Source organism: Vulpes vulpes, chromosome 4 (assembly GCF_048418805.1).
Source record: "Vulpes vulpes isolate BD-2025 chromosome 4, VulVul3, whole genome shotgun sequence".
NCBI classification, from domain to species: Eukaryota; Metazoa; Chordata; class Mammalia; order Carnivora; family Canidae; genus Vulpes; species Vulpes vulpes.
The window spans coordinates 39,270,762-39,414,940 of NC_132783.1; the positions used below are offsets into that span (position 1 = coordinate 39,270,762).

At 36.1% G+C, this 144,179-nt stretch overlaps 1 protein-coding gene across 3 annotated transcripts; it reads left to right on the forward strand.

The window, feature by feature from the left end:
• The first annotated feature begins 11,532 nt into the window (after nt 1–11,532).
• On the forward strand, nt 11,533–93,008 carry PPA2 (inorganic pyrophosphatase 2). Of its 3 annotated transcripts, none has more exons than XR_012001031.1 (12): nt 11,533–11,752; nt 26,649–26,713; nt 28,608–28,652; nt 33,564–33,617; nt 35,458–35,577; nt 44,532–44,618; nt 49,262–49,388; nt 66,804–66,931; nt 69,716–74,099; nt 75,333–75,402; nt 91,397–91,433; nt 92,798–93,008. XR_012001031.1 is itself a non-coding variant. In XM_072755537.1 (12 exons), the coding sequence occupies exons 1-12, from the start codon at nt 11,548–11,550 to the stop codon at nt 92,824–92,826; spliced, it is 1,053 nt and encodes a 350-aa protein (XP_072611638.1). In that variant the 5' UTR covers nt 11,533–11,547; the 3' UTR covers nt 92,827–93,008. The 3 variants fall into 3 exon arrangements, 1 of the variants encoding a protein (XP_072611638.1); XM_072755537.1 differs by having other exon boundaries at nt 69,716–69,801; XR_012001032.1 differs by lacking the exon at nt 69,716–74,099.
• Nucleotides 93,009–144,179: the final 51,171 nt, after the last annotated feature.

The window sequence follows — 144,179 nt, forward strand, 5'->3', positions numbered from 1 at the left end:
GACATGACTTTCAAATAAGGAAAACTCCTTGGCTACTGAGTTTCTAACACAAACATCACCAACTGACATTATGAAATCATTCTGCATTTTTTTGGGGGGACCCTGAAATTCTGTGGTGTGGGCCTGAGGTTTGGTTATAAATTAATCCTGTCCATATTTTCTTGCAATGGATTACTTGAAATTTATTTCAAGGAATTGCCTTTGGAACCCAGGGTTCTTTTGAATCCAATTTTAAAACCATTATTCTGTGTAATTAGAATAGTATAAATGAGGGGAAAAAATAGGAGTTTTATGGTTAAACCATTTAAAAACAAAATTAATTCCCACTGCTCAAGGCCTAAAGGGAAAATCTAGAAAGTGGGCAGAGAAAATGGGTTGTCTCATTAGATTTTGTTCAGGACCTATTATTACCAATTTAGTAGCTCACCCTTGAATTGGATTAGAGTATTACCATGATTACTATATTTATAATATTACAAGGGATTTATAATGTGTCATTTGCAGCTGAAATTTCTCATGATTATTTTAGCCTAGAAGCAGTAATAATACTTAATCAAGCAAAACTTTCTATTTTTTTTTATGCCATTTAACAATGTGTAGTTAAATCACATGTGATTCTTGTATGATGGATGAATTTTATTACATCCAATTTAGTAACTAGCCAGAAAGACTGAAAGCTTAATACCAAATGTATTCTGCATATCATTGGGCCTTGGTTAAAAAACAACTCTTTCCTTCTCTTAAGAGATATATGGGCCTCAGAACATGGACTTATTGTCACATATATACTCACAATTATTCAGAAAAGAATTTCTACATGCTAACAACAACTCCCCTCCCCCACCCCCTACAAGGGGGAATAAAACTAATTTTTCATCTTTCAGCCAATCATGTCTATATTGGATGGGTTTGCTTCTCAGGCCATTTGTTTCACCAAAACTTGGATCAAAATATCTTTTAAAAATTATTTATTTATCTGACAGATAGAGAGAGAGAGAGAGAGAGAGAGAGAGAGAGAAAGCACAAGCAGGGAGAGCAGCAGAGGAAGAGGGACAAGCAGGTTCCCCACTGAGTGGAGAGCCTGATGCTGGACTCCATCCCAAGACCCTGGGATCATGACCTGAGCTGAAGTCAGACGCTTAACTGATGCCACCCAAGTGCCCCCAAACTATCGTTTAAAGTAGGGAAGAAAAACATTTTTAAAAATAAGTAGAGTATAAATGGATCTCTTATCTCTTCTTCAATCATGACAGTCTTAAAGAGAAATCCAGAACACCAACATACTTTTTTCTTTGTCCTCTATTCTTCTATTCAGCTCTTAATCATCCACCAAAGTACCTCTAAGGGCAAAAGGGAAAGAATATATACCCCTTCCCTTTACTAGGTGTTTACTACCAGGGGTTCTGAGGGAGAATTTAGGGGGTCAGTAAACTTGGATTTTAAAAAAAGATCGCACCTTTATTTTCATTTACTTCTAACTAAAATTTAGCATTTATAAATGTAAACAACAAACCCTTTAGTAGTGTGACTACTATCTATGCTTTTTTTTTTTTCCAGGAGAAATGATATATAATTGTTACTTCATTTTCCTAATGTTGTAGGTGTCTCTGTCATTTACATCCATCACTACATCAAAATGATGGTAGTTATTAAATCTGCTGTTGGATCTAGTCACTTAATGCCTCAGTGAAGAACTGAGTATGTTATTAGATCACAACATTTTTTCTGAAAGTATTTTTATAGTTATATTTCAATATAATTGGTTTTCTCTTTAACAATATATTTTAAGTATTTACAAACATTACTTTCGGAAGTGTTTCATAGGCTTCATAGGGCTGCTAAATGGGATCTATAGAACAGAAATGGTTAGGAGCTCCTAAAGCTGTTATTTTTGAAGTTATTAGACCTGACTTTCTTTAAAAATTGAGGTGAAGTTCATATAACATGCAATTAATCATTTTACAGTGTACAATTCAGTGGCATGTAGCAGTCACAGTCTTGTGCAACCACCACCTCTATAGTTTCAAAACATTTTCATCACCCCAGAAAAACACCCCATATCCTTTTAGGTAATCACTCCTCATTCTGCGTTTCTTCCATTCTTCTGACAACTGCCAATTTTTTCCCCGTCTTTGTGGATTTTCCTAGTCTGGATATATCATACAAAAGGAATCACACATGTGATTTTTTTGTGCCTAGCATTTTTCGCTTAGCATGAATACTTTTGATGTCTATCCAAGAATGTATCAGAACTTCATTTCTTCTCATGGGTGAATGGATAACCTAAAAGTTTCTTTTAATAAGAAGTCTTTTGCAACAGCATCTTTACTCTCTTGAAATAAAATTGATAGATAACAAAACATACTGCATATAATTTGAAAAAAATCAATGTAATGGCTGTCTTATCAAGAAAACATAAAAGAAAAATAATCTGTAATACAATTATATGTATTTCAATATGCAAATGCTCAGGCACTAGTACTAAAGATACATTAAACAGTCATATGCTTGGATCCATCTGTAGAATCACCCTGAATTAAGAGCTATAAACACAGACTAATACAGTGTGTTGTAATCAGTCTCAGATACCATGCACACCTTAAAACAATATACTTTGTTATATACAAAATGTCATTAGTTTTTAGGCTGACATAATTTTTTAAGAAATAGATTTTAATTTACACAAATGTCTTATGGGACATTGTAGAGCAATGAAAAGCACAGGATAACACTTTCTTGTGTAGGGCTGTCTTAATTGTTGTAGCACATACAGTATCACTACCTGGCAGTAATGTTCCTCAATCACTTTGACATCAGAAAATACATTAGCAATTTCAAAAAGGCCTCCCTGGGAGCAGTAGTGATCCATAGAGACCATATGACCCAAAGTTTACTCCCTGAATCTTGACATTTCTCTGAAGATTCATGTTTTATCCTTAGAATTAAATGCATATATGTGTTCTAGAATACAGTAGAGTGTTCCCGTTTGAATACACATGTAACTCTCATATAACTGAATTACACTGGGGCCAGTCTGAGTATATTGCATCTCCTTCCTAAAGCACAAGTCTAACTCCAACAGCCTTAATTAGTGACACAGACCTCCTTGTAACTTAGGACAAGAAAGTCTTAGGACAGGGTTACAACTACAGCAAAACTTCTTTAAAAGCAAAAATGAACTATTGGAACTTCATCAAGATAAGAAGCTTTTGCACAGCAAAGGATACAGTCAACAAAACTAAAAGACAACCTACAGAATGGGAGAAGATATTTGCAAATGACGTATCAGATAAAGGGCTAGTTTTCCAAGATCTATAAAGAACTTCTTAAACTCAACACCAAAGAAACAAACAATCCAATCCTGAAATGGGCAAAAGACATGAAGAGAAATCTCACAGAGGAAGACATAGACATGGCCAACATGCACATGAGAAAATGCTCCACATCACTTGCCATCAGGGAAATACAAATCAAAAGCACAATGAGATCCCACCTCACACCAGTGAGAATGGGGAAAATCAACAAGGCAGGAAACCACAAATGTTGGAGAGGATGCGGAGAAAAGGGAACCCTCTTACACTGTTGGTGGGAATGTGAACTGGTGCAGCCACTCTGGAAAACTGTGTGGAGGTTCCTCAAAGAGTTAAAAATAGATCTGCCCTATGACCCAGAAATTGCACTGCTGGGGATTTACCCCAAAGATTCAGATGCAATGAAACGCCGGGACACCTGCACCCCAATGTTTCTAGCAGCAATGTCCACAATAGCCAAACTGTGGAAGGAGCCTCGGTGTCCATCGAAAGATGAATGGATAAAGAAGCTGTGGTCTATGTATACAATGGAATATTACTCAGCCATTAGAAATGACAAATACCCACCATTTGCTTCGACGTGGATGGAACTGGAGGGTATTATGCTGAGTGAAATGAGTCAATCGGGGAAGGACAAACATTATATCTTCTCATTCATTTGGGGAATATAAATAATAGTGAAGGGAAATGGAGGGGAAGGGAGAAGAAATGGGTGGGAAATATCAGAAAGGGAGACAGAACATGAAGACTCCTAACTCTGGGAAATGAACTAGGGGTGGTGGAAGGGGAGGAGGGAAGGGGGTGGGGGTGAGTGGGTGACGGGCACTGAGGGGGGCACTTGACGGGATGAGCACTGGGTGTTATTCTGTATGTTGGCAAATTGAACACCAATAAAAAAATTTATTAAAAAAATCCATTTTAAATCTCTGCTCTTTTTACAAAAGTCCTTCTCTTGCCCCAGATATGTATCCTTCAGCTTTTCCTGCCAGACTGGCTTCAGATCTTTCTATAATTCTTTCTAAGTCTTGTACCTTAATACATTCCAACCAACAGAATAAACAATATACACATAAAATCCTGTGATCAAGTTTCCTGGTCTCCCCCTCCAGAGGGGTGCAGACTCTTCAAGGAGGTATCTTGATATTTGTTTCCTTTTGTTGCTTCCTGGTACTAGCAAGGTATTTGGGCACTTGGGATTTCATTTTCAGGGCTTCTGGGCTTTAGGAACACGTGGACCCTGGAGTGGCCCTCTGCAGCCCTGCCTGGGCCTCCTCCAAAGTCCTGGCTTGTTTGATGTGCAAGAAGCTGTGCTGTTGACACCCGATGGTCCTTATCTCCAAGTAGCTGCTTAAAAATTGCTTTAAGACCAACAGATTTGTTCTCAGTGACTATTGTGATAGTGGAAAGTTAACGCAAAGAACTTTGAAACAATGTCACTTCAGAAAAAAAACAAAAACAAAAACAAAAACATACAATTTGCCGTTAGTCATCCCAAAGGCTGAGCTCCCAAGACTAAAGTTGCAGAGCTCTGCTGCCATTTGCTCTCTGTTGGGGATAGTGAGAGGTGCCAAATCCACTGGGAATTTCTTTTTCACTTGGACCAAATGTATAGTATACTCCGTTGATCCAAGGTAACAGACCTATGTCCTAATATTGAGTTGAACAATCTTTTCGAGAATTTTCATAAAAACATCCAACTGAATTGGATCCATCCAACTGGTATGGATCTGGCCGATATATCTGATATTTGTGAAGTATGAAGAGAAAAATGATTACCAGTGAATTATTGCTTCATTCAGAAGCCCATCTAATCCATTTTAAGAAGCCTTCAAAGTGGGAGCTAAAATTAGTTGCTATTTAATAGCTGTATATGTAGGAGGAAAATGTATATTTCAAAGTAGATGTTCAGTAACTCTTCAGAAATGGACCTCTGAGAATTTAAGCTCTTCTATTAAGATATCGGAGTTGGGGGTGGTAAAAGAGGTGGGTAAAATTGTATAATTAGGACACTTGTTTAAATTTTATTTATTTATTTATTATTTTGGACCACAGTTTCTTTACCCATTCACCTCTTGGAGGACATCGTGGTTGTTTTCCAGTCTGGGCAATTATGAATAAGGTGGTTATAAACATCCATGTGCAACTTTTTGTGTGGACGTAAGTTTTCAGTTAATTTTGAAAAATACTAAGGAGCATGACTATTGGGTTGTATCGTAAGAATATGTTTAGTTTTGTAAGAAACTGCCAAACTATCTTCCAAAGTCACTGTAGCATTTTCCATTCCCATTAGCAATTAATGAGAGTTCCTGTTGCCCCACACCTTGGAAGCATTTGGTGTTGTCAGTGTTTTGGATGTTAGCCATTCTGAGTGTAGTGGTATCTCATTGTTGCTTTAATTTGCATCTCCCCAATGACAAATGATGTGGGGGATCTTTTCTATGGTCGGGTGTCTCCTCAGAGCTTTTCCCTACTTTTTAGTTGGGTTATTTATTTTCTTGTTGTTAAGTTTTTGGGTCCTTTGGGTATATTTCGGATACTGGTTCTTTATTACATATGAGTCTTGCAAAAATTTTCTGCTAGTCTGCTTAAGATTTCAACTAAAATGCTCTTTTAATATAATTTCAGTTAGTTTTTTAGCATTGAACTTATTACATATTTTTTCTTATTAATACAAGTAACTTAGTTTAAATACTTCATAAGCAACAGTTCAGGCAATATTTTTGCAACATTTTGAATGAAATTATATAGGTAGTAAAGAAGGGGCTTTCAATTAGTCAGAATTTCTCCCAACATATTTTCTATGCAAGAAGAAAAAAATTAAGATTAGAATTAAATTCAGCTGGGAGAACCAGAAAACAAACAAGAAAAGAATATTGGTGGATAAATAAGATAGATATTTATTTCTCTTTCATGTTAAAGTTCAAAGGTATATATTCTAGAGCTTTGTGGCAGCTTTGCTTCACAAAATCCTCTGGAGTGTAAACTTCTTTCAGCTCACAGCTCTGTTCATCAAGGGGATGGCCCTTTTTTTATGGACAAGGTAGAATCTAAATTCTAAGTAGCAGAGTGCAAGAAATGATGAAGAGGAAGATGTAAAGGAACAGTTAACTGCCTCTGTCTCCTCCCCATCTCAGCTTTATTGAGATAAAACTGACACTTAAGATCGTGCGAGTTTAAGGTGTACAGTGTGATGAGTTGATGCATACATATATATTGCAAAACCATTACCAAAATAATGATAGTTAATAGCTTCATTGCCTGACATGATTTCCTTTTTTTTTTTTTAATGTGTGTGTGTTAAGAATATTTAAGATCTATTCTCTTAGCATGACTATGGTCACCATGGTGTACAGTAGAGCCCTAGAACTTAACAACTGGAAATTTGTGATGTTTGACCAACATCTCCCTGTTTCTTCCAGACCCTAGTCCATGGCAACTACTATTCTACTCTGGTTCTGTGAATTCAGCTTTTCTTTCTTTCTTTCTTTCTTTCTTTCTTTCTTTCTTTCTTTCTTTCTTTCTTTCCTTTCTCCTTTCTTCTTTCTTTCTTCATTCCACATGTAAGTGAGATCATGTAGTATTGTCTTTCTCTGTCTGGCTTATTTCACTTAGCATAATATGCCCTCAGGTTCCTTCCATGTTGTCACAAATGACAAGATTTCCTTCTTTCTCATGACTGAACAATATTCTGCTCTGTGTGTGTTTGTGTGTGTGTGTGTGTGTGTGTGTATACCAGATTTTCCTAAGGAATGTCCCTAGATGTCCCATTGGTGGACTTTAATTATGTGGTGATACCTATTGTAAGGGAAGCTGGAAAGTATAGTTTTTATTTGGAAAAGTCAACATTCTTTTGCTGTAAAAGAAGAGTACTGATGTTGGGGGGCAACTAATAGGTTCTGTCACCCACAAACTTATTTAATCACTGCAGTATTTCTCCCTATTTTGTTTTTTCCTTCTTTTAACCATTTTTGTTTATTTTAAAATTTTTATTTATTTATTCATGAAAGATACAGAGAGAGGCAGAGATATAGACAGAGGGAGAAGCCGTCTCCCTGTGAGAAGCCTGATCTGGGACTCGATCCTGGCACGCCAGGATCACTCCCTCAGCCAAGGCAGATGCTCAGTCACTGAGCCACCCAAGCATCCCTTTTTAACCATTTTTAAAATTAGGTTGTTTATTTTCTTATATTTCATTTTTAAGAGTTCTTTGTATATTTTGGTCATAGTACTTTATCAGATATATCTTTTGCAAATATTTTCTCCCATCTGCAGCTTCTCTTATTCTCTTGAGGTATCATAGCTTTTATAAAACTAAATATAGGAACGCCTCAGTGGCTCAGCGGTTGAGCCTCTGCCTTTCGGCTCAGGGCGCGATCCTGGAGTCCTGGGATTGAGTCCCACATTGGACTCCCTGCGTGGAGCCTCCTTCTCCCTTTGCCTGTGTCTCTGCCTCTCTCTCTGTATCTCTCATGAATAAATAAAATCTTTTAAAAAACCATAAATCTTGATATAAAATCAAGACAGCATTTAATATAAGATATTTCAAGATCTAAAGTTAGCAGATAAAAATCCTGTTGTTTCGTTGTATTGTCATGATAATAACTTTGTTCCTCAGTACAATAATAGTCAATTTTTAAGTGAGAAGTGATCTGGAACTTCAACATGTATTTAGAAGGAAAAATGTGGCTCACAAATGGAGGATGAACATGAACTCTAAGTAACATTTAGACATACTTTTGCAACATTTATTAGATAGTATGACAGATGTTTTAAATAGTTGGTAACATGAAAATATTTTCAAAGTTGTCCTTTAGATAAAGTATTCAAAAGGCCAGAGAAATATTTTGTATGTTCCTAAACAGATAAATTAGAAAATATTCAAAATTACTTTAAAATTCTCATTACTTATATTGAATCCGACTGTTTCATAGCCCAGGCCCTAAAGTTAGCTATTGGCTAGCAAGCGTGAGCGATGGCAATTAGCAGGTTTTAAAATTTATTTATTTATCATGATTTAGGTAAGGATAACAATTAATTTTAGAGACACATGCTGCTTTTACACAATATCACACATAAATGACTACTCCACAATTCCAAAATTCTTTTATGTCCTATCAGGATAATCCAGCATTTCAGAAAATGACACCTCTATCCAAGTTGTATTTTGTGTTACATTTACCAAAACTAAAAGCAGAAACAGAATTGGGATTCAATAATTATCTCATTTTTCGCTAGCACCAACTCCTATCTCTACTACAGTTTCATAGTTATGGGAGACGCTGGTTTTGTGCCACCTTTCATGAAAGACTTTTGATTTGATTGCCAGTCTTCTCAGGGGTGGCCTTTGCTGCTTCATCCATATCATACCCTTTCTAGGGAAGCCCATATCCAGTCATTGGAGTTATAAAGGCTCTTCACTGGACAACCCACTTCAGCTCCAGAACACTCTGCCAGGTTTGGTCTTATCCTAAGAATCTACAGATCATTAGAAATTAGCCACAACTTGGTCTCAGTAGGGTTTATCTCATTGAAACATCTGAACTTCAAAGGTTAATAGAACAATTAAGCTTTTTTTTCTACATGAGGAAACAAAATTGAATTTCCGCTATGACATATGCACAAAAGAAATCCCCTCCCCCCCTTTATGGGAGAGTCTGACTCACAGTTTAACCTAATCAAACTTACATATGAAGCCACCACAGTCAACAAAAACATTTTACGATCTGCAATCTAAGTAGAGTCTAAGGGGTTACTGACAATATCTCCCAGAGATCCTTTCTGGAAATTGGGTAAACCAGTCTCTTAATTTTAACTGCCGTGAAGTAACTGGTGAAATTGAAAGAAGCCAGGTGTCTAGTTGGGAAGAATGTGAACCCAGTTCACAGTTGGAGTAGAAATATGTAGAATTCTCACAGATCTTTCCAAGGAAGTTGGACAATAGGGAAAGAAAATGACATTTGTGGCAGACTGCTGGTTGTCCTCCAGTATTCATTTTCCCTTTCTTCTGTAGTAGTATGACATCCAGTTTTTATCTAGGCCTCTGTTGATTCAGAAAAAAAGCTGCTAGTTTAGAGTTAGTTGTGGCCAGTAGACTAAGTGTTGCTCAATATAATGCAAATAAAAGTAATGTTACAGTTTCTGGGATGTGTTCTTAAGGGAAGGGGCACAGCCTTCTTTCTTTCTTTCTTTCTTTCTTTCTTTCTTTCTTTCTTCCTAGGTGAAATGAAGATGTGATGGTTGGAGCTGTAGCAGCCATTTTGAACTATGAGGGTGACCTTAGCAATGGAAATTAAACATGTAAGAGTAACAAATAGAAATAACTTGGCTCTCTCACATGGGAGAGCCCTATATCACCTACAACCAGACATTTATGTTGATCAAAATTCTGACCACCACCTAGATGTAAGTATTAACCTATGTAGAGTTATATGGTGGTTATAGAACCATCTTTGTAAGATTTCTGTTTGCAGATTTTGTAAGTAAAGGTTTGTTTCAACTAATTTTAAAAAATCAGATCCATATCATGACTTAATATAAATTAATATTTGCAAATATGTTTGTCTTATGTTGCAAGAGCCAGGATTTTAAGTTAGAATTATATTTTTCATGAACTTATGTATTCATTGTGTATATTAACATTTCACTTAGAAGCCAATTTTTATTACAGTACCTTAAAAGATTATTTTAAAAATTCCTTCTCTCTCTTTAAAAGATTTTATTTGTTTATTTGATATATAGAGAGCACACAAGCAGGGAGAGCACAGGCAAAGGGACAGGAAGAAGCATGCTTCCTGCTGAGCATGAAGCCCCATGCAGAGCTCCATCCCAGGACCCTGAGATCATGACCTGAGCTGAAAGCACAGTTAACTAACTGAGCCACTGAAGGACCCCAAACGATGCTTTCTCTTTTAATTAAAACCATTCCACTTAATTTTTGCAAAGAGCATAGGTGCACTTTTTTTTGGCCTATTTTTTTGCAAAATTGCTATTTTTGCTTTCACTTTCAGATTGAATAACGTATTTAATTTTCTTTAGATGTTTGTTTATTTATTTATTTATTTATTTATTTTTACTGCTTTCTTCTGGAAAAGAAAGATTTATTGTAAGACTTGGACTTCACAATGTGATCTGGAGAAGGTAGAGGAAGCATATTTGAATTGAGATGGGGAGAGAGTATGAAGTGGAGATACTGCCTTTGGAAAACTGTTTCTTCCAAGTTTTTCTGTAAAGTGGATAATCAAAATGTCACATGCTAATAGAAAGATTTGGTAAAAGGGACTTCCAGGAGCAGTTTACGGCCACAACAAAGGAGTCATTATACGCAGGGCAGGGCAGGCTGCTGCATCCTGCAAGGATGCTAAATCTTAATTCCTGAGTGTCTGGCTCATTAAGTGCCATTGTAGAAGTGAAAACGTCAGAAGGATAAGTTAATTAATTAAAAGGATAAATCACCTCTAGTTGGGTTTAGTAGGAAAAAGCCTTATGAAGGAAGGAGACGGCGTTTGAAGTTACTCATGTATTTTTTTGTTGTTCTTGTTCTAGAAGTCAGCGTCAAGGTCAAATCTTCACAAGGTCTGATGATGTCTTACAACGACGTCTCTGTGGGTGTAAAGCTGGTCTCCTTCGTTAGACGGGCTCTGGGCCAGTGCCTGGCACAGAACAATCTCTCTCTCTCTCTCTCTCTCTCTCTCTATATATATATATATATATATATATATATATATATTTTTTTTTTTTTTTTAATTCAGAGAGAGACAGAGAGACACAGGCAGAGACACAGGCAGAGGGAGAAGCAGGCTCCACGCAGGGAGCCCGACGTGGGACTCGATCCCGGGTCTCCAGGGCCACAGCCCGGGCTGCAGGCGGCGCTAAACCTCCGGCCACCCGGGCTGCGCACAGTCACTCAACACTGAATCATTATAATCAGGATAATACTGTGCTAGTGAACAGTGAGCGCACGAGCGGAGGCACGAATGCACGTCTGCGGTCATACGTGGCCGCGAGCTCCTCGGCGGTGCTGGGCGTTCTCTGGCTCAGCCTTGAACCCTGGCCCCGCTTGGGCACAGGGCACCCCGCCGCGCGGTCACCAGGGGACCCCCGGGAGGGCGGGCGGGCGGGGCTCCCCATCCGAGCCCGGGGCGGGAGTGACGGCTCCGGCCAGTAGGGGGCGCCGGCGCGCGGCCGGGCCAGGGTCCCCCAGCGCCGCCCTGCGCGGAGCCCGACGGCCGCGGACGCCATGCGCGCGCTGCTGCCGCTCCTGCGCGCCGGCTCGGGCTGGGGCTGGGGCTGGGGCTGGGGCTGGGGCTGGCGCGCGGGGCCCCCCGCTGCCGCCCGCGCGCCCCGGGGAGCGCGCGCAGGGCCTGGCCCGCACCGCGCCATGGCCTCCTACCGCACGGAGGAGCGCGGCCAGCCCCGCTCCCCCGGGTACCGCCTCTTCTTCCGTAAGTAGCTCGCGGGGGGCCCCCGGCGGGCGGCGCGCAGGGAGGGCGGGGTGGGGCCTGGGCCGCCCGGGCGGCCTCCTCGCTCCTTCCCCCGGCCCCGCGGGGGTGGCGGAGCGGCCGAGGCCACCTCCGCGCCGCGGGGGCGCCCCATCCCCCGCCCTGCTGCGGCGCGGGGCTCCCGGAAGACAGCCGCGGCCCCCCGCGCCTCCCCCCGGGCCCCGCAGCCCCGCGGCTGCCGCGTGCAGCGCGCGTCCTGGGGGCGCGGGCGGGCGCGCGGGCGGGGGCGGGGGCGCGGGCGCGGGCGGGGGGCTCCCGCGAGGGATCCGCTCCCAGAAGCTGGGCTCTGCGGTCACGTGTTTGCACGCGCAGTGCGACCTCGCTGGCTGCGGGCTGCGCGCCCCTGTCTCCTCTCACGGGCGCGCCCCAGAGGGCGAAGCCAAGTGCGGGGCCCCGCGGTGGCCGCCCGAGGCCGGAGAGGACCCAGGTCGCCGTCATTCATTCTCATTTCTCTTTGCACCCACATATTTCACTGTGTGTGCGTGACAATACCCAGATTGGAAGACTCGCTTTCGTGCCTCACTGATTTCCGAGCCCTGAAGGGAGTAGTACCTTTTTTAAAAAAAAAAAAAAAAAAAAAAAGAAGATTTTATTTATTCATGAAAGAGAGAGAGAGAGAGAGAAGCAGGCTCCACGCAGGGACCCCGATGCAGGACTCGATCCCGGGACCTGGGGATCACGACCTCAGCCAAAGGCAGACGCTCAACCACTGAACGACCCAGGCGTCCCCCCCCTCCTTTTTTTTTTTTTCCTGTAAAATCTTTTCTTGCCTTAATTCCCATCTTTTAGGAGCACCAGCTTTGGAGGCTTTCAGAGCGAAGCTCGAATCCTGAAGTTTTCAGCTCTCAGCTCTGTGATGTGACCCAGCGACCCCGGACGAGTTTCTTAACCTGCCTCACCTTGTTTTTTTTTTTTTTTTTTTTTTTCTTATCTGTAAAACAGGGCTGTAAGAATTTCGTGATAACGCGTCTAGAAAGTGATGAGTCAGTGCCTGTAATACCAATTCTATTACAGGTGATTAGTGATTAGTCAGAGCGTCCACAATATAAATTATACTACAGGTATTATAAGTAATACCTGCAATCATTCCTGATACCTGTGATTTATAAAATGCTTGACGTTTCTTACATGAACTTAGGATCGAAGAGTAGTATTTTATGGGAGAGAAAACTGAGATAGTAAAGCTTTGCGATTATGAATGCAACTGATGCTAAAATAACCAGGGTCTTCAAAATTGATTGCTGTTTCCCTCTATGGTGCCTATTCTTTCCCATTCTTGTTCAGTCCGGACTCATCAGGTGGTGGAGAGGAACCCTTATCAAGACGTCCCAAATTCTGAATGGAATGTGTTCCAGTAGGTTATGTATGGTGTGATGATTTGAATGTGGTTTTGGAATATAGGTGAGGTTTGGTAGGAGTGAGATCCCAGGCGAGGACCAAGAAAGATTTCTTGAGGCATCTTTGGTCCAAAATGGTGGTTTTCATGAAAGCACGGAGAGGGACCCTGGGGCAGGAAGGACTGCTGTCCTGGGCTTTGAGGGGTAGCTGATTGTGTATCTGGGAGTTGGGGGAGGTAAGGAAAGGGAAGTTTCAAAAGGATTTTCATATGCTAAAGAGGACCTAGAAGATCCTGGAGCTCTTGCAATAGTCAAGTTAAGGTTGTTTTTCTCTCTAGTAAATCATTACATTAAGACTGTAGGGAGTTTCCTTCTGGAATTTAGGTAAGGATGCTTTTTTCTTGTAAATCACTAAGGCATTTTGTAAATTGTGGGAGACTCCCGTCTCTAGGACTATAATAGCTCTAAGTTAACTATTTGTTTTTCCTTTCCTTTAGCTTTAGGACTTCCAGGAGTGCCTGAGGAATGTCATGCACGGGGGTGGGGTAGGGGTGGAGAATGGGGGGGTGCAGGGTGTGAGCTTCTGCTTTGTCCTCAGCTAGCCTTTTGTTCCCCATCAATTTGGGGCACAGTTTCCTATAGAAAGAGTGTTGTGAAATGGTAGTTAGGTTGTTAGCTCGTCTAAACGCATAACATGGGGAAAATATTCTAGATTTGCAATAAGTACAGCAATAATGGATGAAGAAAGTAAATATTTATGAAGCGTGCTAGATACTGTTCGACACGGCACTAAGGAGATTTATGGGCCCTGCTCTCGAGAGAGCCATAATATCAATATAAATAATTAAGGAAAAATATGTAAACACTAAAAAATATTTTACTTGAATGTTAATTGATAAGCAAAACAGTCTTGAGGAGCCTGGGGCATATGGCCTAGTTGACATTGCACTGGCTTTGAAATGACAACTCCTAGGCCTTCATCCTGACTTTGCCATGAACTCTGTGTTATTTGGGCAGGTAATTCCCTCATTTCTTGGTTTTTGTTTGTTTGTTTTACCTGTAAAATAATGCAGTAGACCTAGCAGTGATCTTCAAGGTCCTTCTCAGTGCCAATTATCCTCGAAAGCATTGGATAAATATTAGGTATTCTAACATTCTCCCCTGGGGCAGGGCTTCTCTTAGGGCATTTCCAAGGCTATATTGGCCTTTCACTGTGGTTTGTTTCTTTAGCTACAAGTGTACTTAGACGATTTTTAAGTAACTAGAATGCCAAAAGTGCCTTTTTTTTTTTTTCACTGAGGATAAATGATAGAAAAGAGAAGGTTTTACTGAAGCAAATGGGTAAGAATTAGAAGAGTGTGGTTTGGGGGAGGGGCCAGGAGGTGAGCTACTAATTGGAAGGGATGTCACATTAAGCAGTTCCTGATCTAAACCGCCAGGGGGCACGCTTGGCTTGGGGCTGTTTACTGCTTGCTGGCAGGGGAGGACGAAGTGAAAGGAAGCCCCTTTAAGGTAAAAGAGTAAGAGGAAAACTGAACAAATAGTTTCGTATAAAAATGGTCTCAAATTGGATATTTTGAACTTTGGCAAAATGTCCTGCATGTAGACGCATGCAGGACTAGGGTGTAGTTCTACAGCACTTCAAAGAAAAACCTGGGCAGCCCGGGTGGCTCCGTGGTTTAGCGCCGCCTCCAGCCCAGGGTGTGATCCTGGGGTCACGGGATCGAGTCCCACTTCGAGCTCCCTGCATGGAGCCTGCTTCTCCCTCTGCCTGTGTCTCTGCCTCTCTCTCTCTCCCAATGTATTTCTCATGAATAAATAAGTAAAATCTTAAAAACAAAAACAAAGAAAAACCTGAATGTAGCACAACTTGGCTAAAAAGTGTTACTCAGCTTATTACAGTGGAATCTTTTCCCACATTTCCAAATATATCCCAGTTCTCTGAAATACCGGTACACTCAGAGGTAGACCATTTTGAGCTTCATTTCTGTAAATGGTTTCTCTATACTGCCACTCAGAAGAACCAGAATAAATGATAGGTTTAATACTTTTTTCCCCCCGGTTTTACTTGGTGTTGGAGTTTGTAGAAACAGTATTGAAGTGAGACAGGATGATAGAGGGGAAAGAGTGTCCTGGCAGGAATCATCAGATCTCCTTGGTACCAGCCTTGGCCATTTATTAACTTCCTTTGTGGCCTTGACTGAGTCATTTATCTGTATCTCAGTTTTATTAAACCATGGAAAGAGGAGATTGGACTAGATGGTCATTTTCCAAAGTGTGTTGAGTTGAGCAAAAACATACCATAGAATATTATTAGGTTTTCTTTAAACACAGTCCTTCATGGTATTTGAGAAATGAGTAGAACACTTCCCATTTTATCACCTTCTTAGAGAGTCACAATGTGCATAATAAACTATGCATATAAAAATTATGCACAATGTGCATAATTTCCCAGAATTTTCTGGGAAATCCTGATACAAAGTAACTTGTCCTAAACGTTTGAACTCCAGAGCCCTTATCTCTCAGAACATTTGTTAATATCTTAGTGACTCTAGAGTTTCATGCAATTCAGTTGAGGAAGTGCTGGGTGAGATGATTTCTGAAACTTTTAAAAAACAAGTGTATCAAAGAGTTTTAGACTAATAGTCAAAACACTTAGATGGTAGGCCTAGCTTGATTGTCTTGGGCATCACTTGACATCCCTCAGCTCAATTTCTTCATCTGCAAAATAGGGATAGCACTACTAATGTAGAATTGCTGTGGCAGTTAAATGAGATCAAGTGTGTAAGATTTATCAGTGTCTCACACATGGCACATAGTAAATATTTAATAAATGTCATTTCTTTTTTCCTTTTGACTTCAAGACAGACCAAAGGTCTTGTCATATTATGTGAAGGGTAAAAATAATGGGAGAGAAGCAGACTCCCTTCTGAGCATGGAGCCCCTTGCAGGGCTTGATCTCACAACCCCGAAAACATGACCTCAGCTGAATATAAGAGTCAGTTGCTCAACCCACTGAGCCACCCAGGTGCCCACCACCCCATCTCAGTTTTAATGGATACTGCCCTGCAGTCTTCTGAATTGTGAAATCATAATGAAGTTAGACTTGTTTATATAGGACCAAAGGCGGTACTGCATGTCAGTATTACTTTGATAGTCTGTATGTCCTTGTTTGTTTTCTTAATAACTTGAAAATTCATGGGGGCACCTGGGTGGCTCAATACATTGGGTCTCTGACTCTTGATAATGTTGATACTGGCTCAGGCCATGCATGATCTCAGGGTCTTGAGATGGAGACCCTGCATCAGGTTCCATGCAGAGCATGGAGATTGCTGAAGATTGTCTCTCCCTCTGCCCCCTCTTCCCCCCACTTTCCCTGTCTCACTTTAAAAAAAAAAAAAGAACACTTTTTTTTTGCATTTTTCTCAAAAAAAATGAGTTGAAGCTATGCTTTTCATAGTTCGCGTTTTTGTTACATAGTGTAGGTGACTGGTTCACTTAGAGACACTGTGCTGTAGGTAATTCATGTTGCTTTTATTTGGAATGAGAATGAATCCTATAGTTATTTAAAATGAATTTGTTGTATCATTCATAATGTATGCTTAAGTTGAAATTACTATAGGTTTTCTTTTTTGGAGTACATCATTTGAGTAGTAGGTGATGGAATCTGCCATTGAATATACCATACATTTGGATGTAATAAAATTTCCTGAGAATAATCCATACAATATGTGTTTGAGTCTAAAGTGTATGAATTCCTGTAACGTTTTTTTAAGTTGACTCATATCACAGAATTTGAATTATATATATAGAACATAATGGTTATTATATGAACATTGAAAAATTATTTGTATTTATTTGGTGTTTGTCATTGTTAAGGCTCTAGTGAGAATCTCTATAAATGGTTTTAGTAATGATATGCAGTAGTATGATGGTATTTGGCATACATGTAGCTGTTTGGTGTATATACATATTATCAAATGGAAGTTTTGCACTCCATTCAATTTTCTCACTTGCTACTACCATTAATAAACTTTCATCCTAATACAACTTGCTGTTATGAGAGAAAAATACAGATAATTTGCAAAATAATAGAATAAAATCTCATTTTAGTCTAGTTGAAGGGAAAGTCTTGACACTGTTTAGCCATGTCCAGTGTATATAGATGGGCCTGAAAGAATTAATTAGTTTATTATTTTTGACAAAGTGAAATACTGAGACAAGATGGTAAGGGTGACTACAATTGTTTGCTCTTCCTTCTAGTGAATATCCTATTATAGTGATAGTAAGTGAATAAAAAAGGATAATCCTGAATCAACAAATAAGGAGGACTCATCAGAGCTGGAGATTTCAAAATATTTATAGAATTTGATGAACAGTCGGAGATGCAGTTATTGATGAAACTGTGGAGGAAGTACCACCTTAAGTATATGTGCTGAAAGGTCTGTAGTATAAGAAGAAGCCAAACTGCTTTGCATAACCTCAGAGTGGTTGTGGGCTTGTTGATGTCAGATAGGAGAGAGGAGGATGAGAGTGGGATGTGGTGCTTTACAGGAGGCGGGGGGTGGGGGGGGGTGGGGGGGGAGTTAATGTAACTTTTATTATGGAATAGCATGCAGATGTTTATCATGCAGGTTTGGCGTTTGTGGAATGGTCTGGTTTCTTCTACAGAAATTGAAGAAAGAGGAAAGTAGATGCCCAATTGTGGTGTTGCTCCAGCAGAGCTCTCTGCATTCTCACTTAGGAAACCTCCCAGTGGAATAGCCAACTTCTTACCCATATGTCTCCTTGGGAAGCTGACCCTTCAATAAGCTTTTCCCATGTACACATCAGTTTTTCTAGTGTAATCTTAAATATCAACCAAATTGTCAAGGATCACCTTTAGTCAGGTTTTCACTACTACTCTACCAAACTGCTTTTGTCAAAATGCAACTTCCACGTGACAAAGAAAATGATCAGTTCTAAGTTCTTATCTTACGTGAATTATCAGCAGAACCTTTCACAGTCATCACTTTGTCTTCCTTGAAACATTTTTTTTTTTTTTGTCTCTGGGACAGCACTCTTTTATTTTGATGGCTTCTCCAGCAGTCTCCTTTTCTGGATCCTCTTACTTCTGAACTCAACTTTTGAAATGCCCCACGGTTCAGTACTTAGCCCACATATCTGTTTATTCTCTAAGACAGAAGTTGGCTAATGTTTTCTGTAAAGGGCCCTGATAGTGAATAGTAGGCTTTGAAGGCTATAGGGTCTCTGCCACAACTACTTAGCTCTGCCTTTGTAGCACAACAGTAACCAGAGAGAATAAAAGTATGAATGTGGCTTTTGTTCCAAGGAAACTGTATTTACACAAATAAAAACAGGCCATGGACCAAAGTTTGCTGTCCATAGCTATTGCTCTAAGTGATGCCTTTCAGTCCCATAGCTTTAGATACCATCTGTGCCTTCCAGATTTGTAACAGCCCGAATCTCTTCTTGCACTCAAGATTTACACATCCAATAAACATATTGTCTTCCCACCTAAATGTCTCAGAGACAACTCAAGGTTACCATGTACAAAACTGATTCTTTTTTTTTTTTTTTTTAAGATTTATTTATCTATTTATGATAGAGAGAGAGAGAGAGAGAGAGAGGCAGAGACACAGGAGGAGGGAGAAGCAGGCTCCATGCCGGGAGCCCGACGTGGGACTCGAACCCAGGATTCCAGGATCGTGCCCTGGGCCAAAGGCAGGCACTAAACCGCTGAGCCACCCAGGGATCCCCCTACAAAACTGATTCTTCTCCACATTCACTTGTTTCTGTTCTCAACTTCTGCAGTCAGTAACTTAGCAATCCTTCCTGGTGCCTTTCTTATCTTAACCCCACTTCTAGCTTAGTAGTTTCTCCCTTCAGCTGTGCTTTTGAAATACATTCAGGAGATAGTCACTTCTCTCTACTTCCCATCCTTGCCACTTTATCCATCTTTCACCTGACCAATTGTCGTAGCCTCCTGATTCTTCCCCTGCTGCCATCTTGTCCCCCTGTAGACTGCTTTCCACACAGGAGTTACCTTGATCCTTTTAAAATGTAAGTTAGATTGTGTCCAGGCTCTGCTCAAACCCCAGTGGCTTTTCATTTTGCTCAAAATAAATTTTAAATATTCACCACAGTATACAAAGTCCTGTGTGATCTAATACTGGGCTTCCTCTCTGAATTCTTTGCTTACCACTCTTCCTTTTGATTGGTGTGCTCCAGCCATCCTGGCCTCTGCAGTGTTCCTCCCTGATATCTGCTTGACCTGCTTCCCTACTTTATTTAGGTCTGTACTGAAATATTACCTATCAGGGAGATCTTCCCTGTCCTTTCCATTTAAATTTTGTCCCTTCCCTTATTCGTTCCTTTCTTGCCTTCATTTGTTTTCCTTTATGGGGCTTATTGTATCCAGTATAGTAAGAATATAGTCCTATTCATTGCTTCTATACCTGCCTCTCCTACTAGAATATAAGTTCCGTAAGAATAGGGAATTTGTATACCCAGGACTTACGTGTCCAGTAAATAACATGTGAATGAATTTGAGGAAATTTTATCAATAGTTAAAAAAAAAAAAAAAAGAAAGTAGAAAGAAGAGAATTTGAATTTTAAAAAGTCCGATGAGTGTCTCTGAGGTTTTAGAAACTCTTGTATCCATTAAAGAGGAAGAGGAAGCTATGAGGAAATCATAATCACAGACATACTAAAATATTGTTATTGTAAAGACAAATAACTCAGTAGAAGGTATAGTGGGACAAATGGTGTTCTTTTGTTTTAAGCCACCGAGTTTGTGATCATTTGTTATGGCACTCCTGGAAAACTAATACAGGAAAGTTAGAATATAAGGTAAATCTATCAGAAAGTATAACACAATGCCAAAGAGACAGAAAAAGGAGGTAGAAAGAGGAGACATGGAGATTTAATGTAGGAAGTCCAATATTGGACTAATATGAGTGCCAGAAGGAATGGAGAGTTCATTACCAAAGAGCTAGTAGAAGAGATCTAAGAATTCTGGGATCTCAGTCTTCTGAGTCCCAGACACATTATAAAAATCTCAGAAAACTGAGGCTTTTATAAAGAATATCCTGAAAGCCCTAGGGCATGGGGCAGGAGAGAGAGAGAGAGAGAGAGAGAGAGAACAGGTCACGTGAAAGGGAATGAGAATCAAACTGGATTTGACTTACAAGCACAGATGAATGCTTAATGACTGGAGTAGTGCCTTCGAGTTTTGAGAGAAAAATAATGTTCTTCCTAGAATTTGCCCAGGCAACCATCAATCTAGGGTGAAGACCAAATAAGGACATTTCAGACATTTAAGGACTTGGGAAATTTACCTTATATGCATCCTTTCATACAGAATGTAAGTTAGGGATGTGCTCCTGCAAAACAACTAAGTAAACCAAAAAGGATGAATGTATGGGATCTAGAAAACAGATCTAAGCTGGAGACCAAAGAAACAAAGTCTTAGGATGCCAAAAAAATCCAGTCCATATTGCAGCTAGAGGATAGAGATTTCCAAAGGGAGCTGTTTGTGTAAAGAGAGAATTCCATAGTCTGTGGAATCTGTGAGACATTTGAATAATTTATAGTTATGATTATGACTGACAATGAAGGAAACATAATTAGAAGCACAAGTCAAAACAGAAGCTGAACAGGAGAGGAAATTTAATTAAAACATTGTACTTGGCCAAAACTCAATACATAGATAATGCTTCTCAAAGTTACTTCAGTGTAAGAAGTATTTGTGGGTGCTTGTTAAAAATCTAGTTATCCAGATTTCTTAAGATTCTGATTCCCTAGATATATGGTAGGTCCAGAGACCTGTTTAGCAAACACTCCAGGTTTTTCCTATCCTTAGAAAAAATTTGGAAATATACTAATAGGAAGAGCATAGAAAATTCAGTATGATTATAGAATATCAACCTTGAAATGAAAAAATAAAGTGAAGAAGATAAAAATTCAGAGAGAGAAGGATGAAGGGAATGAGGTAAAAAAGCCAGTTGGTAGGGTCAAATATAGTATGTTTGGTGGAATAAGGAATAAAGCTCTAAAGTACTAAGATTAGAAAATTTAAGAGGAATAGGTTGGGGGTCAAATGAACTAATAAACTTATCTCTTAGAATTGGAATCAGTAGATAATTTAAAAAATTGATAAGGTAAAAACTAATGATAGAAACATTATTTGGAGTTATGTAGATAATCACTAGACCTAAAGTTAAAAATTTTGCTCTGAGAGTGAATCTGGATTGGAGAGAGGTGGAGACAGAGTTTTTTTTTTAACTATGAACATAAATTGCTTTGTTTAAACAGCAAACGAGCAATTTTAAAAAGCAAATTGGTAGCAACAGCTTGGTTCAAATCTAAAGAAACAACCAGTCTGAGCTTCAAATAATGAAGTTCTAACTCAGGATTTATCACTGATTTATTTTGAGGCTCTGAGAAAGGGCTGTCTATACTGTGTGCTTTATAGTCTGTCAACTTTACAAAGTGGCACACATTACTCCAATGCTTGCTACATGTATCACATCTCTCTGTCTATGGCTCATATGTATAATATATATTACCCTTTTCATTTTATAGACGGTCAGGATAGATGGCACCTATCTTTAAATCTACCTTTAGATAGTCTCAATATTCTATATGGAGCATGCTAGTATACAAATAGCACTGACCCTAGAAAACTTTAATGGGTTCTAATCCTTCCTTTCTGCATTAGGTCAATGATTAGCTTCCTGATTATGCCAAGAGGACTCCTTTGTCTTTCCACTTACTGGATGATGCTGATGTGGATGATGTAGTGCATGCCCTGTCTTGGCTATGGGCATAGCTCACTTTTTAGCACTTTTGTATTCCGACATCTAATACACTTCCTTTTACAAACTAAATTACATATTGCTTGATTGAAAAAAATTGAGAAAATTAAGTTCCAGAGAAACTGAGTGACTTTATCAAGCTCAGTAACTAGAAGTCAGGTTCTTGGTCTCTGTATTCATTGCTCTGTGTGAGTTTTTGGTATATTGCCCATCAAAGTATTCTCATTATCTGACATCTAAAGCCATATTTTATTTTTGCGGATGTGATTCTTTCTATTCTTTTTTCTTCATTTGTTTATTTTGTGATCCAAATGGCTTCTAGTAGGTATTAGTTATCTGAGTCGGACCATTCTCTTGCTAATACTCTTAATTTTCCAAGATGCCAGTCAGATAACAACTTAAACCCATGTATTGGCATTACCATAGTATTTGAATATCATGTTTAGATCCTGGTTTAAAGAGATAGATACCTCAGCACATTTCATAGATCTTTAGCTTTTAGTGATCACAACTTAGGCTGGTCCTATTTTTTCCTCAGGCTGGAGTAACATGGCTTTCATCTTAATAAGTTTGTTGGGGCTTGTGTCCAGTTAACAAGAGCATTGGATCTTTAGAGAAATTTAACAGCAAATCAGTGTGCTGGAGGTATCATTTACTCTTAATTACAAAGGCATCCCAGCTATTATGTCAAATTTCTTATATTTCCTCAATTTTAATAATGAAGTTCCCTGGTTTGTGCAACTTTCTGAATTCTTAAAGCTGAGATTATTGTTAATTCCCATCACAGTGATAGGTCTCAAAAGTAATAGTTGACAAAACCTTCCAAAAGATTGTATTTTCCTCAAAACTACCTTACCTTTGTGACGTAAAGCTAAGAAAAGAATCACAGATTGGTAATTGTTCATTGGAACAAGAGCTTATTACATTTATACTTTTATACATATTTTAATCTCTTTTTTTTGCTTTGTATTTATTTATTTTTAATATTATATACAATAAAATTCAGTCTTTTTTTGTAAACAGTTCTGAGTTTTGATAGAATATAGATTGTTTAAACACCATCATCACAATCCAGGTACAGAACAATTCATCACTCCAAAACCGTTTCCATATGGTCTCTCTTTAGTCACCTTTAACCTCTACCCTCAACCCCTGGCAATCACAGACCTGCTCTTTGTGCCTATACTTATGCCTTTTCTAACAGGTCATCCAAATGGAATTAAGTCTAGCTTTTTCCACATGGCATAATGCATTTTAGATTTATCCATTTTGTTGTGTATATTGATAGTTCATTCTTTTTTATTGGGCACTAATATATCATTTGTTGTACAAAACACCATTCTATGGTTGTAGCAGAGTTCACTTATCCATTAACTGTTTGTACATTTAGTTTGCTTCCAGTTTTTGGTGATTTTAAATAAAGCCACCTATAAATATTCACTTAGAGGTTTTCCTGGAACATTAGTTCATTTCTCTTGGTCAAATACTTAGCAGTAGGATTTCTGGATCAAATGTTTAACTTTATCAGAAACTGCCAAAGTATTTTCCAAAGGGACTGTATCATTTTCAATTCCCACTGCCATATTTTAATAGAAAATAAATGTTACCCATTTAAGTACTGTGTTACTTATAGAAAAGTAAATAATCATGAAACACACTGATCATTCTGTTTCTTGTGCTCATAGATGATTTCAAATTCAGGCAGAGATTTTGAAGTTTGATCTGATATGCAAAAGGTTATTTTTAAAGGTGCATCTTTTTTTTTTTAACTAATGAAAAAGAACTTTGTAGATCATAGCAAGGTTATATATACTTTGCCACGTGTGTGCTCCTTCTCATCTTTATCCTACCTTGTGAATGGGTCCTTCAGAAGTTACCTTGTTGCTAGAGTGGAAAAGAAAAGTTTCATGAACTGTTTGGAGGGAAAAATGAAACAGTAGTAGAAATATATTTATTGAATGTCTACTAAGTGCTGGGTACTTTCTGGATGCCGGGGACCCAGTACAGAGTATAACAGAACAAACAAAAGCAAACAACAAAAACACCTTCTTTCAAGGTGTATTACTAAAATAAGTGCTAAGGAAAACCTACAGAGCATGAGAAGAAGAAATACAGTTTTGGTGAAGCCAGAGCCATTAAATTATATGCTTTAATTTTAGTGGGTTGAAGCATGGCTTGTTTTTGTTTAAACTTTATTTTGAAATAATTTTTGATTTGGCAAAGTTGCAAAGATAGTACAGAATTCCAGTGTATCTATCTCTTACCAAAACTTTCCCTAATATTAACGTTTCTCATTTCCAATGTATATTTGTTAAAAGAAACCGACATTGATACCTACTGTTCACTCCAGATTTTAGTTGGAAATCACTCGTTTGCCCACTGATGTCATTTTTCTGTTCCAGGATCCAGTTCAAGGTACCACATTACACTTAGTCATATTTCCTTCCTCCCCTCCAGTCTAACAATTACTCAGTATTTCCTTGTTTGTTTTATGAGCTTGAGATTTTTGAAGAGTAACTATTTGCTATGGTGTAGAATGTCCCTAAGGTGTCTGCTGTCTTTCTTATGATGAGATGGGTTATGGGTTTTGGGGGGAAATACAGCAGAAATGGAGTACCCTTCTCATCACAGCATATCAAGAGGTACATGCTATCAATGTGATTTTTCACTGGTGATGGTAACCTTGATCATTTGGCTAAGGATGCTGTTTGCCAAAGTTCTCTATTGTAATATTACTGTTTCCCCCTTTCCATGTTCTGTTCTTTGGAAGTGAGTCATTAAGTCCAGTCCATATGCAGAGAGAGCAGGGTAAGCTCTACTTTTTGGAGGTTGGACAGATATGTGTGTGTGTGTGTGTGTGTATCTCGGAATTTTTCTATAAGGAAGGTTTGTCTCTTCCCCTTTATTTATTTATTTATGCATTTATTTGTGTTAGAGTGGTCTTATGTGTATTTATTTTATACTTTGGCTTATAATCAAATATTAATCTGTTGCTCAGTTTTTACATCTTTGGCCTTTGGGATCTCTTATACATTGGCTCCATTTCCTTTTGACATACCACCAACCTTTTGTTTCTTTCAGCACTTGTTTGCTTGCTGGTACTACAGGATCCATCAAGTTTATCTTGTGTATTCTTTGTCCCAGCCTTCTTTAAGAAGTCCCTAGTTCTTTTTTATTGGAGAATGGTATTTGGAAACCAAGATTTGGGTGCTTGAGTGTACTCATTGCTAATGGGCTGTCAGCCAGTCCATGTTTATTTTGTTAAAATATTTTTAAAGTCTGAATTTGAAAATTATACCAAAGAGGTAACAGGCCAGAAATAAAACATAACCTGACTTAGGAAATTATAAACTGAAAAAATTTTATGGCTATATTAAGCCCAGCTTTTGGAAAGAGATGCATTCCAATAAAAGTGCATATTAAGTTGTTTTATTTTGTTTAAATAATATATGCTATTAGAAGTATTTAAAATATGCAATGAAGATAAGATAGTTTCTATTATTAAAGTTCATTTTTGTTTTAAGCTTACCTTAATATAAGCATTCTTATCACTGAGTGGGAACAAGTGATTTGTTTCTTTTCTTTTAATTGGGTAGGATCTTTACATCTTTGTTCATGTGAATTGTAGACGGAAACTGGGAATTCTCCTGTTAGGTTTCTCCTCAGAAAAATTGAGATCAGTTTTAATCCAATCGCTTATTAATGAATTTCTTTTCAAAAGTGAGATTTTTTATATTTGAGTGTTAGTTTTAGACATTTTCTGCTTTGGATGTTTTAAGCTACAGAGATTAAATACAATTGACCCTTGAACAATACAGGGTTAGGGGCGACTGCCTATCACACAATTGAAGGTCTGTGTAAACCTTTAAAAACTTCACTGCTAATAACTTAGGTTGACCAGTAGCCTTACTAGTAACATAAACAGTCAATTAACAGAGATTTTTGTATAAACCTTCAAAAACTTCACTGCTAATAACTTAGGTTGACCAGTAGCCTTACTAGTAACATAAACAGTCAATTAACAGAGATTTTTGTATGCTATATGTATCATATACTGTATTCTTACAGTAAAGTAAGCTAGAGAGGGCAGCCCCGGTGGCTTAGCGCTTTAGCGCCACCTTCAGCCCAGGGCATGATCCTGGAGACCCGGATGGAGTCCCATGTCAGGCTCCCTGCATGGAGCCAGCTTCTCCCTCTGCCTGTCTCTCTCTCTCTCTCTCTCTAATAAATAAATAAAATCTTAAAAAAAAAGATTTTATTAAGCTAGAGAAAAGAAAATATTAAGAAAATCATAAGGGAGAGAAAATATATTTGCAGTACTACATTGTATCTAAAAAAAAGTATATAAGTGGACTTATGTATTTCAAACTTACACTTGTAGTATTTAAAAAAAAAGTTTGTATAAGTGGACTTATGTATTTCAAACTTACAATGTTGAAGAGTCAACTGTACATTGTTTTGGCAAACCAAAATGTTTATTGGTATGTATTATTTTTGGTCATCCTATCGGGGCAAATTTTAAAAGTTGAATTAAACTTTAAATTGGGAGTTTAGATTAATTTGAAAAATCTTTAATAGCTTTTTTAAAAAGTTTAAAAATGGATAAGGATATAATTGTTCTGAAGAATGGAATAGTCTGTTGCTTTAATTCTGTATTTTTATTTTTGTTTTTTCCCTTTGCAGAGAATGTAGCTGGTCACTACATTTCCCCCTTTCATGATATTCCTCTGAAGGTGGACTCAACAGAGGTATTGTCTTAACTTGTTTTGGGGGTGAAAATATATAATTCTAATATCACAAAATGCTTTTTGGAAGCATCTTGAAACGAAAGAATGTGGTTGGAAGTCAAGAAGGACAACAGTTATAATAGGATAGTAAGTCTCCTTCATGAATTAGAATTAGTATGGGAATAGGATCCTTACAGGAGGAAGATATGGAACTCTGATGTAGGATTTGTGCTGCCTTCCAGCCCTTCAAAGGACTGGACTGTCAATATGATGGCAATAGAATGATAGTGAAAATTTATTAAATGCTCATGGTGGGCTTATCCAAACAGTGTACTGAGAGCTTGACTTGCATTTTCTGAGTATGGCTAGGACTACAGTTATAACCCTTATTTTGTTAATGAGGTTCGGTACTTTGCCCATGGTCACAAATCTGTTGTCTGTTGTGGGAGGTAGAATATGAATTTAGGTGGTGCTCTAACTCCAAAGGTGGTATTCTTAATTGCTCTTCTGTAATCCTTCCAGCTCATTACTTCTAAGTAGTAGTCAACTACAGGACAGGAGGTCATATAATCTGGAGAGAGAAGGAAGCCAAAGATAGGGCAGAAAGAACTCCATTTTTCTGTGTGTGTGTGTGTGTGTGTCCGTCTCCGTGTGTCCGTGTGTTTTATTTTGGCCAAAGAACAGTCCAACCCAAATATCTCATATCTTCCAACACGTCTCCTTGCTTTTGGCCAAAAGCTCATGCATTCATTTATTCATTTATTCTTTCAGTAAACAGTCATTGCAGCATTAGGAGCTAGACAGCATTCCAGGTACTAGGGTTGCAGTGGTGAATAAGAGAGTCATAGATCTAGTTTGTACTTGATTGGAGGAAACAGACAACCAGAAAACAAGTGGATCAGTAATGTGAAGTGCTATAAAACTGGCATAGGGTAATGAAAGAAGGAGGAACTGGTCATCTGCTTCATGTGGGGGTGTACCATGACAAAATCTGTTTACTTAACAAAATAATATTTTTGGGAATCCTCTAGTAGGTAGATGGGGAGCTGAAACAAAGAGTGGACTAGAAATATCCCAGTGGGCATGATATTCTGCCTTAGGAGAGTAGGTTTTGGGGAATATGAGATTGGGGTTAGTGAGAGTTGAGAATAGGGCAGGGCAAAATAGAACAGGATATGCCAGTGAATTCTGGACATGTGGAGATCGGTACACACGGTGGTTGTGTGACTAGGTTTCCTCCATCCTCAACCATGATGGTTAGAACTCTTGCATATGGTACTTTGGGATGCGGTATTTTAGGAACAGAAATAATGTTTCACAGTCTACTGGGAATAATCATTTTTCTGTTTTGTTTCCTTCGTTAGTGGTTTTTTTGGTGTGTGAGAGTTACATGTAAGTGTGAGCATTTGTGAGTGGCATAATTTTTCTTTTCAATCCGTCACATATTCTGTTTTAATTTGAAAGTGCTTGATGGTGGCATAGTAATCACACCTTGGTGGAATTTACAGGCAGGAGGTGTGCAGCTGAGTACTTTCATGGCTTGTTAGTCGCGCTCCCTAGAGTTTCATTTCAATAATGAAATCACTGTTTTAAGTGTAATCACTGGAAAGTGACAGTCTTTCCTTAAGGACCAAAGAGCCTTTGCTTATTTGATAAAAACTAGGAAAATATTCTTGAAAGAGATTTAACTTTTCTGATAATTTATCTTATGAAATACTTTGATGCTCATGCACTGGGAATGCAAGTGCTGAGAGATAAGGAGCTGAGCATTTGGTAGGTTCTCTGTTGAGTCAAGTTTCTGGACAGCCTCTGTAATGGAATGTTTCTGTCGTAGGCTTACTTTCATTGCTTTGCAATACAGCTGTATTCTTTGCTGAAATATTACAATTATAAATACCATTTTTTTCTTTTATAGGAAAATGGCATTCCTACAAAGAGAGCACGAAGTGATGAGTATGAGGTATATTTAAAGGTTTTTTTTTTTTTTTTTAAAGGTTTTTATTTTTGTGAGTCATTTCTATTGTCCATTAAAGACCTTGATGATAGTTTGCATTTGTAAAGTGCTTCTAAAGTTTCCCTCCTACAAGATTTTTGTGTGTGTTCTGATGTTTTCTTTTCTTCTAGTATCTGTTTAAGGCAGCTAAGGCTGATCTGATCTTTTCACTTTTTTTCTTGTGGTAAAATACACATAAAATACAATTTACCATTTTATTTATTGCACAATTTTTAAAGTGTGCAGTTTAGTGTAACTAAGCACTTTCACATATGCAGCCATCACCACCTTCATCTCCAGAACTTCATCTTCCCAAACTGAAGCTCTACCCATTAAACACTAACTCTGTGCATTCTGTGCTCTGTCTGGCTCCTGGTAACTGCTATTCTACTTTCTGTTTATGAATCTATTTTAGGAACCTCTTTACTATTTTATTTTATAAGTGAAAAACCAGAGAGAATCAGGAAATGAACCCAGATTTTAGTAGCAAGTTATTTATCGTGGTAGATAGTCTAAAATAAAGGTACTTATGAAAATTGGTCACTGTATCATTTTTTTATTGTAAGGGAAAAAGTGGTTTGAGAGGCTGTTTTAGAATTCTGGAACAAGTCTTTTGGGAATAGAGCAGAAAAAAAAGTTACACCAACTATATGTTAAAATACATGTGTTCTATATATATCTTTTAAATATGTGACTGTCAAACCTTTAATAGTTCTTGACTTAGGACCAGAACATTTGATTGATGTCTGTCATCCCATCTCATGCTGTTGATGCCTTTTTATCTTGCTGATGCCAGACAGTTTTTCCTGCCACCTTCCTCAGCCTTCTTTTCCCCTCAACCTTATTTCCATTTTTTTCTCTACTCTAACTGAAACTTATGACCCCAGCCTTTGAATCTACTTCCAAAAATAGCTGCTATTTAATCCCTACCACCTTTGCCTGCCATCCATCTTGTATTTTAAACTGGTTTCCATTAAAATGGTCCTTAAACCATCTATGTTGGAATAACATAGAACACTTGTTAAAATTTCAGATTCCAGGGCTTGTTCCATATCTACTAAACCAGAATCTTTGATGGGGACTCTTTAGTCCACATATCGAACAAGTGTTTCAGGGCATTCTATATACACTGAAGTGTGAGAACTGCTGCCCTAGATGGGAGAGAATAGATATTGAGGGGTTCAAGGCTTTATAGGTTCCTGGAGACTTTGTGTATTAACCTGCAAATAGTTTTTTTTCAGTGGGATTCTGATTTTATATACAGCCAACTTAAAATTTAATTCTTAGAACATGATTCATATGTCAGAGACTGCCTGACCTTAGTCTGTAGTTAGTGTGTTTATTTATAATTTTCTCCCATTTTTTCCAACCCCAAGCCCTTGGCAGCAGCTTTTCTACTCTCAGTTTTTATGAGTTTTGGCCTTTTCTTTTCTCTTCTTTCTTCTTTCTTCTTTCTTTTCCTCCTCCTCCTCCTTCTTCTTCTTTAAAAAAAGAATTCCACTTATAAGTGGTACAATGCAGTATTTGTCTTTCTCTGGCTTATTTCAGTGAGCATAATGCCCTAACAGTCCAGCCATGTTGTTACAAGTGGCAAGTTTCCTTCTTTCTCATGGCTGAATAATAATCCATTTTATATTAAGCATATCTTCTTTATCTTTTCACCCATTAATGGACACTTAAGATTGTTTCCACATCTTGGCTATTCTGAATAATCCTCCAGTGAATGTGAGAATGCAGATATCTCTTGACTATCCTGTTTTCTTTTCTTTTCTTTTCTTTTCTTTTCTTTTCTTTTTTTTTTTTTTTTTTTGGATAAATATCCAGAAGTGGGATTGCTGGATCATGATAGCTCTGTTTTTATTTTTTTGAAAAATTGCCATACTGTTTTGTATAGTGACTGCAGCAATTTACATTCCCACCAATGCACAGGCATTCCTCTTTTTTCACATTCTCACCAACACTTCTTATTTCTTGTCCTTTGATAATGACAGCCATTCCAACAGGTGTGAGGTGATATCTCATTGTGGTTCTGATTTGCATTTCTCTGATAATTGTGATATTGAGCACCTTCTCATGTACCTTTTGATAGTGTCTCTTGGAAAACCACGTATGCAATTCCTCTGCCCATTTTTTTTTTAAGATTATTTATTTGGGGGAGAGAGCATGCATGCTTGCCTGCATGGGATTGGGGGAGAGGGGAGGGAGAGAGTTCCAAGCAGACTTCCTGCTGAGTGCATAGCCAGCCCACTGGCCTGGCTCAGTCTCATGACCCATGAGATCTTGCCCTGAGTGGAAACTGAGTCAGCAGTTTAACTGCTTAACTGAGCCACCCAGGCATCCCCTGTCCATTTTTTAATCAGATTTTTTTTTTCTCCTGAGTTGCATGAATTCTTTATTTTGGATATTAATACTTATGAGATACGTGATTTACAACTATTTTTCCCTTTATAGGTTACCTTTTTATGTTGTTAATGGTTTCCTTTGTTGTGCAGAAGGTTTTTAATTTGTTGGTCTCACTTGTTTATTTTTGCTTTTGTTGCATTTGCTTTTAGTATCAAATCCAAGGTTTATTTGATCTTTTAAGAGTTTGAGGAAAGAGGGGTGATTTCCTCCCATTTTTTCCCAAAGTTAATAAAAGTTACTGACTTTTTTCATCTTAGGAGTTTTTCTTTTTGGTTTTTGCAAAAAAAAAAAAAAAAAAAAAAAAAAAATAGAAGGGAAAAGTGAAGGGAAAGAAAACATTTGGAGGAAGTAAATGGTTCTTGCTCATATGTAGCTTTCTACTTGAAATGTGTCTCCGTGTATCTTTCTAATTTTCCAGTATATTTCAGCAGACCATTACTGGTTTATAATTAACAATAATGTCAGGATAACCAGACTAACATTGGCTTTAAAAAATTACGCGTAATATACATTTTAGCTGGAGAGGAAAAAAAGCAGGCTGAAATTCGCCCTTCAGAGATCAGGAAAAAATGATAAAGGAGAGATGGTTTGCAGGCTTAAAATTCAAACCTTATCTTTTGTTCTTTTGGCCTAATTCAAGTCACTATGAGTGGTTTTGGTAGGTGTCATTGGGTAAAACAATTGTCCCTAGCCTGGTCTTCTCTGTCACCTCTGAGTATTCATCTGTATGCATTTGTTTTCTTATAGCCAGGCTTTCAGGGATGAATAAATTATGTGAACATCTGCCATTTACTTAGGTTTTTCTTTTTAACAGCTACTTGAGAAATATTTAAACAGGTGCTGGGGTATCTCATAAAAGAGCATAGAAAATGAAACAACAGCAAGACTGTGTATAAGGTTGCTAAGATAGGTATGAGACATACTTCTATGGAGCAATTGTTGAGAATTTATTCTTGGCTTTGTTCTTTATCTCATTATGGATTTGCATTTTTGTCATTGGCAAACTTTAGTCTTAACCAGAAAAACTTAACAATCATCATTACGTTTGTGGCTCAATTTATATTTAATTTTGTAAGTGGCATTCTTTGAATTAATAGCATACATGTTTCACTAAGAAAGCCCCCAGATATCGTTTAGCAATGCTGTAAAACCAAAGGTTTGCAACTCTGGTTGTGTATTAAAATTGCTTGCAGAGCTTTTAAAAATAAGCAGTGCCCTGGCTCTATCCCAAAACTATTGAATTAAAATATGTGGGAGGTGGGCCTAGGAAACCTTTTTTTTTTTTTTTTTTTTTTTAGTTGATCAAAGCTATCCTGGTGATTTTGATGTATGGCATGATTGAGAATAAGTATATTCAAATTCAATCACTGCTTTTTCAAATGATCTGTGCTAAAGGATTAGTTTTTTTTGTTTGTTTATTTTTTATCTGTTGTCAACTGATATACTTTAAAAAATACAGTAAAAATGAATTATTAGACAATTGTAATTCAGAGTTCAACAGACTTAAAAATTACTCCATCAAATTGCTATAAATGTTTCTAAATGAATCAGTAACAATCAACTTGCATATTAGCTTTGGTTCTTGGCCACACTTGGTGTAGCACTGTATTAAGCCATTGCTTTGCTATGGTAAGTTGTTAATTACTCACATCAAAATAGCATGCAGGTCAGCTTTAACCTTGAGACTTTCTCTTTGTAAGGCCCAAACTATAGGAAATTATAGACTTACATTCCTAAATACTCCAGGAAAGGATTTTTACTCACCATTGAACTAGAGTCTCTTTCGATTTAAACACTCTGCAAATTTCAAAAATGATAAAAAGAAGCAGTGGCCCTTTTGTAACTTTAGGAAATCAGAGACCACTAGATAAGCTAAATGTAGAAAGACCTCTGTCTGACTCTTTGTAAACTTGATATCTACCTATGCTGATATCCTTAATTTTATATTATGATCATAATAACTTGGCTTTAAATATTGCTTTATGATTTTCAAAATATTTTACTTCATAATAATTTTTGTGTATTTTCATTTAAATTATATAATTGGTTTTATTAAAACCTTATATGGTGAGTAGGGCAGAGATTATTCCATTTACTTTACAGATTGGAAAAATGAGACATTTAGCTTACATAATGGATACTGTCTCTCACTTCTGTTTTAGTTGGAAAATAAAAATTAAAACAAGTTTCTTGACTCCATTCTAGTTCTGTCACTATTTTGCAAACGTATTTCCAAAAATAAAGCAACTTCTAACACTTCAGTAGTATTCACGTGACCTGATGGCTTAAATTCTACTGTGTTTTAGAAAAGTTGTCTAATTTTTCAGAAGAAATTTAAGGCATATGCAGATGTATGATGCTGTCTCCACACATTTTTATAGGGAAGGAAACTACAGCATTCTTGCATAAGAGAGAAGTGATAAAAGATAGGTAACATTTTAAAGATGATCTCTCCCTTTATTTTTTTAACTGCAGAATTTGTTTAATATGGTTGTAGAAGTACCTCGGTGGACAAATGCTAAAATGGAGGTATGGATATATTCTTTTATGATCAAGTAGAAATTATAATTAATGATATAAAAACTTTGTTTTAAGTTGCTTAACATAATATTTTGAATTTAGGATGGTTAACAATCTTCTTTATGATAAAAACAAAAGCATTTTTGTGGATTTTGAATCTAATTTCAAATAGCAAGATGTTATTCAAAGCTGAATTTATAGTTTAAAGAGTATGTTTTCCATTTTTGCCTCTCTAGTTTGTTATACATATATCATATTTATTTAATTTTATTTAACTCTTCTGTCTTTGAAAATAATAAAAATTTTCAAGGTTTATTTAAACAGATTGTGAGATATATTTTGTTCACAAATATAATTGAAATATATTCATTTGGGATTGATGTCAAGTTTAGTTTCTAAAGACTAAATTGTCCTTTAGATTTTACTCTACCAGGAATGAAAGCATTTTCCTGGCCAGCTCTTGATAAGTGCTATCTAAGAGCATCTGCTGTTCCCGTGGTTACCCTTTTTTTTTTTCCCCTTTTGTATCTTTTCCTTGAAACATGAACCTATCAAGAACTTTTCCCTTTTGTCCTTCAGAATTTTATTGTTATATCTTCAGTTAGGTAAGATTCCTTATAGTTCTGAGTGAAATTTAATTTATGGCATTTAATTTCTTTAGTTATTTAAGTCTTTTTTCTATAGCTTTGGATGAGATGGCGAGTATTACTTGAAGTTTTTTATTTTTGAAAAAGATTTTCTTTCTTTATTTGAGAGAGCATGCACAAGCAGGATGAGGGCCAGAAGGAGAGGAGAGAATCTCAAGCAGACTCTGTGCTGAGTTTGAAGTCCAGTGCAGACTCAGTCTTAGGATACTGAGATCATGACTTGAGTCGAAATCAAGAGTTGGGCAAAACTGACTGAGCCACCTAGGTGCCCCTCAAGTATTTTAATTAAGGATTGCTAGATAGAGGGACACCTGGGCAGACGCTCAATCACTGAGCGTCTGCCTTTGGCTCAGGTTGTGAACCTGGGGTCCGGGATTGAGTCCTAATTGGGCTCTTCTCAGGGAGCCTGCTTCTCCCTGTGCCTATGACTCTACCTCTGTGTGTGTGTGTCTCTCATGAATAAATAGATTAAAAAATATTTTTTGAAAAAGGATTGCTAGATAGCTGTATATTTTTCAGAATTTATATTTAGAGAATTGTCAGTGTTTTTAACCAGGTTCTAGTAGAATTGTTTTGGTTAATATTTTACTAGGGAAGAGTAAAAATAATAGATTCTTTTTTTTTTTTTTTTTTGTCTTCCTTCAGAACATTTTAGCATTCTGGCTACTTTCTATCTCAATTAGGTATAGAATCAAGAATTGGTGAGATTCTACCTGTTTTAAGCCGTGTGTATTCATTAAAAAATGGCTTAAGTTATTTATAGCCTAGATTTTTTTTTTTTTTTGCAAAGCAATTTGAGTATATTTTATAGAAAGGTAATTGAAATAAAATTACTTGAAAATCTTTAAATCAACCTTATTATCTTAAGATTGATAACACACCCCAGATTAGTAACAAATAGCAAGTAGGTTAATCTTTATCCTTTTGCCATTTCATTCTCTTATTTGCATTGAAAATAAGTGCATATATAATATAGAGTACCAAAATATATAATCCGATGTTTCCTTTTTTGGACACTTTTTCCTTACATGATACTCTAAAGTAGAAATAAGAGTTGGCTTAGTTTATTTGAAAGTATCTTTGATCAGTAAGTTGGAATATAAATATTTAGCCTGTAGTAGCAGATTTAAAACATACAATTTGAATATAGGATTAATCATGTCTCATCCTCTGCTCCCTCTTTTTTTCCATGATCTGCTTAGATTGCCACAAAGGAGCCTTTGAATCCCATTAAACAAGATATAAAGGATGGCAAGCTACGCTACGTGGCAAATATCTTCCCTCACAAAGGTTATATTTGGAATTATGGTGCCCTCCCACAGGTAACATTTTTGTTGTAATGGGTAAAACTCTCTGTCTTCTGAAAAAAATTGCCTTGTAAATCCTGTGAACTACTTGAATTTAAATTGGTTCTGAGGGCATGTCAGTTTGAGAGATTTGTAAATTAAAAAATTTTTAATGTGGAGTTTTATTGTATCAATAAATTTTTTTCAAACTATATATATGCCTATACTCAAGTTCTTGGAGTTAGGCATATAGAACACTTATATTTGGCATTTAAAATTTTTTTTTTAAGATTTTATTTTATTTATTCATGAGAGACACAGGGAGAGGCAGAGACATAGGCAGAGGGAGAAGCAGGCTCCTCACAGGGAGCCCGATGCAGGACTTGATCCTAGAACCTCATGATCATGCCCTCAGCCAAATGCTCAGATGCTCAAATGCAGATGCTCAACCACTGAGCCACCCAAGCATCTCTAAACACTTTTTTGGGGGTGGGGGTGGGAGAGCTTGGCTGTTAAGAGTCAGTGAAAAATGTTTTACCTGCTTTATCTTTAGTCATGTCTTTGAATGTGACAAGTTATACTTTTATATATATTCATATATGATAGTATCCTATCTTATCCCTTTTTGTTTTATTCTCAAGTTTCCTCATTCCTAGGAGATGGTATCTCCTTCCATATTATTTAGTGATCTAAACTCAGAGTAAAAAGTCAGAATGAAAAGTCTAGGTTTAGGGGATGTAGAAAAGCATCTATTTTTATGATTATGAAACCCATCTATATCAGACCATGTATCTGGATATTTAAACTTTATATTTTATTTATTGATTTTAATATTTTGTGTGAGATTTTAAAATGCTTTTGGGGAAATAGCTGAGAAAAAGGAGTCTTGCTTTATCCCACTCAAGAAAACAGCTACCCATGTAGAATAAATATTTATAGGAAAAGAAGAAAGAAAATTGTTTTCTAATGGGTCAGCCTGCCTTTAATTCAGTTAGACCATCCACATGGATAGATTCTTGGTTAAAACAAGCACTTCTAAAGTGATGTACTAAGAATGAGAATGTCTATTGAAATAATGAATGCAGGTGTTCTGACTCCCCAGGTGCCTAAGTAGACATTCTGTTTGACCTATCAGTAAAAAGGTAAAAAAAAAAAAAAAAAATTGTTAAGCTTAGGGGATACTGTTTGTAGGAGAGGATATATGGATGAAGGGAAGGCCAAAGAAGCAGTTGAATTAGAGAAAGACAAAAACAGAGACATATAAAGTAGAATAGGCAAGGGATAAACTCAAGTTCATGTATTTTTTTCGTGAAACATTTATTAAGGATTTATGTGCTTGGCAGTGTATGGATGTTGGGTACACAAAGAAAAACAATATACAAATATAAGATCAAGGAAGCATAGTAAGTGACTGAGAATGTGGGTTTTGCAGCAGATAGCATTTACTAGTAATGTGACCTTGGGTATATTACTTTGTCCTTCTGTGCCTCACTTTCTCCATCTGTTAAATAGAGATGATAAAGTACCTAGTGCATATGGTCATGTTGAGGTTAAATGAGTTATTACACATTAATCTTAGAAGAGTGCCAAGAGGAGAGTGATCACATTATTATAGCTACTGGCACTGTTTTTTTTTTTTTTTTTTTTTAATGATTTTATGTATTTATATATGAGAGACACAGTGGCAGAGACATAGGCAGGGAGAGAAGCAGGCTCCTCACAGGGATCCTGACATGGGACTCGACCCGAAAACTGGGATCATGCCCTAGCCAAAGGCAGACTCTTAAGCGCTGAACCACCCAGGCATCCCGCTACTGGTACTTTTATTATATGGTCTTTCCTCTAAAGGAATTTAGAGGGGATAATCAACAACCAAACCACTGGTTACCATGGAGCATAAGTGCTGTTAATCCATGTACTAATTCTGAGCTTTTGTAGTTTTTCTATCTAAAGTCCTGAGAATTTTTGTGCTCCTCTGGATGTGTTAGAATTTCAAGATGTTCCAACTGCTATTAGTCTGTTAGGTACAGTATTACATTAATTACAACAGAATTAGACTGTAGCAGTCTCTTAAAGCATCCAGAACTCTTGCCTACTGAAGTTTACTACTCCATCCAGCATTCAAAAATAGCATTTGAAAAACTTAAATCTGCTATAATTTTGGTCATATGAGTGCCAAATAGTGGTTTCCTATTGCCAAAAGGGTAAAATATAATATTCTTAACATGACTCCTCAACCCTGCTTAATCTGGCCTCTGTAAACTTTTACAGCATTTGTCTTTCCTTGCTTCCATTCTACCACAGTGACTTCTTTAGTGTTTCTAATTTCCCTAGGTTTTATACCAAACCTTCATGGAGGTCCTCATTCAGTACATATTATATTAGTGCCTGATGATTGCCAGGCAATGTTGTAAGTACTGAGGTAAAGTAGTGATAAGAATGACAAAAATCCTTCTGGGTCTTTTATTCTAGACAGAGTGACAAAAAGTAAAAAAATGTGTAAGGTGTCAGATAGTGGTAGGGAATGGGGCTAGGATATATTGGGAATGTTGTAATTGTGATAAGGAGAAGGCCTCAGTGAGGAGGTGTTATTTGAGCCAAGACCTCAAGGAAGTGAGGGACAAGTAGTATGCATATCTGAGGGAATCCAACAAGAAACACGTGTAAAGGCCCCAGGGTGGAAGTAGGCCTGGTGTGTTTGAGTATCAGAAAGAAGGCCAGGGGATCCCTGGGTGGCACAGCGGTCTGGCACCTGCATTTGGCCCGGGGCGTGATCCTGGAGACCCGGGATCGAATCCCACATCGGGCTCCTGGTGCATGGAGCCTGCTTCTCCCTCTGCCTGTGTCTCTGCCTCTCTCTCTCTCTCTCTCTCTCTGTGACTATCATAAAAAAAAAAAAAAAGAAAGAAAGAAAGAAAGAAAGAAGGCCAATGTGGCTAGAATGGAAGTGAGGAAGAGAAAATAGACCTGTATTTTCTCTGCCGTTTTTAACCAGAATCCTTACCATCATTTTAAACCCACACCCAAGGGATCCCTGGGTGGCGTAGCGGTTTGGCGCCTGCCTTTGGCCCAGGGCGCGATCCTGGAGACTCGGGATCAAATCCCACGTCGGGCTTCCGGTGCATGGAGCCTGCTTCTTCCTCTGCTTGTGTCTCTGCCTCTCTCTCTCTCTCTGTGACTATCATAAATAAATAAAAATTAAAAAAAAAAAAAAAGCTTTAAACCCACACGCATAAGTGCATGTATGAGTATGTGTGTGTTAGTCTTCAGCAAAAGAATACACTGTAGATTGCATAGAAGTTATTTACCAAACAACAACTAAACTGATTAATGTTTATGAAAAGTTTAAATTAGGCCATTTGTTTATGGGAAAGAATAATTGTACCTAATATCTTTTCACTTCATTGTTAGTATCAAGACAGAATGAATCTATTAAAATGATAGCCAGATAGCCAGCTCCTGGTCCTGTTTATATTTTTTATTCCCTCTCCAGCTTCTCATCCTCACTCCCACCTTGGCCTTCTCACAATTCCACTTGTTCTCCAGGCACACTTAGGCTGCAGGCCTTCACAATATTTATTGTGTCCTCCAGCTTAGAACACTTTCTGCTGGGAATATGGCTCTACTTTCTTACATGCTTGCTCATAAATCACTTTCCTTGTGATGCCTGCCCTGAAAATCCTTTGGAATTTTAACCCTGCTTCCTGAATTCATATTTTGTTTCCCTACTTTTTTTTGCCACTTTCTATAGAACCTACCAACTTTTTTTTTTTAATTCAGTTTGCCAGCATACAGTATAGCACCCAGTGCTCATCCTATCATGTGCCCTCCTCAATGCCCATTACCTAGTTACCCCATACCCCCATTAACCTACCCCTCTTCAACCCTTTGCTTCTCAGAGCTGTGAGTCTCTCATGGTCTTTCTCTCCAATTTTTCCCCACTCAGTTTACTCTCTTCCTTTATGGTCCCTTTCAGTGTTTGTTACATTCCACACATGAGTGAAACCATATCATAATTGTCTTTCTCCAATTGACTTATTTCAGTCAGCGTAATACTCTCCAGGTCCATCCACGTCAATGTAAATGATAGAGAACCTACCAACTTCTAACATATTCCATAATTTAGTTATTTATTATGTTTATTGTTGATTTCTTCCAGCTAGAATACAGACTCCAGGAGGACAAGGATTCTGTTTGTATTGTTCATTGGTGTCTTCCAACTAACTGCCTAGCTTAGTGCCTGGCACGGCGTAGGTGATTAATCAATACTTGATGAAAGAATGATGAATTTATTGTGTGTATTATATTTGTTTCATAGGTACATATAGGTACTGGATTTTTCTGTTTTCTTATGATTTGTCTTTTAACAGAAGGAAATTTGTTCAAAATTGTTACCAGGCCAACTGCGCTTGGAAGAACATTAAACAGCAGTTTGCTTAAGTAGCAGTCTCTCTTCCTTAGTGATTTGTCAGTGTGCTGTCATTATTTCAGATCTTTAGCTGTCTATACTGTTGAACCTTAATAACTTCTTCCTCACTATCAGTAATGCCTTCCTCAAAATTTGGGTTTGGCCTGAGCAAAAATTTTGTTTTCTCACAGTTATATTTCTGTGTATAATGGATTACTCAGTGTTACATCTTCTGAATGAATAGTTAAAAGACCCATTAATGTTAATGGAATAAATAATGTTAAAGGACTAGAATCATGAAATTTAAGATTTTCTTAGTGTTTTTTATTTTCTTGGCAATTGAACTTTTTTTTTTTTTAAATCAAAGTATGGTTGACAAAATGTTACATTACTTTCAGCTGTACAACACAGTGATTGGACAACTCTGTAGGTTATGCTATGCTCAACACAAGAGTAGCTACCATCTGTGACCATACAACACTATTACAGTACCATTGACTCTATTTCTTATGCTGTACTTTCATCACTGTGACTTACTCATTCCATAACTAGAAGCCTATACCTCTCCCACTCCGCTTTACCCATTTTGCCAACCCTGTATGCCAGCCCCCCACCAAAATTTCTTCAGTCATAATGTAATATGGTTCTGTTTTTATTTTGAATTTCATTATAAATTTGGTTCATTGACCCCAAGTATCATTTAGTACCACTTATTAGCTTTATAACCTGGGACCAGTGACTAACTCTCTCTAAGCCTATTTGTACATCTATATCATCATACCATCTACCCCACAAGGTTATTGTCAATATTGAATGAGATAAGGCAAAATGTTTAACTTCGTAGTGAGTTCTCAGTATTTTCTTGATGATGCTACTGTTGCCGTTGATACTTGTTGCTAATAGTGAAACAACTGGTAGTCGCTTTTGCTCCACATTGAATCTCTTAAAGTACAGGTAGTGGCTAGGTGGATCCTACTTCCCTTGACTGGGTTATAGGAATCCTGATTAATCAAGAAGTAGTTCTTGAGAAGCCCTGTATATACAGCTCTGTATAGTTCAATGATTTTTTTTTTTTTTACTTAAGGACCAGAGTATTAGGATTGCAAATGTATTGCTTAATATTTGTAGATTGTAAGGTAATGATCTCAAACGTCTGCACAAGGATGAGAAAGATTTGTTTTCTTATCTGTATGGCTAGATTAATAATCTGTATATTCAAATTTATTTATTTTCATAGCTTTATAACCATTCTTTGTATGAGATTAACATTATTTATATTTCTGTTGATAGTTTCTCTCTTTTTTAAATGCTTTTCCTGGGTCCATTCTAAAATTTTTCTATATATGTAGTATATAGAGGTATTTATTGGTGGGTGTATGCTTATGAGTCAGATTGCTTAATTGTGAGTTACTCACTTTTTTTTTTGCTAGGAATTCCCAAATTGCTTACAAAAGAAATTGTATTGATATACACTCCTACCAGCAGTATATAGTGTCCTAAGTGCCTTACATCCTTATCCTTGAACATGAGTTTGAACTGCATGGGTTTGAATCCACTTATATACAGATTTTTATGGTACAGTACTGTAAATGTATTTTCTCCTCCTTATGATTTTCTTGATAACATTTTCTTTTCTTTAGCTTACTTTAAGAATGTAGTATATAATGCATGTAACGTAGAAAATAGTGCTGTTTATGTAATTGATAAGGCTTCCTGTCGACAGTAGGCTGTTAGTTAAATTTTGGGGGAGTCAAAGTTATACTCAGATTTTTAACTGTGCAGGGTTCAGCATCCCTAACTCCTGAGTTGTTCAAGGGTCAGCTCTATTTGGCATTATTGGATTTTAGGTTTTTGACATAGTGTCTCATTAAGGTTTTAATTTTTATTTTTCTGATCAGACTAGGTTTCTTCTTATATATTTATAAGTTATTTATGTTTTTTCTTTGAATTACCTGTTCCTGTCTTTGGCCCATTTTGTATTGGGTTGCCCTTTTTCTTATTTAGTTGTAGAAGTTATTTCTAAATTTTGGATGCTAATCTGTTTCTTACTTTTGTGAAGCAAATAATAAATTTTGGAATTTCCTCTTGTGGATATTGAGCCATTTTAGTTGTTTCTCTGCCTAGTTATATAGTTAAAGGTCCACAAGAGGGCGTAATCAAAGTTGTAAATTTGTCAAGATTTCTTCTCCTGGTGCTTGCTTAAAATTATACTATATTTTCAAGTTAACTTAGAAGTCATTTAGTGTGAATCGCTTTTGTAATAACAACAGAGGCCTGTGCATAAAGTATTAAAGGCAGGGCTGGAAATAGAACAGTCTGGTGTTTTTGCTGCAAGGGAAATCATGAAGAACTTGCCTTTAAAGTGTCAAGATTATATAGCTTAGGAATTTTGCAATTTTGTACTTACTTCCTTGACGGGAGGAATAAATTGATAGATAATACTGAAAGTGGAGTTCTGAGAGGGATATAGACGAACTGATTAATAATTAGGGAGCACCCACTGAAACCAAATGAAGTCTAGCTTATATGAAGCTTTTTGTTTTTGTCTCAGTTTAAGGAAGGAGTTTCTTAAAATTAATGCTGATCAAAATAGAGTAAGTTGTCTCATGAATTTGTAAGCTTCCTATTCACTGGTAATATTCGTGTGGATGATAAATGACCACTAACAGTCATAGAACTCGGGGCTGGGATGTATCTAGCAATTGTCTTACCTGGGTCATTTTTTTTAGTAGGTGAGGAAACTGAGGTCTGGATATTTGGGCCAAGGTAATTTGTGACTGAAGGAGAACTGGAGTCTAGGTATCTTCCTTTAGGTCAGAATGACTTTACCTATCACATTTGTCCCCTTCTGAGAGTGGAAGTAAACTTAAGGGAAGTTCAAGAGAGGGTTCTCATATCAGGAAGGAAGAATCTCTCAGATATTTTCTGATTCTCCTTCTAGGTTTTCTGATTTCAATCTTCACTCAATCCCATCTTGGTTTCTCCAGCACGTCAAGATTAATTTTATAGCATATTTGACAAATGCTGTACCATTTATTAACTTGACATTCTTCATAGTATGGCTATGTCCTCCAATTCATCTCTGTTTCTAACTTCTGTCCCAGAGTACCTAGGTACTCAATAAATATTTGCTGTGTGAATGGATGCGTACTTAGGAGATTCTGTAAGAGAAAGTATTTAAGAGAAGAGAATCATGAAATAGAATACGATTATATCTGAAAGTAATTGCCATTCAGTTGCTGCTGTTATCAAAACTTGGATATCGTAACATAATGGTTAATACCTTGAATTCTCATCCCATTGCCACCATTTAGAAAATGTGAGCATTGGGCAAATTTAAATTCTGTGTGCTTCAGTTTGTCTGTAAATGAGGTCAACAATAGTATCTTCCTCATGGGGTGGTATGTGTATGTATATGTGTGTGTGTTTGGTTGTATCACTTAGAAAGTGTCTCTCACCTATAACCAGTATATGAGGTTAACAATTTTGTTTATTCTTGTATTTTACTATTAGTATTTGAAGTAGTGAAATGTTGGTTTACTGATTTATTTTTTTAGCAAGGTGGGGTTCATTTTATTCCTAAATATATTATAATTTGGACCAGAAGGAAAATATTTACGATTAGCTGTAAATAAGAGTATGTTTTTTTAATTATCAGGATAGAATTAGAGGCAATAAACTTGGGTAATCTCTAGATAACCCAAGTTATCTAGAAGTTATCTCTAGATAACAATTTTGAGGTAACTCCGTCTCTGCACATCTTATAATGTAAATCTTAGGAAAATAACTTTAGGAAACTTCTACAGTTCCATTTAGAATCCAGTAATTATTAGGCTTTTTGGGAAGGATGGTGGCTAAGGGATATTTAAATTTGGTAACAAATTTCTGTTATGCTGTTCATTTATAAAAATGCCCATGGGTATATTTTGTAACCAACAGGGTATAATCTTTACAGTAAACTTAAGAGTTGACATCTTTTCATGCTTTTGTCAAGGTCTTGAGATTTGATGACAAAGTAGAGGATTTTTTAAATGGAATAAAATGAGACAAAAATAGATTTTTCTTTTGTTTGGTGTAGATTGTCTTGTTCTTTAGTTTTATAAAGGGAAAATTAGGTTTCTTCTAGTAGAAGTTACTTAAAGAATCGGAAGCTTATTTTCATACCCAGAGAGGCAGACCTGATGCTATTACCATGCCCAAGGAAGCAATGAATGATAGAAGCAACAGTTTAGGGAGCCTGTGGAAGTGGTGCAGACAGTGGAAACCTCTGAACTGAAACTTGAAAAGAGCATGAATTTACATGCTGACTCAACTTGGAAGAAGAGTATGTTTGGAAATACTGCTCACTTTCAGATGTGATTATACAGAAAAATGAGAGACCAGAGGGAGGAAATGCTGTAAATTTGTGTTAATTATTATATATTTAGGGTTGTCCTGGCATGTTGACATCGAGCCTGTACAATTTTTGAGAATTTTCCCTTTGGATTAGAACTATAAAACTTTGTGATCATGTGGAAAGATTAAGATATATTATAGTGGGTATTAACTTATATTTCTCCCTCTCTTCTCTCCTTTTTTTTAGACTTGGGAAGATCCCCATCGAAAAGATAAGAGTACAGACTGCTGTGGAGATAATGATCCTATTGATGTTTGTGAAATAGGCTCAAAGGTTTGTTTTCTAGAGTATGTTATTCCATTATGTGTTCTACTCTGTTCATGCCATAAAATTTCAGTTCTCTTTGGAAGGAACTGGTTCCTCAGCTCTTCCAAGGTCTAGCCTCTTGCTCCCTGAGATATGAGTCCCTTTTTGTATCTTTATTTCCTTCTCTTATACTGGGGGTTTGTAAACTGCAACCCTTTGCAAGTCAAATAGAGTGTCCCACCTATTCCTGTCAGTAGCACAGGTATGCCCATTCACTTGTGTTTTTGTCTGTGGCTGCTTTTGCACTGAAATTGACAAGTGGCCACAGAGACTATACCATCCACAAAGTCTAAAGTAACTTACTCTCTGACTTTTACAGAAAAGGTTTGCTGAGTCCTGTTTTCAGCTTCCTTGCACATTATCCAGACAGGAAATTCAATACTGAACAAAGCGAATTCATACTCTTGTTTTTGTGTCTGCTTCCAGGTTGCTAAGACCTACTGGGGAAAAACAAAACCTACAATTTCATAGGTTGCTACTATTTATAGAATTCTATGTGTTTTTTGATGTTTTTCTATTTTCTGTTGCATTTATTGCAAATATTTGTTCTTCTTTGCAGACATTCAGTTCCTTGCATTTTGTTCTCACTTAACAGCAGAACAGATTGTCTTGTAATTTTGTAGAGGCCATAGGAACGAGCAGATAAGAGCTCCCTCATCTTTTCTTTTTGGACCGTCAAACTGCCTGGGTTTACAAACTTTGTATCTTCCATCTCTTCTGCTATGAGAACTATCTTAATGTGTAAGACCAAGGCTTTCACCTGTACTCTGGATCCTGTCCCTTCCTGCCTCATGAGTGATAGTATTTTCTTATCCTTTCCCTGTTCTATATTCACAATTTCTCTTTATTGGCACCCTCCTCTGTGCTTTCTTCCCCTTCACATGAAGACTCATAAAAAGAGTTTTCAACACTCATCTGCACTTTCCACTTAATCTGCAACCTATTTCAAAATTGTTTCCACGCCCCCAGCATTTCTGTGAAACTGCTCTCACCAAGGTCTACTAACTTTCTTTTAGCCAGATCGAGCAGGCTTGTTTTATAGGTTTTGTCTAACTTGAACTCACTGTGGCATTTTATACTGTTCACTTTGTCTTCCTTCTTGAAACTGTCTCTTTACTCTTACTGTATCATACTGTCTTGGTTGTACTCTAATTCTGCTTCCTTCTTGGTTTCTTTTCAAGCTCCTTCTCTCTAATTCTTAGGTATTATTTGGCTTGAGGACTTTATGCCTTAGTCCAGCTTTTCTCTAACTGCATTTCCTTTGATTTTTCTTCTCTGAGAACAGATTTTTTATTTTTCCCTGGTTTTGTTTTGTTTTTTTTGTTTTTTTCTTTGACTCAAATTCCTTCAGCATTTAGAACTTTTTTTTTCAGTGATATTTATTGTTCAAGAAAATTGTACTTATATTAATGGAAATAAAATCAAGCATAAACCTTCCCTCACAATCCTCCTATTCTAGTAAGTCATACAGTTTTTATCTTCCCATGTTTTTTCCTCTTGGGATAAATATATAAACATTTTGATTTTGTTGGACATATTTTCCAGTTTATTTTCTGTTCTGCACTTAATATAGTTAAAGGTCTTCCTGAATATAGCTCTCCCTCCCCCCCTTTTTAAAGATTTTATTTATTTATTCATGAGAGAGACACAGAGAGAGGCAGAGACATAGACAGAGGGAGAAGTAGGTTCCCTGTGGTTAGCCCGGTATGGGACTCGACCCCAGGATCCTGGGATTATGACCTTGATTTTGGCCTTGTCAGGTTGTAATCAGTCTTAGCCATGTTGTGCTTGGACTTCTAACCCGTGGAAACTGTGAGATAATAAATTTATACTATTTTAAGCCTTTAGGTTTGTCATAATTTGTTGTACTACAGTAGAAACACAGGATAACAGTATTTGAGCAATTTTACTTTCCATGGTTTTCTTGTATTGTGTAGGTCCAGTTGAAGTTTTACTTCACTGAAATTCAGAATCAACCTAGAACTTCTGTTGTAGATCACTTACTTATATTCTGCTCATATCAGGCTCCTGAGAGGTTCACAGTTGATAAGTGTGAGCTGATACATCTATGTAGAGACCAGAGAGAAAAAAATATTAATATCTGTAGAAGACCTCTTATGTTCTAGTTCATGTATGTGTTATAGCCTTTGTTTTTTACTTCAAGGAATAAGTGATACAGTCTCCATTTCACTGTTGAGAAACCAAATTCTAAACTACCATGTGAAGTAATTTGCTTAAGGTCACCTTTAAGAATGGTGGGGAAAGAATTCAGCTTCATAGTATTTAGGACTTAAAAAGCCTATCTTTTGAAGCCTTTCCATAATAGCTAGAAAAGTTGGTGATAACCCTAGTCTGATTCTACCTAAAACATTTGAGGCACATCTCTGTTGTTTCAGAATCTTAACTCATTTTTCAAACATGGCGAACTCTGTGATTCCCAAAGAATCAGTGACAGACTCTGAACTGGGAAAATAGGTTTCATCTTATAGCCAGTGCAGTTTATTCCTTTAGATAATGAGACCTGAAATAACATTTAGTAAATATGAAGTAAGTGTCAGTCACCATGTAAAGAATAGTTTAGTTGTTGTTGGTAGGGCGCTTCTTTCTTTTCTTTCTGGCTGTGTGAAGAGTCCTTAAATCATCTGTTAAGGAACATAGTAGTAGAAAGTGTTTTTGAACACTATGTTGTAAATAGACAAAGGGAAGGGAGCAAAGCCCTGGAAGTTGATAATAGAGTTAAAAACATATTTATATATTTTTAAGATTATTGAAATTCCTTGAGGGATTATGTATTATTCACTTGATATCTAACACCATGTGTTCTGCATAAATTTGTTGAATTGATTTAGAATAAATTGAATTGTAGGGCGTTCATAAGAATTTTACCAGTTGTTCTTAAGTATCTTATTCCGAGTTTTTGGTTTGATTGAGAATTTCCTTTCCAGTCTTTAAAGGTATTATATACCAAGACAATGGTTTATCTAATCTTTTTATGTTGCTTATGAGATCAGAGAGCATGTTTCATTCTGATGAATTGACAATCGCCAGACATGTTTCCTGCTTGCCCTTGTAACTGTAAACATCTCAAGTCTGCTCTTATGTTGTATGAAATTTCAAAGTAAATTATTAATTTTTGTGAATAAAAATAAAATAATTTACAATGTGCTTTTAAAACTATACATGATTCCTAGGATTTCTGATAAGACACCCCTGCCACCAGTCTTCTGCAGGGTCCTCAATCGGCGCTATTGACATCTTGGATGGATAATTCTATTATAGGGAACTGTCCTGTTCAGCATTCCTGGCTTCTTTCCACTAGATGCTAGTAATGTAATACCTCCCCATTTTTTACAATCAAAAATGTCTCCAGACATGCCAAATAGTCTCTAGAGGGCAAAATTGCCTCTGGTTGAGAACCAGTGTTCTAGTTTATCACTGAGTTAACCAGCGTGTCCAGCCTTACACTGGTAATTATGTGATAACTTCACATTTGAATATTTTTGTTTATAGAGGATCTCCTTGCATTAGTTGTGTGAGTCTCTCCACTAAGACTGGAAACCTTTGAGAAACAGGGACTGTTTCTTTTTATATACATAGTGTCTAATATAGTGATGGGTATTTAATAGAACTTAAATATGTGAGTCTGGTTAATATAATTGTGCATATTTCCCTAAAAGTGAGATTTTGTTTACTTTATAAATTGTCACACTGATCTTTTATATAATTCTAACTAATTGCAAGTTCTTGTATATTTGTTTTAAGATTTTAGATTCGTTTTGCACATCTTCTGAAAGGATTTATTTGATTTTATGGTTTTAGATATTTTATTTTTTTCTTCAGATTTCAAGACACAAAAGTGATTTTCTTTTGCATATCTTGCTTTCCATATGTAAAGCTGCATTTTGAGTCATGGGGGGATTTATTCTGAAGCATGTGTTCAAATTTTAGCCTGCAGTGGAATTCTGTAGAGCAAACCAAACCTTTAAAAATAAAGGGATATAGAAAGAATGCATGAATATAAACTTGTCATTGGCAACTTGAGGGAACCACTGAAATCACTTTAACACATGGAGCATCTGCTTCAACATCATGCATTTCTTGGTTTCTTTTAAAATCTTTTTAAAGCGTTTTTGAAACCTGTTTTATCTGTATTTTTAACATTAATTCTTTCACTATCATTTATTATCTTCTTGAGGTTATATTCTAATATGTTAAAAATCTACTTTTCACTAGTAGCTGATAAATGTGGTTTGCAAAAAAAAGTAATTTAGAAGGATTCTCAGGTCTCTTTTTTATCCCCAGCAGCAAAAGCGAGGTTTATACTATATAATGATATACATAGGTTTATTTTCTGTTTAGTATGAATTTCTAGGCCTAGTACACTAAATTTCAAGATCTATAAGTAACTTCAGTTTCCAAAAAGGGATCAAGATACTTAATTCTAAAAGGGATATCATAAAAGGCTTTATGACTTTTTACATTATCTTTAATTATTAAAGCTTTATTAAATTGCAGCCTATAGTGCTTTAATCTTTCATATGGGTTTTTATGATATATGAGTAAATTTCTCCAAAGCTTTGAAAAATACTGAATTTCTTTTCTGTTTAAAGGTTCTTTCTTGTGGAGAGGTTATTCCTGTGAAGATCCTTGGAATTTTGGCTCTTATTGATCAGGGTGAAACAGATTGGAAAATAATTGCTATCAATGTGAATGATCCTGAAGCCTCAAAGTTTCATGGTAAGTCTGTAACTTTCTAGAAATAGAAGTAAATAATGTGTCAGCAGAATTCTTAGAATTTAAAAAGTGCATATTCTAAAATACAGTGTGTATATTTGGGAGTTAAATTTATGTGTTTTATTTTTTTTTGTTTTCTCTCCATCCACAGAATATAAAGGGCAGTCCATTATTGTGTCTGAGTTGTGTCATAGTGCTAGGAAGAGCAAGAGAGAAAAGGATATAGGCAGACAGGTGGTATTTCAGACTAAGAAAGTACATTTCCTTCTTCCTTCCATCCATTCCCTCCCTCTTTCTTTCTCCTTTGTTTTTTCTTTAATCTCTTCTTTTGTTCATTTGAGTAACAGGAACTAAGGGGGAAGTGTTCATCAAGCACATAAGCAGTTTCTATATCTAGTTTTTGTTCTGGTTGCAAAAATGGGAGGAAAAGGTAACTGCCCTTTGACAAAATTTTGATATCTCAGAAATAGTTTTATATGATAGAGTTGACTTTCTTTGGAGTCAGATGGACCTCAGTTAGAGTTCTGTGCTCCTTCCTACCTGAGTGACTTTGAGTAGATCATTTAACCTTCCTCCATTTCAGTTTGGTCACCTGTAAAGGGAGATAGTTACACCTACTTGTGAGCTTGTTGAAAGAGATGATTTACTTAAAGCATCTGGCTGTCATATATCAAGTGTTGAAAATATGGCCCCTATTATATTATTCTTTGACTGTTTCCCCCCCTATTTTTCTAATCTTTTTTCTTTCAGTTTGATTCTTTTTCAGATTCCTGGTTCCTTCTAGATCTCAATTCTTATTTGGAGAATATACCATTTCTGAATTGACTGAAACTCGTTGATACTTATGTGTTAACCTTTCTTAATTTATGTGCATTTAAAACCTTTTCTTACACATGGAACAGCCAGAGATTTGATGCCATTCTTGCATGTAATTGAGAAAGGAAAGGGTCTGAAAAGGTAAAGTATGAATGACTTGAGGAACAAAACTAAAGCATAAAAACTCCAATTAAAATATGAGCCTTGAGTCCATAACCATACAGATTTCTTGTCTGTCTTTTTATGCTAGGTTTATTATCATATTTCTCATATGTAAGTGTGTAAGAAGAGTAAAATAGACCAAGTGTTTTTAATGCATTAACTGCTCCTCAGATGAGAACTGATAATGTAATGATGCAACAGCCAGCCAAAACGAGTCCTCTAATTGATTTGTGATGTAACACACTGAAGTCATGAAACTCTGCTAAGGGATTCCCCCTTTAGGCTGGAAAGGCTGAGAACCTGAATGAAACTATTTGTTAGGTGGAATACACTATTCTTTAGCCCAGTATTGTTGGAGATATGATTTAACATTTTAAACTCACCATATGCAAAGCACTGGTACCTGTTATGTACATACTATTATTCTCAAAGGTACTTGAGGATTTAAATAACTTGCTCAAGTTTGCACATCCATTAAATAGTAGAACCATGATTTGAACTCATTTTCTGATTAAAAATTCCATGGTCCATCTACAATACTGTAATGAGCAGCGCATACTTGATTATAGTAATAAGGTTTCTGTAACTAGCAGTATTGAAACCAGATTACGTAAGGCTAAGTACCTTATTACCTCCTTCTTGAGTTTCCTAAGGGTTAGAATGAAAAATGTTAACTCTCTTTTGACTTTAATTCTGCTTCTATCCTGAATGGAGATGACTTTGCACTTTGGCATCTTCTAAATTCTTTTGGTGTATATGTTTGTACAAAAAGACATGCAGAGATACTGAAGCTTATTTAGGTTGAGGTGACATTAGACTAGAATAATTACAAGAACTTGTTTTGAAAGGAAAAAAAGGACTTTTTTCCATTCGGCTAAAAGGAACACATGTTTTCTTCATCATGATAAATACAACAGTGCTTCTTCATAATGTTTTTTAAAATCCTAAAATTAAAAGATTAAATGAGTGTTACTGACATATTTTGCTCTGAAATGGTATGCCGACATTGTGTTTTGTATTTATATCCTAAATGAGTAAGATAGACATTAAAAAATGGATATTATTTACTTTAAGGATATTTGCATATTCACTGTGGGTAGCACCTTAATTAATAACTCTTATATATCTAGATTTTGTAAAGTTAGTTTTGTAGTTTTAAGAGTTACAAGTGTTTTATTACTTCCTATTCCTTTCACCTTCACATTATTGTAATATATTCTATGTATCTTTATTGAATTTTCTTTCTCTCTCATTTTATAGGGACCCAAGTTAAAAATAGATGTAGGTACCAAGTAAAAGACTGAAGAAATTGTAATATAAATATTTTTTTCTTAAATCATGAGTCATAGAATACTAGATGATCCTATGTGGGAGCCTTTATTTTTAATTTAAACTCAAGTTTTGATTTATATTTATCATCTCTCTCAAATGTCATCCAGCTGTTCTCTCAACTATTTCAGACAAAAGAGTTTTTGTTGTCCTGCTTAAGCAAATGTTAATGAACAGAAATCATTCTTCATCTTAACTTTTTTCTTCACTACTTAGCCAGGTATTGTCTATTTTCTTTAGCACCTACTAAAGGGGGCATTGGAGAGGATGAGAACAGAGAGATGCTCAGGAACTGCAGGGGTTGAAAGCTTCCTAAATTTGTGAAGGAATTTTTTAAAAGATCAGTTTATGTGACTTGATTACACTATTTAATAGCTTTGTCTTTCAATAATTAATCTATCTACTAAAGGTATGTAACTTATAATTCAGTAGGAGCTTAAATATTGTAAGCACATAGCTTATTTTATATGATGTTATAGATTAAAAATAGAACCTTGGTAGGGGAGAAGGAGACCTTAGAAATAAATAAAGGAATCATTTCTTGATTTTGAGATAGATGAAATGGTTCATATAACAACGTATGATTTTATTACAGTTAGAGAAAACTGTATACTTGGATTCATATGATTAAATATTAGCTAACAATAATATTAGCTAACAGATGTTAAAATTTTGTTGCTCTTCTCTCTTTACTGTACATCTTGGAAATCTAACACTATTTAATCTTAAATTTGGCAGCATTTAAACATTTTATTATGTGTCCCTTTTAAAATCACAACCATAGGACTTTGGATGACATTTTTAATTGTAAAAATAATCATATACTTAGAAATAAAAAACTCAGAAGTGTAAACAAAAAAATCAAATAAAAAGTAAAATTTTCCTTCCCACTTCTCACCCTCAGCCTGACTTCTCATAACAACTTCTCTATGTTTTTAGTTCTCCTGAGTAGTTGCTTCTCTAAGCATTGTGCTTACACCTCTGTTTCTTAATTTCTGTCTTTTCCCTTTTAACTCAGGTTGCTGCTTTGAAAACTCAGGAGTTTAACTTCTTATACATTTTTAAATTTTGTTACTATATTTCGTCCTCAATTATCTTAGTAACTCTAAGAATTACACTTTGAGCTCTATTTATTACTTCATTAATTTCTTTTTTTTTTTTTAATTAATTTTTATTGGTGTTCAATTAATTTCTAACAATAACTTGTGGTTGCCCAGTATAATAATGGGACATTGAGGTTCTGTACTATTTCTCTGTCCTTTACAGACCAGCTTCTCTGAACTATATGTTAGCTCTATAGTGTCTAAATTTATAATATTTAAATTTTACCCTTTAGTGTTTTTCCTGTTTTATCTCTTGAGTCTGAAAATTGAAAAATAACAACTAGCATTTATAGTCTTTATGTGAATATTAGTTACCTCCTTTATCTTATCCTTCTTTTTTAAAGACTGATTATGGATATAAGAGAAGAGCTTGCTGCACAGCGATCATCATGGGGTTTCTTTTCATTGCCCTGGGTTAATCTATTTTTTCTTAAATTCTTTCATGTCCTCTTTTTTGTTGTCCATTTTCATTGTTGGCCAATATACATTTTCCAAAATTTTTACAGAAAATGCGTGGGAGATGGATTTTGAGTCCATAATATGTTGGAAATGTCTTTTTTTTTTGGTCACCTTTTCCTTAAATAACTTTAAGATATATAATGCAGTAACTTTAAATATAAATTAGTGTGTATGAATTGATAGTTTTAATCGCAGAGGGGTGATATTATAACAGTTTAAACATGTTATCTATATTTCTTGGCATTTTTATTAAATAGATCAACAGAGGGAAAGATTAAAACCATGTAGGAAAGGGTGGCTGTCTGGAATTTTTTTTAGTTCTGTAGTTTCCTGAGGATGTGTATAATACAGAAATTTTTAGAGAATTTTTATTTTTTATACATTTTCATGGTTACTTAGACATTTAAAAAAACAAATTCCTCTTGTTAATTTCCACTACCTTAAGAAAAATAAACTGTTTTTTGACATAAGTACATATTTTTTTGAGAACAAAGAAATCTGTTCTAATTTATAGACAGTATGTCCTTCCATATTTCCATATATATTTTTATATTAATTCACTTAATTTATGATTCTGCAAGGAACTTTTAGGGTTGTTTTACTATGAAATAACTTCTTTGATCCAAATTAACATGTGCAGTCTTTAGTAGACTATAATATCCTGTTTTAATATTTATAGTTTTTAACTTTGACATGACTAAACTAAAACTAGCTATTGCGTCAGGAAACATGTTTCAGTTAGGAAGAAGCTGTGGTTGCTGGCTACATTTCTATAAGTTTAATCTTATTATTTAAATCTTGAAGTTTTGCCTTTTGAAACAGGAGTAGCCACTGTGAAAATCTAAAAATAGTCTCAGTAGCATTTAAAAACAAATTCCTTGCACTCTTTGTTAGAAAATCAGTCACTTTGGCTTGCTCATTAACACTTGAAGAGCACTAAGACCATTTAATACACTGTAATTAGGTTCCAAGCTCTAATGCTCTTAATGGAACCTTAATGGCCTGAAAGAGTTAATAAGATTCCCAGGGCACCTAAATTGTTACTAGGGAATGCCTTGGCCATTAGGGATAATAGTGCTTGGTTATGGAATAACCCAAGTTCAGAACTTTTTTTTTTTTTTTTTTCAAGTTCAGAACCTTTTAAGAAGATTGAAATGCTATGGCATGTGTAATTTTTCTTTCGGTTAAATTAACCACCTACTATAATCTAAAGCTTCACAGATTCACCAAACAGATGTTTGAGTCTCTTCAGACTCACTTCAGTGATGCCTAAGGACTTTATGTCAGGTGAAGTAACATCTTAGGAGGTAATTTAGGCCTAGAAGCTACTTCAGCTTACAGAGTGTTAAAGATTTCTTTTGTTTGGTCTTTAAATAAATGAAAACTATTGTCTGTTGTCCTATTTTTAAATGTTGCTTGTGCAGTGATACTACAGTTTTGTAAAACAAAAAATTAGAAAACAAAAATTGAAATCAGAACAATTATATTGATGTAGATACATTCTGGGATGAATAAATTGCATGAGTAAAAAAATTATTTAAAATAAGTCTGTTGGATCCCTGGGTGGCGCAGTGGTTTGGCGCCTGCCTTTGGCCCAGGGCGCGATCCTGGAGACCTGGGATCGAATCCCACATCGGGCTCCCGGTACATGGGGCCTGCTTCTCCCTCTGCCTGTGTCTCTGCCTCTCTCTCTCTCTCTCTCTGTGTGTGTGTGACTATCATAAATAAATAAAAATTAAAAAAAAATAAAATGAGTCTGTTGGGAATTTTTCAAAGTCCACATTGTACCTATCTTAGAATTATTAGAATTTATATGTATTTCCTATATGTAGATTTTCAGTCTACATTAAGAAAAAATCTAAAAGTCAAATAAAACTACTAGTTTCTTTTGAGTCTTTTAAGGCAGTAATAATAAACATGTGAAAACCAAATCTGGCTCAAATTGTCATCTGCTAAACATCTAGTGTCCCTGTAATCATTATTTTAAAAGTAAGCAAATTAACATGGTGTTTGATTTCCTTCCTTTCTAAAACACAATTTAATACTGTTAGGGCGGAAAATAGACAATAGCATAGAAATCTTGAAGGAAAATATTTGTGTTTACCTTTATAACCAGAAAGAATAGAGTTCAGTTTGCTTTTCTTTGCATGTAGTCTTTGGTACAGAAAGAGGCTGGCATGTTACCATTGACATTATAAAATTCCCTAACATTTCTGCAACAGTTCCTGCATGTCTTAGTAACTATTCTGAGTGCTTTTTCTGGCATATCAGTTTAATGTTTATGCAAGCTCAAGCAAAATGTGGTAGTGTTCTCACCCCCTTTTTTTCAGGGTAAGAAACTGAGGCACTGAGAGGAGAGGGGGAGGTTGGGTTTTAGTAACTTGTCTGAAGTCCTAGAGGGAGCCACTGGAATCCACTTGGGTTCCAGAGCTGATGCTGTATCCCACCACCCCTCCCACTGTATCCCACTGGGGTGGTTGAGTGTATCTGTGGCCTTGGACAGTGTTGCTTTCTGGGAGAACTGACCATTTGCTCTTAAATAATTTTAGCATCATTGGGATACCTATGATTAGAGGTCCCAATTTAAAAAAAATGGCTTTTTTTGATCTTCATTCCTTTAATTTCATTAATTGGTACACCTTAATAGGCATGGGTGTGTAGGGATGGGGAGTGGGAGGAGGCAGTTTGGGGAATAGTGATAAATTGGGTGAAATGTACTATAATTAAGAATAAAATTACTGGGAGTCTCTTGCTTCTTTTTAAAACCTTGACCTCTTCCAGTGCTTTTTAAGTTTTAGTCATATTCCTGTGATGTGGTGAAGACTAGGAGGGGCCTAAATTCTAAAATCCTCTCTTGTGTAAGTTATCTGACCTTGGAAATGTCATGTAATCTCTGGGAGCTTTAGTTTCTTCATCTCTAAAGGTGCAGGATTGATCCTCTAATTGGCAAATGATTCATAGTGCTTTTCCCATCTCTAAATTTCAGTTGTTCTAGGAAATATTTTTAATTCATTATTTTTAGCCTTTCTTCTTTAAAGTAGAAACACCTAATTAAATTATCTTCAAAGATAATGCTGAAGGAAACAGCTTAAATTAAAGGATTATGAGATAGATTTCTTGGAGATATTGGCACATCTTTTTTTTTTTTTTTAAGATTTTATTTATTTATTTGAGGGAGAGAGTGCATGAGCGGGAGGGTGGGGGACAGAGGGAAAAGCAGATTCCTTGCTGAGCAGGGGTCTTTATCTGGGGCTCAGTCTCAGGACCCTGAGATCAGGACCTGAGCTTAAGGCAACACTTAACCAAATGACCCAACCCAGGCACCTAGCACATCTTTAAGGACTCTAGGGTAGCTCTTATATGATGGAGCTGGAACTTCTTTAGAGGTCTTTCCAACTCAAAACCTGAGCTTTTAGCCCGTTTGTTACGTCCTTCAAAGGTTAGATTAGAAAAATATTGAATTTCTGCTATGTACAAGGTTGGTTTTTATTTTACTGGATATATAAAGTTTCTTGTGAAATGGCAATGAATATTTACATTTTTGGAAAAAAATCTGCCAGTTCTTCTCCAGGTTTTGCTGATACAATACAAATTGGCCTTTGTGAAGAATTACCTTGTTTCTATTACTTATTTCGATGTGTGTTAATTTCCATTTTTTTCTTGATATTCATATATATATATGTATATAGTTTAGTACAGGTGTTGATAAGAGTAGAATGGGGTAATGGAGAAGGAAAGGTCAGAATGTGGTTTACTCTCCCTCAATCTGTGTACTCTTTAGCATAGATGTGTAGGGCAGTGTGGAAAACAAAATCTTTTACAGATCTGAGTAAACAGAAACTATTCAAACTATTAATTCACTGAGAGCCTGTATTGGTGATATAGAAAATACAGTGAGTGTTATGCAATGGAACTGTTGTTTCTTTTGCATGTGGATAAGATATCAGAAACATACATTCTTGCTTCCCACAGGTTTTGTTTAGAGGCCAGTTGCGCACATATTTCACTCTTGGAATGAGAGCTTTGTGTATTTTGCTCATTTCCTTTGGTAAGATCTCAGAATCAGAAACTCCCCCCCCCCCCTTTTTTTAAAACCCTCTCTGGACAAAATTTCAAGCATGTGACTCTTTCCTAGTGTCTTTCTTTACAAGCAAAGGGATATGGCATTACATTTATGTTACTGTTGTTTTTTTTTTAAGATTTTGTTTATTCATGAGAGACACAGAGAGGTAGAGACATAGGCAGAGGGAGAAGTCTCACTGTTTTGCCAATCTGATAGATGAAAAATGTATCTTGTTTTAATTTTGCATTATTCTACTTAATGCTGGGATCGAGTGTCTTTTTCATATATTTATTGGCTATTTGTATCTTCCTTTCTGTGAATTGCCTATGCATACTGCTCATCATTTTTTTATTGAGTTGATATATTCTTCTGATATATGGAAATTCCTTGGATATTTTGAAATCTAATATTTTATTATTTAGGTTGCAAATATTTTTCCCCATTGCAGAAAAACTGTTGCCTTTGGCTTCTAGATATTTCAATTTTGATGTGTTCCGTTTTATCTATCATTTTTATACATGACTTTAACATTTTGATTCTTATTTAGGGATTTCTTACACCTTGGTCAGAAAGATGTTTTTCTTTTTATTCTTTTGTATTTTAATTTTCTTTTTTACAGTTGGATCTTTAATTTATATGGAATTTATTTTACTTTTTCCATATGTATAATTTTCCCATCACTACTTAGCAGAAAAATCTGTTCTCTTCCCACGAAATGTCTCCTTTATCATGTATTGCATTCTTATTTATACAAAGAGTCTGTTTCTGGATTCTGTTTAGTGTCAGTGATCTATTTCTGTGCCAGTGCCATATCATGTTAATTATTATAGCCTCTTAATAAAATATTTACAAGGCAAATCTTTTGTTCTACTTTTTCAGACTTGTTTTGGTTTTTCTTAGGCTTTATTCTGTGCAAATTTTGGAATCAGGTTGTCAAGGACTTCTGCTGTCTTTAAGATACTGTTTGCATCAATGAGTATATTGATATATTTCACAATTTATTCAGCCTTTTTTTATTTCTTTTAGTAAAGTACTTGTAGATTACTGCGAAGATCTGTGTCTAGGAATTTAATACTGATTTTTCCGTTACAAAAGCTTGGTACAGCACCTGATATATTTTAGGTGCTCAATAATTTTTTAAAGTTGATGAATAAATGAATGTATACATATACTTGATAAAAAGATGAATGTGTTGAGCAATGTCTGAAAATAACTCCAGAATAGGTGAATTTTCACTTATTTTAAAGGGAAAAAATGTTTATAGTTAAAATCCTGGAATTTTTAATAACTGCAGTTTTACTTCTTTGGAGTAATGTATACATTTCTATAACTGTAGATATGTAGTCTTTGCTTAGTGCTTTCGAGATTCATGTGTATTGCTGTGTGTAATCCGTAGTTTGTTCCATTTGATTGCTGAATTGTGTTCCGTTGTATACATATACTACAGTTCATTCATCTCCTTGATGGAAATATGGATTTCCAGTTTTGGGCTCATACAAATAAAGTTTCTATGAACATTTAAATGTAAGTCTTTGTGTGAGCATATGTTTTCATTTCTCTTAGGGAAATACCTGGGAATAGGGTTACTAGGTCATATGATAATTACATGCTTAACATGGTGAGAAACTGTTAAACTGTTTACCAAAGTGGCTGTATCATTTTGCACTTTTACCAGCGGTTGGATGAGAGATCTGATTGCTCCCAGAACCTTTGTCCATCTTTGTCTTAAATAGTAAAATGTCTTTTAAAGAAACTAGAAGAAACACACGCACGTTATTTTTTTTTCCTTACATTTACCCATATATTTGCCAAGTCCACACCCATATATTTTGTTACAGAGTAAGAAGCTGAAGATCTGTAGTTTCCATTTGGTGTCATTTACCTTCAACTTGAAGACTTCAGCATTTTTTTGTAGTACAGTTCTGCTGGTGACGAATTCTCTCCATTTCATCAATCTTATATTGTCTTTTCTTACCTTTTTTTTTTTTCAAGATTTTATTTATTTATTTATTCACGAGAGACACAGAGACATAGGCATAGGGAGAAGGCAGGCTCCCTGTGGGGAGCCTGATGCAGAACTCTATCTATCCCAGGACCCCTGGGATCACAGTCTGAGCCAGAGGCAAACACTCAACCACTGAGCCACCCAGGTGCCCCTCTGTTCTTGCCTTTGTTTTGGAAGTGTAGTTTCACTAGATACAGAATTTTGAGTTAAAGGGATTTTTGTAAAGGTGTTCCATTTTCTTTCGGTCTTCACTGTTTCTGATGAGAAATCAGTAGTTAATGTATTGTTACCCAGTATATAATATAATGTTTTTCTAAGATTATTTTAAAGATTTTCTCCTGTTTTTGGATTTCAGCAGTTTCTTCTGTGATAAGGTGTCATTTCTTTTATATTTATGGTGCTTAAGGTATACTGAACTTTGTGAATCTGTGAGTTCATGTTTTTACCACATTTGGGTAATTATTTGCCATAATTTTGTTTTACTCCGTTCTCCATCTTTATCTGAGATTCCTAATACACATATTTTAGACTACTTTTTAATTCACAGGTCACTAAGCTTCTCGTATGTCTTTACAGTCTTTATTCCTTACTATTCTTCAGACATGATAATTTTTATTGTTTTTATTTTCTACTTCTGTGATTTTGTTTTTTTGGCCATATCCAAGTTCTACTATTAAACTCCTCTGATTTTTCATTTCATACACTCCCTCATTTGGTTCTTTTTTTCAGATAGTTTTATAATTTTCCCCCTTAACTGAAATTTCCACTTGTTCAATGCATCATAACCATATTTTTTTGAAAGTCCTTGAACATATTTGTTAAAAATACTTTAAAATCCTCATTTGCATGGGTCATCTGAGGATTGATTTCTCTTGACTTTTTTTCTTGATTAGTAGTCCCAGAAATATTCTAGTATGTGCAATAAATCATATGGTCATCTTGCTTGTACCTGAGGTATTTTTGTTCCATATTGAGTCTTCAGGGTGCTTATCTTGTTTTGAGTATTTTTGGTTTTCAGTTTTTGTGTTTTCTGTCTTGGTGTAGGTAAACCTGAGGGAATTTGTTGAAACATACTTTCTCATCTTTGTCAGAGGGTTCTGTTTTCTGTAAAGAGAAATGCTTCAGAAAGTTAGGCATTGTTTTTAATTATTGATAATTTGGTTAATGTACTTGAACTGAGTGAGTCTCAATTAAAAAATGATTGTTTGAATTTAACTTAAACATGGTAGAAATGAAAAAACTTTGTAAAAACTAAACTGCAGTAATACTAGAAATAAAAGTAAATGTGTATGTCATTAAATAGGAAATTAATTACAAATTCATTTGGGGCCTGACCTTTAACATAAGGAAAAGCACATTTGTAGAAAAGTGTTATGATTAGGTATGCTATGTGTATGTGTGTGTGTATGTCCAGATGCCTTTTATGTTATTTTTAGTGCTTGTTTATAGTGTTTATATCTGTGCCTAGCTACTTTCTCCGTAGAGTTACACACATTAAACCTAAAGTAACTGTCAGTATTAATGAAAATATATCTAATAGTTTTCTAAATTATAAATTCATGTTTACTAGTTTATTTTTGAGCATGTAAGGCTCTGGGTTTGTCTGTAAATATAACTTTGCCTGCATTCCATGGAAAAGGTTTCAGGGGATTGAAAGGATGATAATATTTCCTAAGAACTATCCCTTATTTTTTATTTAATGATTTTTAATATGTTGTCTTATTTAATCCTCACAACAAGGTTAATTTTCTCCATTTTGTTTTTGAGGAAACACACAGACTAATATATTTTCCCAAGATGATGCAATATGGGAGTGCCAGAACTGGAGTTTGAACTTAGTGCCCTCTGATTCCAAATGGGATGTTTTTCCTTGATTACTTTATTCTTATAAACTTTGAGGGTTTTTTTTTTTTTTAATAGATTTTATTTATTTGACAGAGAACAGAGAGCATGAGTGGAGGGAACAACAAAGGGAGAGGGGGAAGCAGACTCCCCAGTGAGCAGGGAGTCTGATATGGGGCTTGATCCCAGAACCCTGGGATCATGAACTGAGCCTAAGGCTGAAGCTTCACCGACTGAGCCACCCAGTCACCCCAACTTTGAGTGTTCTTATTTTCATCATTTTCTGAATATTCTTCGAGTTTTTATTATTTTCTTTTGGGCCAAAAACGTTGTTGATTTCCTTCTTTCTTTCTTTTTTTTTTTTTTTTTTAAAGATTTTATTTACTCATGAGAGACACAGAGAGAGGGGCAGAGGGAGAAGCAGGCTCCTCATGGGGAGCCTGATATGGGACCTGATACTGGGATCAGGATCTGAGCCGAAAGCAGATGCTCAACCACTGAGCAACCTGGGTCCCCCCAAAAAGGTTTTTGTTAATAGCAAAGAATATGGTTTTTGGTTGTTTTTAGTCTCCCAACTTTTAATTATACAAAAAATTGAGTAGACTGGGTGTGGTTCTTTTTTGGTAGGCAAGAGAGTTATTTAAAACTTTTTATTGTTGATCTTCAGATTTATTATATTTGCTTACTGGGTGCGTTGTCCTCATTTTCTCATGCTTAAAATTTCTTAAAGTTCTGTTTGTTTTTAATGCGTAATCACTTTTAAAGTTCATCGTTGCTTTAATATGTCTCGATTAAAAATATCTCATGCTTTAAGTATTTCTCTCTCACTCTTGATGAGCTGTCTGTGAAATGAACCTTATCAGCTCAATTTTTTCACCTCTTTTACAGCATTTATTTCTGAAATCTGGGTAAAATTGAAGTCTTGGCATGTACATGTGACTAGAAATTCCCCCTTCTGTGAAAGAGTTATGTTTTTAGCTTAAAAAGAACAGAAGAAACTTCAATTCACAAACCTCTTTTATTTTTTCCTTTTTGTTTGGTAATCACAATTTGTGATATTCTTTTAGGTTTTAGAAACAAGTGAATTGGTTTATACTGAAAAGAAATCTGATTATATGAAAAGTATACCAGTGTCTCTGATGAAGGAAAGATGTCATGAAGATTGCTTTCAAAAAATGTCAAGTGTTAGAATCCTTTCATGTCTACAGAGGGAGAATGATAGGCTTTGACTAAGATATTTTAAATTATTTTCTGTGCTTTTATAAATTCCTAAATCAAAATTAGTTAAAAGCAAATTAAACTGGAGAGCACTGAACTTGGAAAAGCCAATTTGAACATTAAAATATATTTATCATATTGCATCATCTTGTTTTGCCTTATAGCAGGCACTTAATAAAGAAATTTATAAGTTTTCTAATGGATTTACGTAGAACTAATGCTTATTTATAAATTATGTATCTTTAGTTTTAATATAAAAATTATCTTAAGGAAACTCCATATAATCTTTGTTAATTAAACTTTCAAGTTTGGAAACAGCTTTGTTATAAAGTAAATAGTGCTGTACACTACTTGTAGAAGCTTAAAAAAAAAGCTTTTATGAAGCTTTTAAAAAACAAAGGTGATAATAGATGACTGCTTTTAATTGTACTGTAATTTAGATTATTACTTAATTTTGCCTTTTTAGCTCTTGGATACTTTAAATTTTACATAATTTTATTTTCTTCCATTGGCAGTTCCTCTCGGTTCTGCTTCCTAAAAATAACTAAAATTGACCATTTGTCACCACCTCTATGCAACTGTTTATTTAGGGCCTTGTCATATTTCATCTTCGTGTATACTCTCTGCAGCCTGTTGCTGGATTTGCTGCTTCCACTTCTTCCTCTACACAGTCTTTTCCCTACACAGCAAAAAGAATGATCTTCATAAAACCTGTACTTCTCAGCCCAGAACCCTTAAATGGCTTCTCCTCTCAAAGGACTCCCTTCATAGCTGGCCTGTGGCTGCTTCTCTCATCTCATCTCCTAACACTCTTTCTTCACTGTGCTCTGAACACAGGGCTTTCTTACTGTCTACCTTAAACATTTTAGGAACATTCATACCTCACTTCCTATCTTCCTCCTAGGACTCCTCCTCTTCTAGATATTTGAATGAGTTATTCCCACACTCTATCCAAGATTTTGCTAAAATACATTTTATCAGAGTCTATCCCTGACTTTTCATATTTAAAATCCTCTTTCCTCACTTGCAGAGCAATCTAAATACATAATTGTGGATTTTTATGTGTTTTTCTCATCTTCAACTATTTTTCTTTTAATTCAGGCCTAATTTGTCAGCAGATATTTTTAGCAACTTGTCTTATTGAATTCTTTCAAGACAAACTAATTTTACAGAAACAAAATCTTTTTTGTATTGGTAAAAATCATTGCCTTATATAATATCTTACTAATTCTCATAATTATAATGACCGATACAGTTGGCATAAATGCTTTGGGAATAAACATATCTGATAGATGATAAAGCTAAAACTTAACTGGTACAACGTATAGGCTTCATTCAAGAGTTGCCTAACAGACTCAACCTACAGACCACTGTGGACATCAGTCAGAATATATTACAGAAGTGGAAAGCCTTTGTTAATCATCTGGGGAGCTGATCAAATAGATCTCAGTTAAAAGAGTTTGATTTTTTAATTAAAAACAAATAAATTTAGCACGATTATATAAAACAACTCTTCTATATTATTCTGATTTTATTGTTGGGTTAGTTCATCTTGAAAATACATTGTATAATTATTATAATAGACCATGTAAAGTTAACTCCAAGAATGGGAATAAATGACTCCTAGAGAATTGTAGCTTTTCATAATATATATTGTAACAAATACATCTAATGAATAATTCTGGAAATGGATGAAAGTGATGGTTATACAACATTGTGGGTATGCCTAATGCCACTGAATTGTACTTTTAAAAATTATGATAAGGTTTATGTTATGTATATTTTGCCACAATAAATAAAACCTAAAAATAAATTTATACTTATATTCTTTTAACATAAAGAAAACCTGTGACAGTATAACTGTGTAGTATAGAAGAAAAAACAATCCATGGACTTAGAAGACTTGTATTTATATAATACTAATTATGCCATGAATATATTGGATACATTTTGGCAAGTCTTTCACATTTTCTTAGTTGTAGTTTTCTTATATTTAATATGAATGTACTTCTCAGTTCTGTTTTATGAAGAACAAATGAGGACTTTAAACTGTAAATCAATTTATAGATTGTAGGTATAACTTTTCATATTTTCAGAATAGTTAATTAATTGAAGTGACTATTGGTATTGGGTAAGACTTTTGGCTTGAGGCATTTGCTGTTGAAGTTTTTAAAATATTTAAGCTGCATATTTTGAATTTTGGGGTGGTTTTTTTTTTTTTGCATGAAAATACAGCTATTTTTTTTTCCCCAGGTTGTGATTGAGAATGAAATGTTTATCTTATGTTTGGAGAGTCTCATTGGGCAGTATTCAGTTTTCAGGGTTTCTGTTATTGGTGTCTTTTCCTAACAAGCCCTCATCATAATGTCTGAAAAGAAACCCCCTAAGCCAAGATAGATTTTGGATAACTTAGCTTTTCCTTTCTTTTTTGAAGTCACTTTTTTCTTTTTTAACAACAACAAAAAAAAGAGAAAGACCAGTAGATTGGGTAAGGTACAATGATAAAGTTATAAATCAGAATTAAGTAATAGAAAATTATTATTTCGAACAATGATTAAATTGATTTTCTGATGGTTCACCTTTAGTGAACTAAAAGATTGTTTTTCCCTCTGAGAAAACAATGAGGAACTTAGAAAAGTTGGAGGAACTTAGTTAATGTAAGAGCTATTTTGCAAAAATACAGAATGTGGGAAAATGATCACTAGACAGCTCACTTTAGAAAGAAGCGATTTTAATACTATAACAAGAAAATAAGAATTTGAAGAGGAAATAGTGTATATTAAGTGAAATACATATTGAGTGTTCTCTTTTGATCTTGACAAAGAACTGTGTGACCTAAGATACAATGTATAATACTAAAAAGATCTTAGTCTTAGAATTCACTATTTTAAACATCTTCCATTACTTAAAAAGTATGCATTGACTGTGATTGAGTAGATGTGCCCTGTGTTCAGTTTCAAGCGATTATTTTTTCCCTTAGTTGTACTATTTCTCTTATTTGCCCCAGAATTACTGTAAATAGATGTGTGGCCCATTGATGTATTTTAAAATTTTAAATTTGAGTGCCTTTAGACAGCATACTCAATCTTCTGTTTACCATGGTTTCTACCATTTTTGTGCTCTCAGCCTTTCCACACTAATTTCACTTACGTGAAATATCTGTGTTCTGGAGACATACGTAACTCTTACTGAACCTTTACATAACAGGCAAAAGGCAAACATTAAAAGCAAAATGATAGTTCTTGTCTAACTCATGCCTACAAAATGCTTACCTTTCTCTATTATGCTTAGTGAGGGGATTCCTGCAAGACTTGGGTGGGCAAGTCTGAAATCAGTGATCTTTAAATTATCGCAGTGCATTGTGTCATCTCCTATTTTTACAAGTTTCTAATTTTTCAAGTACTGTCAAGTCTGTTATATTGTCCGTAAAGGACTACTAAATTTCCAAGTAAATCAGTCTGACAGAGAGTAAAGACTGCTAGTTTTATTCTAGGTATTCTGCATGTTTTTTGAATTGATATTTATTGGAAGGGATACATTTCTTGGAGACTTCTTTTGGGGAAGGGTCTGTTATTACTACACTAATATTTCCAATTATATTTAAAAGAATGTTCTCAAAATGTGATGGTTGAGCTGCTTTTGTTATAATAGAACTTAAAAATAAATCCTGGAAATCATTACAGAATTTGAAATGAAAAACTGAACCATCCAGATACCAATGTTTAAAATTGCCGTGTTTGCATTCTCTTTCGTACTCTGCTTTATTTTTCTTCATCAGACTTTTCACTACCTAACATTGTATATTTGTTTCTCTGTTTGTCTCTTCCTACTATATAAAACCATGAGATTAGGGGCTTATTTCTGTTTACTCTTTTACTTACCTGCTTAAAACAATGTCTGACACATAATGAGAAACTTATTAAGTATTTGGTGTGTAAGTATGTAAAATCCTTCTCATCTGACTTTAGTATGTTTTCCTTTGGGGACTGTCCTATCCATTTTATCTTCAGTGGTCCTTTAGCTTAATATTTCTGAAACACGTCCTGATGTAACTTACCTTACCCTTAAGCCTTCCGTTGCTCACAGAATGTCATCAGTCCTTAAGTATCTCTCACTTAATCTTACTACATTGCTATTTGTTGTCTCTTTAATTAGACCTCTGAACTTCTTGAAAAACTATGTTGTCTTCATCTCCTTATCTACCTAACATAGTATCTGAAGGTGCTTAAGAAATGTTTGTAGACTGAAGAAGTAATATATTTACATAGGAAAAAAGTCTCAAGTCCAGAGGCGGTGTGATACATGTTGATTATTATGCTGCAAGTTAGCCATAAAGGTGGACTCCCTCAGTCCAGTGTTCTACCATTAATAAGAATGAATTTCAGTTTTTAACAGAAAGTATCTTGTTTCTTCACTTGCAGATATTGATGATGTTAAGAAGTACAAACCAGGTTACTTGGAAGCTACGCTTAATTGGTTTAGATTTTATAAGGTGCCAGAAGGAAAACCAGAAAACCAGTTTGCTTTTAATGGAGAATTCAAAAACAAGGTAAAGATAATGATCTTTATTATAAAGCGTACCTTGTGATGATTCTTTGATACTTCTTTAGGGTTGCGAGGCTTTCTTAGGTGAATATTTGTATATAACATAACAAAACTGCTTTATAGTGACTCTAATGACATTATTTTACCTTGTGGTGCTTGTATGATACTTGAAGTTTGTGAGAGTTTCTTATGTATTTGTATATAACATGGTAACAAAAGTGCTTTATACTGACTAATATTTAAGGACATTATTTTATCATATTTATTTAAAAGGATTTTTTTTCAGGAGATGTAAGTGAATCAGTAACACTTGATACATATGTGTATTCATCTCTTTATTGATATCTTCTTCATCTCAGAAAATGAAGGATTTCTATTATCAGTCTAACTGCAAATTGTGTATGAAGAAGAACCTTCCGTTTACTATTCTGGACAGGAGAAAGTTACTTACCATAATGTAAATCCAAAGAGGGCTTCCCCCTTAAGTGTACATTCTACCATTTCTGACTTAAGCTGTTTAACAATTAGGAAAGCACTTGAATTATGTTACTGTCATAGGATTTTTCTATTAGAATACTACAAAATTACCATGAAGTGTTCTAATGTGACACAAATGGAGAAAATGGGCCAAAGACGTCAAGTCTAAGGCATAGAATATTTTTTTTAAAAGATTTTATTTATTTATTCATGATAGAGACATAGAGAGAGAGGGGGGCAGAGACACAGGCAGAGGGAGAAGCAGGCTCCATGTAGGGAGCCCGACATGGGACTTGATCCCGGGTCTCTAGGATTATGCCCTGGGCCAAAGGCAGGCGCTAAACCACTGAGCCACCCAGGGATCCCCGACATAGAATATTTTTTAAAAAATTATCACCACTATATAAATTACGTTATGCATACCCCAACATTTAAGTGGGTACTCGTAAGTAACATATGTTTTGTAACTAAAATGAGCCATGTTAATGGAAACTTACAAATTATAATAAATATTTTGCTATATAAGAATTTATTGCTTGACTTAGTATTTTTGAAAAGGCACATTAAAAGAAGCCTAAAGATTTTGAGGGGTTTGTCTAAGATTTATTCAATGTGGTTATAAAACTCTTATTTTCAATTGGATACTCTTACTTAAAAGTAAAATATTGAAAATTTATAAGATAAATTGTATTTTTATCTTTTTTTCCTGTAAAAAATGTTGTATTTTATATTTGAGCTCTTTCTGCCTCAGGATATGATTGCTAAATCATGAATTTATAGAGTCAGGTGGTTTAGGAGTTGCTGGATTTTGGTGTTTTTTTTTGCTTGGTTTTGATAAATATTAATTCCTTCTGAATGAAGACTAGATCATTTATACAACCTAATTTTTAGAGCATAATCATCTTATGCATTGCTTTTTACCACTTCTGTTTAAAATACAGTGCCTATCTCAGGAAAATTAAGTTGTATCTTTTCACCATGTTTGAAAAGATGATTCCCGTGCTATCTAGATTTTTCCTCCTGACCTCTTTAAGCAAGTACTGGGAAAGTGATTCTAAATAATCATAATTATCTGAATGATTTGGTTAAAAATATTTTCTTATATTATCTGGACAGTATTATCTTTTTTATCCCACATCTTGGCTAGGACTCCCCAACATGACCTCACTGAGCCATACTTGTTCATCTCAGGCAACTAGAGAGCTGAGAGAGCTTTTTTTTCAGCAGTAAATTTCTCATTATTATTACATCTTGGTTCCTTTGGAACCAAGGATTTTCTTCACTTCTTAGCATGTGTTGTCAATTAAGGAGAAAGGAGGTAGTATGGATTAATTAATATATAAGGACTCTTATTAAGGAAAATTAGAAAATTAGCAATCTTTGGAGGTAAAAAAACAAAAGAATATACTGCTTTAATAAGTGTTCCTTTAGACACACTTAAGAGGTATATATTGTTGATTTTGCATTTGGGGACATTATATGAATTTATACCAAGAAAATATTTGAGAATTATAAATGCCTTTAGACAGTGGATACTCTAAAATGATTATGCAGTTAGATTGCAATTTTGATGATGATGAAATTAATAGGTTTATGCTTACTTACAGGCAAGGGACTAGCCTAAGCACTTTGCATACAGCTTATCCTTTCAACAACTGGATAATTTATTTATTTATTTTAAAGATTTTGTTTATTCATGAGAGACACATTGAGAGAGAGGCAGAGACATAGGCAGAGGGAGAAGCAGGCTCCTCGAGGGGAGCCCCATATAGGACTTAATCCCAGGACTCTGGAACCATACCCTGAGCTGAAGGCAGACGCTTCACCACCCAGACATCCCTCAACCGCTGGATAACTTAAATCAGGTGTTGGCAACTTTTTCTGTAAAGTACTAGATAGTAAATATTTTAGACTTTGTAGGCCATATGGTCTCTGTCACAATTACTCACCTCTGCCATTATAGTGCTAAAGCAGTCATAGGCTGTGCACAAATGAATGGGCATGATTGTGTTCAGTGAACTTTATTTACAAACATTGGTGGTGAGTTAGATTTGGCCTACAGGCCCTAGTTTGACAATCCCAACTATAAATTATCTTCATTACCTTCCATTTGTAGATAAAGAAGGTAGGACTTAGGGAGATTAAGTAATTTGCTCAAAAGTCACAGCTGGTAAATAAGGGTGCCAGAATTTATACTCCGATTTGCCAGACTCCAGAGCTCATGTTCTAAAAAAATAAGGTGTCATAGTGAGAATAGTTCCATGTTAGTATAATGATGTGATCTTTATGTCCGTTTTTGGTTTGGAACTAGGCTTTTGCTCTTGATGTTATTAAATCTACTCATGAATGCTGGAAAGCATTGCTTATGAAGAAGTGTGATGGAGGAGCTATAAAGTGGTAAGAATTTGTCTTTTCTATGTGATGTTACTTTGTTATTAATGCCACTAGACAGCCGTATTACACTAGTCAGATCTGATTTTTTTTTAAAAGAGAATTGCAGTTTTTTTTTTCCGTTAAAAAAAAAACAAAAAACAGAGTACCAATATGGAAAGTAATACCAAGTGCTGCACACTATGAAACTAGGAATTGGCATTGTCCCTTTTCCCAAGGGATTTATAGTTTAGTAGGGGATACTGTTGAGTAAAAAGACACTTTAATTATAATACACTGTGATATGTGCAAAGATGGAGTAGAAAAATTAGCATTTTTTAATATGTTATATGTAAACATAGTTATTTTAATTATGTGTAACTACCACTTCATTTCTTAACAAAATAGTAATAAACCTTTTTTTCCAACGTGATATGGATCACTAGCTGATTAATGAAAGGGAGTCAAATGATAGTAACATATACACAAATATTTTATTCTCTTTTAAAACCATTAAGTATATATTATTTACCCTTTGGATAAGGCCTTATCTATATAGGTTCCAAATAAATTGTATATATTGTAACATAATATAGAATAGAAAACCAAGAAAAGATCCTTAAACTCTTTTAGTTAAACCCTTACAGATTTTTAGGTTCTTTTTTCTAAACGTTTCTTTACAGTTTTCTTAAGCCACACCTACTTTGACACCAAGTTATTATAGTCACCTTTATCGAGGTTTTTTTTTTTAGCCTTAGTAGTTTTACAGCCTACTTAGTGTTCATAGAATCTGTTCTCTTTCCACACTCCCTTCTTTGATGAGCATAATTACTGCTTAAATTATGAAATAGTAACAAGGGCAACTCACTTAAACAGGTTTAGAAACAAAAATGATGAACTCCTGGTAAGCCTTAACTATAAGAAGCAAATACTCTTAGTCATTCTGTAGAGTACTACCCAACTTCATTGTCGTCTTCTCTGAATCGGGAGAAATTGGGAAGCTATTCACTCTTCAACAAATACTGATTCGAGAGTCTGTTGCCAGACACTGTACTGATACTAGGATTATTGCTGTGACTACAATAAATAGAGTCTCTGCCCTTTTGGGACATGAAGTCTGGGAATCAAGAGAGACATTAAAGAAATCATTAGAATAGGGATGCCAGGGTAGCTCAGTTAAGTGTTCAGCTCTTGATTTCAACTCAGCTCATGATTTCAGGGTTGTGAGACTGAGCCCTGCTTGGGGTTCTACACTGAGCATAGTGTCTGCTTGAGATCCTCTGTCTCCCTCTCCTTTTGCCTCTCCTTGCCTCTACTCACACACTTGCTCTGTCTTTCCAACAAATGAATGAATGAATGGCCAGGTAAATAGTCTCAAGAAATAATATATCCATGTCACCGAGATGTTCATCTTGTCTACACATAAATGTTTAGTTATTATACCTTCAGATTCTGTTCCCTTGTAAGCTCAAGTAACACTGTCAACTCATTGATCTTCTTTCTTCTTACTGCTTATGTAGACCACTGTATCTTTCAGCATAGTCTTAAAATTTAGGTGATTGTTTCTAATTTAAGTAATACAATTTATTAACAACAAAACTTGAGTATAACTGAATACCTTCTAATTCTGACTATCCTAGAAATTAGTAGACCTACCTATTCTTTATGATATTCTAAGATATTCTAAGTCAAATATTCATGTGGTCCTGGGATTGACTCCCACATCAAGTTCCCTGGTGGGAGCCTGCTTCTCCCTCTGCCAATGTCTGTGCCTCACACTCTGTATCTCTCATGAATAAATAAAATCTTAAAAAAAAAAAAAGAAATCAGAAATGTACTGTTCCTTTTGCCAGTTTCACTAACCATTTATTATTCTGACCCATTTATTTTCCAAGTTTTTCATGTTTTCATTGATTCTTAGAAGCCCCTGTAGAATATTTGAGGTTTTTAGCTCAATTTTTAATTCAGTATTACTTCAGTTTTACTTTAATTCAGTTACCTGTCATTTATTTACTCAGAAGTTGTTTTACATTGCAGTTTCTTTCTTGTTTAATATACTCTAGTACTGTCAGAACTATCTTCGAAAAATACAAATGTGATTATCATTTTTTTGGCTTAAAAACTCCTTGTTTTTTTGGCTTAAAAACTCCCTTTGATCATAGGATATAATCCAGGTCTTTTGTATATTAAACAGCATGTCCAGACCTACTTATCCAGCCTCCTGTTCTGTCCTCTCTTCTCTCATTGTCCTCTCTTCTCTCATTGTCTTCTCTTCATGAATGCCTGTTCATTCTTCAAGAAGCAGTTGTGGGTTTTTTTGTTTTTTGTTTTTTTAAAGATTTTATTTATTTATTGAGAGAGAGAGAGAGAGAGAGAGAACATGAGTGGAGGGAGGAAAGGGCAGAAGGAGAAGCAGACTACCCACTGAACAGGGAGCCCAATCCCAGGACCCCTGGGATTATGACCTGAGCTGAAGGCAGACGCTTAACCGACTGAGCCACCCAGGTGCCTGAAGAAGCAGTTTAATGCTACCTCTGCCAAGAATTTTTATTTCTTTTGGGCTGGATTACCTCTACTCTCATATCACTGCTGTGTAGAACCTGGGAGTGTTTTATTTATTTATTTTTTGCTCTTGCTCTAAATTGAGTTTGTATCTGAGCACTTAGTGAAAGAACTTGACACATAGTTGGTAGTTTATACATGCTTACTACATGACCAGATATATTACATATATAAAAATGTGTTCTTCCAGATTATTTAGGCCTTTAAATTGTTTCTTTTTTACCTTTGTAGAGGAAGGTGGACTTGATCTATGTATGGATAGCTCCAATTCTTTGAGCTTTCTATAGATTTACTTCCATGTCCGTATTTTTTCTATAAACTCTGGAAGTTGTGATGCAAAATCATTGTCATTCCTATCTCTTTAAATTTTTCTTTCCTTTTTTTCTTGACTACTTTTCTTTAGAATGAAAAGCTTTGACAAATCTGTATCCTGAACACTGTCTTTGAAGACCTTCATGAGTGTGAGCCTTTGTCTGATTTGAAATTGTTTTGAAGAAAATAATTTTCTCTTTACTAAAAAATTCCAATTACTAGCTTTGTAAATTTCATCTTGTATGTGTTTATTATTTATTTGCAGGCAGTTTTCTATTTCTGTATCTTTTTATTTAGTCACTTATTTTGCACTGTTATATGTCTATTAATATACCTTTTTATTATTATTATTTTTAAATGCAGTTTGGTTTGTCATCCACAGATTTTTGGTATTGCTGATCATCTAATGTCATGTCTGCTTATTTGGGTCAGCAAGATTGTGAATAGGGTATATAATGTTTATAAATTAAGAACAAAATATTTAGTATCTTATTATAAAATGGAAAGCAGAACATTCTCCTTTGTCCTGTTCTCAAATCTCATTTATAATAGACACCTTCACCTTAGTCATCCTTCCTTTAAGTGATTACACTGCTTTTCATCTTACAGGCCATAATCATAGTTTAAGACTAAAAAGGACTCAAATATTATAACCTCCATAGGGGCTCCCTGGTTCATTATTGTATTACCATCATCAACAAATGTCCCTAACATTAGTATAAGAATTGTTTGAATCATTAAGTATGAATCAACTATTTTTACATAAGGGCCAATTTAGAGAAAATAAAAATGTTTCTTGATAACATGCCTTCAAATATTCAAAGTACCTTAAATCCTAAGAGGAATATATTACAACCCAGATTGTATACTTTATTAACTAAAAGGATGTCGATGAGGAAGTTGGCACTATTTTAAGCTAACAAAATGCTAAGAGCCTATTAGAGAAATAGTATATAAGAGGCTTTGTAATCTCTCATCTTTATATTGGTGTGTCTTGCAAGATTCTCTTAAGTCTATTTGTGTGTACCTTCCACTTCATTCTTGAAACAGCCATACTGATAATTTGTGCAAAGTGAGAATGGCAGAGCCTCTTGGCTTTCCTTGGTTCCATTGGTTGCTTGTCAAGATATTTTACTGGAGATATTTAGAAGTTACTCAGAATTTTTAAAACTTAGTGTTGGCTTTAATATTGACTCTTTGTTGTAGGAGCAGAGGGTTACTTTAGAAATAGGTTATCAGATTTAACATAAAATACTGAATACCCAGTAAAATCTAAATTTCAGAGCAATACATCTTATTAAGACAAGTGTCTCATGCAATATTTGAGATATACTTAACTAAAAAATAGTTTGATCTTATTTGAAATTCAAATTTAATGTATTTTATCTGGCAGCATTATTCTAGAGAAGACTCTCCTATTCTCTTACCATAATTTTCCCAGAATTTCCAAGGTTTATTTTACTTTGGTTTAGTTATAACATTAAAAACATAGTGGAAAAAAAAAAAAAGATAGTGCATAGTATAGTTAGCATATACCATGCTTTCTTCAGAGGACTAGCATTTAAGACTTCACAGTGTTTAATTTTCTGCCTTGTTCTTTTAAAATCTAGTTTTCATATTCTTTAGGGAAACATCTGACTTTTAAGACCTTACCTTTTTGAGTTTTTAGCTTGCTTAGATATGAGCTGTTGAAAGAGAACAAAAAATAGTCTTAAAGATAATGCCAACTTGCATCAAATTTTATTCATGCCAAGAATGAAAATAAATCCCACATTTTGAGTCTGGATAGAAAGCAGAACAGCCACTTAACTGTAATTGCTATATACCCAATGTCTGATTACAGACAGATGTAATTACAAAGATAAATAACTAGATAAATCTTATTATCAGTATATCCCAAAATATTTCACAAAAGCCATTATGAAAATGCATTTGACAATATATATCTCTGAGGTCCACTTGGAGGGCATGTGTGTGTGTGTATGTGTTTGTTTCATCTTTTCTAAGGATTTGCTAATTACTTTTTCTTTGGCTTTGCCTCCCTTCTCTGCTGCCTCTTTCTGTATCCATTTTAATGTAATTTCTTTGATGAAATTTTTAAAAATCATTCTTAATATATTTGACAGGAATGATGCCTCTGCTTCATCCAGGAAGTAGGAAATACACAATGGGCAACATACTTGTGGAGATAGCTTGCCATTCTCCATTGTGTGGGAAGGCTTTGACCATGGAAGGGGCTCCTGTCTTAACGCCTCCCTGACCTTCCCTCCCCTTGAGAAAACTGAGTTTTCGTGTTCACATGCTTTCCTCTCACCACTCTTAGCTTAACCTTCCATACCTGAGAAAGAGATTTTGTAGCATCTTTCACTGTCCAATTACAGTGTATCACCTCACTTAGATGAAAATTCTTCCTTATAGTCATCGTTCCAGGGGTCGAATTTGGTTTTGCTTCTCCTCAGTAAAGGTGAAGTGTAGTTGTGGTGTATAGTCTTTTATATATTGGGAGATTATATAGATTTGCATATTATTATTTAAATTTTTTAAAAATTCTGAATGTGCATTGCTGTGGAGCACTATATTAACTGGAATTCTACGTTCAATGTTGTAATATTTGGAGTTGGGTTTTTTTTTTTGTACTTGTTTCTTTTTTATCCCAATTAATAACATTGTCCTTTCTTTTCCAGCACAAATGTGCATATATGTGACAGCCCTTTCCATTGCACTCAAGAGGAAGCAAGATCAATAGTTGAACTGGTAAGGGGCAAATATTTAAACCATCCTTTAATCCTACAAACGTCATGGGGAACTCTGGCAGAAATTCTGAAAAATCTAGCAATGAAATAATATCAAGTCTTTTGGGAAGCATAGTTTTAAAAAAAGATTAGAATCTATTTTTTTTTAAATCGGGATTTAAATAAAAAACTTGAGAATCTTTTAGTTGAATTTTTAAATTCTCTTTTCTAAAGTACATTAACCACATTGGGGCACCTGGATGGCTTAGTTGATGATTAAGTGTCAGCTCTTGACTTTGGCTGAGGTCATGATCTCTTGGTTGTGGCTCTGTGCTCAGCAGGCAGTCTGCTTGAGATCTCTCTCTCTCTCCCTCTCTCTCTCTCTCTCTCTCCCCCCCTCTTTTTCTCCCTCCCTCCCTCCCTCTTTCTCTCTGCCTCTCTCTTTCTCTCAAATAAAAATTTTTAAAAAGGTAGATTAACCACTTAAATAATTCAATATGAAGCTCCTTTTCTTAATATCACTAATTTATTGTTTATATGCATTTTCTCTCCTTTACTGTCCTGTTGCCATGAGTGATCCAATACCAGTGTCTAAATTGTGATTGGCTGCTGGTACGGGTGCATTTTGGCTCAAGAAAAATGAAAGAAGACTTTCTCCTTTTTTGTCCATTCAGTTGGGCTGTATTGCAAGCTTTCCTTCTAGCTAAGATGATATCCTTGGATTTTTACATATCTTAGTGATAAGGCTACCTGGAGGCAACAATCTATTAGGAAATTAATGCTTGATTTAGAGACCACTAAATAAGAAAATTCATATTCAGATAATCAGATACCATTGCTATATAGTGTGTTCAGGAGCCGTCTTAGGCTAGAAATCCCATTTATAAATTAACGTTTTTCTTTTTGATCTTTAATTATGAGATCAAAACTGGTGAATTTAGATCTTTACTTCAGGGACAGTAAAAATGTTTACTCACTATGGCTGTTTTCAGTTTTTTTTCCCCACTAATACATCAGCTGTTTAATTAGTATCTCCAATAGTAAAATTCTAGGTACTGAGGATGCAGTATTAAAGAAAAGACAGGAAAAACCTCTGCCCGTATGTAATTAACATTCTAGTTGGGGAAATGGATAATAAATACACAGGTAAAATGTATACAGTTGACCCTGAACAATGCAGGGGGTTAAGAGTGCTGACCCTTCTAAATAGTTGGAAATCTATGTATAACTTTTGAGTCCCCAAAACTTAACTAATAGCTTGCTTTTGACCAGAAGTCTTACTGATAACATAAATAGTTGCTTAATGTGTTTTGTATGTTATATAAATTATATTTTGTTATTATAATAAACTAGAGAAAAGAAAATGTTCCTAAGAAAATCATAAGGAGAATACATTTATGGTATTATACTGTAGTTATTTTTTAAAAATCCACATATAAATTGACTTGCACAATTCAAACCCCTATTATGTAATATATCTGAATACAAGAAGTGCTATTATGGAAAATGAGTAGGGCAGAAGGGATGAAGTGCCAGGAGTGGGATTAGAGAGGTAGTTACTAAAAAGGAAGTCAGGGGCAGCCTCACTAGAAGACTGACATGAGTCAAGATTTGTAGAAGGTAAGATTATTAGCCAAGTGACCATCTGAAGGAAGAGCATCCCAGGCCACGATCCTAGAGGCCATGAGACAAGAGGATGCCTGACACGTTCAAGAAATAACCCAAGAACCACAGTAATTGGTGGTATAAAGAGAGTCTAGAAGGGGACGGAAGGAGGTGAGATAGAAATGTTTGGATCTAGGGGTGGAAGTGGTGGCAAATTATTATAAAAGACCCTGTAAAACAGTATGTAAAAACTGTCTTAAGAAATTTGTTTCTTATTCTGAATGAGGTATGGAACCACTAGCTAGTTTTAAGCAGAGGATGAATATGAACTGACTCATATTCTGACAAGATCACTCGTGCTGCATTGGTAAAAACAGATAATAGGGAGGTAAGGGAAGATCAGAGAAGCCATTATAGTAGGGCACAGTATCAGATTATTTTCTCCAAGTTTTTAATTTTGTATACATGTAGATTATATATAAACTTAGTTCTTTTTTTAAAAATTTTTTCTTTTATTTATTATTTATGATAGTCACACACACAGAGAGAGAGAGAGGCAGAGACATAGGCAGAGGGAGAAGCAGGCTCCATGCACCGGGAGCCCGACATGGGATTCGATCCTGGGTCTCCAGGATCGTGCCCGGGGCCAAAGGCAGGCGCCAAACCGTTGCGCCACCCAGGGATCCCGTAAACTTAGTTCTTATCAATATTTGTTATTACTTCTTTAAGGTGAAAAATAAAAGGAAAACAAAAAATTTTATCTTTGTCGAAGTAGTCTTTCACTAATCTCAGATTAAGACTATTACGTTTAAGATTTATAAATAATAGATATAATACATTGTTGTCTTAAAATTAGCTACAAGATTAAAGTTTCTATCTTACATCCTGGGGTTTGTTTTTTCTTTTTTTCCTGTTATGTTAGTAGGAAAATAATCCTCTTGGAAAAAAATTAATTGGAAAATATGGATGTGGTCTAGATAGTTAGATCTGAGGAAGAAGATTAGAATTCAGAACATTAACATCCAGCTTTAATTATATGTATGGTAACTTTGTTGTGCTTCATAATAATGAAGAAAGTGCTAAAATGATTTTTCACTGAGAATCCACAGTAGAAAATCAAAATACAGAGAACTCAGTCCATTTTCACTACCTCTAATGGAGCATGCCCTATACGAGATTTCAATGTATAAGTCAAAGAATTGCTCTATTAGCAGCATCTAGTGATTCAGGAAGCCAGAATAGATAATAATACTTTCTTGTGAAGATTTTATTAACTTGTAATAATGAAATTCTTTGTAGTCACAGTATTTTGACTTGGCATATCATCTCTTCAGAGCCACACTGAGATGTTTGAATCAAAATTATCCTGGTATATATTCCAGATCTCTTCTGTTTTGCTATCTACTGAGCATTGCATTGATGTCAAAGTACTATTAGTTTTTGTTTGTCCTTTGGTTTTTCAAACTTAAGACATTGAAGTTATTCATTAAACTTGTTCATATTCTAACCACATCAATCCTGGGTATGTAGAATCAGATTATAACTCCAAAGTTTATTAGTGGATTTACTGGAATGAGTGAATGCATTCTGATAATTCAGTTTAATCAAAAAGATCTATATTGATAGAATACTCAAGATGAGTTGGTTAGGTGAGATTTTAGAATAAATTCACTGCTTTGGTGAATGGATACTTTTAAAATACAAAAAGAAAAAGAAATGGATTAAAATTTTGAGTGATTAGTAGAACTGTTGGAGGAAGCATACTTATGAATATATATTGACCAAAGCACAATTAAGTGGAATAGCGTTGAGATAAAATCATAAATAGTCACCTGATAGTATGTACAGGTCAAGTAGGAAAAATACTGTCATAACCAAGAAGAGTAAAATAGAAGCCAACAATTTGACAAGTATTACTTGGAAGCATTTGAGAAATAAAATAGCTAAAGAAGTAATTTGTCATGGTCAGGTCTTAAGGATAGTGGATCTGAGGAATATAGAGAGAATGGAAATGATCAAAATAATTATGTGATTTTGTTTATGAATGTAGATGTTTGAATTATTTACAACCAGAAAGGCAAGGCTATGTCAAAAGCAATGCTTGTTGTGCAGATCTCAACACACTAGGGATCCATAGAGGAAACGACCACTGCCCTGTTACTCTGGATGCCCAGGCCACAGCATGAGTCTCTGGCAACAGGAGTAACATTCTGTAATAGTTCAACCACAGGACCACACAATTACATGTTTGGGGATATTTTGTCAACTTTTTTTTTAACCTTTATAGCCAAAAATCGACTTTTTCCCAATTCTTAAGGATGGTATAACTAGAAATTGGAACTTTATTTCCAGGAACAAGATAGGGAAGAGCAAGAGCATTTATAGGGAACAAAGAAAATTGTGTTTGTGTATGTATGTGCACAGATGTGATTTGTCTTTCAGTTCTAATATTAGTTGCTATTAATGACAATTTATTTGGCTACTGAGATTTAAGATGCTACCTTTAGGATCCATTACTGTAGGTAAATTTTTTTTGAAATTATTTTGAGTCATTGAAACAAAATTTACAAGATTAATCTAATAGACATAAAATTAGAAAATGCATAGTTTTTTCTAGTACATGTGGACACTTCCAGAAATTGAGTATTCTATTAGTCCATAAGGAGAGTTGCAAAAAAAATGTCAGAGTTGATGTCATGTAGACAACATTCTCTGTGTATAGTATAATAAAGTTACTTATCAATTATGAAAATATTAAAAGAAAAAACCCAAATCCATATGTTTGGAAACTAAAAATACTTCTAAGTAGGTCATGCCTCAAAAAAACGAATTCTAAGAAATCGTGAAATAACTTAAACTTGAATGACAACTGGGTTGCTATGTATCAAAACTTGTGTAATGTAGCAAAAAGTTTTTGAGAGCAGTAAAATGATATAGCAAAAATGAAAATTGAGAGGCCAAAGACTGGATTCAACAATGATTCTGTTCTTTTTCTTTTAACGTAAGAAAGAAAATTACAAAAAGTAGGGCAAATTTATTTTTTTAGGGGGGGAGGGACAGAGGAAGTAGGGAGAGAGAGAATCTTAAGTAGGCTCTACACCCAGCATGGAGCCTGATGCAGCGTTTGATCTCATGACCCTGAGTGCATGACCTAAGCCGAAATCAAGAGTCAGATGCTTAACCAGCTGAGCCACTCACATCCCCCCACAGCAAATGTTTAATGAAAGAAAACAGATAATGGCAAGGATCAGTTAAAACAAAAGCTGATTTTTAATAAAAGAATTAGACAAAGCTATTATAGGAAGGATGATGAAAGAGAAAGCACAAATAAAAATATCAAGAATTAAAGAAATAATTATGGACATAGGAAATATTTAAAAATAATCAGAAGGGAATACTAGGAGATGTTTTTGGCAATATCTTTCTAAATACAGATAAATTGACCATTTTGTTTAAAATATAAATTATCAATATTGAATCAAGAATAAGTAGAAAAATACAGCATAGGGAATTTTTTTTAAAAAAATAGAAAACAAATATACGTAACTTATCCCGAAAATGGCCATTTCTCCCTGATAATTAATGAAATCAGTTGATTTTTAATCAGAATCTTAATGGGGTTCTTAATTGAATTTGACAGGATGATTTTAAAATTTATGTGGAATAGTACAGGGCTGGGAATAACTTAGAAAGAACTGATAAATTTAAATGAAGTTTTAAAAACAAAGCTGTAAACAGTTACAAGATACCATAAAATGAGTTAAAACATAAACCATTGATTGGAAGAAGATATTTACATATAAATGACAAGATTTAACAATTTATTCAGATCAACAAGAAAAAGATAACCTAGTAGGAAAAAAATGGACAAACAATATAAATGGACAGTTCACAAAAGAGGATACAGAAATGGCCAGTAAACGTGAAGATTTCTGTATCTCACCAATGATTACTGAGATTAAATTAAGACACAATATATAATTTCATAGTCACCAGGTTTGCAAACATTTAGAAGTTTGATTTTCCAGGTGTTTTTAAGCAATTGAGGAAAGGACACCTCTCATACTTGTTGATACGTTTGATGGGAGTATAAATTGGTACAACTACTTTGAAGAGCAATTAAATAATTGTAAGTAAAGTTGAAGGTACTTATAATGCACTACTCAGAAATTAACTCTCCTACATACACATTCTCAGAGACACTAATACGTGTGTTTATGTGAGCAGACATGGGAAAATTGGAAACTGAATAAAAGTCTATGGATAAGAGCTGGGTAAATAAACTATAGTATATTTATATGGTGGAATACTGTGCCACAGGCAAAATACGTAAATTAGAACTGTGTGGCTCTACATGGATAAAACCTGAAAGTGCAGTGTTGGGCAGAAAAAGCTTTTGCATCAAGACATAGTGTATAGTATGCAAAACACCCAAAGCAGTACCATATATTTTTAATGGATACAAATAGATAACGATATTCACATTTTAGAAACATAAATAAGAACAGTAAATACCAGCATTAGCATTGTGGTTAGATATTACTTCTGAGAAGGGAAATAAATACGATTTTTATTTCTGATGAGTAGTGAGAAAAAGACTTCAGTTGTAAAGTTTCTGAAATAACATGAACTCTTTTACAAGTGGGGACACCTGGGTGGCTTAGCGGTTGAGCATCTCCCTTTGGCCCAGGGTGTGATCCTGGAGTCCCGGGATCGAGTGCCGCATCAGGCTCCCTGCATGGATCTTGCTTCTCCCTCAGCCTGTATCTCTGCCTCTCTCTCTGTGTCTCTCATGAATAAATAAAATCTAAAAAAAAAAAAAAAAGTGTAGGGTGTAAACATGTGTCATGATTCTCTCTGCATTTTCTGCATGTTTGATGTATTCATAATTTTCAATATTTGAATGAAGAAGTTCTTTTGAAATGATCAATAAAATTGCTACATCTTTAGCCAGAATAATCAGGAAAGAAAAGATTGAAGACAAATTTCAACATCAGGAATGAGACCAGGGACCTCACTGCTGATTCTACAGTTACTAGGAGAACAATAGGAAAATATTGTGAAAAATTTATACCAGTAAATTTGACAACTTGGGTGAAATGGATAGCTTCCTTGAGATACATAAATTACCAGAGTTCACTGAAAAAGAAATAGGCATAAACAAATTAAAGTGTACTTAAAATCTTTCCATAAACACAATAGTTGGCCTACTTGGCTCCCATACTTTTAGTCAGCATTGTAGGCTCTAGCTAGTGCAATAAAAAGAAGGACACCCAGCTTATAAAGAAAAATGACATGAATATCTATGTAGAATATTTAATAAAATCTACCAGAAAGCTACTAGAATAAGTGACTTTAACAAGTTTGTTGCAGCATATAAGATCAATATACAAAACACAATATACAAAAATTTTATTTTTATATGTTAGCAATAAACAGTTGGTAACTAAAATATATTATTTATAATGGCATCAAAAATATGAAACATACACTTAGGGATAAATCTGAAAAAAATATGTGAAGAACCTGTAAACTATAAAGCATTGCCAGCAAAAATCAGAGAACTGAGTAGAAGGAAAGACATGTTTATAGGTTGGAAGACTACATTATTATGATGTCAATTCTTCTCAAACTGATACATAGATTCAGTATAGTGTCAATCAAATTCTAATATACTTTTTTATCAAAATTAACAAATTCATGTATATAAATACCAGAGACCTAGAATAAACTAAACAACTTTATAAAGAAGAAAGTTGGAATAGTAACTTCCTGATTTCAGGACATTTATAAAACTACAATAATCATGAACATTTAGTAATGCTGTAAAACTAGACAAATTAATAAAACCAAATCCAGAAATAGACCTGCATATATGTGGACAACTGATTTTTAAAATGATAATCTTTTCAACAAGTAGTACTTGAACAGTTGGTTATTCCATATGGTACCAAAGAAACCTCACTTCAATCCATACCTTGTGCTATATGTGATAATTGTCTAAAATGTGTCCGAGACCAAAATTTAAAACATAAAACTATAAACTTATTTTGATCTTGGGTTAGTTAGGCAAAGTTTTTTGGAAATGGGACTAAAAGCGTAACCTATTTTTAAAAATGATAGATTCAATTTCATCAAAATTCAAATTTTCTGTTCTGAAAAAAAAAAACACTCTTAAGAGAATGAAAAGAAGCCACATACTGTGAAAAAATATTTGAAAATCAGATAGTTGATAAAGGGACTTGTTTTAGAATATATAAAGAACTCTCACAATTCATTAATAAAATAAAACATCCCCTCACCCCCAGAGGATATGTGCAAAGAATGTTCACTTTGCCAAAGAAGACATACTGAAAACACATGAGATGATGCTTAACTTGACTAGTCATTAAGGAAATATGAATTAAAAAAACACAATAACATGCTTATGCACACTTTTTAGCTAAAAATTTAAAAGATTGGCCATTCCAGTTGTTGGCAAGCATGTGGAGGAACTGGACATCCATGGCCTGCTGGTTGTAATGAAAAATGATACAACCACTGTAGTAAACCATTTGGAATTTTCTTGAGAAGTTAAAACATATACCTACCAAATGATCGAGCCATTCTACTTTTAGGTATTTACCCAAGAGAAATGAGAATATATGTACATACAAAGACTTGTGCACAAATGTTTATATCAGCTTTCTTTATAATAGACAAAAAGTGAAAACAACCCAAAAGTTCATCAACAGAGGAATGGATAGATAAATTGTGGTATATTCGGACCATATGGTTAGCAGTGGGAATACTGCTCAGTAATAAAAAGTGAATATTTGATATGTGCTATGTAACATAGCTGAATTTAAAAAATAATTCTATTGAGTGAAAAAAGGCAGATATATACCTATTATATCACCTATATAAAATTTTAGGAAATGTACACGCTTATTTAGAGTGACACAGAACATCATTGGTTGGGGAGTTTGGGAGAGAGCCAGGAAGGAAAGATTTCACAATGTCTTGTACAAGAACAGGGAAATTGGGGATAGTGGTATGTTTATTATGTTGATTGTGATAATGACTTTATGAGTGTGTATATATGTCAAAACTTACTAAACTATACTAAAAATACTGTATGCACCATTTATTTTAGTCAGTGTTAGTCCAGTGGAGTTCTTTATGGGAAAAAAAAAGGGCGGGGGGGTTCTGGAGTTAGACTAAGTCCAAATCCCAGATCTTTTATTCATACCTTAGGGCAAATTATTTAACTTATTTATGCCTAGTTTCCTTATTTATAAAATGGAACTAATAACAAATTCCTTATAAGAGTTATTGTAGAGAATTGAATGAGATAATCCACGTAAAATGTGGAGCAGCTAGAAAGTATTCATAAATGTTGGGTTTTATTGTCACTATTGGCATTGATGTTGAATTAAATTGACCAGAGAGAAAAGTCCCTTCTATTCCAGCTTCTTGAATACTTCCAGTGATGAAGATGTCACTGCTTCATGAGATAGCCCATCCCATTGTTGGATATTGGAAAAGTCATTGTGATAATTTAAATTTTCCAATGAGAATTAGTCCAATATTCAGAGACTTACACAGTAAAAAGGGAAAGGGAAAAAAGAAAAAGTTAGGTTCCACAACATAGCAACTTATTCTAAAACTTAACCACTTTTCCCATCTGGGATTTTTTTCCCCAGAATTTTCCCACATGCTTCTATTTAAGCACTTTCCTTGTATTCTGCTCTCTGAGGAAATGGAAAACCTCTAGGCATCATGTGAAGTTGGGGAAAATTTGAATTCGGTAATTTGTAAGGTTTTTTAGTATTTGGTGACTGTAGTCATTTTACTGGGGGAAAGAAAGGAATTGAACTTTGTAAGGTTGCACACAAAAACTCAGTGCATATAGGATGGAGAAAGAACCACACTCATTGCTAAAGAAATTCTCAGACCCTCACAGCCTGGTAGCCACAGGGATTAAAATTCTAGAACCTGGGATTCAGGGCAAGGAGAATAAGCAAGCACACTCCTGCTCAGTTGCAGGGCCCAATCTCCTGATACAGTGAACCTTTAACTCACAGGAGTTAAAGAAACTAGAAACTTCTGGAACTGGGAGGAGAGAGTACCTCCCAGTGAAGTCTCAGCAGTCACAGTCTGACTTTATTTTTGCCTTCATTTGGCCAGTTTTCCCCTAAAAGCAGTCTCGGGAAAACCTGGAGTACACAAAACTCAGAGATGGCTGTGATGACGGTTCATGGATGCTAAATGAGTAGTGCTTTGAAGGAGAAGAGCAAGGGGGAAATTTCTACTTTAATTAAAAATGTGCTGATTACCTTTGGTAGACTTTATTTCTTTAGTGAAGCAGTAATATCCGTAGCATTGTGTGAAATTTGGGATGATGATTTTCTATTCGATGTCAGGACTTCTTGGCTGAATGTTAAAGAGCAACTGCACTAGAATCAGATCCTGATTTATCAAGAAAAGACATTATTTTTAAAAATGTTAATAATGAATTGCTGTAAAGATATTCCTTTTTGGCTTCTTAAAAGCTAACTGCATCACTATTCAAAGGTGGACAAAACAAATGAAAATAAAATCATTTTGTCTGATTCTAGCCAATTATATACATTATTAAAAGGAAGAGGAAGTAGATTAAACTTAACTTAAAATACTTCTACATCCTGTCTATGGGTAACTAAGAATTGGTCATATTTAGCTGGATTTCTAAAGCAAAAAATCAGAAAAGAAATGTAAAAGTAAAATTAATGTACAGCAACTACCTTATGAACTATAGAAATACAATGCAAGAGGAGAATATTCAAGATAACTTAATTCAACTACAACCCTGCTATACCTGAATGAAAAACCAGGAACTTCTTTCCCTTTAATTGTGAACCCTTAAAATAAAGTGAAAGAATATAAATTCTCATGTAGTAAAAGCACAATTTTATATTGTTTCAATGTATCATGTTAATTAAGTTGAACAAATGTAAACTGCAAGTGAAGATGCTTGTAGGGACGTGGTGGGGTTGAGGGAGAGACACTAAGTACAGAGTGATTGTATTAATGGTTCATATAAACTTAAAATACAGTTTAATCATAAATAGGGACAGAGGCTAGAGTAAGCTTTCTTTAGTGGATAAAAGAAAGAGGAATACTTTGGTAATACAAACTCTAGATTAGTTTGAAAGAAATCAAAGATATGAATATTCATGAGAAGTATTTTTGGAGTGGGAAAAGGAGAGAAGATAGAATTTTTAGAATAAGGGTATAAAGTAATACTGTTCTGTGGAGAATTTATATTAAATGATTAGAGTGCCCACATTTTTCCAAGTAACTGAAAATCCTTTCTTTGTTTCTTACCCTGAAAATGTCATGATGGTGACTTTTGACAGTGAGATTTGGGATTGGGTCACTTTTAGGTGCTGCTCTGTGCTTCTCTTAGTTCTTTCACTTTATTTAAGCAGCTGTGGTTTGTTGTTCCATTTAAGACTCAGGAAGCCATGGCCTCTAGGTGAAGAACAGATGTGTATCATGAACCCCTTGTTCGAATGTAAATGTTAGTCTCTCTTTTGGCATATATTAATATGGAAACATGTAGAAAAATAAGATGACCCCCAGACTTTAAGTGTTCTTATCTCTGAGTGTTAGACTTATTGTTGATGTTTGTTTTCTTTTATATAAGGCATTGTAGATACTGAATATATTCTACTAACCAAGAAATATATTTTAAGATTGAAGAAATAAGGGGGTCCCTGGCTGTTTCAGTTGGTAGAGCACATGAGTTTTGATCTTGGAGTTGTGAGTTCAAGCCTCAGATTGGGTGTGGAGATTACTGAAAAATAATATTTGAAAAAAAGAATGAAGAAATAACATTCTGGAAATTATCTTTTAAATAAAATGTAATGATAAATGTTTTGGCTAGAGTAGTTTGTCCATTTCTGTCCTGTAGTATTTTTTGGTTAATGAGAAGTTGCTCAGTTATTCTATTTTGTACAGGCATACCTCATTTTATTGCCATTCACTTTTTTTTTTAAGTTTTTTTTTTAAAGGTTTTATTTATTCATGAGAGACACACAGAGAGGCAAGCCATTCACTTTTGTGCTTCACAGATAAGCATTGTTTACATGTTGAGGTTTGTGGTAACGGTGTATTAAAAGCATTTGCTCACTTTGTCACATTTTGGTAATTCTCATAATATTTCAGACTTTATTATCATTATATTTGTTATGGTGATCTGTATCAGGGAGCTTTGATGTTGCTATTGTAATTGCTTTGGGGTGTCACAAGCCACACTCAATATTGTGAACTTAATGGATAAATGTTGTGTGTATCCTGACTGTTCTGTCTGGCTGTTCCCCCATCTAACCCAAAGAGAGGCTTTCGTATTGTCCAAGACAATACAATATTGAAATTAGGCCAATAAATAACCCTATAATTGCCTCTAAGTATTGAAGTGGAAGGAAGAGTCCCACGTCCTTCCATCCTTTTTGATATAAATATCAAAAGCTAAAACCAACTAAGGGGAAGGCACATGTCGAAAGCTGAGGCAAGCCGAAAGCCAGGCCTCTTCCTACAATTAGCCAAATTGTGAATGCAAAGGAAGAGTTCTTGACTACTCTAGTGAACACCCACGTGATGAGAAAGTAAAACAGCCTTATTGACGATATGGAGAAAGTTTGAATTCTCTGGACAGAAAATCAGACCAGCCACAACATTCCCTTAAGACAAAGTCTAATCTAGAGCAAGGTCCTAACTTTTCTCAATTCTCTGAAGGCTCAGAGAGGTGAGGAAGAAAAGAGAGGTGCAGAAAAACATTTGGAAGCTAGCAGAGATTGGTTCATGAGGTTTTAGCAAAGAAACTATCTCCTTAACACAAAAGTTCAAGGTGAAACAGCAAGTGCTGATACAGAAACTGCTACAAATTACCAGAAAGTCCAGCTAAGATAATTAGAGTGGCTACACTAAACAATAGATTTTAGTGTAGATGAAAAAGTCCTTCTATTGGAAGAAGATGCCATCTACAGCCTTCCTAGCCAGAGGAGAAGTTAGTGCCTGGCTTCCAAAGTGTCAAAGGACAGGCTAACTTGTTATGTTAGGGGCTAATGCAGCTGGTGACTTCATTGCCATCCCACAGATCCTCAGACCTTAAGAATTATGCTAAATCTACTTTGTGCTCTATAAGTGAAACAACAAAGCACATCTATTTACAGCACAGTTTACTGAATATTTTAAGCCTACAGTTGAGACTGACTGCTTAGAAAAAAAAGATTCTTTTCAAGATATTATTACTCATTGATAGTGCATCTGGTCACCCAAGACAGCTGATGGTTAATGTACAGTGAGGTTCATATTGTTTTCATGCCTGCTAAAACAGCATGCATTCTGCAGCCCATATGTAGATCAAAGGAGTAATTTTGACTTTAAAGTCTTACTACTTAACTACATTTCATAAGGCTGTAGCTGCCATAGATAAGTGATTCCTCTAATGGATCTGGGCAAAATAAATAGAAAACCTTCTAGAAAGGATTTCACCATTCTAGACATTTCGTGACTCATAGGAAGAGGTCAAAATATCAACATGAACAAGAGCTTAGAAGAACTTGACTCCAACCTTCATGGATGACTTTGAGGGGTTCAAGATTTCAGTGCAAGAGGTAGCTGCAGATGTGGAAATAGCAAGAGAACTAGAATTAGAAGATGAGTTTGAAGATGTGACTGAATTACTGAAATCTCATGGTAAAAGTTGAATGGATGAGGAGTTGCTTCTTACGGATGAACAAAGAAATTGTTTTCTCAAGATGGAATGTGTTCCTGGTGAAGGTTCTGTAAAGATTGTTGAAATGACAGCAAAGGATTTAGAATATTACATAAATTCAATTGCTAAAGTAGTGGCAGGATTTGAGAGTACTGATTCCAGTTTTGAAACAAGTTCTGCAGGTAAAATCTATTAAACAGCATCACATGCTGCAGAGAAGTTATTCATGAAAGGAGGAATCAATTGGTATGGCAAATTTCATTGTTGTCTTATTTTAAGAAATTGCTAAGCCACCCAAACCCACGGAACCACCATCCTGATCAGTCAGCAGCCATTGATTGACATCAAGGCAAGACCCTACACTGGCAAAAAGATTGTAACTCACTGAAAGCTCAGGTGACAGTGTTTTTTAGTAATATTTTTAAATTAAGTTATATACAATATTATTTTAGACATAATGCTATTGCACATTTAGTAGACTCTAGTATATACATAACCTTTACTAGGAAATCAAAAATTCATTTGACTCACTTTATTGCAATATTTGCATTATTACAGTGGCAGAACCAAACTCGCAGTATCTATGATGTATGCCATACATTTCCTTCCTCCGAAATGTTTGACAGCTCCAGCAAGAAGCAGCTGCTTATTTTAAACAGGAAATCTAAACAGCTAACTTTCCGACAAACTTTGTGATAGATGTCCTGCACAATTGAAAGAGCATACCAATTTCAGAGAATAAACAAGTTACTGTCTTGTCTGTGTAGTAAAACAGAACCATCAAATCCCAAGGCCTACTTGCAATGAGTATAATCTTTATATTGTGGTGTTATTTTTACACCCAGATTTATGTAAGTTCTATCATCCTGAGAACCAACCATCATTAAGTATTTTCTCTGTGCTAGGAAGCTAAATAGAATTTTTCTTGTTTTTATGAAGTACTTAGAAATCTCAAGGATGTTTTACTTATAATTTAGACAGATGTTTTATTTACATTGTTACATAATTTTTATGACAGAACATAAACTATATTTGATTAGCCTTTTTCTTAAACAGTAAAAGGAAACATAACTTTAAGCTAGTTATGATTTAGAGGAATGTATTAGGGTTCTCCAAAGGAATAATAAGATGTATCGATAAATGAAGAAAGTGATTGTGGAGGTTTAGCAAGTCCAGAATCTGCTGAGTGGGTCAGCAAGCTACAGACAGAGGGGAGCCAGTGATGTAGATGAAGTCCAAAGGTATTTTGCTGGGAAAATTTACTCTTGCTTAGGGAGGCTGGTCTTTGTTCTAATCATACCTTCAACTGATTAGTTGAGGCCCACCTACACTATGGAGAGCAGTCTGCTTTACTGAGAATTTACCAATTTAAATGTTAATCTCAGCTAAAAACACTCTCCAAGTTGACATTAACTATCACAGGGACTATCTTAATGTTGCTGAAATTTAAGTTTTTCTTCCTGCTGACTTGTTTCGTACTGCCTTAGAACTAAGCAAGGAGAGCCCTACTATGCTTTGGCCTTCATCATCCAGGTACATCCCTCCCCACAAGGCAAGAGCAAGGGATCAAAGTTGTGCGTTCACCAGAAACCAAGCCCCCCATTCCATACCATCCTCTAGCTACTCAGAATCCTGGAATCTTTTGCCCAGATACCTATACGCCTGTTTGGGGAGAGGGTGCTTGCTGTTAATTCTCCAGGGACCATTGGGTGGCTCTTTGGGGGCAGGAAGTATACAGATGTTGGGCTGAATTTTTGCCCTTGTGCAAGTGAGGCTCTCAATACAGACAGGAGCCTGGGATGGAATAGAAGTAGGGCCCGTTGAGGACCATGTGCCTCTTTTCCTTACTCTTCTGTATTCGGGCAGTCTCTGACGTGTCTAGAATGCTAGAGGAAGGCTTCCAAGTCATTAGAAAAGGACATTTATCAAGATAGGATGGAGTATACTCCATAAAGTATAATGAGCTCCACTTCATTATCCCAAGGGAAGAAAAAGTTATGATTGGAGAAGGACGTGGCCTGTTCCATTTCTCAACTTGGGTGATGATTACATAGAGGTTTATTCTTGGGCTTTGTACATTCCTTTCCATGGATGAGGGATCTCTCAATAAAATGTTTAAAAAAAACTAAAAAATATATTGTTCTTAATTAGGAAAAAAAATCTGATATCTCAGAAAAGCCTTTCTTTTGAACTTGTTTACCACAGATTATACTACATCTGTTCTAAAAAATCTTGGCTCAGTGATGAAAATAAACAGGAAAATTATTGTACATGCTCTAGAAGACAGCTAAATACATTATATAATGTGTATGTACATGCATATCTATCAATGTGTGTATGTTGGATTTTTGTCCTCTCTTCCTCAGCCAGAGAAAGAAAACCATTCTCTCTCCTCTTTGCATTCTCAGTAGTTCCTGTGGGTTAATGAGAAAAGTATTTTCAAGCATGTTTTTTTTTTTATTTGACTGTAAAGTCTGTGGTTTGTTTATCCGAAAGAAGCAGCAATGATAATTTAAGGCAAAGAAGAGTACTTAACTTTTTTCAGCTTGGAGAACCATTGTGTATAAAGTTTGTTTTATAATTTCATGAAAAGAAAAAAAACACTGTGGATATGATTTCCACATCTAAATATTCATAACAAAGACTTTTCTCTGCTTTTATCTTTCAGGTGTCATCTTCACCGAATCAAGAAAGTAATACAGAAGGTATGGTATATTTTGGTTCTGAGGAACTAGATGTGCAAATTTGTTTATAGTGGTGGAAATCAGAAAAAGTACAATAGATTAATTTAAAGGTGGTATAAATCAAGCAAAATGCTTCTTAAAATACATGTTAAAATTTTCAGATGAAACTAGTTATTTCCTAATTTCAGAAAAAGAGAAGGAGAACATATATATTACTTTTAGGCTAGAAAATAGTTTGATTATGTTAGTAACTTTTTGGTGACATACTCAGAGGTTTCAGGTTACTTCTGATAAATTTAAAGAGACTCAAGATATCTGAATTTGGGAGATTTTCTTTATTAGCTCAGACATACTGAGTTTGATTATGTTAGTAACTTTTTGGTGACATACTGAGAGGTTTCAGGTTACTTCTGATAAATTTAAAGAGACTCAAGATATCTGAATTTGGGAGATTTTCTTTATTAGCTCATTGTTTTCATGAATCGCTCACTTTTTTTTTTTAAGATCTTATTTGTTTGACAGAGAGAGAGCACACAAATAGGCAGAGCAGCAGGGAGAGGGAGAAAGTAGTAGGCTCCTCACTGAGCAGAGAGCCTGACATGAGGTTCCATCCCAGGGCTCTGGGATCACCTGAGCCAATGGCAGGTGCTTAACTGCCTGAGCCACCCAGGAACCCCTGAATCACTCATTTTAAGTAAATATCTTAAAATAAAAATTTATAGTAGGATTGAAAATACTATATTTCTTGTTACCATTATTTGAAGCCATTTTGAGAAACAAGTAAAAATGTGTATTAAAATTTTCAAAATATAAACATAGGTGCATTTCAATGATCTTTCAAACTTTGCAAACTTTTTGGCCCTTTGCAAATTTAATATAAAATATAAGAAGAGCATTCGACTCTCAAAATCGGGGGAAAAATGAGAACTATTTACTGTGTCAAGTTCTACAATGTTTAGAAAAAAGCAGATCTGTAGACATTTCATGGGAAAGCAAACTATATTCCTTATATGGGAAACTAACAAACTGTTTCTTTGCAATACTATCCCATTTTGGATATTTGACAGGCAGTCAAATTTTACAGTGCAAGGTTTTCCTAGACTAACTTCTATGTTATTCTAAAATGATCCAGAAAGACGTAGGGAATAAAATGGGAAGGCTCTGGAATGTTTAGCACAGTTTTATATAAGGCTTTAGCCGAGTAAGAGAACTTAGGACAAGAGTTTAAAGGGGAGTTACTTGAAATAGGGAAAAGTGTCGGACCAAGCTTATGATTGTTTTTATCTGCCTAAGTACTTCCTCAAGGTCTAAATCAAATTTGTCTTTCCTCCTTCCCTTGCTCTCTCTACCCCTTCCCTGACATCCTCTTTCCCATTCAAACACAGATCAAGTGTGGCACTTCCTTGGCAAGTGATGGAACATTTGAAGTTTGGCTATCAAGACTCCATCTCCAAGGACTCCACGACTTCCTTTCCTCCAAGTGCTAGCAACAGGCAGATCTATGAGGATTTACTGATTTCCTGTTGAAACTTCATTGTTTTTCCAGCCTTTTTTGAGATACACAATATGTAAATAAAGACCGATATTTTAAAATTATTTGCATATTTATTGATATGAAAAGATTTTGTTTAATATCATAACAGAAATTTAGAAGCATTGAGTTTTGACCAGTTCTAATTTCTATGGCTGAAGGAACCCATCAATATTACTAGCTTTTATTTCTATAGGTTAATGTAGAAATTACAAATTTAGTAAGTTAGTTTTTTGTAGATTTTATTCTCATTTTCATACCATTTTGTCTTTTTTTCAGGTTGCTGATAAAAACTTTCTTTAGCCAGACTCTGTCCTCTTATTAGTCTTGTGTAAATGTGTTTACATTTATTAAGGTTCTTTCCTAGAATTTATTATTTTAGAGGGCCTAAACTCTCTGATTCTCATTTGGTCCCCTTTGTCTCAATTCTCCTCTCTGGCGATGATGCCCCAGTCTCCATAAGAAGCCCAGGTCTCTCACCTGGGGTCTGTCTCTTGGACATCTCTTTAAATATCTGCAACCCCTCTGGTCCAGAACTGAACTCTCTTATCCTCCCTCATTCTTCAGCAGTGGGATGAACATTCTCCTAGGCCCCAACTCAAACCCTTGAAATCATATTAAACCTCCTTCAGCTGTCTTCATTTGTGAAGATCATCTAAATGTTACTTGGCTCTCTCCACTGCTTTACACCCACCATGTGCTGGTTTCCCCCTTTATTTCATTTGGATCCTTACAACAGCCTCCTAGCTCTTCTCCATGCCTCTCTGACCCAGCCCTCTGCCTCATTCCCATTGCTGCATCTCTATTTCATGCCTTCTTGTCTCCTAAATAAGTTGTTCTGTCTCTGGCTATTCTTCCTTTCATAACGTCCTCCACGTTTCCAGTTATTCCTAAAGCAAAGGTCTTGCCTTGTTACATTTTTCTCAGAATGCCTTCCATGGCTTTCCATGTTTTGGAGAATAAAAATCAGACCCTCTAACTTCCTCAGGGGCCCCATCCTCCAGCCATGCCATGCTACTCACCCCTCTCCAAGCAAACTGTGTATGTTCACACTCCCCTTACTGTGTTTCTCTTGCCAATCCTGTTCAGGTATTTTTCTCCCCTTTTCTCTTTGTAATACCATTATTAGTATGTTCTATTTGCATAATATGTTTGTTGGGTTTTTTTGCTTAATATGTTTTGAAGTTAAAAGTACTGTTACAATAGCTACCATTTCTTCAGCATCTATTGTGTAGTAGGTGCTGTTTTCGACGTCATGCATGCATATCCCCTAGGAGGTTGAGATTGCCCACTTCGTATTGACATTCTGAGAAGTTCTGTAATTTGCCTAAGGTCACACAGTAAGTTTCAGAGCCAGAATTAGAACTCTTGACAGTATGGCTCTAAATCCTGTGTATTTCTACCCAGCTACATGTGCTTTTTCCCCACATAAAGCCGCCTTATGATGTAGGAAAAGCTCAGAGTAGGCCTATTTTACAGATGGGGAAACAGGCACCGAGTTTAAGTGATTAGCCCAAGTGACATGGTAATGTTCACTTGAGATGTCTTTGAGAATGTGTAAACTGGGCAGCCCCAGTGGCCCAGCGGTTTGGCGTCGCCTTCAGCCCGGGCTGTGATCCTGGAGACCTGGGATCGAGTCCCACGTCTCCCTGAGACAGATCTGGTGGTTAGGCTCCAGATGGAGCTCCCTGCATGGAGCTTCTCCAACTGCCTGTGTCTCTGCCTCTCTCTCTCTCTCTCTGTGTCTCTCATGAATAAGTAAATAAAATCTTAAAAAAAAATGTGTAAACTTCTTTGGAGGACATCTAAGAATGTGAGGAGAGAATCTGTTGTTTTTTATTTTATTTATTGATCTATTGATTTTTTTTATGTTGTGAAAATAATGAAACAAAATCAGGAACAACTATTATTGCAGTAGCTGTGAACAATAAGCTGAATTATCAAAGGACAAATAAATGGGCCTGTGACATGTAGTATTTTAATCTCCTGAGAATTGGAAGAGAGAGGCCATGTCTGGTAGGGCAACTCGTTTGACGACTCTTCTTCTAGAAGTCAGTAGTACTTAGCTGCTACCTAGTGAGCCTTCCTCACTATAGTACAGTTAATCAAAATTGTCATAGTATATGGCATAGTATATGGTTTTACATAGTTATAATCTTAATATATAATCTTGAATTTTAATTTTTCTCTTATAGGCATCTTTCTACATTGCTACAATGGCCATCATTATAATAGTTATATTTAATTGAATGGCTATTTCATGATCATTTTATAGTGTCTTCCAGAGTAGCCTGATCTCTGCCAGCCCTTTCCCAGGGAACAATTATATTGAATAGATTTTATACTATATAGTTATAAAGGAAAACTCCTAGGGAAAAAAAAAAAGAATAAATCAATGTTAAAATTGCCTGCAACAAATCAGGAAACCAAAAGTAACCCATGGATGGATTTAAGTAACACCCACAGCCAATACCTGTGAATGTGAAAAATCAAAGGGGTAGACTATCAATGATTCACTTTTCTCAAACTTGCTGTTATAAATGTCTGAAACTTTTATGAGGTTTTATTTTTCACATACAGAATCATTTCATACATGGTGCATTTAATTTCACTCTATTTTTGTGCAGGAGTGCATTGAATTTCATAAAATCCATTTTTCCATGAAGGACTACATGTATTTTTAGTAGTTTGTGTACTCATTAATAGCAGCATTTGATGATTTATTCTGAGAAGAGACATCATTGCATTGTCATAGATAAAAGATATGTCTTGTGACTGCTCATTTATCTTTATTACTTACTATTACTATTTTATTATAGAGTGGATCACATCTATAAATTCTGGGTAGTGTCTTTCTTTCATCCTCCTTGTACATTTTGTCTCCATGTATATCAAGGTTCACCCGTGGGGTCTTTGAAACCCCAGCTTCAGAATCACTTAGAAAGCTTCTTAAAAGTCTTTGAGCTTTCCCTAAAAATCTGTTAAATCAGAATTTTGGAGGCAGGGGCCCCAAACATGTTTTCCCCTCATCCCCATTAAAGATTTAAACCCACTGATTTAAATAATCAAGGAATAGATCATACTGGAATTTCTCCACATTGATGGTCTGTTTGAGACTATTCCCCTAAGAGGAGAAAGAAAACTAGAGGTCTGTCTTTGTAGTGGGCTCAGGCACAGAATGTTCTCATTGCCTCCTGATAGGAAAAAAAACAAACAAACCCAAAAGGGAATAAAGTTAATACTAAATTTAGTGTTTAATATTAAATGTGTTTTTGGTTTCAAATCAGAAAAAAATTTATATCCATGAGGATAACTTGAATTCTGAGTTATCAAACTGGTTGGATAAAGTAACTGAGCCCGTAAGAACTGAGCGCCCACTCGCACTGAGGCATCTGTCTTCCTAAGGCACAATGGTAGGTAAGCCTCTGCTTCTGATGCGACAGCCTGACAGAAGTCAAAACAGTGAAGCGGTGGCTGTGCACTGACAGGAGTGAAGACGACCATGGTGGCGATGAAACACAAGAGCTTTGTAAAATGTATGAGCCCTCGCCGCAGGTCAGGGCTTCTGCAGTTGACCTGACATTTACCCTGTTCTGATGACCTGTTGAGAACAAACTCCACTTCTCAGATTGTTCCCCAACTTAAAAGGAGCCAGGAGCCCAGTGCAGCCAGGATGGAAGGTATAAGCTGTTCTTTCCTCCAGTCAAAAAATCTTTATTGAACTCTTTCCGTCAGGACCAACAATGCATCTATCAGTAATACCCTGAATGCCAGGACTCTCAAGGTATCCTGGTATGCCCTGAGAGAAAAGCTGTCAGTGCACCTCTTCTCTATGAAGAATACCTAATACATCAAGGACTCTTTCCCCTTTCTAAGTACCTGGTTGCAAAGGGCTGAATCCTGCTGAAAGATTAGGGGGGTTTAATTACATCAGTCCTAAATGCCTCTGATTACAATGATTGTAATTAGTCAACGCTCTGTTTCTAGAAATGTTTCCTTTTTTTTTTTTTCTATTTTAAAATTCAGCAGTTTTTTATTGACTACCTATGTATGTGCCAGGTATTATTCCAAGTTATTAGACTGTGTCAGTGCAAAACACAAAAACCTCTGCCCTTTGGACCTTGCATCTCTGTGGGGATGACAGAGCATGAACACCGTAGACAATTTATAGAGTATGTAGAAGAGCAAGAACAGGGTAAAGGGAATGGGCAATCCAGCCTGTGTTCAGGGGGAGGAGTGTGAATTGAAATTTTAAATCAAGTAGGTCAAGACAGGCCTCAGTGAGAAGATGACAGCTGGGCGAAGGGTTGAGGAGAAGCAGGGGCCCACATGGGTCTCTGGGAGAAAAGCACCGAGGCAGAAGGAACAGCAAAAACAAAGACCCTTCAGGACCATGGAACCTTGCTAGAGGAACAGCCAGTGCAGCAGAGATGAGGTCCCCAAGGAAACAGGCAGAGCTAACAGGGCCTTGAAGGCCAGCGTAAGGACTTGGCCTTACACCCGGATAAAATCAGGAGCCACGCAGGGTCCTAGGCAGAGGAGTAGGTCACTCTGTTTGCAGTGTTGAAGACAGATTGTGCTGGATGTGAGGGGTTGGGGGCAGTGTAGGGCAAGGATAGAAACAGGAAGATCAGTGAGGAGGTTTCCATACTAATCTGGTTAACTGGCAGATTTTCCTTGCTTGAGATCATTTTCTTAGGAAAAGTTCCATAAGATGGAGTTATAGAATAAGAACATTTTTGGACCAAAGAGATCTTCATAAGGGTTGTTCCATATTAGCACCAGCAATAGATGAGATTTCTAGTTTCTTTTTTCCTACCCTTTGATGACAGGATATTGTTGTTCAGAATAGGTTTGAGTTTTTTCTTATATATTTACTAGTATTAGTGTCTTATAAATGTTCTGTTTATTTTCTTCACCTATTTGTCTACTGGATCTGAATGTTTTTATCCATGTACATGATAGTCTTAGGTACAAAAATTGGATCCTGAATACTGCATCCAAATTTAAAGAGGTAAGCCCACATTCAAATAAAAACATCTAAACCTGGGCCCTGAAAATATTTATGCTGAGGTAACTGAGGAAACAGGGGCAAAATATACTAACTTTCCTTGTTTCAAGCAGAACTATAAGGACTGTATTATGTTACTGCTTCCTGATGTCTGTCAAAACTTAAAAATGAAAAGTAAGATAAATGTTTTAAGACTAACACCCTAAATTAAAAATGGATAAAATCTAGTAAGGCCAAGTACAATTTTATTAAATTTTTTGAAGATTTTATTAATTTATTTGAGGGAAAGAGACAGAGCATGAACAGAGGAGAGGCAGAGGGAGAAGCAGACACCCGGCCTAGATGCAGGGCTCAATTCCGGGACTCCCCACATTCATGACCTGAGCCGAAGGCAGACGCTTAACCGACTGAACCACCCAGGCACCCAGGACCAGTACAATTTTAAAAGAAATCATGAAAGAGTGGCGAGCAATGAGACTTCTCCAATCAAAGCAGCTAAAGGTGGATGGCAGAGGCTTCCACTAGGAGGACTTGCAGTCGGCAGGATCAGAGATCACTATGCTGAGGAGCAAGGGCTCTCACCCGAGTCCACAGTTAAATCAGCAAGTGGACTTCGCTGTTCTTTCCTGCCTAAACCAACAGCAAGGCGGGAAAGGCACATGGTCGAAGCCCCTTCTGTGCGGGAGATTCCTGCCGGCTGCTGGTGCCAGGGCATGCGGAGGGGAAGGGAGCTCAGGCCGCGGACTCCGAGACGGTGGGATGACGTCCTTCCCATGCATCACGATGCTTCTTGAGCTCATCCTGGCAGCCTACCTCAAACGCGGCCTTTCTGTGACACCTTCCCCAACCCTCATGTTGAAATGAATGATTTTCTCCTCCGTGAGAGAGAATGGCACTATTGATTTAGTCCTCTTGCCCAGGATCTGGGTCATTCTGGCTTCCATTAAGTTGTTCCTAGTGTCTCTACTGCTGGATTATTTTTTTAATTTTTTTAAAATATTTATTTATTTATTTATTTATTTATTTATTTATTTATTTATTTATTTATGACAGTCACACAGAGAGAGAGAGAGAGAGAGGGAGAGAGAGGCAGAGACACAGGAGGAGGGAGAAGCAGGTTCCATGCACCGGGAGCCTGACGTGGGATTCAATCCCGGGTCTCCAGGATCATGCCCTGGGCCAAAGGCAGGCGCCAAACCCCTGCGCCACCCAGGGATCCCTCTGCTGCTGGATTATAAACTCATTGCGAGCAGAGATTGTATAATGACAATTTTTGAGTTTTTGTTTTACACATTAACAATTCATGTTTGTTGTATTATATTGATACAACATCCTGTGAGGAAGACAGATATTCTTTCCATTATATTTATTACACGAAGTAAATTTAGAGGTCAAGTGGATGCCTGGAAATCATAGGCCTTTTGCATCTGCATTCAGTGTTCTATTACTGAAATCAAAAAAAGCATTTTGAAGGCTATCCATGCTGTTTTCCAAAAGCCTATGTAATATCTTTGAAATATAACAATCTATTCCGTTTAGGGATCTCCAAAAGAGGAGATTTAACACATCTAATATAACAGTATTTTTAATGTATCTTATTTTATTTTTACTATATATGGGCCTGATCACCGGACTCTGAGACCTCCTCATAAATCTCAGGTATAAAGTTAAGTATTAAATTTCTTTTCGCCAAGTTGTGGAATTCTTGGTTCCTAAAATTGTACTCTTTATTGAGAGTTTGAAATGCTTTCCAAATTATTTTATTATTTTTTTTAATTTTTATTTTTTTTCTGTGGAGTCCCAAATGAATATAGTAAACATCTGCCCAGTGTAAAAAAAAAAAAAAAAAAAAAAAGGAAAAAAAAAAAACCTGATCCTTCGTTTTTTTATGCATTCTATATATCAGCCTAGAATATCTTGTGCTTTCTGAAACAGTAATTAGTGTTACCTTTTTTTTTTCCTCCCTCCAAGTGAATACATGATATCCAGAAAGAAAGATTCTTTGAAAAGGATCTTATCTCTTATTAGTATGTAAGGCATTTGGGGAATTACATAAAGTAAGATTACTCTAATACTCAGGAAGAAAAGTTTAACTTACATAAAAACAATACCTTAATTGTGAAAATACTAAGGCTGATCATCACATGTTTACTGCTGCTCTTTTTTGTGGAGTATGGGACAAAAATAAACATGAAACACTTAAAAATAAAAATAGGCTCAGGGCCCAAAGGCTAAATTTCTTCTTCCAGAATGTCTTCCTACATGGGTTCTAGTGTAATTATTGATAGTAACTTCCATGTTTGAAACTTGACCTCCCAAACTTGAAAGTAGAAGTAATACATTTTTGGTTTTCAGATTAGAAATACCATGAGAAAGTATAGTGCTAGAAGACCTGAATAATCTTGAGAGAGTGATAGAACAGATGAGAATATTATATAGTGAGAAATTAGAAAAATGCAATCCATGTGGATCTATTATAAATAGTTTAGCTGAGGAACTCTCATGAAACTAGTTTTAAAGGGCATCTGGTGACCTTAAAATTCCACTTATCTATACTGTATTTCAGGGAATAATTTTCTCACAGAAAACTTAGTTTTTCCATTTCTTTCTACAATATCAAATGTTGCTCCTCTGATTTCTCCTTTTGTTTAGATTTTTAGAGCAATTTAAAATTGCTCATTTATTCATGAAGACGTTAGAAGTTCTTGGAAGATTCTCAAGCCATGATTTGATTTTTACCAGTACCCACCCCAGCCTCTATCCTCCTGTCCCTCAAAACACGTACTAGAATCAGTGGTAGTAGTATCGTCTCTAGAATATACTTGACCGCTTACAAATAGATTTTATGTAATTCAGCAATCTGCTGAAATTACTATAGCTATAGGCTATAGGTTGCTTTTTGAACTGGAAAGAATCTTGCATATAAGATGAGGCAAGTAGAGTCTAGAGAGTTTGGTTGCCTAAAGCCATATAGCAAGCAGGTAGGGGAGACTGACCAGAACTTATATTTTCTAATCCAAGCCTGGCGTTTTGGTTTTGCTTTTGTTTTTTGTCATGCTTTCCTGTGGATTTTGCCACCTTTAAACACCTAGAAAGGTAATCATTTGCCCTTCTGTGAGGTGTCTGTTTAAAAATAATTGTGTTGTTGGGATGCCTGGGTGGCTTAGTGGGTTGAGTGTCCAACTCTTAATTTTGGATCAGGTCAGGATCTCAGGGTCCTGAGGCTGAGTCTCAAGTCAAGCTTGAGACGACGAGAGTCTGCTTGAGGATTCTCACTGTCTCCCTCCCTCTGCCCCTCCCCACCTCATGCTCTTTCTAAAATAAATAAATAAATCTTTTTTTTTTTTTTTTAATTGTGTTGTCATGACTGTGGAAATGAAGATATGTAACATTTTGCCATTCTTGGCTATAAATTTTTTCCCAACTAACAGTTACTTAAAATGTTTGTGGTTTTAATACAAAACAATATTATTTATATGGACTTCCTGGTAGGCTCTCAAATCCTAATGTGAATTTTACCACAGCCCAAATTTTTATTGAAAATTGAAAAATCTTACTTTTGAGTGACTTACAGCCACTTTTCCAGGCAAAATTATGTTGAGTTTTTGTGTGTGAGTCTGATAATAAACTTTTTGCTCATCTTTGGTGTCATGTTTCTGGTCTGTGGCGCCCAGTATCTCGTACCTGGAACAGGAGAGAGATGAAGGCAAAACGGTGGCCCTTTTCCCATTAACATTTACATTGGGCCATGAAACTGTGGGCCAATCTTAAGCTTTTCACGATATGTCAGTACTTTGAGCAAATGGCAGAAACATAAACCAGCCATGCTATTAAAACTACTGTCTTTATACTAACATCTGTCTGGGCGGATATTTTCTCATGATGTAAAAGAAAAAGTGCAACAAATTAGGTTTGCCACTCCTTGGTGCTTTTTTCCAATGTGCTTTGAATGAAAGATTTAAAACAGAATTCCAGAAAAAACAGGTGGCTTGAGAGCCGGAATTGATGTTAGCTGAATGAATACTCTGTGGCACAGATTGATCCTTTAACCAATTGTCCATCCCATGAAAGCTCTTTGCAATTTATTACAAGAAACATATAATGTGAAGAATGTTAAGGGCTGGCCTCAGGGTTGGATATTTGAGAGGACTGTGACAAACAATTACTTACTGACATGCACACAGGAGTGTCCAGCTTAGAATGAAATTTCAATTTCAATTAGTACTAATTTCCTGGAGAAATAATTTTTACATTCAAATGACATTTGGCTTCTTACCCTCCTTTCCTCCACTGGCAAACATTATTATAACATATATTTGACATTCTTGGTCACCCATATGTATCATGTAAGGTGGTGCCTCTTGGAGGAAAGAAAGGACAAAACAACAAATCCTTGTTTATATTCTCTACAAACGGAAATTTGGCTATTGCTTTAATAGGACATAAACCTTTGATGACAGAATCAGTGTAAAAATTCTGCTCCCAAGAAAATAATTCACAAAAGCAATTATCTTCCTGTAATTGGTGAGAATCCAAGTACAGTAACTTCACATATAAGGAACTAATGTTAAGCTCAGGTAGGGAGAGGGTATCTTTTTTGCACTTTACTATCACATGGTCATTAACAACAATGTTGTGACAACATCATAAGAAGAGGTTGATAATTTTAATTTCTTCACTGCAACTAAGAATTTGATTATTTGGCAGCCTGATTTGCACTAAGTCTGGGGTTGATGTTGGAGTGATCTCAGATCTTAAAGAGAATTTTCCCTGCTATTCTCATTTACTCAAGACCTCTGAACTAATATGCTCTATTTTTACATATTGAAATTTCAATCACAATTGTGTAGAATTGAGGCAAAAGAATATTACATCAAAAAATTGTCGTAGAAAGAAGTGCCTGGGTGACTCAGTTAAGCGTCTGCCTTTGGTTCAGACCCTGATCTCAGGGTCCTGGGATAGAGCCCCACATCGGGCTCTCTGATCAGCGGGGAGTCTGCTTCTCCTTCTCTCTCTGCCCTCCCCCCTCTCATTTCTCCCTCTCTCTCACAAATAAATAAATATAATCTTAAAAAAAATTGGTGTAGAAAGAATGTTAGCTGAGTGACCATGACAAGAAGTCATATTGAAAGACTCCCATGAAAGAACAATCATCAGATTACCTTTAGACTGAGGAGCCCATGATTATGTTGGGAGTGTGCTTGCTTCCATTTCCAAACAGTGGAGGAGCATGACAAGGGAAACATAGGCTCAGATTTGCATCGGCCTCTTTGTTTCTAGCAGAGTATACTGAGAACATAGACTAGAAACACTCTAATAATGAACATAAATAGCTCTATTGTCTACCACCCATAAAAAGTAAATGGTTATTTAAAAACTGATTTTTTTGAATTTTGTTACTTTATTAATTTTGTTTCTGCACAATAAACTATCACAGCATTTGGCAGACTATAACAACGCTCATCTCACAGTTTCTGTGGTCAGGAACACAGTCAGGGCTTAACTGGGTCCTCTAGCTCAGGGTCATTGTAAAGCTGGACTGTGGAAGGATTTTCTTCTATGCTCACATGTTTGTTAGGAAGATTCAGTTTCTTGCTAGCTATTGGCTGGAGGCCACCTTGGGTACCCTGCCATGGAAGCCTCTCCAACAGGGCAGCTTGCCTCTTCCATGGGCAAGCCAGGAAGGAAAGAGTGCCCTAGCAAGATGGCCATCACAATGTTTTGGAACCTAATCATGGAAGTGACATTACATCACCATGCCATATCCTATTGTCTAGAAGCAAGTCACTGGGTTCAGCCTACACTTAAGAGAGAAGACTAAGCATGGGAGTAGATACTAGGAGGTAAGGATCATTGGGCACCATGAAAGTCGGCTTCCCACAACCACTAACCATAATCAGTACAAATTCAACATAGGCCAGCAGAAGGCTGTGTGTGACAGGAGGTCAGTACTGCCATATTCCCAAGGAAAATGGACTGTGGCAGAGAATTTGTTAGGTTTACCTGAGTTGAATTTCAAAAAAAAAAAAAAAAAAGTATTATTCTAGAAAATTAAGGCTGAAAGAAAGAAAGAAAGAAAGAAAGAAAGAAAGAAAGAAGAAAGAAAATTAAGGCTATTATGGGGAAATATTTTCCTAGAAATACTAATAGGAGTCTTAAAGTGAGGGACATCCAGTCAAGGAAAAGATGAAATCTGTCCCATAGGTCATCAATCAATAATGTCCAACTAAAGCATTTTATGCTTTGGGATTTTTGTAAGGTGCCTGGTGGGGCATGAAAAACATAGAAGATACAGAGGGATGAATCGTTCAAAGGGAAGATAGAACAAGCTAATACATTTAACTGCTTTAAAACAAACAAACAAACAAAAAAAACCCCAAACTTTAAACTACTATTAGAGATTTTAACTCACATGTGTCAAGGAGTATAACACTGTGACCACTGAAGGTCTGGGTGTCATACCTAACTCCAGGTTCCTAGGAGAGTTTCACAATTCTTAGTGGCTATAGGGGAATGGCAATGCCAAGGCTATTTGGATGGATATACAAGGTGATTGGAGAGGAATTTGTAGGATATATCAGAAAATTAAATAACAAGCGTGTTTCAGAAGCAATAAGATATGGCATGATTGTTAAGAGCTTTGGTTCTGCAGTCAAAATAAATTTGCTTGTTAGCACCATTACTTAGTAGCTGTGTGAGCTTGGGCAGGTTGCTTAATTTTTTCGGGCCTCCGTCTCCTTTAACTGGAAAATGACTTTACCAACAGTATCTACTTTGTGGGTTTGTTTTGAGAATTAAGGGCAATAATGTATAGACCATTTAGTGGCACACAGTGAATGTCCACTAAATATTACTGTATATAAACTGATGTTTGCATCAGAGAGGAGAGAGAGAAAGAGATGAGATAGGGTGATTCAAGGCTTTGGTCAGGGATGTGGGAAGAATGCTGGTGCTATTCACTGATGAAGAGTAACAGTACCAGTACCACACCAGGTGGGGTAGGGTGACATATTATTTAGGTGAGAAATTAGAAGGTTAGTGTCAGGCTTGTGAAATTTGAAGTGTTAGCATGTGACAGTATCTTTATGTGTTCAGGTAAAAGGTTAAGTCAGTAGGTGACAATTGGAGATACCATGTTCTTATGACAGCTCAGTCATAGCTGATCCATCCAAGATGAGCACCTGACCCTTTCCCATGATAGTACTCCCAGTTAAAATGGATTTATTCAAGACCCATCCCCAAGCTGAGCCAATCAATATCTTTTTTTAGAGATTTGGAGTTGTGACCAAGACATTACAGCCCAGTCTACTAGTTCTTTGTATCAAAACAGATATAAATTCTGCACAAAGGAAAATGAAACTGACATACTGAAAAAGAAAGAAAAATAGGTAAGAAAGGCTACATGTTTTGAGTTCCTGATCTGAGGCTTTGCTAAGGTTCAACTTCTTTCTTGTCTAGGATACTTTTAATTAAGTATCTTTTAAATTTTTATGCTGGTTCAAGTTTGGTTGTTATTACTTGCAAATTCCCAACTAATACCAAGAAGCCATGTGTAGGTGATAATTGCAGGTGTTTGGAGTGAATGGACTCCCTGAAGGAATAGGAAGTACCTGGAAGGGAACAGAGAAGGTGCAGTGAGAATGAGAATGAATGCAAAATCAAGCTGGGGCGGGGGTGGGGGCATGGGAACTGAGGTCAGACTGGAGGGACAGGTGGCTAGCCCACTCAAATACTGGAGTGGCCAGTGAGAATGAGGTCGAAGGAAAGCCCACTGAACTTAGTTTTTAATTTTAATTAAAGCTTTTAATTAAAAAAAAAGCTTTTAATTAAGATTAGCTTCTCTTTTTTTGGCATTAACACTGGTAATTTTAAAGATACCTACCATCTTCAACAGATTACCTGTAATGAAATCTCTTTTTAAAACTTTTTGGAATTTGGCAAATGATGTTTCCTCTTTTAGTTCTTAAGAACACACATGTTCAGTGTCTGTGTTTAATTTAGAATTGTTGGGCAAGGGATTGACTGCATTAAATCTACATTGGTTATGGCTCAAATAGTCTGATCTTTTAATGGTGAGTTTACTGATCTGGGCTGAGTCAGTGTTGAGTTTAGGAACCAGCTTAGAAACAGCTGGAAGGAACATCATCGTGGCCACTACAAAAGATAGGAGAAGGGGGTATTTCAGGCAGCTCCAGGAAGGCTAGCATGCAGACCTTCGGGCAAAGGAGTGACCCTAGTCAGATTGAAGTGTGGCCCAGAAGAATGGAGCTGATGGGAGATAGGCTTCTCTGAGGGTGGAAAAAGACTCAGAACAAGTGAATTGAGTACATTATAGTTGATGGCAACCAAGTAACAAAGTAGCAAATTGTCTAGCTTTTTAAATACCAGACTTGGGATCCCTGGGTGGCGCAGCGGTTTGGCGCCTGCCTTTGGCCCAGGGCGCGATCCTGGAGACTCGGGATCGAATCCCACGTCAGGCTCCCGGTGCATGGAGCCTGCTTCTCCCTCTGCCTGTGTCTCTGCCTCTCTCTCTCTCTCTCTCTGTGACTATCATAAATAAAAAAAAATAAAAATAAATAAAAAAATAAATACCAGACTTGATGTAAATAAGAGTGAAACGCCTTATGGAAAGTAAAACTGAGGGTCGGCAAAACACACATTAAGAAACATAGGATACTCCTTACTCCCTGTGCTCCCTTTTGTTGTTGTTATTGTGTGGTTCCATGTATTTGAATTTGATAAGGAGATGAACTGATTTGTTCTGAAAAGTGTTTGTGTGTGTGTGTGTGTTTTAGGATAAATAGTAGTTTTATTCTTGCCCAGATTTACATTTCTGCAGGCCTAAATCACTGTGTCTTCTACTAGCCAAAAGAGTCACACAGGTCTTCTAGAAGCACTCACTGAGGCTCTGGATGAGAAAAACTCAAAGATGTCCACTAATAATACTAGAGGCACCTCAAGGGCAGCCCCGGTGGCACAGCAGTTTGGTGCCGCCTGCAGCCCAGGGCGTGATCCTGGGGACCCTGGATCGAGTCCCACATCGGGCTCCCTGCGTGGAGCCTGTTCTCCCTCTGCCTGTGTCTCTGCACCTCTCTCTCTCTCTCTGTCTCTATGAATAAATAAATAAAATCTAAAAAAAAAAAAAAAATAGAGGCACCTCAAGTCCTTCTGAGCTTCAGCCGTGATCAGAAGGTAGAAAACTGCATCCTCAATTTCTCTGTAACGTATCGAGACCTATTTGGACAGAAGATTGAGGCATGTAACTTCAAGTGCTCATAGAAAATGTGAATTTCAATTAGAACTGCATATCCCCTCCTGAACTGCATCGCCCTTAGGATAAAAGTCACCATTGCCATTATCCCCAGATTCTTTTTCTGTTGTTTTTGGGCCCTAAATTAATTACAAAGGAAACTCTCAAAATCTTCTGCCAAGATTACTTCCAAGAAAGTGATAGACCCATATTTACCCCTGCCAGGCAAATGATTAACTGATTATTATCCTGGGATTAACTCTCCTGTTGCCAGTTTGGCCTTCGCTTGTGCATGGCAAATGCCTGTCAATCCTGAGAGTAAGGGGGATGACAATGAGCTTGCTACCTAAAGGCCAGGTAGTTACCATATATAGAATTGTTTAAAGAAGTCACTGGAAACATGATGAGTTTAACATCTAACATTGGTGGATGTGGCCACTCAAATGACGATTTTAAAAATTAGCACTACAGAAAAGTGCTTCCTGACAAATTTGGTGAAGGGAACATAAATACAAAGCAGCATCTGTTATGGTTAAAAGTGGGGGAAATGTATACATTTATACAAGCAGGACACAAAAGAAAGTAGCCAGACTGAGGAAGGTGATTGTTAGAGTGGTGGGCATCTAGATAATTTTTAAAAAATTCTTGTTGATGTTATAGTATTATGAGTGTAACAAATTTAAAGTAACCAAAGTTGATGGATTTACAGCAAGTGATGGTTTTTTGCTTGAACTACAATAAAAACATCTTAACCTAAACCATGCACATAATCACTGAATCAGAGTGGCCCAAATCCAGATTCTTTGAGCCAAGCAGCTATATGGGGTGATGGATTGGTGAGGCCTCACATCCTAGGATAAGAGCCAAGAGAGCTCAGAAGGGGTAATAGGATCACTTAAGTGAGCTTTCTTTCTCCATAAAGGAGGGCTAATAGCTAAATTCTAAAGCTGGGCTGCTCAGAAGTTATAGGAGTACTGGGTTTGCAGCTAGTTACAAAGAGAAAAAAAAAATACATGTCAATTTCTTCTGGGAAACAGTCCATGAAGATAAACAATAAAGATGGTCTAGTGATGATAAATTGTGCATAGAAAATTGATCAGAAGAAAATGAAATTTGTTTATAGAAGGAGATAGGTCTAACTTACTGGAGGTATACATGTTCTGCAAAAGCAATTAGAATTGGAGTCCTTGAAAGAAGGCCAACTCAGCTAGAAAGCAGGAAGTTTCACTTCCCTCCACGTAATGATGTAGATAAAAATATGGACATTCTATGCCTGTCTGTTTCCAATGAACATTCGTTTTGCATATTAAACTTCAAGAAGACACAGCAGTGACTTCTGAAAATCACAAAGGCTCTAGTTGAGTAGACGCAGATGGCTGTAGCAGTCCTCGATGTATGCTGAAATTTTGAGGTCTAAATTAATCTAGTGGTGAAAAGCTCAGACATAGGAGTCATATAGATTTGGGCTTAAATTCTACTTGTTACTATCTGCATGATTGTGGGCAATGTGCTTAAACTCTCTGAGTCTCTTTCCTCATTCATACCCCCATCAGTAGAGTGGGGGTATGAATACTCTCTTTGAGATCACTGTGTAGTATTGAATGAAATCTACTCAAGATAGTTTAAGAAGAAAGGAGAAATAATTGTAAGGATATGGGTGTCTTACGAACCCCTAAGGACAGGAAGTGTAGTGGGCCTCATAAACAAATGAATCTGGGAACTGAAATACAGTCTGGCACTGATGTGACTTCTGAGTCAGTTAAGGCCAAATGGTCTTTGTATCGTTCTTCATTCTCTCCAAAGACTTGAAAATGGATCCAACACGGCTTCTCCAGTAGAACATTTATTGGTTATAACGTTTAACAGAGACCAACTTGGTGATCTATATACAACTACAAATTCTTACCAGAACGAATTTCACTGACACAGTTTACCTAATGTCAGGTCTGAAGTCAACTGTGACCTGGTAGATAAGGATCTTGTCATATGAAGGTCAACCCCTTCATGGAATGTTAACAGTAAAGGTGTGGGAGCAAATAGAAAAGGGTAGGTTTCTCTATAACTGAAACTTGACTTGCTGAGCATCAAGTGAGATAATGTACGTGAGGAATAGGGCCTGGCATGCAGCTCAAGAAATGGGAGACTGTGAAATAATACAGCTGATAGACAAGGGCCATTAAATCTCATCCACTGAATCTTTTGAAATTGTATTTTCTTGCACTTAGCAGAGAAGGAAGCTCACAGAAACATTATCATCTCATGTCTCTGAATAATTTCTTTCGGAACTGAAGTGGCCACTATGAAAAGGACCTACCTCGGCAGCTGATGTTACTGTGATCAAGTTCTGCCCAGCTGGTGACCACTCCCGTCCTGCCTTCCATCTCTGCAGTCCCTTTGGAGCTTTCCATAGATGTTTACTGTGAGTAGATGGCTGTTTGAAAATCTAGCTAGCAGGGGCATTTGGGTGGTCCAGTGGTTGAGCATCTGCCTTTGGCTCAAGTCATGATCCCAGGGTCCTGGGATCGAGTCCTGCAACGGGCTCCCTGCAGGAAGCCTGCTTCTCCCTCTCTCTGTGTCTCTGCCTCTCTGTGTGTCTTGCACGAATAAATAAATAAAATCTTTTTTTTTAAGGCTAGCTAGCAAAATGACTAAATTATTTGGACATTTTCCTTGAGTTTATATAAAAGGCATATGGCTATTGACTAACTTTTTTTCTGACATGACTCTCTCTTCCTTCATTGATTTTGATGAAATTATAGAGTACCAGAAGCAAGACATAGGGTTCAATTGAAAGCTCCATTGAAGTAGTATTTATCCTTTCTGAGCCCCTCTTCTTGTCTGTGAGAAAGTATTCCCCAAGCAGAAAGAAGCAGTCAGTCCCCCCAAAAGCCAAGCTCAGCTGAAACACAAACTACTATCCAAGATGTGCTGTTTCATTCCTGCTTGAATTGGTTGTCTATTTTTAGAATTTAAATATTCCCTTTCATTAAAGAGACATTATGAAATAGGTATGAATGCACTTTTTCTCTCACACCTGCAGCAGTTGGGTTTTCTAGGTGGGTGCTGTCTATAAAAGAAAAATTATCCCAATAAACATGTGCTCTATAATTGATACTGCATAGTAAGTAGGTAACTTCAAAAAATTCAAAAACCCAAACACACTGAATCGTTTCTCTTTGAGATAATTTGAATGTATTATTGTGCCAATGAAAGAAATACCTTCACTTGTTGGACCGTCAGGTTTGAACAACCAAGAAATATAAAGGACGGCGAAAAGTTAACTTTTCTCTGAAAGATTTTTAGTGATTTCATAGTGGGAGACATTACCTAACACATTTCCTTCTTTTCTCACTTGCAGCTTTCCAGAATTTACCCTTCAGGGTTAAGTTCTACTTTAGTCTAAGGTCAATATTTATTTTAGAAGCAAGTATGCCAATGCAATTGTTAGAAGACATCTCATAGAAAACCAGGACACACGAGGTATGAGAGGAAACACACACTTCACACATATCAGTGAAGTGATTATGGTTACCTCTGGTTTAGGCTGGAGAAACTGAGGGAGAGGTCCAATCTTCAACTTGGTTTGGGATAATGTCAGGAAACTATATTTGCCCTGCCTGGACCCAATCCACTCCAGTGCAGACTTCCTGAAACTGCCCAAATGGCCTGTTAGACTCGACTTAGCAGGCCCTCCACTGCTAGGGAGTAAAGATATGGTCTCATGGTGGGCACATCACATCTAGCTGACATGTTCAGTATTGTATGGACATTGTGGAGAACATCAGAGGTGCTCTTGTTATTAAATGGCTAGGATAGAGGACAGATGGAGAGAAGGAACCAGACTTTAATCCTGATGCTCAAGTGGCCTGTTCTGAGCCTTATATCACTGGCCACTATCTTGTCAACTCAAACTTCTTTCCCAAGCCTGACCTGTGTGTCTCACTGCCTGTTAGGTATCTCCAGTTGGAAAATCCACAGAGGTTGGCATGTCCCCAAATTGAACTCATGATGTTTCTTTCCAAATCATATACCTCCATTCACGAATGGGTTTCAGTGTCCATTCGCATGCCTAAGCCAGAAACCTGGGAGTTACTCTTAGCAATTCCTCTTCTATTTGCCTCTGTGTTTAGTTTCACTCAGGCCAGTTCTACCTCTCAGTAAACCTGTGACTTTGTGGCTTGCACTATTCTTGGGCTCTTTTAAAGTCCACCAACTAGAGTAATTTCTTAATTAAGGGATGGTTAGTTTCCTAAAAGTGAGTCATTTAAAAAAATACAAATGAGGGAGCGCCTGAGTGGCTCAGTCAGTTGAGCATCTGCCTTCCACTCAGGTCACGATTCTGGGGTCCTGGGATGGAGCCCTGCATCTGGCAACCTGCTCAGCAAAGTGTCTGCTTCTCCATCTGCCATTGTTCCCTGCTCGTGCTCTGTGTTTCTCTCAAGTAAGTAAATAAAATTTAAAAGTACATATAAATGAATTTTCTGTAAGAAAGCAGCAGCATCAGAGGTATATCTATCCAAATAAGTTAGAATAGCCATATTGTAGTCATGTAAACTACAGAGAATTTATAGAAAAATAAATGTACCAAGTTTTTTTTTTCATTAAAAAAATGTTAATGACAGTGGCCCAACAAACTACTGATTCAAGCTTTGCTATCCTCAAACTCTAATGCGCTTACAAGTTCCCTGGAGACCTTGATAAAATGCAGATTCTGATCTAGTTGGTCTGGGATAGGGCCTGAGTCTAAGCCCCACAGTGATGCTCAGACTGCTGGCTAGAAGACCACGCTTGCAGTAGCAGGACCTTAGCCCATCAACCCAAAGTTATGTTCATTTGCATTTATTTTTGTTAAGATTATTTATTTCTGTATTTATTTATTCATGAGAGACACAGAGAGAGCGGCAGGGACATAGGCAGAGGGAGAAGCGGGCTCCCTGTGGAGAGCCTGATGCAGGACTTGGTCCGGGACCTCAGGATCCCTACCTGAGCTGAAGACAGAGGCTCAACTGCTGAGCTACCTAGGTGCTCCTGTTCATTCACATTTCAAAGAATTCTTGCCCCGCATCATCTCTATCCTACTGGAGGAAGTTTCAGTCTTGGCTCTTACAGATTAGCGATAATGTGCTGCTACTTTCCCTCTGGAAGGGAATCCCTCAGAGAGATGACCCATTCACATTTTTTCCTGGTAGGTAATAACCTCTATTTTTATACCAAGGGTAGAAGCTTCAACTTGCATGAATCCCAGTGGCATTAAGTGACATTTTACAGACATGTGAACTCTTAAAAGATTAAAAAATAAGAAAGAAAAAGACCACTCTGGGAATACATGTGTTCACAGCGTGTGAACATAAAATCCCTTCAACAGCCACTGAAATGTCACTTTCCAACCTCCTTAGCCACCCTCAGTGGGAGAGAGCTTCCATTGGACAGCAAAAGACTCCAAAAACATCGTCAGGCAATACAAACCTAGTTATCCTGGACATAACACATGAGTATTTTCCCTAAGACAATTGTGAAGTTTTTCATCACTTTATTTTGAAAATGCAAAGAGTTGTAAAGGCTGATATTTCCCTAAGACAAAATTTTTATATATTTTTTTACCCGGAGAAGATCATGCTATATGTACATTAGCATCTTGCACTTTTTTCACTTAATGTTGATATTGGGCATCTTTATGGATACTATAGTTTTTAGCATATGGTTTTTGATACCTAAGTAACCCTTTTAAAAACATATTTTTATGCATTTTGAAATTGTAGTTAAAATCCTTTTGGCCTGAGGTGGAGGGTTCATATTCATTAATTGAAAAAAATTAGTCATATGACTCGGAATTACATTGGATTGCTAACACTTCTGGAATGCTTCCTCTATATCAGATACTAATACTAACTGCATTACAATGCATTATTGCATTATATTCTGAGGCAAAATTTAATGTAGGATGTTTCAGGCTACTATGCAGAAGCAAATCGCTGCTCTGAGCTGTCTGCCAAAACCATTCTGCCTTCAGCATTGTGTTTCCTTATTTGTCCTAGCATTTACAGTGACAAAAACAAGACTTGACTTCTTATGAAATATTAGTTCTATTTAAAACTGAATATTAACTACTTATTGCTAATGACAGGAATGAAGAGAAAAAGAGAAGACAGTCTAAAGAAAATCACTTGGATAGATGAATTAGTGGCACGTCATTTTGGCAGTGTTTCAGGCCAGCTCCATAACCAACTTTATCATTGTGAAAGAATTTCAGTGGGCATTCCTGCTTAGGTGAAAGACTACTCAAGTGGAAGAGCAAGATCTAATAAAAAATGAAAAATTATTTACTTTACAGTAGTTAGGCAGGCACAGGATAGGAAGCTCTAAATGGAAATGGAAAGTTATTTGGGAGAAAGCCAGGTACTTCTGTAGGCACTGCCATGGTCATCAGATGGGTGATTTACAAGGACCAATCCCTGGTGAATGCCGAGGCCTGTTGTACCGGGTCCTTTGAATTGGTCTTCTCTCTGTTCCCTCTGGCACTAATCTAGTTCAAGTTTCTATGAATTCTCATCTAGGCTATTAGAGCAAACTCCCACTTGGTCTCACTCCCATGCCCGCCCTGACCCAGCTCATTTTTTACACTGGTGACAAACCCGCCTTTAAAAATGCAGAGCTGACTTTGTCATTCCTCTACAAATCCTTCAGTGATGCTCTGTCAAGTACAGGGTGAATGGAGTCTCAGCACTCTTCTTGGCACACGAGTTCCCCACAGCCTGCCCTCTCTTCTCTCTTCACTCACTTTCCCCCACCCCTTGACTCTGTGCTCCAGAAATACCATGCTGCATACAGTTCCCCAAAATATACTAGGGTACTTCATTCTCAGGGGGCCATACGCCACTCCTTGCATCTGGAACCACTGGCTACTGTGGCCATATCTCAAACACATGTACTATCTGTTTTGCTTACTTATTCTCAGAACCTAGCACAGCACTTACAATATATGTGGAATAAATGCCCCCCCTTTATTTCTTATTTCTTCTCCTACCTCCTCTGTGTTAACTATGATACCTGGAATATGCCTCAGGTGATGCAATTTTTTTTCATCATATGGCAATTTTTTATGTCCCTGTTTTCTCCCATTAGAGAGTAAAGAGGTTGAAGTTTGTAACTGAAGACAATTTCCCATTCATCTTTGTGGGGTAAGTATTTAGCACAGAGTCAGAGTTCAGTAGTTTTTTGGTTGGTTGGTTGATTGATTTTTACATGGATTTCAGTATATGACTTTTTCTTCTATGTATTTATTCATTTTCAGATAAATTCTTCTAGGTGGGATTCCCTCAGCCGAAAGGTATAAACATACTTTTGCTTCTTTTTTTTTTTTTAATTTTTTTTTTACTTTTGCTTCTTAATACATATGATCAGATTGCTCTCAGGATGTCACCAGTTAAGTGTTTCATTACTTCGGAATGCCAGCAGTAGCATATGAATGCATTCAATATTACCACAACTTCATTTATATCTGTTGGATGGTTTTAATATTTATTATTTTTAAAAATAATCTAGTAGGATTATGTGCATGGCAAATGGCATGGCAGATTGTTTTTAGATAGATTTTTTTTTCGGTTTTTCTAAGCTGCTTACTTCAAAAAGAGAAAGGAAAAATCTGGAAGAGTGCAGGGAAGGAGGAACCTCCAGGGTGTGCTGGGATCACATCCAGAAATTTCAGCACATTTCTCTTCAGTGCTCCCCCACTTTCATTCTATTGGCTTATTATTTTAGCATTGGAAGTCCAACCTGCCTCGGGTTGGACTTTCAAACAGGTCACTCTTCAAAGATGAGTCGAACTTTTGTTGTATATGAGATTAATTTAGAGAAGTTATCCTTAATTAGGATGAGTAATTGAGGCAAACCCTCTTTTTCAACTTTTCCAGCTCTGGTTAGGCAGCTTTCTAACATTTTCTTGAGTTCATGGATGATTTCTGACTTTTAGACATTTTAGTTCACTGAAGTGACATTTATTTAGTAACATCGAAGTCCTCTGGGTCTGTCTTCCTCATCCTCACCTTCTACGTCTCTGAGCCATTTGAGGTTGGAAATATACTGAATGACAATCTCACACCCACGCTGAAAACGTACCTACTAAGTGCCTAAGTTCTCATCTTTCTGAATCTGCAGAACCTGCAAGATAGCAAGAGGTAGAGCCTCTTGCTGTTTCCTTTCCTAAGAATCCCGGGATGCTAATCAAGGGTAGGGGAGGTGGGTGGAAAAAAGAGAAGCACGGAGCAGGGGAAAGGAAGCACTCAAGGCAGCTATTGCCGTTCTCATCAGACTTTCTGTTTGGATAGCACATCACATTTGGCTGGGCCTGAAAAGCAAAATCCTCTATTTAATGAGCCAATAAAATGCCTGGAGCACCAGTGGGCTTGGGGAGGCTTGACTCTCCACTAAGCTAAAAGCCGATAATTGAGCCCGTGTGCCAGCTGGGACCTGGAGGTTTCTACTCAAAGAGCCGTGGCTTTAACATTTTTTTTTTCCTTCTTCCCCTCTCATGTACAGCCAGCTTCTGATAAGGACTCCGATTCTCCCGAGAGTTAACTGCTATCACCTCAATTATTTTGATTAACCCTTAACTCTGAGAGTCTCCATTTACTGACATGCCACATTAACGGCAATACTCCCGTGTAAATGCCTGCGGGGGCCGGGGTAAACCGGGTCCGATGCCAGGACCATGAGGTTGAGCCTTTTTATTTTATTTTTTTTTAAGCTTGAAATCGAATTGTGACTGTTTCTGCTTCAGAAACACACAAGGGAAAAGAAAAGGTTAGCAGGAAAGACCCTTTCATATAATTTTAAGTTAATCTCCCCCTTCAAGTGACAAGTTTGGCTGTGAGATTGCTTTAGTGGGGATTTTTAAAAAAACAAATTGAAGGGAGTCCATTCCTCCATCGTGTGCTTAAATAATTTGCACAAGATATCTGACCCGACATTCCTGGAAGTCCCCAGTATGTGTGCCCTGAGTTAGAGTTGATTCTGCTGGGAGTTTTACATGAACTCTTTCTTGAGATTTGTGGGCTGGTGGTAGAGAATTGTCCTGTGTATTTAAGAAACTTAAAACAGCAAAACAAACAAACAAACAAAAAACAAAACAACAACAAAAGCACCCACAAACCATTATTGCCTTAGTTATTCAGGCTGCTATAACAGAATGCCACAGACCGGATGCTTCTAAACAACAGAAATTTATTTGAGTCCTGGAGGCTGGTAAGTCCAGGATCAAGGCACCAGCACATTCAGTGTCTGATGAAAGAAAGCCAGAGTCCTGGTTCATAGATGACTCTCTTCTTAATGCCCTCACATTTGGAGTCTCTTTTATAAGGGTACTAATCCCATTCACCAGAGTCTAACCTTGTGATCTAATCACTTCTTAAAGGCTCCACCTCCTAATATCATGAAGATGGGTATTAGGGATTAACATATGAATGTGAGGGTACACAAACCTTCAGTCTCCAGCAATTATGATAGACTAGCTCAACTATAATCGCGGACTTAGAAGTCTAATGTGGTTTTCTTTGAGCTTGATCCAGAACCTGGATCCTATGGTGTGAGATATGATAAAAGAAACTAATTGAATGTCCAAAGTCACTGAGGTTCTGGTAGGTTTCTCAAGGTGCATGGAAAGAAATTCAAGGAAATATTCTATAATGATTTCTTTTTTTAAAAAAAGATTTTTAAAATTTATTTATTAGAGACAGAGAGAGAGAGAGAGAGAGAGAGAGAAACAGGCAGAGGGAGAAGCAGGCTCCATGCAGGGAGTCTGACATGGGACTCGATCCCAGGTCTCCAGGATCACGCCCTGGGCGGAAGGAGGAGCTAAACTGCTAAGCCATCGCAGTTGCCCTCTATAATGATTTCTATGTCAAGTTTAATACCTACTATGACTGCACATCCTCAAATTTTATATAGGGCAATGGGCAAATTTAAGTGAAGATAAGTCATTACAATTTAGGAAAGTATATTCTATTATAGACAAGAGCAGCTTTGTCAATCTTTTGCCATTTCTTTTGCAAAGATATTTCATGCTACATTATTCTTCTTTCATTTAAAAATATCTTTAGGGCATTTGATATAATTATCTAGTATAGTCATATAGGATAAAAGGGTCTGTTTAGCATATTTTAGTCAAGAAATAATTCCCCTCTGGTCTATATTTGCACACTGTCTGTACACACAGTCCAGCCAATTGGGAAACCAACTTGAAGACTCATCTTCTAGAGGAATTTTTCCCTTCTTTTTTTTTTTTTTTTTAAAGGGGGGATGCAGAGGGAGAGGGAGAGAGAGAAGCCCAAATAAGTTCTATACCCAGCACAGAGCCCGAAGTGGGGCTCGATCTCACAACTGGAAGATCATGACCTGAGATGAAATCAAAAGTTGGACACTTAACTGACTGAGGCACCCGAGCACCTTGCTTTTATCTCCTTCCTGTTGCCCTTTGTATCTCATATCTTCTACATTAATCTCATGTCATTTGAGAACTAGAATTGATATTTCAGAAGAAGTTAAGAAGAAATTAAAAATTGCAAATGAAGGAGGTAAACAGTGAATAAACAGCAAGTCATGCCTGGAAAGTCCTGCTCAGACACCCCCCCCAACCATATTTAAAGGGGTTTTGAGGCTCCTGTATGGAGCTCCTCATGTGTTCTTAATTACAAATTATTCTCATGTTTAAGGACTTTCCTCCATAAACCAGACTCTTCTTCAAGAAGGTACACATGGCAAAACTTCGTTTGGAAATAAAAATTTCATTTGTATCCATTAAAACTTAAATTGAGGGCAGCCCAGGTGGCTCAGTGGATTAGCACCACCTTCAGCCCAGGGTATGATCCTGGAGTCCCAGGATTGAGTCCCACGTCGGGCTCCCTGCATGGCGCCTGCTTCTCCCTCTGCCTGTGTCTCTGCCTTTCTCGCTCTCTGTGTCTCTTGTGAATAAATAAATAAAATCTTAAAAAAAAAAAAACTTAAATTGAGATCCATCACTGTTGAATAAAACTGGAATCAGTAATAGTTGATAAAATTAATATAGCCATGTATTAAAAACAATTTATTAAAGTAAGTTCCAGAGATTCACTTTAAAATTGAGAACAGATTTTCTTGGCTTTAAGTTTTGAAATCAATCCATATGCTTTAATCCTTCCACTTATCTCAATTGTTCTCAAATGTTGGTGTGCATGAATCAGAAGCAGCTGAAGGGCTTGTTAAAACCCAGATTGGTGGACCCCACTCTGAGCCCTGATTCAGTAAGGCTGGGTTAGGGCCAGAGAATTTGAATTTCTAAAAGTTCCCAGGTGTGATGGGCAAAACTCTAAAGATGTCCTACCAGGAATCCCATCCCCTGGTTATACAATTAGAATCTAGCCTGGGAACTGCTGTGGAGAGCCTTTGCAGATGGGATTCTGGTTGCTAATCAACTGACTTTAAAATAGGAGATTATCTTGGTTTATCTGGGTGGACTCAATGTAACCACATGAGCCCTTAAAAGCAAGAGGGGAGGTCAGAGAGAGTTCAAGCACGAGAAACATTCACTCTGTCCTTGCTAGCTTTGAAGATAGAGGGGGCGGTAAGCCAAGGATGTGGTTGGCTTCTGGAAACTGAGAACAGCTTCAAACACCCCAAGGAAAGAGACCTCAGTCCTACATGGAACTGAATTCTGACAACAACCTGAATGAGCTGGAAAGGGGATTCATTCCCAGAACTTCTAGAAAGAAGTGCATCCCTGATGACACCTTGATTTTGGCCTTGTGAGACTCTTAACAGAGGACCAGCTGAGCCATGCTATGCCCAGGCATCTGGCCTACACAAACTGTGAGATAATAAATTTCTGTTATTTCCATCATTAAATTTGTGGTAATATGTTAGAGTGGCAATAGAAAATTAACACACATGGTAATAACACTGCTGCTGGTCCCAGAAACACAACTGGAGAATCACTGGCTTCTTTTTTTATAAATCTTATTACCAACTTACAACTTCTAAAAAAGTTTATTCATTTGCTTTGTTTTTCTAGAGAGTAAACACTAAGGTGAAGGTTGCTATTTTTATTACTTAAAATGAAATTATATGTAAAATGTTTAGAAGAGTACCTAGCCCTTGCTGAGTGTTCAGTAATGAGTAGCTGTAATAATAACTTACACGAGTAGGTGTATTTACCTAAAATGCTCTCTGCCAGGCATTGTGCTAATTATTTACAATGAATTTGCCTCATATTAACTCAATGAGGTAGATGCAATCATTGTTCTCATTCTATAGACGTGCAAACTGAAGTTCAGAGGAACCTTGCCCAGAATCAGGCAGTGAATGAAAAATGGAGGTGATAGGTAAACACAGGCAGTTTGATTCTAGAGCCTAAACTCTTCATGGCTATTGATTTCTTATATTTTTTCACAGCTGATTATGCATTCATCTTGTTTACCACTCAAGCTAAACATTCCTACATAGTTCTACAAAATAATAAAGCTTAAGCTATATAATTTTGTCTTTTTCAAACTCTGCTAACATAATAAAGCATATCATTCACTGAGCCAGAATCTATTGAACAAGTAACTGCATGGCAGGCTCTATGCTGGGATTGAGTTTACAGATTTGTGAGTGGTCCCTACCCCGCTGAATTTATAAAATCGGCAATCATCAAAGTATGTAGAGAAACACTATAGAGTATTCCTAGTAAAATCAGAAACAGTACATCAATGCTATAATCATTATTATTTACCATGACACTTGTAGTTGCAATGCAACTAGATTTGCCCGAATTAGCAAATAAAAATATAGGACAGCCAGTTTAATATGAATTTCACAAAAACAAAATAATTTTTTAGTATTGATATTTGTAAAATATTGGATGGGAAATACTTAATCTATTGTTTAACTGAACAAATAATTTTTGGTCCTTTATTTTATCTGGCAGATAGACTAAAGAAAACTAAAGATATAGGACTATAATTTGCAACTAATCAACTGAAAAACTATTAGTAGCAGCAGAAGATAAGTTAAATGGCGATAAAATATATAAAAGTCAATGGCTTTTGCATACATTAATCGTAATTAGTTGGAAAATGTAACAGGTAATAGTACTTCTTAAGTTTGTTAAGTTGAGGACATATTATACTGCATTAGTTTTAGGTGTACAACATAATAATTTGATATATGCATATTATATGATTACCATAATAAGTTTAATTAACAACAATAATCACACATAGTTACAATTTTTTTCTTGTGATGAGAACTTTTAAGATCTATTCTCTTGGCAACTTTCAAATATACAAAGCCATATTGTTAACTGTAATTATCATGCTACATATTACGTCTATAGAACCTTTTAATCTTATAACTGCAAGTTTGTACCTTTTGACCAGTTTACCCATTTCTTCCACCTCCAACCCCCAACCCTTCTTGCCTCTGGCAACACCAATCTTTTCTCTGTCTCTATGAGTTTGGTGTTTTTAGATTCCACATGTAAGTGAGATAATACAGTAATTGTCTTTCTCTGTCTTCTTTTACTTATAATGTCTCCGAGGTCCATCCATGTTGTCACAAATGACAAGATTTCCATCTCTTTTACCCCTGAACAATATTCCATTGTGTTTGTGTGTGTGTGTGTGTGTGTGTATACACATACCACATTTTCTTTATCCATTTATCCATTAATGGGCACTTTGGTTGTTTCCATGCCTTAGCTATTGTAAATAATGTTGCCGTGAACATGGCGGTGCATACATCTCTTCAACATAGTGATTTCATTTCCTTCAGATATATACCCAGAAGTGGGACTCCTGGGTCCTATGGTAATTCTATTTTAATTTTTTGAGGAACCTTCACACTGTTTCCATAGAGGCTGAGCCAATTTACATTCCCACGAACAGTGCACAAAGGTTCTTCTGTCTTCACTTCCTGGCCAACACTTGTTATTTCTTGTGTTTTTATAATAGCTATTCTAAAAGGTGTGAGGTGATGTTTCATTGTGGTTTTTGATTTGCATTCCCCTGATGATCAGTGACGGTGAGCATCTTTTCAGGTAACTATTGGCTATTTGTATGATATATATCATGAAGCCATTATCAGATAGGATTTGCAAATAATTTCTTCCATTCGATAGGTTGCCTTTTTATTTTGTTGATGGTTTCCTTTGCTGTGCAGAAGTTTTTTAGTTTGATGTCATCCCACTTGTTTCTTTTTGTTCTTGTTTCTTTTGGTGCCAAATTTAAAAAATCATTGCCAAGACCAATGTCAAAGAGCTTACTACCTATGTTTTCTACTGGCAGTTTTAGGCTGTAGATCTTACGTTCAAGTCTTTAAATTATGTTCACTTTACTGTGTGTGTGTGTGTGATAAAATAGTCCATTTTCATTCTTTTGAATGTGGTTGTACAGTTTTCCCAACAGCATTTATCAAAGAACTAACCTTTCCTCATGGTATATATTCTTGGCTCCTTTATTATAAATTAAGTGACCATATATATGTGGTTTAATTTGGGGGCTTTCAATTCTGTTCCCTTGATCTATATGTCTGTTTTTATGTCCATACCATCCTGTTTTGATCAGGATATCTTTGTCATATAGTTTGAAATCAGGAATTGTGATGTTTGCAGTTTTGTTCTTTCTCAAGATTGCTTTGGCTATTTGGGATCTTTTGTAGTTCTATGTAAATTTTAGGATCCTTTATTCTTTGAAAAATGCCATTGAAATTTTGATAAAGATTGCATTGAATCTGTATATTTTCGAATACTACAGACATTTTAATATCCTTCCAATCCATGAGCATTGAATATCTCCACTTATTCATATCTTATTTCATCCATGTGTTGCAGTTTTCAATGTACAGGTCTTTCATCTCCTTGGTTAAATTTATTTCCAGGTATTTTATTTGATTCAATTGAATAGCATTGTATTTTTAATTTCACTTTCTGATAGTTTATTATTAGTGTATAGAAATACAACTCATTTTTCTATATTGATTTTTTTTTTGTATCCTGCAAACTTGCTGAATTTTTTTTATTAGTCCCAACAGTTTTGTGGCATCTTTTTTTTTTTTTTAAATATTTTTAACCACTTTGGCTAGGACTGCTAATACTATAAAGAAAAAAATAGTGAGCAGACATCCTCATCTTGTTCATGACCTTAGAAGAAAAGCTCTGAACTTTTTCACTGTTAGAGTATGATGTTAGCTGTGAACTTATGTTATATTGACCTTTATTGTGTTGGAATATGTTCCTTGTATCGTTGGTTTGTTGAGAGTTTTTATCATGGATGTTGAAATTTGCCAAATGCTTTTTCTGCATCTGTTGAAATGATCATCTAATTTTCATCCTTTTATTTTTTTTAATCAAAGTATAATTAATGTACAGTGTTAGTTTCAGATGTATAATATAATTATTTAGCAATTCTGTATATTACTTAGTGCTCATTGGAATGAGCGTACTCTTAATCCCCTTTATCATCCATTCGCCCCATCTACCTTCCCTGTGGCAACCACCAGTTTGTTCTCTGTATATAAGAATCTATTCTGTTTGTCTCTTTTTAAAATTTGTTTTCTTTCTTAAATTCCACATATAAGTGAAGTGATATGCTATTTGCTTTTCTTTGTCTATTTCACGTAGCATTATGCCCTCCAGGTCCATCCATGTTATTGCACGTGGCAAGATCTCCTTCTTTTTTATGGCTAAATAATATTTCATTGTATATATTTACCATGTCTTTAAGCATTCATCTATGAATGGACACTGGTTTGCTTCCATAACTCGGCTATTGTAAGTAATGCTGTAATAAACATGTGGGTGCATATATCTTTTCAAATTAGTGGTTTCATTTTCTTTGGGTAAATATCCAGTAGTGGAATTACTGGATCATATGCTATTTCTATTTTCAATTTTTTGAGGAAACTCCATACTGTTTTTCACAGTGGCTGCACCAATTTGCATTCCAACCAACAGTGTGTGAGCACTCTTTTTTTTGTTTGTTTGTTTACATCCTCATCAACACTTGTTATTTCTTGTCTTTTTGATGTTAGCCATTCTGACAGGTGTGAGGTGATATCTCATTGTAGTTTTGATTTACATTTCCTTGATGATTAAGGATTTTGAGCATCTTTTCATGTGTCTGTTTGCCATTGTATGTCTTCTTTGGAAAAATATCTATTAAGCTCTTCTGCCCATTTTAAGTTGTATTATTTTATTTACTTATTTTTTGTGGTGTTGAGTTGTACAAGTTCCTCATGCACTTTGGATATTAAGCCCTTATCAGATATATCCTTTGCAAATATCTTCTATTCAGTGGGTTGCCTTTCTATTTGGTTGATGAATTCCTTCACTATGCAAAAGCTTTTCATTTTGGTGTAGTCCCAGTAGTTTAATTTTGCTTTTGTTTACCTTGCTTGCGGAAACCTCTAGAAAAATGTTTCTATAGCTAATGTCAAATTACTGTCTATGTTTTCTTCTAGGAGTTTTATGATTTCAGGTCTCACATTTAGATCCTTAATCCATTTTGACTTTATTTTGGTATGTGGTATAAGAAAATGGACCAGTTTTATTCTTTTGCATGTAGCTTTCCAGTTTTCCCAGCGCCATTTGTTGAAGAGACCATCTTTCATTTGTTAATACACATTGTGCTACACCCTGATTAATTTGCATCCCTAGAAGACATCTCACATGGTCATGGTGTATGATCTTTTAAATATATTGTTGAATTCAGTTTGCTAATACTTTGTTGAGGGTTTTTTGCATCTGTGTTCATCAAATATTTTGGCCTGCAATTTTCTTTTCTTGTAGTGTCCTTGTCTGGTTTTGGAATAAAAATAATAATGGCCTTGTAAAATGAATTTCTATATTTTTTGAAAGATTTTGAGAACAGTTGGTGTTAATTCTTCAAATGTTTGGTAAGGTTCACCTGTTCTGGACTTTAATTTGTTGAGAGCTTTTTCATTACTGATTCAATCTCTTTACTAGTAATTGATCTGTTCAGATTTTCTATTTCTTCATGATTCAGTTTTTGTAGGTGTGTGTTTCTAGAAATTTTCTTCTAGGTTGTCCAATTTTTGGCATAAAATTATTAATAGTACTCTCTTACAATCCCTTATATTGTGGTATCAGTTGTAATGTCTTCTTCATTTCTGAATATATGTATTTGAGTCCCCTCTTTTTTTTTCTTAGTCTAACTAAAGGTTTGTCTATTTCATTTGTCTTTTCAAAAGCTAGTTTAGTTTAACTTTTCTATTGTCTTTTTTTATCTCTAATTCAATAATTTCCACTCTGATATTTTATATGTCCTTCCTTCTATTAATTTAGGTCTTTCTTTCTTTCTTTCTTTCTTTCTTTCTTTCTTTCTTTCTTGTAGTATAAAATCAGATTGTTCATTTGAGATCTTTCTTTTCTCCAAATGTAGGTGTTTATTATGAACATTCCTCTTAGAATTGCCTTTGTTGAATCATATACATTTTGGTATGTTTTATTTTCATCTTCAAGTATCTCAAGATATTTTCTATTTCTCTTTTGGTTTCTTCAACCCATTAGTTGCTCAGGAGGAGGCTTTGTATTGTCCATATATTTGTGAGTTTTCCATTTTCTCCTTGTAATTGATTTCTAGTTTCATACCATTTTATGGTTAGAAAAGATGGTTAGTATGGTTTTGGTCTTATATTTATTGAGACTTGTTTTGAGCCCGATATATGATCTATCTTAGAGAATGTTCCATATACGAATGTGTATTCTTCTGGTTTTGGGTAGAATATTCTGAAAATGTCTGTTAAATCCATCTGTGTAATGTTGTATTTAAGTCCAATGTTTCCTTATTGATTTTCAGACTGGATAATCTATCCATTGATGAAAGTAGTGTGTTAAAGTCCCCTGTGTAAATTGTATACCTGGTTATTTCTTCCTTTAGGTCTGTTAATATTTGCTTTATATATATATAGGTGCTCCTATGATGGGTGAATAAATATTTACAATTGTTATATTTTCTCTTCAGATTGACTCCTTTATCATTACATAATGACTTTGTCTCTTATTACTGTGCTTAAGGTCTATTTTGTCTGATATAAGAGTAACTACCTCTGCCTGCTTTCTTTCAGATTCCATTTGCAATGTAATATATTTTTGCATCCTTTCACTTCCAGTCTGTGTCCTTAGAACTAAAGTGTCTCTTGTAGGCAACATATATAGTTGGGTCTTGCTTTTTTAATACATTCATCCACTCTGTTTTGATTGAAGAATTTAGTCTACTTACATTTCATGTAGTTATTAATAAATATGTAAGTATTGGCAGTTTATGGTTTTCTTGTTTTGTAACTTTTTTTTTCTATTGTTCTCTTCCTTTGTGATTTGATGATTTTCTCTAGTGGTTTGCTTAGATTCCTTACTCATTATCTTTTGTGTATCTACCATAAGTTTTTGCTTTGTGGTTACCATGAAGCTTACATAAAACATATTTATAGTCTATTTTCAGTTAATAACAGCTTAAGTTTGAACACATTCTAAAGTTCTACATCTTTACTCTCTTCTACCTTTTATGTTTTTGATTGTTGCCATCACCTCTTTTCATCTTGTATATCCATTAAAAAATGTTTTTCCTACTACTTTTGTCTTTTAACCTTTATACTAAATTTATAAGCATTTAATTCACTACTATTACAACATTAGAGTATTTTATTGTTAATATTTATATTTTCATGTATTTTCCTGTTACTAATTGGCATCCTATTGTTTCAGCTTGTGGAAATCCCTTTAATAATTCTGATAAGACTGGTACAATGGTGATGAATTCTCTCAGCTCTTATTTGTCTGGAAAACTCTTTATCCAATTTTAAAGAACAGTTTTCCAGATGGAGTATTCTTGGTTGGCAGTGGTTTTCTCTCAGTACTTTGTTTCTGCTGAAACAATTTTTCTGCTGAAAATATCTGGTAGGTTTGTGAGGGTTTCCTTGTATACAACTAGTTGTTTTTCTCTTGCCACTTTTAAGATTCTCCCGTTCTCTTTACTTTTGACAATTTAATTATGTGTCTTAGTGTGGATCTCATTAGGTTCACCTTATTTGGAACTCTGGATATCTTGGATCTGAAGTCTCTGCCTTCTGCAGGTTAGGGAAGTTTTTTTTTTTTGTTTTGTTTTGTTTTTTTTGTTTTTTGTTTTTTTTGAAGGGGGGAGTTTTTTTCTATTTTTTCCATCAAATGACTTTTCTACCTCTTCCTCATTTTTTTTTCATTATTTTCCTTTTTGCTTCTCTGATTGGATAAATTTCACTGCCTGGTCTTTGATTTCACCCATCTTTTCTTTCACTTTATCTAATCTGTTTTTGAACCCCTCTATTAAAATTTTAAATTTAGTTTTCCTTAGATCTGTTTTTTTTTTTTGGGGGGGGGAGTATTTCTTATGTTTTCTCTTTGTTGAGATTCTCACTTTGTTCACACACTGTTCTCCTGAGTTCCGTGAACATCATTATGAACATTGTTTTGAACTCTTTTTCAGATAAATCATTCATCTCCACTTAATTAAAGGTATTTTTCTTTGGTTATCTTGTTCTTTTATTTGGAACACATTCCTTTGTTTCTTCATTTTCCTTGACTCTGTGTTGGTTTCTATGCATTTCATAAAACAATGACCTCTCCTAGTCTTGAATAAGTTGTTTTGTGCAGGAGATGAAACTTACTGTTTAACTCTACCCTAACTCTTAGTTGTTTCTTGAATCTTTTGATTGTCCAAGCAAGTTTCTTTATTTGTAGTGGCTCCCAGTAGGTGAGGGTGTGCCAAGACCACTCAGTGTTCTAAGGTTGAGAATCTCAGTCAGTGCCCAGATTCATGCTGATTGGAAGCTAGAGTTCCCAGGCAGCACTTTTAAAATATGCAAATATACCGTTTTTTTTTTTTTTTTTTTTTTTTTTCCTGGGGAGACTGGGAGATGAGTGTTTCTGTCTGTTCCTTCTGCACTGAGCCTGGTGGTGAGGATAGTTAAAGACTGTAGTTTGCTTGATTTGTTTGTTTGCTACTGTCCTGTTAAAATTTTGAACTTAAGCCCCATTGGCCATCAGATCCACATAATCAAGGGATGCATTCCCTTAGCAGCCATAAAAGTCAGGGTGTGAGTCATGTGCACAAATTCATTTTTGGGAGATACTGGCACTTGGAATGAGGTGGAGTGAGAGCATGAAAATGGCAACTGCTAACCTCTGTGGTCTCTGGAGATTAAGAGACCCTAATCTCTGGCCCCTAGATGTGTGCTAAATTGGAAGCCTGCCCCTCAGACCAAAGCTTATAAGAAAATGGGCCCCTTTTACAGAATGACTGGGCCCATTTTAGTCTGCTGCTTCTGCACTGTGTCCCAGGGAGATAAACTCAGTAAGTCCATGGGAGCCTGTTAAGGACTATTTCACAGTCTGCCATAGCCTTGTGGACCTCATGGACTCAAGCCCCACTGATTTTCAAACCTAGATATTTTGGGGGTCCTTCTCTCAAAGCGAAGTCTGAAATGTTGGAGTACCAGATGTAAGTGTAACCTTTCACTCCTCAAGGAGAAGCTGGGAGTTATGAGTTTCCTTCTGGTCGTGAGTTGCTGCATTAGAGGTGAGGTTTATGGAGAAATTGTGTCTCAGCCTCTCCTAACTGTTTTGATGTAGGTGTTTGCTTGCTTCACTAATGTGTAGTGATCTTTCATTTAGTTTCTGGATTTCTTTCAGAGTGATTTGTTCTATATGTAGCTGTAGATTTGGTATGTTCATGGGAGGAGGTAGGCTCAGGAGTCCCCTATGTCACAATCTTGGTCCAGACCACTTAAATTAGCAGTCAACAATAAAAAAATAAAGATTAAAGTTACCAAGACATGTATAGGATAATAGGGAGAAAATTATAAGATGTAAGGGACATGAAAGGATTCATGGGGGGAAAAATGTATAGTTATATACAATATGTTCAGATATCATTTTTTCTTAAAATAGTATACTTAATGCAATCATAATTAAACTCCTAGGGATGGGGACTGAAATGGAGAAGTTTGAAGAATGAATCTTAAAATTTTCTGGACAAGTGAAAGTATGAGAATAGCTTAATGCTCTGACAGGGGATTAAAAGGATTAAGCTGAGTTTTGGTACATGAGATCTGGGTCTCTGTAAGTGTAATTAAGTTCAGGAATTGTTCGTGTAAGTCTTCCTGAATAGGGATATAAGTTCCAACTATAAAAGGATTGTGGCTTAGCATGGACAAAATATTGTCACTGGGCTCCCTGTCATTAGTGTATTGGGGTATGGGCCAAGGAAGCTATACTAAGATATGAAGCATTTGCTTTTCATTTGTGCAGTGACCTCACTTTCACCGAAGTGGATGAATAAATCAAGAAGTGTGTGTGTGTCTGTGTGTTTGTTGTGCACTCTTCCTGCTAATCCATGACCCACTTGAATTTCTAGAGAGGTATAAGTCAGTGTTCATGTATTTTGAAGAGGAGAGGACATGACACAGAGGTGAAAACCACAAGGCAAAAGATGTTTAGATTTGATTAAAAATGAAACACACATTTGAATACTTATAAACTGGTTTCTTTCAACCTATATGACAAAATGCCAATATTCCTCACGTACAAAGAACTCTTCCAATTTTATACAACAATCATGAGACATAATAGAAAAATTAATACTTAAAGAAAGATAGAAATACCCAATAAACCTGTACAAATTACAAATAAAACAAGATTCTACTGTTTTAAGACTATTAACCATATGAGGTTTGAGGTAGAGAATGCCCTATATTGCCAAGGATAATGAATGGCATCATAAATTGTGGTAAAAAATTTGTCAAGAAAAAAAATGTCAAGAGCAGGGAAACATCTGAGATTCTACATTACTGGCAAAACCAACAGTTTAGACTGTCTCAGTTCATGAATGCCTGAGTCAGAAAAAGAAGACTATTACTCACATCAATGACAAGAGCCAGAACAACAGCATCTTTGGTACCAATTTCCTAAAGACTCATTTCCCACAAAGAGAATTTTACCTGGAATCTATCATAAGAAAATTGTTGGAAAGAACACAAGCATACATACACATACAATATATATATTTTCATTGCAGCATTTTTTATGGTATCAAGAAAAAAAATACAACTGTGTAATTGTTTAAACAATAGTGCATCTATACAAGGGAATATTAGGAAACCCTTGAGATGATCATATATATTTATAGTTACTGATATGAATTTAAATATCTTTAAATTTTTTATGGGTGATGTTATGGACGAATTGTGTCTTCCCAAAATTCAAATGTTGAAATCTTAACCCCCAATATGACTGCATTTGGAGACATGGCCTTTACAGGGGCACTAAAATTAAATGATGTAACTAGGGTTGGTCCCTCATCTGATAGAACTAGTATCCTTATGAGAAGAGGAAGAGACGCCAGAGCTCTCTCTTTGCATGCATGAAGGAAAAGCCATGTGAAGGCACAGTGAGAAGTTAGGAATCTACAAGCCAGAAGGAGAGATCCCATCAGAAGCTGACCTTGTTGTCTCCTTGATCTTGGACTTCTACTGGCCTCTATATTTGTGGGAAAATAAATTTCCTTTGTTAAGGTACTCAGTCTGTGATATTTCGTCGTAGCAGCCTAAGCAGATAAATCAAGGGGAGAAAGTAGTTCACACAAATTATGAAGTTATTTATATATGCTTTTACAATTACATCTTTGCGTAAAGAGATGTGAAAAAGGATGTTCACCAGTGACACTCACAGTGGTCATCTCTGGTGGATTTGTATTGACATTTAACCTTATTCTTATTGAAACTATTCTATATTGCTTAACTTTCTATAGTAAACATGTTATATTTCTTGTTCCGGGGGAAAAAAAAGTTTCAAAAGCTAACCTCAGCATAACACCATTAAAAAAAATTTCTGGCTTGTCATCTCCCAGCCACTTGTATGATTTTACCCTTTCAAGTAATGATTTCACGGATAAGTCAAGTGCATCCTGAGATGGACAATCGTAGATGTTATGATAAGTGGCTCCTGATAAGAGTGGTTAGAAGTATGAAGCAGGGCTAATACCACATGGAATTATGTTAGACCTCCTTTTGAATGTGAACTGGAGCAGTTTGAAAACTGCCTAGTAATTAGATGAGTGAACATCTTTTGCTTCAATCTGCTCCTCAAAATAATGCTGACCTATTCAAGTGGTTCTTTTATGGTTTCCTCTCATTGACTGCTTTGGTTCAGTTGTTACTGGTATGATAAAAGTTTAAGAGGCAGAGATCCAGAGTTAATTTTTAAAATTTTAGTTAGGATTTTTGGATAGACGTAAAAGCAAACATAGTCTCACTTATTAAGATAAGGTAATTTCCTTTTTTTCTGTTAGTCTTTGTTTCCACATTTTTATTTAAGTTCAACTTAGTTAATGTATACTGTAGTAGTGGTTTTAGGAGTAGGATTTGGTGATTCACCACTTACATATAACAACCAGTGCTCATCAAAAGTGCCCTCCTTAATGTCCATCCCCCATTTAGCCCATCCCCCACCCGCCTCCCCCTCAGCAACCCTCAATATGTTCTCTTGTTAAGAGTCTCTTATGGTTTGCCTCTCTGTTATTTTTATCCTATTTTTCCTTCCCTTTCCTATGTTCATCTGTTTTGTTTCTTAAATTCCACAGAATTTAATGAATGAAACCATGTGGCATTTCTTTCTCTGACTTATTTCACTTAGCATAATACATTCTAGCTCCATCCATGTTGTTGCAAATGGCAAGATTTCACTCTTTTGATGGCTGAGTAATATTCCATTGTAGACATATATCTACCTACAGTTATACATTGAAGGTATACATATTTATATATATCACAGGTATAAAGGTGTGTGTGTGTGTGTATATATATATATATATATATATATATATATATGTAATTTTGATACTAGTTCCTTATAATTACATTTTTAATAGTAGACCAGGGATGCATTTGTGTCCATTTATTAAAAATGAAATGAATGTATAACCCAGATATCAGTTGGTGTTTTTGGAAGATTTAGGTAAATTTCGTTCAAACCCTCAATATCTCAGTTACTCTGTATACAGAATTCTCCACAAAATTTTCTTTCTTTCTTTCTTTCTTTCTTTCTTTCTTTCTTTCTTTCTTTCTTTCTTCTTTCCTTTCTTTCCTTTCTTTCCTTTCTTTCCTTTCTTTCCTTTCTTTTCTTTCTTTCCTCCCTTCCTCCTGTCCTTCTCAAGATCTATTTATTTCAGAGGGAGAGAGCATATAGGTGGTGAGAGGGGTGGAAGGAAAGGGAGAGAGATTCTCAAACAGACTCGATGTTGAGGTGGAGGCCAACACCAAGCCCCATCTCATGACCCTGAGATCACAACCTGAGTCAAAACCAAGAGACTGACTGTGCCACCCAGGTGCCCCTTCCCATACTTATTTCTCATGGCCACTCCTATATATCAATCCTAGCATATTTATATCATTGTAATTTAGCCTATACCAGTCAATATAAATACCTTCATCATTTCTTTTTATTTTCCATGAAAAAATCCAATCAGTTATGATTTTGTGGATTAAGTAGCATTATTGAAAACTTGAAGGGCTGTTAGGAGAGATCACATCACACAATCTGATCAATTTCTTTGCCTCACTTGTCAGGCTCTGCTTCCTTCTAAAGGCCCATGGCTCTGACAAAAGACCTTTCTCATGATCTGTAGACCTCTAAAAATTCTAATTGATTCCCATCAGTTTGACTCCTCCTTTAATGGAGAATATTCTCTTCAGTTTATTCCACCTGCCTCACACCTGGAATTATGGAAAATATACTTTTCTATTGCATTATATTTCATATTTCTATTTTATCACAATGATGACATAAAAGTGTAATGTGGCTGACACTTATGTCACAAACCAGTGGCTGGGGTGATACTCTCATTCACCAAACAAGTATTTATTAGGCAAACTGTAAGTACTGGATACTGTGTTAAGTACTAAGGATACAAAGACTAGTAATGAGAAAAATACCTTTTAAAGACTTTTTCATTTGAAAAAAATAAAGTTACAGAATATTAGAACTAGGAAGTTGCTTGATGATCACTTGTTTGAACTCTTTATCCTTATACAGATTAGAAAACAAAGGAATAGATTGCATAACTTGATGGCAGAGCTGGGACTGGTAGCTGTTGTCTTCTGTTTTTTGGTCTGGTTCTTTTTCCTGAACATCTCGTGTTATGAGGGATTTTGACCAAGTGAGGATGTAGGTGAGATATGCTGGGGGAAACACCAAGGGGAAAAATGTAAAAGGTATACAGGGCAAAAAGAGTAAAACAAGCTGGGCCTCATGATGAGAAAAAGTAAGAGAGGATATGGCAAGCCACAAGGCAGTGCTGGGTTCATTCAAGTAGGAGTGGTTCAGCAGCAAAGCGAGGTGTGTTGAAAGGGAATTAACTTAGGTGTATGTATTAGTAGGTGGGAAAAGAAGAGAGAAATGTAAAACCAGTGCTTCCTGAAGCTTGCTAATATTTTATGTCATTTATTCAGACTGTCTGATGGTACCCAAAATTTCCTCTGATGTCACCTGTTTTTTACGTGGGCGATCAGAGTAGGAGTTGGTAAATTTTTGAAAAATCAGGCTATCTTTGTGAGACTCTCAAAGGGTTGAGAAAATAATCTGAATAATGTTTTTAAAAAAAGGAAAAGAAACACTCTTCTCTTTCTCAAAAGATTTGTTGGTGTCACTGGAGTAGACCAAATAGCTCCAAATGGTAAAATTAAATATGATGGTGTTAACCAAAGAAACTTGGAGACATGATTTCTATGATCTAGAAGCTACACAACACCAGAAGTGGTGACAGGGAGAGGATGGAAATACTACTGAAGGCTTTGTTTGTTCCTAGGTGCAGTAAAAAGGAAAGCACCCATGATGCTCAGGAATGCTTTTTCTTGACCTTTCTGTTGTATAGTATTTTCATTCCCAAACAGTACACAATTTGACTTTGCATGTGAATTCGTAAACTGGATCACTTAAGAAACCCTATCTTTTTTAAAGTTTACTGTTTATAAGACTAAATACTCACTTAAGTTAGAGTAGACATAAACATTTAAGAATAGAAAACCAAGTAGAGCAAGGCCATGCAGAAACTAGAACTGGAAATTCAACAAGTCATGCACTTCCTCTGTCCCTTTTTTTTTTTTTTTTTTAAGATTTTATTTGGGATGCCTTCATGGCTCAGCGGTTGAGCAGCTGCCTTCAGCTCCAGAGTGTGATCCTGGGAGTCCTGGGATCAAGTCCTGCATCTGGCTCCCTGCATGGAGCTTGCTTTTCCCTCTGCCTTTGTCTTTACCTTTCTCTCTTTGTGTGTCTCTCATGAATAAAGAAATAAAATCTTGATAGATAGATGATAGATAGATAGATAGATAGATAGATGATAGATAGATAGATAGTAAAGAGCTTTCATGGGATGGACAATCGGTTAAAGGATGAATCTGTGCCACAGAGTATTTGGCTAACATCAATTCTGGCTCCCATGCCACCTGTTTTTTTCTGGAATTCTGTTTTAAATCTTTCATTCAATGCACATTGGAAAAAAACAGTAAGAAGTGGCAAACCTAATTTGTTGCGCTTTTTGTTTTACACCATGAGAAAACATCCACCCAGACAGATGTTAGTATAAAGACAGTAGTTTTAATAGCATGGCTGGTTTATGTTCCTGCCATTTGCTCAAAGTACTGACACTTTGTGAAAAACTTAGAATTGGCCCACAGTTTCATAGCCCAATGTTAATGTTTAGGAGAAAAGGGCCACAGTTTTGCCTTCATCAACATCTGGCCCAATGTGGCTTCCCTGGCCCAATTCTACATGATTATTCTTATAATTCTTGAATACATGATCATATTATTGATGCATTACTCATATTTCCTAGCTCAAGTTAATTTTTTTATTCAAGTATAGTTGGCCTACAATATTATATTAGCTGCAGGTGTACAACACAGTGATTTGACCTTTATTTACATTATGAAATGCTTACCAGAAAAAGTCTAGTTACCATCTGTCAGCATATAAAATTATTAAAATATTGACTACATTCCCTATGCTGTACTTTACATCCTTGTGACTTACTTATTTTGTAGCTAGAAGTTTGTACCTCTTAATCCCTTTCACCTATTTCACCCATCCACCTACCCTCTTACCACCAGTTTGTCTTTATTTATGAGCCTGTTTCTGTTTCGTTTTGTTCATTTTTTTAAGATTCCACATACAAGTGAAATCATACAGTCTTTGTCGTTCTCTGTCTGACTCATTTTACTTAGTATAAGACCTCTAGGTTCATCCACGTTGTCACAAAAAACAGGATTTCATTTCTTTTTGTAAGCAGGTACAGCCACTCTGGAACACTGTATGGAGGTTTAAAATAATTAAAGAAGCTAATTATAATGCTACCCAGTTATCTAGCATTTGCACTACTAAATATTTACCCCAAAGATATAAAAATGTAGTGATTCAAAGGGGCACCTGCACCCCAATGTTTATAGCAGCAAACTGTGGAAAGAGCACAGATGTCCATTGACAGATGAATAGATAAAGATGTGGTTTGTATATACAATGGAATATTACTCAGCCATCAAACAGGATGAAATCTTACCATTTACAATGATGTGGATGGAAGTAGGGGGTATTATGCTGAGCAAAATAAGTCAGTCAGAGAAAGACAATTATCATATGGTTTCACTCATATATGTGGAATATAAGAAACAATGCAGAGGATCATAGGGGAAAGGAGGGAAAAACTAAAAGGGAAGAAATCAGAGAGGAAGACAAACCATGAGAGACTTTTAACTATAGGAAATGAACTGAGGGTGACTGGAGGGGAGGTGGGTGTGGGGGATGGGATAACTGGGTAATGGGCATTAAGGAAGGCATGTGATGTGATGAGCACTGGGTGTTATATGCAACTGATTAATAACTGAACTCCATCTGAAACTAATGATGTGCCATATGTTGGCTAATTGAATTAAAAAATTTTTTTAAAAGATTCCGTTCCTTTTCATAACTATGTAATATTCCATTGTGTATATACTACATTTGTTTACCCATTTATCTGTTGATGGACACTTAGGTTGCTTCTGTATCTTGGCAGATAGTTCTTATAGATAGTTCTGCAATGAACATAAAAGTGCACATACCTAATCAAACTAGTGTTTTGTTTTCCTTGGATAAATACCCAGTAGTAGAATTTCTGAATTCCATGGGATTTCTACATTTAAATTTTTGAAGAGCATCTATAGTGTTTTCTATACTGACTGTACCAATTTATATTCCCATCAACAGTGCATGAAGGTTCCTTTTTCTTAAATCCTCACCAATGCTTATTTCTTATCATTTTGATTTTAGCTATTCTGTGAAGTGGTATCTCATTGTGATATCATAAAACCTTATTTTGAGGTTGTGATTTGCATTTCCCTGATTAGTGATGTTGGACATCTTTTCATGTATGTGTTATGCCATCTGTGTATCTTCTTTTGAAAAAAAAGTCTATTCAGATCCTCCACCCACTTAAAAAAATTGGATTGTTCTTTGTTTTTTGTTTATTTTGTTTTGGTTTTGTAAAATTTCCTTATTATTTTGGATGTTAACCCCTTATTGGATGTTTCATTTGCAAATATCTTTTCCCATGTAGTAGTTTGATTTTTCATTTTGTTGACTGTTTTCTTCACTCTGCAAAACCTTTTTAATTTGGTGTAGTCCCAGCTGTTTGGTTTTGTTTTTATTTCCCTTGCCTGAGGAGATAGATCCATAAAAATATTTCTAGGACTGATATCCAAAAGATTACTGCCTATGTTTTCCTTTAGAAGTTTTATGACTTCATGTCTTACATTTAGGTCTTAAACCGATTTTGACTTTCTTTTTGTGTATAGTGTAAGAAAGTGGTCCATTTTCATTCTTTTGCACCTTGTCCAGTTTTCCGGACACTATTTATTGAAGAGAATGTATTTTCTCCATTCTTGCCTACTCTTGATTAATTGCTTCCTTGTAGATTAATTGACCAAACAAACATAGGTTTGTTTCTGGGCTCTGTATTCTGTTGTATTAATCTCTGGGTCTGGGTCTGTTTTCATCACAATGCCATGCTGTTTTGATTACTATAGATTAGTAGTATAGTTTGAATCTGAGAGAATGATACCTTCAGCTTTGTTCTTTCCCAAGGTTATAGGCTATTCGAGGTCTTTTGTGGTTCCATACAAATTTTAGGATTATATGTTCTAGTTCTGTGAAAAATGCTGTTGATATTTTGATAGAGATGGCATTGAATCTGTATATTGCTTTAAGATGGCAATTTTTAAAAAAGACTTTATTTATTCATGAGAGGGGGGGGGCAGGCAGAGACAGAGACACGGACAGAGGGAGAAGCAGGCTCCATGCAGAGAGCCCAAAGTGGGACTCGATCCCGGGACTCCAGGATCATGCTCTGGGCTGAAGGCAGGCGCTAAACCTCTGAGTCACCCAGGGATCCCCAAGATGGCCATTTTTAACAATATTATTTCTTCCAATTCATGAGCACAATATATCTTTCCATTTATTTTTGCTATCCTTAATTTCTTTCATCAGTTTCTTACAGTTTTTAGAGTAGAGAGCTCTTGAACTTCCTTGGTTAAATATATTTCTAGGTATTTTTTAATACAATTGTAAATGGGGCTGTTCATTTCTCTTTCAGATAGTTTATAAGTATATAGAAATGCAATTGATATCTATATATTAATTTTGTATTCTGCAACTTTGCTGAATTCATATAATAGCTTTAATAGTTTTTTTGGTGGAGTCTTTAGGGTTTTCTCTATATAGTATCATGTCATCTACAAACAGTGACAGTTTTACTTTTTTTTTTTTTTTTTTTACCAATTTGAATACTTTTTATTTATTTTTCTTGTCTGATTGCTGTGGCCAGGACTTCCAGTATTATGTTGAATGAAAGTGGCAAAAGTGACATCGTTGTCTTGTCCTTGGTCTTAGAGGAAAGGCTGAAAGCCTTTTGCCATTGAATATGATGTTAGCTGTGGGTTTGTCACTTATGGCCTTTATTATATTGAAGTATGTTCACTTTATATTCACTTTTGTTCACTTTATACTCCCTTTTGTTCACCTAATTTGTTGAAAATTTTCACAATATGGATGCTGTATTTTGTCAAATGTTTTTTCTGCATGTCCTGGGATGATCATGATCTTTATTCTTGATTTTGTTAATTCAGAATGTCAAATTATTGATTAGTAAATGTTGAACTGTTCCTGCATCTCTGAAGTAATCTCACTTGATCATGGTATATGATCCTTTTAATGTGTTTTTTAATTTTGTTAATATTTTTTGTTGTTAATATTTTGTTGAGGAGTTTTGTATCTGTGCTCATCAGATATTGAGCTGTAATTTTATTTTTGTAGTGTCTTTGACTTTGGTTCAGGATGATGCTGGCTTCATAAAAAGAATTTGGAAACGTTTCTTGCCCTTCAATTGTTTTGAAATAGTTGAAAAGGATAGGTTTTAATCCTTTTTTAAAATATACAGTAGAATTTAGTGAAGCCATCTGGTCCTGGACTTTTGTTTGTTGGGAATTTTTTTTTAAATTAATTTTTATTGGTGTTCAATTTACCAACATACAGAAAAACACCCAATGCTCATCCCGTCAAGTGTCCACCTCAGTGCCCGTCACCCATTCCCCTCCAACACCTGCCCTCCTCCCCTTCCACCACCCCTAGTTCGTTTCCTCGAGTTAGGAGTCTTTATGTTCTGTCTCCCTTCCTGATATTTCTGTTGGGAATTAGAGCTTCAACATGGACCTGGAGGGTATTATGTTGAGTGAAGTAAGTGAATCGGAGAAGGACAAACATTATATGTTCTCACTTTTTATTTTATTTGTTTGGTTTCTCTCCTTGATGAATTTAGTTAAAGGTACATCAATTTTGCATATCTTAAAAAAAAACAGCTTTTGGTTTTATTAATGGCTTCTATTTTTTTAGTCTTTACCTCCACAGGATTCTTACTATTTTCTTCTTTACTAATTTTGGGTTTTGTTAATTCTTATTTTAGTTCCTTTAAGTATAATGTTAGATTGTTCGAGATCTTTCTTTCTTTCTCTCTCTCTTTCTTTTTGAGGTAGGCCTGTAGTACTACAGGACTTTATCTCTTCTTCAATTCTTTTTTGTTTTTAAAGATTTTATTTATTCATGAGAAACACACACACACAGAGGGGGGTGGGGTGGGGGCAGAGACACAGGCAGAGGATGAAGCAGTCTCCATGCAGGGAGCCTGACGCGGGACTCGATCCCAGGTCTCCAGGATCACTCCCTGGGCTGAAGGTGGCGCTAAACCGCTGAGCCACCCGGGCTCCCCTCTTGTTCATTCTGAATGATACCCTTGTTTGGTAGAGTATTCTTGGTTGTTTCCTTTCAGCACGTTGAATATACTATGCTACTCCCTTTTGGCCTGCAAAGGTTTTCCTGGTAGCCTTTCTTGGTATTTCCTTATAAATAACTAGTTGCTTTTCTCTTGCTGCTTTTAAGGTTCTCTCATTATCTTTACATTTTGACATTTTAGTTATTACATGTCTTGGTATGGACTTCTTTGGGTTCATGTTGTTTGGGGCTCTCTATATATCCTGGACCTGATGTCTGTTTCCTTTCCCAGGTTAGAGAATTTTATTGCTATTATTTCTCCAAATAAGTTATTTTTACCACTCTCTTTCTCTCTCCTCCTTCTGGGACCCCTTACAATGTGAATACTGGTATGGTTGGTCAGAAAAAATGGTTGGTATGAAAAAAAAATATATATATATATACACACACACACACAGTTATACAGAGTGCCTGTAAACTGTCCTCATTTTTTAAAATTCATTTTTTCTTTTTGCTCTTCAGCTTGGATGATTTCCACTACCCCTTCAGATTGTTGTTGATCCATTCTTTTGTATCATATAATCTGCTGTTGATTCCTTCTAGTGTATTTTTTATTTCGATTATTGAATTCTTCCACTCTAAGTGATTCTTTTTTTATATCTCTTTGGTGAAATATTCACTGTATTTATCCAGTCTTCTCCCAAGTTTGGTGGGAATCTTTGTAAAAATTATTTTGGACAGGTAGATTGCTTATCTCCATTTCATTTAGTTTTTTTTTTTCTTATATTTTGTCCTATTCTTTGGTTTGGAACATATTCCTGTATCTTTTCACTTACCAGATTCTCTGTGTTTCTGTGAATTAAATAGATTGGCTATGTCTCCTGGTCTTGTAGGAGTGGCCTTAGATAGAAGAAGTCACTTCATGTAGAAAAGCCCAGTCCCCACTTAGTCACCAGCACTAGGCACTCCATGGATGTCCTCTGTGTGGGTTGTATGAACTCTCCTGTTGTAGCTGGGCCATGATTACTGCAGGCATAGTAGTGAACAGGGCTAGCCCTCTGTGTGCCAGCTTTGTGGTAAGAGCTGGTTCTGCTGAGTATGATGGGATGGGAACTGCTTTGAAGGGGCACCCCCTAGGGCAAATTGGTTGAGCAAGATATGTCTGTTCATAGCTCAAATTCTGAGAGATAATCTGGTTCATTGTGCTCTTGTATCTCAGTTTCCTTTTGAAAAGTACCCACTGTTGGTCAACTCAGCTATGGCTGAAGAGGAAAGAAAGAGTGATGAAAGCTCCTTTCTTCAGTAAGGGGATATGCTTTCCTGTTTTTAAAGAAAGTCCATGTGCTTGGTTTTGTGATCTAAATTATTTTCTGGCTCATGGTTTTAAAGAACAAATAAATCACTTTTCAACGCATTGAACATGTCTCAGTGGTGTTTTGGTCTGGGATTCAGGTTTTCTTAAGGAGCACTTGAGAAGTTTAGGATTAGGATTTGAGATCTCATCAGGAAAGATGAGAAAAAGTTAAAATCATGGGAGATGTGGGGCTTGTTTCAAGCTGTAAATGGCAATAGTTAAAATCAAGTACAATTTTCTCTATGTTCCTGACTTTTTTCACATGGCCTAATTTTAAAACAAAATCAGGGTAGGTTTTTAAAGAAATACATATTTTACATGGCACAACATTCCTCCAAAAATAAAATTTGAGTGATTAAATAAAATTGGGCTATAGTGGGAACATTGGGGGTAGCCTGGATTTTTTCTTGTCCACAGATTTTCATCAGTGGTGAAAGCATAGAATTCCATTTGCTTTTTGTAAAGATCTGAGAGCCTAATGTAAAGCATCATTCATATCTTCTAGTAATGTCTGCAGGATTTGTTGAGTCACAATGAAGCATTTTATTGATTACATTATGAGAAATCAATTCAAAAGTCACCTACAACTTTAGCTCCAGGATGCATTTTGTACATGCAATGGCAGAGGCTTGTTCATCATTGTGGTTAAAACTGAGTACCATGGGGTTCCCAATTATAGCCCTGGCAAGAGGATCCTCAGGGAAGTAATTGTGGTTTTTTTCATTGCCTTCATGCGGCCTCTGAGTGAGGAGCCTCATGATTCTTTTCCAGTCTGGGGCAGCAAGAGAACTAATATGACTCTAATTTTGACTTCCGCTGTCCACTACACCAAACCAATACTCCCCCATCCCTTTAATAAAACCATTTCCCACAGATGCTGAGCAGCTGTCCTTGTCTGAGAAAGAAAAGCAAGGGCTAGAAACCCTAATTTCCTGTGTTGATAATAAGCAGACTTGTTTATTGAAAATAAAACTCCTAGTAAGGAGGAGAGCAAGAAGACATGGGTAGAAGAGTGAGCCAGAGAGATTGGAGGAGTGTAAAAGAGGAGTTTGTCAGAAGCCCTTATGAAAGCTATATTCTTAAGGTCATCTGCTTTCCTTGAGCATGCTACAATTAAAAATGGTTAATAAAGGGCTTTGGATCAAATAAGTTACTTAAAGAGAATTTAGGATGTAGGCACTATGGCTGTTAGATTTGAAGCCATCTGCCAAAAAGGAAAAACATATCAGACTTGTTTGGGCAGTTTCTAACATGTCTTACCTACCATGTATTGACTTACTTTGATAGTTTTTTGGGGGGCCTTCACATGTAGAGGCTCCATATATAGAGAATGAAGTGGAAGTGCCAGGAGTATATGATGAAAGCGAACCATGTTATTCTATAAAGAAAAGATTTAGTTTTCTCTGGTTTCTCCAATCGTCTCCCTTAGTCTGGAATGATAAATGCAAGAAGAGAACAACATGCAATAATGTCAAGGAGTTGGTCTTAGATGGGGATAGTAGGAGACTCAGAGTCAAAGATGGGCTCCTGAGAGGTTCAGTCTCCTAAATTATACTGGACTGGTAGGTCTGTACCTTTGGGAATTTTACAGGAAAAATCTAATAGTGTTTATTACTGGATTTTTATTAAAATTTTCCAGTTATAGCTAATCTTTTAGATTTTGAATTTTCGTGATGAAAGAGATAGGCTCAATGACTAAGTCCTGAATATTTTTATCCTACTCAGAAGAAATAGGTTAGGCTTCCTTAGTGATTCTGCATAGGAATCATTCCTGTAATGCAATCAACACATCTTTCGCATTAAAATAACGACTGTCCAAGTTCTGAACAGTGGGAATAGAGAACAGCTGAGGAAAACAGGTGGTATGCACAAGTCAGCTATGAGGAATTATTTGTCTCAGTTGTCAAAAGCAATCCTTTCTAGACTCATTTTTCTTTTATTGAAAGATAGCAAAAAATAACATTTGGGGGAAAGGCTGCTATCTTTAAAGTAGAAAAATATTTAAGCTACATTATCTTAGCTGTGTTGAGTTTCAGTGGTGACTGATGGGTACAATTCTGTGAGCTTTGTTTTCTCAAGAACAAATTGTCAATCTACACTGTGGAAGAAAAAAATTGTCAGCTATGTCCCAGGATGAGCAAAAATTATTGGTTGCGTCTCTGGAAGGTGAAAGTTCTGGGGAGTAAGAGAAAATTGTCAGATGCATATTTTCAAGACAGAATTGTTGGCCATGTCAGTTAAATAACAGGTTACTATTATTTTACTGCTGAACTGTGAAATTTACCATTTTTATCCTCTTTGGCATTTGAATTGACGAAGTGAACTCCACCCAAATCGTCATGTGCGTTGGTCCTTAGCAAGGACAGATGTGCCACATGTGCCTTTGTGTTATGGCTGGAAAGATAGATATGTGTGGGTAACCAACCAGATAGTATATGATAAAATGTTGCCTATATGAATGGAGAAAGAGACATTCTGGATTCCTTTAATGGGTACTTCAAATCAAAATGAAAGGCAGCTAGGTCAGTGGGAGGAGGGACGGAGGCACAGGGAGTGGGGCTGTCATTACGAAAGCACTATATTTAATAACATGGCTGGTGACAGGTTTGTACTAAGTCAATAATTCTTTTCTGAGTCACAGTTGGTTCTGGGTGTGTGTGCAGGGGGTGGGGTGAAGAAAGAGAGAGACAGGAAGAAAAGGCAAGGAGGGGAGATGGGGCGATGAAGACAGAGACTGACTATATCTCTACACTAGCTTCCATGCAACCGGCGAGGGGATATTTCTGATAGAGGGAAAGTTACTTTAAGAGTAAGGAGCAAATAGGGGCACCTGGGTGGCTCAGTGGTTGAGTGTCTGCCTTCAGCTTAGATCGTGATGCCAGGGGCCTGGGATTGAGTCCCACACTAGGACCCTTGCAGGGAGCCTGCTTCTCCCTCTGCCTGTGTTTCTGCCTTCTCATGAATAATTAAATAAAATCTTAAAAAAGAATGAGGAACAAATAGATGAGAATTCCTTGTGTACACCCATATAACAAGTTATATAATAAGACTTAATTTTAAAAAAATTTATTTGGGGAGAGTGAGTACAAGTGGAGGAGGGGCAGAGGGAGAGAGAGAAGCAGACTCCCTGCTGACTGGGAAGTCTGAAGCAAGGCTTGATCCCATGACCCTAAGATCAAGACCTGAGCTGAAATCAAGAGTTGGATGCTTAACTGACTGAACTAGCCAGGTGCCCCTAATAAGAATTAGAACAAGAGTTTTCAATTCATATTTGAAAAACTAGCCTGAATGACACTGAAAAAATGAGGTGGATTAAACTTCATTACTGGAAGGGCTGTAATTCTCTTCCCAATTACTGAAATGCTAACACTGGGTGTATTTTATTTTTTGAGACCTAGACGGTATGCTTTGATTCTGAATGAATCTCTGGGATAGCCCCAGAAATTTGTTGTCTGTTTTATTTTTATTCTGTGGGTTTGTGATTGTGGTTTTGGAAGGCAGGTCCGGTTTTGAGTCTAAATTAAGGAAGTTGGAAATGTTGAGTTTTAGGATTCCCAATGTTTGTTCTCTAGCAAAATTTATTTGCTTAGCTGTATTATCATATACTCTGGCTCACAACTTTTTAATGGCTTCCCGATGCCTACAGGATAAAGTTAAATATGCCCTACACTAGAAGTGAAGACCTTTGTAATGTGGTCTCCTTGGTCTTTTCAATTCTATTTCAGTCCTTTTTATAAACCCTGAAGACAAACTGCTCCAACCATTGTATATTTCCTGAGCCCCATTCTGTTAATCTAACCCAAACCTTGACTGTAATCCTGACCTTGACTCTTCCTGTTGGAGCTCTTTGAGACCTAGAGCAAGTATATCTTTAGTGATGTGTGATGTATCTGAAAAGCACTCTCACTCCTTTGTACTCTGGGCAATCATTGTTACTGTGTGCTACTAATTTGGCCCTGATTATATACTGTCTTTTATCGTGTTCATGTATTTAAATAATAATTTTGAAGGCTAACTACATGTATTATTTCTGATGTTAGAGCTAGGCATATGTCTTGTTTCTCATTCTATCTTCTTGGTCATTGTAGTTCAAGAGGGAAATCAGAGAAGGAAATAGATGGTTCTAACAGGATGCAGAAAGTCCTCCCTGTGGAAGTGACATTTAGGCTGTGACCTGATGGCGGGGAAAAGTCAGAGAGGTGCACTGGTGCGAGATCTTGGCTCCTGCAAGGAAATCAGTGCAGGGTCCTTTATTGAACTAATAAATGGAGTT

Excerpts from the sequence above, each read along its gene's own strand:
- PPA2 (XM_072755537.1), top strand. The coding sequence starts at position 11,548 with ATGCGCGCGCTGCTGCCGCTCCTGCGCGCCGGCTCGGGCTGGGGCTGG. Across the intron at positions 28,653-33,563 it reads CACGAAGTGATGAGTATGAG|AATTTGTTTAATATGGTTGT; the intron begins GTATATTTAAAG and ends TTTTAACTGCAG. Across the intron at positions 49,389-66,803 it reads TGAAGCCTCAAAGTTTCATG|ATATTGATGATGTTAAGAAG; the intron begins GTAAGTCTGTAA and ends CTTCACTTGCAG.